This window comes from Bos indicus x Bos taurus, chromosome 18 (genome assembly GCF_003369695.1).
Source record: "Bos indicus x Bos taurus breed Angus x Brahman F1 hybrid chromosome 18, Bos_hybrid_MaternalHap_v2.0, whole genome shotgun sequence".
Classification (NCBI taxonomy): Eukaryota; Metazoa; Chordata; class Mammalia; order Artiodactyla; family Bovidae; genus Bos; species Bos indicus x Bos taurus.
This window is the reverse complement of record NC_040093.1, coordinates 9,448,998-9,569,611: the sequence shown is the minus strand read 5'-3', so window position 1 is coordinate 9,569,611 and position 120,614 is coordinate 9,448,998. Positions and strand designations below refer to the sequence as shown.

The 120,614-nt window shown below is 49.2% G+C and overlaps 6 protein-coding genes, 1 non-coding gene and 1 pseudogene across 29 annotated transcripts; 4 read left to right on the top strand and 4 right to left on the bottom strand.

Annotated features, from left to right (window-relative positions):
* The first annotated feature begins 12,257 nt into the window (after window positions 1-12,257).
* On the top strand, window positions 12,258-16,927 carry ATF5 (activating transcription factor 5). Its single transcript, XM_027515101.1, has 3 exons — window positions 12,258-12,513; window positions 13,785-14,081; window positions 15,612-16,927. Exons 2-3 carry the CDS (start codon window positions 13,904-13,906, stop codon window positions 16,277-16,279), a joined length of 846 nt encoding a protein of 281 aa, XP_027370902.1. The 5' UTR covers window positions 12,258-12,513; window positions 13,785-13,903; the 3' UTR covers window positions 16,280-16,927.
* Window positions 16,928-27,860: 10,933 nt separating this feature from the next.
* Window positions 27,861-34,095, top strand: LOC113876169 (sialic acid-binding Ig-like lectin 5). Of its 2 annotated transcripts, XM_027515089.1 has the most exons (9): window positions 27,865-28,047; window positions 28,120-28,500; window positions 28,663-28,950; window positions 29,154-29,201; window positions 29,695-29,952; window positions 30,051-30,344; window positions 30,556-30,652; window positions 31,157-31,223; window positions 33,216-34,095. In XM_027515089.1, exons 1-9 carry the CDS (start codon window positions 28,002-28,004, stop codon window positions 33,405-33,407), a joined length of 1,671 nt encoding a protein of 556 aa, XP_027370890.1. In that variant the 5' UTR covers window positions 27,865-28,001; the 3' UTR covers window positions 33,408-34,095. The 2 variants fall into 2 exon arrangements, with proteins under 2 accessions (XP_027370891.1, XP_027370890.1); XM_027515090.1 differs by lacking the exon at window positions 31,157-31,223 and having other exon boundaries at window positions 27,861-28,047; window positions 33,216-33,421.
* Window positions 34,096-36,069: 1,974 nt separating this feature from the next.
* On the bottom strand, window positions 36,070-72,036 carry VRK3 (VRK serine/threonine kinase 3). Of its 20 annotated transcripts, none has more exons than XM_027515079.1 (15): window positions 71,421-71,782; window positions 70,531-70,593; window positions 65,310-65,443; window positions 63,679-63,852; window positions 63,227-63,421; window positions 54,174-54,238; window positions 52,860-52,926; window positions 51,221-51,305; window positions 50,844-50,949; window positions 48,409-48,501; window positions 45,573-45,705; window positions 44,098-44,218; window positions 40,580-40,638; window positions 37,624-37,772; window positions 36,070-36,436 (listed from the first exon to the last, which is right to left on the bottom strand). In XM_027515079.1, exons 3-14 carry the CDS (start codon window positions 65,440-65,442, stop codon window positions 37,624-37,626), a joined length of 1,380 nt encoding a protein of 459 aa, XP_027370880.1. In that variant the 5' UTR covers window position 65,443; window positions 70,531-70,593; window positions 71,421-71,782; the 3' UTR covers window positions 36,070-36,436. The 20 variants fall into 20 exon arrangements, with proteins under 20 accessions (XP_027370880.1, XP_027370883.1, XP_027370885.1 ...); XM_027515082.1 differs by having other exon boundaries at window positions 63,679-63,828; window positions 71,421-71,778; XM_027515084.1 differs by having other exon boundaries at window positions 63,679-63,828; window positions 70,531-70,632; window positions 71,501-71,778.
* TRNAG-CCC lies at window positions 40,053-40,125 on the bottom strand. Its single transcript has one exon. It is a non-coding gene; the product is annotated as a tRNA-Gly (tRNA).
* Window positions 72,037-72,154: 118 nt separating the features above from the next.
* ZNF473 (zinc finger protein 473) lies at window positions 72,155-84,777 on the top strand. 2 transcript variants are annotated; one of them, XM_027515064.1, is made up of 5 exons: window positions 72,155-72,256; window positions 75,924-76,127; window positions 77,371-77,497; window positions 78,855-78,944; window positions 80,202-80,423. In XM_027515064.1, the coding sequence occupies exons 3-5, from the start codon at window positions 77,398-77,400 to the stop codon at window positions 80,264-80,266; spliced, it is 255 nt and encodes an 84-aa protein (XP_027370865.1). In that variant the 5' UTR covers window positions 72,155-72,256; window positions 75,924-76,127; window positions 77,371-77,397; the 3' UTR covers window positions 80,267-80,423. The 2 variants fall into 2 exon arrangements, with proteins under 2 accessions (XP_027370865.1, XP_027370864.1); XM_027515063.1 differs by having other exon boundaries at window positions 72,162-72,256; window positions 80,330-84,777.
* LOC113875856 lies at window positions 82,318-82,899 on the top strand (annotated as a pseudogene).
* Window positions 84,778-89,957: 5,180 nt separating the features above from the next.
* On the bottom strand, window positions 89,958-105,912 carry LOC113876164 (zinc finger protein 883-like). 2 transcript variants are annotated; one of them, XM_027515062.1, is made up of 5 exons: window positions 105,067-105,912; window positions 99,294-99,385; window positions 98,407-98,533; window positions 96,908-97,009; window positions 89,958-93,300 (listed from the first exon to the last, which is right to left on the bottom strand). In XM_027515062.1, the coding sequence occupies exons 2-5, from the start codon at window positions 99,345-99,347 to the stop codon at window positions 91,691-91,693; spliced, it is 1,893 nt and encodes a 630-aa protein (XP_027370863.1). In that variant the 5' UTR covers window positions 99,348-99,385; window positions 105,067-105,912; the 3' UTR covers window positions 89,958-91,690. The 2 variants fall into 2 exon arrangements, with proteins under 2 accessions (XP_027370863.1, XP_027370862.1); XM_027515061.1 differs by lacking the exon at window positions 105,067-105,912 and having other exon boundaries at window positions 91,595-93,300; window positions 99,294-99,541.
* Window positions 105,913-107,577: 1,665 nt separating this feature from the next.
* IZUMO2 (IZUMO family member 2) lies at window positions 107,578-116,931 on the bottom strand. The gene is made up of 6 exons (XM_027515088.1): window positions 116,689-116,931; window positions 116,430-116,504; window positions 112,796-112,882; window positions 112,531-112,551; window positions 111,110-111,190; window positions 107,578-109,881 (listed from the first exon to the last, which is right to left on the bottom strand). The coding sequence occupies exons 1-6, from the start codon at window positions 116,918-116,920 to the stop codon at window positions 109,751-109,753; spliced, it is 627 nt and encodes a 208-aa protein (XP_027370889.1). The 5' UTR covers window positions 116,921-116,931; the 3' UTR covers window positions 107,578-109,750.
* Between the last annotated feature and the right edge of the window lie 3,683 nt (window positions 116,932-120,614).

Sequence of the window (120,614 nt, the reverse complement as noted above, 5' to 3'; positions counted from 1 at the left end):
CATTCAACATTTAAATTTTAATGGAACAATTAATACACCAGTCCTTTCTTTAAAATCTTGTTTTGGCTATCACTGACAAAGCCAAGAGTCCCCTGATCACTATCTGTCACTACTGGTCCCCACACCTGTGAGGTACTCAGGTGAAAAGCTGTCATATATCTCTTATCTACATACACTTGCACACGTGTTCACATCCAGAGGAAATACTTTTACTCACATGTTTTCTCTACTCCCAAGGGCTCATACTACGTGGGTCACTCCACAATTTGTAGTTTTCAACAGGCTTTTCATTCCTTACAGCTGCTGTAAACCAGTAAGCTGGAAGGAATGATAAATAAAATGTGGTATGACTAGACCACGTTCACCCATGCCTCTAACGATGGGCAAGTGAGTTCCAGAAAAACATCTACTTCTGCTTTATTGACTACGCCAAAACCTTTGAGTGTGTGGATCACAACAAACTGTGGAAAATTCTTCAAGAGATGGGAATACCAGACCACCTGATCTGCCTCCTGAGAAATCTGTATGCAGGTCAGGAAGCAACAGTTAGAACTGGACATGGAACAACAGACTGGTTTCATATCGGGAAAAGAGTACATCAAGGCTGTATACTGTCACCCTGCTTATTTAACATATATGCAGAGTACATCATGAGAAATGCTGGGCTGGATAAAGCACAAGCTGGAATCTAGATTGCCAGGAGAAATATCAATAACCTCAGATATGCAGATGATACATAGCACCTTTACGGCAAAAAGCGAAGAACTAAAGAATCTCTTGATGAAAGTGAAAGAGGAGAGTGAAAAAGTTGGCTTAAAGCTCCAACATTCAGAAAACTAAGATCATGGCATCTGGGCCCATCACTTCATGGCAAATAGATGGGGAAACCGTGGAAACAGTGACAGACTAATTTTTGGGGCTCCAAAATCACTGCAGATGGTGACTGCAGCCATGAAATTAAAAGACGCTCACTCCTTGGAAGAAAAGCTATGACTAACCTAGATAGCATATTAAAAAGCAAAGACATTACTTTGTTGACAAAGGTCCATCTAGTCAAAGCTATGGTTTTTCCAGTAGTCATGTATGGATGTGAGAGTTGGACTATAAAACAGGTGAGTGCCGAAGAATTGATGCTTTTGAACTGTGGTGTTAGAGAAGACTCTTGAGAGTCCCTTGACTGCAAGGAGAACCAGTCAATCCTAAAGGAAATCAGTCCTGAATATTCATTGGAAGGACTGATGCTGAAGCTGAAACCCCAATACTTTGGCCACCTGATGTGAAGAACTGACTCACTGGAAAAGACCCTGATGCTGGGAAAGATTGAAGGCAGGAAGGAGGAGAAGGGGACGACAGAGGATGAGATGGTTGGATGGCATCACCGACTCAACGGACATGAGTTTGAGTAAACTCTGGGAGTTGGTGATGGACAGGGAGGCCTGGCGTGCTGCGGTCCATGGGGTCACAAAGTCGGGTACAACTGAGCAACTGAAACAAACTACCAATGGGCATTTAGGACGCTTCTGGCTTTTCTTCACTATAAACAATGCTGCAACAAGCGCGCGCAGTCACGCTCTCAGGCACAGGCGCAGACACTTTTCCAGGGCAGATCCCCGAAGAGAAGCTACTGGCCACATATTTGCATCTTGGTTTTACTAGGGACAACCAAACTACTCTCCAACCTGCCTCTATCCACTTTATTCTAACTGGCAGTGCCCGAGACAACCATTTCCCTACAACCTGTCAGCACCTTGTTAGCAAAGTTCTGCCGATCTGATGTACCAACTGCATTTATTAAAAAAATAATGATAAACGCACCAGCCATTCAGTGCTCTTATGTGCCACGTGTGTGGATAATCCATAAACATACCTCATTCATTCAGTCAACAAACATCCACTGAGACTTGGGACAAGACAGGCCTTGAACTGGGCAAACAAAAGACAATATGGCATGGCCGCCTGTCCTTAACACCCCAGTGTTATAAATGTGGTGAAGGAAAAGCCACTGGAAATGAAAACAGGTATTCACACAAACACTCGTGCGCAAATGTTCTCAGCAGCATTACTCCCAAATGGCCAAAAGGTGCCCATGCGCCAACCTCTAAGTGCCCTTTGCCTCCGTCATGCCACTCCAGTCCCACAAGCCTTCCTGCTGCTCCTCACACATGCTGAGAGCACCCCTGCCCCAGGGCCTTTGCACCTGCTGTTCTCGCTCCGTGGAACACTCTCCCCACGGCCCCATGGCTTCCTCCCTTGCCTCTCTCCGGTCTTTGCTAAAATGTAAAGTGTCACCTGCTCAGCAACGCATGCCTCTGTCATGCCACTCTGGTCCCACAAGCCTTCTGCTGCTCCTCACACATGCCGAGAGCACCCCTGCCCCAGGGCCTTTGCACCTGCTGTTCTCACTCCGTGGAACACTCTCCCCACGGCGCCATGGCTTCCTCCCTTGCCTCCTTCAGGTTTTTGCTAAAATGTAAAGTGTCACCTGCTCAGCGACGTCTCCCTTGGCTGTCCTGAGGAAGCCAGCGCCACCTGAAATAAGGTACATTCCATTTACACATCTCGTTAGATGTATGTCTCCCCATTAGAAGAGAGCAGGAAGGGCAGGATTTGGGTCTGTGCTCTCCTCTGCTGTACCCCAACGTCTGGGACAGCTGCGGGCTCCTGCAGGCACTCCGCAAATGCTTGTTACCGAGTAAACAGGTCCAGGTTGCTTTTTGCCAGCTACCATTCCAAGTGCTCTTCATGTACTGATGATCGGTTTAGCTCTACAATGTTCCTACCGTGGGGTACGTACCATTAGCATCTCCTTTCTAGAGTTAAGAAACCTGCTCAGCGTCAACATAAATGTCAAAGTCAGGGTCAAACAAGGTCCCGGCCCTCAGATAATTCAGAGCTTACTGAGGGTAACAAAGAATCAGATTATCGGATGGCATGGTAGACACCGTGCAAGGGCTTTGGTGAGAACCTACTAGAAGCTCAGGGGAGGGACAAGGACACTGTCCTAGAGAAGGAAAGGGTGTTTAAATCTGTTTTGAAGGATGTGGAGGAGTTAGGGTGAGAAGAGGTTAGATCAGTAGCTCATTCCAGGACAAAGCTCAGACGGGCAAGGGTCTGCTGCCTTGAGGAACAGTGGAAAATGCCCTGTGTCAAAACCACGGGATGCCAAAGAAGGTATACCAATAGCTGGTAAGCACAGGGAAAGCATCCTTAGCCACTGGGAAATGCAAATCAAAACCAGGAGATACCAGCTCACGGATGCCACTGCTGCTGCTGCTGCTGCTAAGTCGCTTCAGTCGTGTCTGACTCTGTGCGACCCCATAGACGGCAGTCCACCAGGCTCTGCCGCCCCTGGGATTCTCCAGGCAAGAACACTGGAGCGGGTTGCCATTTCCTTCTCCAGTGCATGAAAGTGAAAAGTGAAAGTGAAGTCGCTCAGTCAGGTCTGACTCTTAGCGACCCCATGGACTGTAGCCTACCAGACTCCTCCGTCCATGGGATTTTCCAGGCAAGAGTACTGGAGTGGGGTGCCACTGCCTTCTTCTACAGATGCCACTACGATGCCAATAATAAAGAAGGTGGGTAACAGCAAGCCTGGTGAGGGTGGGGCAATTTGAACCCTCATTCATCACCAGTGGGGGTGTACGACGGGGCAGCCACTTTGGAAAACAGTCTGCCAGTTCCTTAAACATACAGTTGGCCTATGATCCAGCAATTACATTCCTAGACCTCTCCCAAGAGAAATGAAAACATACACCCATACAAAACTAGCACACAAATATTCTGTAACAGCAAAAAGTAAAAACAACCCAAATGACCATCAGTTGATGAGTGGATAAAATGGAATATTATACAGTCTTTAAAAAACCCTATTGATATATGCTATAAAACGGATGAACCTAAAAAACTAGACTCCTACTCTATGATCCGATTCACACGAAATGCCCGTTACAGGAGTATCTACAGAGACAGAGAACAGAGGAGAGGCTACCTAGGGATGGGGGCATGGGGAGTGCCTGCTAAGAGGTATAAGGTTTCTTTCTGGAGTGATAAAAATGTTCCAAAATTACATTGTGGTAATAGGTTCACAACTCTGAATGTACTAAAACCCACTGAATTTATACAGTTTAATAAATGGATGTGAATTATGCACTATTTCAATAAAGCCATTAAACAAACCAACCAAGCACAGGATGCCAGGGAGGGGCTGGGCAGAGATGCTTCTAAAGGCGGGACTGTGCTTTTTTCTGGGGATGAGTGAAGCTGGTTGAGAACAGGCTGGGGAGGAGACTGGAGCCTAAAAGCTCCAGTCAGCTGAGGCCAGCAGGGGACTCCAGTGGAAACACAGCCTGGAGCAGAGAGACCACTCAGACAAGACTCGGAGAGGGAGACTTGCCAGGGCCAGGGGCTTTATGGGCCCCACAGGTGGACACATGTGTGCGTGCAGCTAGACAGAAATCCACAGCCCTGTGCTCCCCCTGCCCAGCCTCTCTCCTGCAACCGACACCCGAGTCCCAGGGGAGAGGCAATCGCCATGGAGATGGTTTCTCTGGGAACCAAGTAAAAACCACCAGAGGTGGGGGGCGGGGTGGCTATGACTGAGATTAGAACCAGCCACAGCTCCTACCTGTCCCTGGCTGGCAGTCGCCACACCAACGCCGCTGGACATTTATCCTGTGCCTCGTCTGCAGTGCTTTACTTGTGCTGTTGAGTGTGTGTGCTAAGTCGTGTCCCGCTCCTCTGGCAACCCTATGGACTGTACCCACCAGGCTCCCTTGTCCATTGGATTTCCCAGATAGGAATACTGGAGTGGGCTGCCGTCTCCTCCTCCACGGGATCTTCCTGACTTAGGGACTGAACCCACGTCTCCTGCATTGGCAAGTAGATTCCTTACCACTCAGTCACCTGGGAAACCTTTACCTGTACCGACTACAACCCAAAGAGCGGAACCACCAGAGTTTCCATCTCACAGATGGGCAAACAGGAGTGGAGAGAACTTCAGTAACTTGCCCAGAGTCGCCCAGACGGCAGCAATGACTGAGGCCGTCTGGCCCCAGAGCTGAACCGGGGCCTCGGGAGCCTCTCCAGAGGGGCCTTTCCCACCGCCACACAACGCCCCCTTGCATGCTACGCCCAGTACCCCTTCCTGTTCCCTGACGTCATCCCAAGCCATCTCGTCACCTTCCAGACTAGTTCAGTGGTTCGGGTTTCACTCCAGAATCCAGTTCAGTGCTGCCTGTTTCCCCCACTGCAGGCTAGACACCTAGAGACCTGGAGGACGGGGGGCTCAGCCGCTCTTTCCTGCCCCCCGCTCCCCGCCCCGGAGTCTGCTCCTGCTCTGGGTGGGAGTGGGCAGGAGGAAGGGGACAAAGGGCTCTTGAGCAAACCTAACAGGGCTGAGGTCCAGGGCCCTGCTGGCCCGCGAACATCCCCACGGGGCAGTCCCCACGGGTCTGTGGGGGGGCCTGGGAGGTCTCCCCGCTGAGCTCCCCTGCCCCGGCCTCCACCCCTGCCCCATTTCCCCAGCTCTCCCAGTGACCGGCCATCCAGCACTGCTGGCCGCCTTCATCTCAGCCTTGCTCCTCTGCTCTGAGCTTGAGGACCCCAGGGGTACATGTACCCAGGGAGGGGTACAGGCTGCCCCCATTCCCGTCCCCCATCGGGCAGGACAAGCCTATCTGCTGAGAGAGGGAAGAGTAGCTCTGACAGCCGCCTGGTGCTCTCCTGCTGGGCACAAACAACTCCACGGACGCACCGGGCAAGGCCACGCAGACCGCTGGATCACTGCACAGCTCAACACAGACCAGAACACAAATGCTGTCCAAAGCATAAGAATGACCAACCACTACCCTCCTGACTCAGAGCTGACAGCCGCTCCTTCACTCGGCACAGCACTGGCTCCACGGATAACTGGCGCTGGCCACAGACGCCCCTGCTCCCTGCTGGCCTCTGATCCAGAGCGAAGCTTGCCTCCCTGAACCCTCCCCAGTCACTCAGCCCAGCCCAGCCCCTACCTGAGATGCCCCGTGGGCCCCCAGGGTGGGCACCCCCAACTGCAACAAGCAGGAAACCCGAATTGTTTAACTACAAGTGTCCGTGGTGGCATCTGGTTGGGGTATGGATGGCTGACGGAGGCCCCCAACCCTCCCAGATGACTCTTAGAGACCCCTTTCCCTGCTCCCCACAAACACTGCCCCTCACGTCTTTACACAGGACCCGGCAGTGTCTGAGCAAGGCTGGCACCCTCTCAACCTGGGTCAGGCCAGCGGGTGACCCTGCCCTGAGAATTCTCAGTTTCTTTTGGTCTCTGCCCTGGCAGAGAAGGACATATTTTTGGGGTGTGTGACGGGGTGACTCTGCACGCAAAGGTCAGGAGGGCCCTTGGCCCCCACCTCTCCACACTCATAGTTCACCAGGGTTTCTGTGAGTGACTCACCAACCTTTTAAAACTTGGACCTTGTGGAAAAGTCTGTTTCTCATTTCTGTAAAACTTGAAGCTCCGCACCGCCAGGCTGGCACGCGTGCCTGAGGGGCTGGCGTCATCCGAGACCCTTCCGCACTCTCTCGGGTCCTCCGCCCCGCTCCTGTCCCTGCTCTGCTGATGCAGCACACGGGTGTGCGGGGCCCTGCTTAAGGGCACACGGGGAGAAGTGAGTGTCCCGAGGGCCAGGGTACTGTGTTGCCAACTACCTTCACTTTGCCCTGTCCAGTCTCTGCATGCATGTGAGGAGGGGCACCCCAGGGCTGGTGGCCTGCAGCTCTCAGATGAGGAAACTGAGGCTCTGAGAGGGAGGCGTGGTGGGATGGATACGTCCCCATCCTAATCCTTAGCATCTGTGAGTATGTTACCCTATACGGTCAAAGGGACTTTACAGACGTTACATTCAGGATCTTGAGGTGAAGACACTATCCTGGATTATTGGGGTGTGCCCCAGAGTGCTCACAAGGGCCCAAAGACAAGGAAACGGATTCTCCCCTACAGCCTTGAGAACAGGAGTCCCCAGCCCCCGGGCCATGGTCTTGTACCAGCCCGTGGCCTGTTAGCACCAGCCTGCACAGTGAGATGAGGGGCTGTTCTCCACGAAACCTGTCCCGGTGCCTAGAAGACTGGGATCACTGTTCCAGGAAGACTCTTTTAAAGACTGCCGGTCTCCAGAACGGAAAAGGAATCGATGTGTGTTGTCTGAAGCCACTAAGAGAAGGGGCTTTGGCGGACTCTGAGCCGCCAGGCCACGTGGCAGACCTGTGCTGTGTGTCTGGCCCCAGCACTGCCCTTTCCCCAGCTGAACTGGCCTTGGCCTTCCTGTCCTTGTTTGCCAGGACGCCCACTCCCAACCCTTGCTCCTGGCCTGCATGATCGAGACAGCTGCCCGAGGGCCTCTTCAGGGAACACAGAATTGAACTCCCCAGTTTCTGTGCCTCAGCAACTCATTTTAAAAAGGAACTGATGTGAGGGCTTCCCTGGTGGCTCAGTAGTAAAGAATCCACCTTCAGAGGCAGGAGACACGGGTTCAGTCCCTGGTCCGGGAAGATCCCACATGCCCAGGAGTAACTTGGCCCACTCGCCCCAATTACTGAGCCCACACGCCCCAGAGCCCATGCCCCTCAATGAGAAGCCACCGCAACGAGAAACCCATGCCCTGCAACGAAGAGCACCCCCCCCTCCCCCACTGCAACTAGAGAAAAGCCTGCACAGCAACAAAGACCCAGCAAAGCCAAAATCAGAACTGACGCGGGACTTTCCTGGTGTCCAGTGGGTGGCACTATGCTCCCATCGCAGGGGGGTGGAGCATGGGTTCAATCCCCGGTTGGGGAACTGAGAGCCTGCAGGCTTCAAGGCGCAGCCAGGCAAAAAAGTTCTGATGCCTTGTGAGGCCACAGCAGAAGGCTGGGGGCTGTGTGGAACAGTTCCTGGGAATGAGGAGGTCCTGACTTATCCTCTAAGTGCTCAGGGAAACAGTCAGGCACACAGACATCTGCTTTCGAGGGGCTCTGAAAGCAGAACGAAGTGTGGTAGGAACAGGAAGAGAAACGACCACAGGCTGGCCATAGTGCCGGGCTTTACCTACAGCATTTCACACAATCTTCTCAGCACCCACGTCTTGGAGAGAAATAATGCTCACACTTAGGCAGGCAGGCCCCGTTCTAGGAATTTTGCATACATTTACGTATTTAATCCTCACAATAAGCCTATGAGGTGGGTCATCTTATCCCCATTTTATGGATGAGGAAACTGAGTCACACAGAGAAGATGCCACCTGCTGAGGGTCAAAGAAGAAGCGGAGTTGGAGCGTGAACCTAGCAGGCTGACTCCAGAGACAATGCTCTGAGCCACCTTTCCTTGATCAAAAGGCCAAGGCGCTACCGGAGCCACTTGTAAGAACGCAGCGGAAGCCCAACAGTCAGGGCCACATCAGCACCCTTGGCCAAGATCAGGTGATGTGGGCATGGGACTGAAACTTGGGTCCATCTGATGGAAACCCGGTGCCTCTTCCATCACACCAGGCTGTCACCGTGAATGGGAAAGCAGTGGGTTCTGGGATAGAACAGGCAAGGAGGGTCTCCTTTGGCGCAGGGGGGCTTGGGGAGGGGCAGGTGGCAACCAACAGAATCTGACAGCAGTAAGCAGCAGCAGACTTGAGGTGAAGGTCCAGGTCTGGCGGCCTCCCAGCAAGCTATGTCCCAAGCTGGGGGTCAGGGACCCCACACGTCTGAGAGGAGACAGGCTCTCCCTGGGGCCTGCAGGCCCTTGGGAGGTGTGTGGCGGGGCAGCGCTCTAACCAGCAATGTGGCCCTGCACAATCCCTCTTGCCTCCCCGGGCCTCCGCCTTGCCCCCTGCAAGCCCCGCGGGTCAGCCTCTGTGATCTGAGCCCCTTCTTGGCATCGAGCCTGATTCCCAGGGTACTGCACAGGCTCTCCTTCCTCCTGCCTAATCCCCTCCCTTACTGGACTGGGGCGTCTCCCCAATCCAGGGTTTCGCTAACCGTTGCCAGGTGTGCAACCGGCCCCCAGAGAATGCCCCCCACTCCCCCTCCCCATCAAAGAGCCGGGGTGACGCAACCTGCCTGCAACTACCGCCTCACTCCCCAAGCATGGCTCCTCCGCAATGAAAAAGAGTCCCCAGCAGCCCCACCCAGGCTCCCAGCCTCAGCCCAGGAGCTGAAGGGCGCAAGGGGCGGGGGCGGCGGGCAGCTGGACCCCAAATACTTGGCCAAGCTCGGGAAGGCGGAGTCATCTGAGTCCCGGAGGGCCCATGGATCCAGATCAGGGGTGGGTGTGGGGAGAGGGCGCAGCGTGCCAAGACCCGGGCTCCCAGGCACCGCTGATGACCCGCTGCCCAGAAGATGGAATAGGCTGGGAAGGGCTAGGAGCGCCGTGTGCTTGCTGGCACCCGCTCTGCAGGACTGAGTCAGGCCGCGTGGGCAGGGTGATTGGCACCAGGACTCAGTTCTGTGGGACCCAGCTGAAGAGAGAAAGAGGCACACGGGGCAGGGACCGCGGCGTACCCAGGGTCTTCTCAGATACTAAGTTCATTCTCAAGTTATTAACTGTCTAACCTGACCATCCTCTCAAAACCCCATAGTCCCAGTCTATGCTGCTGCTAAGTCGCTGCAGTCGTGACCGACTCTGTGCGACCCTATGGACAGCAGCCCACCAGGCTCCTCCATCCACAGGATTCTCTAGGCAAGAATCCTGTGGATGGAGGAGTTGCCATTTCCTTCTCCAAGTCCCAGTCTATGAGACAAAACTAAAGAGGAACAGTTCACAGAATACCCAACCTGCACTCTTCAGAAACATCAAAGTCACAGGAGATAAGAAAAGTCTGAAAAGCCTCCACAGACCAGAGGTTGCAGAGGAGACGTGAAAACTAAGTGTAACTCGGCATCCTGGGGGGATCCTGAAAAGAAGGGGTTGGGGAACAACAGGTGAAATCAGAAGATGGGGTGGGCGAGGGGGTAGGTCACAGAAACAGACTGACATTGCCTCCCGAGTTGTGACAAACACCAGTGTAACACAAGATGCCCACGGGGAGGGGGAGGCTGTGTGAGGGGCTCCTCGGGAACTCTGTATTGTCTTGGCAGCTTTGTGGTCAATCTACAGTTACTCCAAAATAAAAAGTTTATTTAAAGAAAAATACTCCACCTAATCCGCCAGTTATAATCTAGACGAGAAGGCTGGGGGATGACTGTCCCCCCTCACTGCCAGCAGCCTGTCCAGTGGCTTCCCCTAATCCCACCAGCTAGTACTCAACACTGAGGAGTGGAAGTCAGTCCTTACTTAAAACACCTTTAGAAGCACTACTGCTGGGCACCGGACATAAAACATATCCACCTTAATAATAACAATGAACCCCTTATGTAACACCTTACTCTGTGCCAGGCACTAGTCCAAGGGCACCTGATGTGGATTAATTCATTTAATCCTCAAAACAGTACTAAGAAATAGGTACTGTCGATGGCCACATACATTGGCCATCAGCATGTTTCTATTAACTCAACTCCATATTTGATTCTCGAACTATTCATGGAAAGCAAGACACATGGAAGGGAAATTGCCAGTAAGCTAGTTAAGTGGGGTGTAGTCAGGGGCTGAATCCAACAACTTGGCTCCAGGGTGCGTGCCCTTAAACATTACTCTGTTACCTCAGTAAAAAACATAGCCCCTATAGGGCAAGAGCTCAAATACTGGCAGAGTGGATAAAGTAAGTGGTCAGATCCCAAGGACTTCCGGTATGCAAGAGTAGCCTGTATTAGGGATGCAATATACAATAAACCTAATTAATACCACCATATGTTGTGTATGAAAGCTGTTACAAATCCTAAGAGTTCTCATCACAAGGAAAACAGGATGTATTATTTTCTATTTCTTCAGTTTTGTATCTGTAGGAGATAATGTTCACTACACTTACTAATCAATTTATGAGGTATGTTCAATCAAATCACTATGCTGTACGCCTTAAGCTTACCCAGTGCTACATGTCAATCATATCCCAGTAAATCTGGAAGAAAAAAAAAAGCATCTGAACTTAGAGGAAGAAAAAAAAAAGCCTGGATGTCTTTATTCTCAGATAACTCTCAAGATCAAGGTCCCCTGTCTTCTCTGGATCTTGATTCAGTCTCATAAGCACCAGGAAAAGCTCAACTCCAGCTGTAATGTCCTGCTGTGGATGAACGGAGGTGGGGAGAGGAGGGGTTTCTGCAGCACAGGAAAGACCCACAACCACTTGGGCTGGGAGGGGATGGCTAGGAAGTCCCATCTCTTTGAGCAATGGATTACAGATCTTCCTATTTCTGGCAGACCTGCACGACTGATGGTGGGGTGGGGGGAGCTGAGGTAGAGGACAGTCTGAAAGGGAGCCTAGGTGGGGGCTATGGAAAAAGAAGGAACCAACTGGCCTCAAAGGAATGCTGAGGATAAGCGTTGAGGGTAGGTGCGCAGGAGACACAGAGAAGATATCGGGCCTGAGGGCGAAAACTGACTCCCTGCACCAAGATGGGGCTGAGCGTCCATGTTGTGAATGGGAAAGGCCGGGATGGCTGGGAAATACCTTGGAGGAGGTAAAGGAGACACAAGGATGACCTTTTAGCAAGTGCTGTATGGTCTAGCGTCTGGGGTTCCTGCCAGCGGGGTCGGAAAGGGTGACACCAGGCCCCAGGGTTCCTTCCTGCTCACAATAAGAGGTTGAGAGAGCATGTATGAAGTGGGCTCTCAAGTTTCACAGGCATCGACTCATTTCATTCTCACAAATGACCCCACCAGGTAGAGTTGATTATTCTCCGCGTTTTACAGATAGTCTCCTATCTAGGCTGCTAGAGAATTCAGGTCATTTGCCCAAGGCCACCTTCGCCGGCCTGTGATTTGAATGGAGCGCGCTCTGTGACTCACACCAGGTTCTAAGCCACAGGAAAGGTTCTCAGAGTGGGACGGCAGTTGAAGGATGAAGAGAGTAGCATGTGGCTGGCCGGAAATTCGCGAAGCAGGGGAAAGCAAAGGAGAAATGAACTGGCGCGAGTCTCAGGGAAGAGGGGTTACCGAGTCACCAGAATAAGAGGGAGCAGAGGGCCGGACCTCAGAGTCAGAGAGAACGGAGGGTCGGAACCCCCGGAGTCGGGAGAAAAGCGGGGCTAGAGATAGCCACGGGTAAAAGGAAGGAGAGGCCTGAACCCCCGGGATCGAAAGCCAGGATCCGATCCCCGAGGGCAGGGGTGCAGGCCCGCCTCCGGGTTGGGGCCACGCGGGGCGGGGCGCGGAAGGATCCGCGCAGGCCGTGCTGCGCCGCCCGCGGTATATCTGTGTCCAGTCCCCGGGGCCGCCTCATTCCCCACCCTCAGATCACGGGCTCTCCTCACTCTACTGCCACGCCGCCTCCGCCCGCGTACCCCCGGCCATGGCTCTGTAGCCGCGACCCCTCTGTGCCCCCGGCCAGTCTCCGCGCTCACCGCGCCTGCGCTCTCCGCTCCTGCCTTCTCTCTTCAGCCGAGGCCGCCGCCGCCTCTCCTTTGCGCAGCCATGGAGTGAGTAACCGCTCGCCCCTCCCTCTCCAACCGCCTTTCCCGCCCTTTCGAAGCTCGCGGCCCTCGCGACCGAGCCTGGGGGGGTGGGGAGACTGAGGAATCACGGTCGCGCAGGCGCAGAAGAGGGAAGGCGAGCGGTCTCGCGCGACCGAGCATGCGCACTTGGGCGGGTGCGTTCTTCCAGACAATTGGTGTTTAAAGAAGAGAGCCACGTGCGTGTGCGCCTGCGCACTAGTTCCCAGACACGGTGGCTTCCCCCCATCCCCGCCCTGACCGTCTGCGAGCGATTGCTCATGCGCAGCTGTCCACCTGAGGCTGTATTTTTTTTTTGCGCAAAGGGCGGTCATTAAGCAGCCGCACATGCGCACTGGTCTCCAGGAGGGCGGTTGCCTGAGGTAACTGTGGCGCGGCTTGGGAGATGGCGCATGCGCTGTAGCCTTCAGCGAGAGCTCCGCCTCCCACTTTGCTCAGGCGCAGAGCTCATCTTCCCTCCCTTTCATTCAGGCACCTGCTGGGGCGGGAACTGGTTTAGATTGACAGGGGAGAAGGCGGGGATTAGAAACGACCGGTTTAGGGGATGGAGCTAGGATAAGAGGCGTCGCCGAGGACGAGGTTGGGGCGGGGTTACCCATTGTGGAAGGGGCGGGGCTAACGAAACCTTTTGCAGAGGGGGGTGGGGTTTCTGCCTGAGAAAGAGGCGGGGCCTCTGGGGAATCATCGGGGAGGGGTGGAGCTAAAATAAATCGTGGGGGCGGGACTTCGAGAGGCAGTGGAGATCAGCCCCAAAATTCAAAGGGAGAACTGCGATTTGAACGGATAACTTTGACGACCGGTCGGGACAAGGGGGAATTCCCATGGGAACAGATTTGAGCTGGAATCTAGGGAGGGTGTGGGGCCTAAAAGTTATATTTTAGAGGAAGAGATGTGACTGGAAGAAAATTCCCCTGGGATTGAGTGTGGGTTTTGTTTTGTTTTTTAATGAAAGGGAATATTATGGGGTGAGTGGGAAGGACTTTAAGGAAATTTCCCTGGGAGACCATTAGGTTTCTGTATTGGAAGGATTGGGTCTTGGGAATTCTGAGAAATAAGCCAAACGTAAAGAGAATTCCCTTGGGAGTGGGTGGGGCTCAGATACTGGGAAAGGACAGGTTTAGAATTCTGAAAGGATGAGGAATCCTGGGATTCTGCGGGCGTGGTTTGATTTCCCTGTGGCTTTGGCAATAGCAGGTGAGGCTGATCCTGACCCACTCACTTTTGTGTCACACTTGCAGGCCCTCCACTTTTGCCTTGGTGCCTGTCTTCGCCCAGCTGAGCAACCTCCAGAGCCTCCTTCCAGCTGTTGGTGCAGCCTCTTCCATTGCCGTCGGTGCCCAGCGCCCGTGCTGCAGCCATGTCACTCCTGGCGACCCTGGGGCTGGAGCTGGACAGGACCCTGCTCCCAGCTAGCGGGCTGGGCTGGCTCGTAGACTATGGGAAACTCCCCCTGGCCCCTGCCCCCCTGGGCCCCTATGAGGTCCTTGGGGGAGCCCTGGAGGGCGGGCTTCCAGGGGGGGGAGAGCCCCTGGCAGGTAAGAGTAGGTGAAGAATGGAGGTGGGGTGAGCTAGGGGGAGAGGGAGAAGAAAGAAAAATTCATTCATTTGATAAGTTTTTTTTAATGAGTACCTGTAATAGGGCTTCCCCAATGGCTCAGCAGGTCAAGAATCTGCCTGCAGTTCGGGGGACACAGGAGACATAGGTTCAATCCCTGGGTTGGGAAGAAAGCCTGGAGGAGGAAGTGGCAACCCACGCCAGCCTGGAAAATCCCATGGATAGAGGAGCCTGGTGGGCTACAGTATATGGGGTCACAAAAAGTTGGACATGGCTTGAAAAGTTGAACAACTAAGCAACAACAACAGCATAATATGTCAGGCACTGTTTTAGGGGACACAGCTGGGAACAAGACTGACATGATCCCTGCCTTCTTGGAGCACACACTCTACTGGGAAGACACGCAGGAGACAAATTATATGATGCATGGGAATAAGTGGGAAGCACTTAGCTGAGTTTAAAAATGGCAATGAGAAAAAAAAAATAAAAATGACAACGAGGACAAGTTTGGTGGGGGGAGCCAAGAAACCCTCTCCAATCAGTAACATTTTGGCTGAGACCTAAGGAATGGTAAGGAATGACCCATAAAAAGACCCAAGGGAAGAGCTTTTCAGGTGCAGGAAACAGCACAGGCAGAGCCCCTGAAGCAGGAATTATTTTATTCATTGCGTGCATGGGTGCTAAGTCGCCAAATCGTGTCTATGGACTGTAGCCCACCAGGCTCCTCTCTCTGTCCATGGTATTCTCCAGGCGAGAATACAGGAGTGGGTTGCCATGCCCTCCTCCAGGAGATACTCACGACCCAGGGATCGAACCTGCATCTCTTACATTTCCTGCATTGGCAGGTGGGTTCTTAACTTCTACCACTACCTGGGAAGCCCATTTTATTCATTGGTGGTGATTTGATCGCTAAGTTGTGTCTGACTCTTGTGACCCCATGAACTGTAGCCCACCAGGCTCCTCTGTCCATGGCATTTTCCAGGCAAGAATACTGGAGCAGGTTGCCATTTCCTCCTCCAGGGGATCTTCCCGACCCAGGAATCAAACCTGGGTCTCCTGCGTTGCAGGCAGATTCTTTACCAACTGAGCTATGAGGGAAGTGTATCCCAAATGCTTGGTACATAGTAGGGTTTCAATAATTAAAGATGAAACAGGGTGTGTTTACATGTGATCTAGTTTGCCATTTATAATAAACTAGAGAGTAAATCAAGAAACCAGAGATGCAGGGTAATCAGTAAGGAGGATGTTGGAACAGTTGAAGAAATGGCTGGTTGACTGTTTTCTCATTTGGGTCATTGATGGTTGTTGGTTAACGGGTTGGTTAGATGTTTGGTTTATTGATTGGTTGGTTGGCTGGTCTGTTGACTGGTTTGATGATTTGTTGATTGGCTAGCTGGCTGGCTGGTGGTTTAACTCAATGAATGGGATGAATGAGGTGGGCATGAGTGAGATCTGGTTGGGTGGAGGATTAGGAAATCAAGGAGCTTTCTGTCCCTCTGCAATCCTCCAGGAGACGGCTTCTCTGACTGGATGACCGAACGGGTGGACTTTACAGCCCTGCTCCCTCTGGAGCCCCCCTTGCCCTCAGGTGCCCTCCCCCCACCTTCCCCACCCCCACCTGACCTGGAAGCTATGGCCTCCCTGCTCAAGAAGGAGCTGGAGCAGATGGAAGACTACTTCCTCGATGCCCCTCTGCTCCCACCATCCTCCCCACCTCCGCCGCCGCCGCAGCCGCCGGCACCGGCACCTTCCCTCCCTCTCCCCCTCCCCCTCCCCCTGCCCACCTTTGACCTCCCCCAGCCCCCTTCCCTGGACACCCTCGACTTGCTGGCCATCTACTGCCGCGGTGAGGCTGGGCAGGGGGACTCGGGATTGGCGCCCCTGCCCCCACCTCCGCAAGCCCCGCCCCCGCCCCGCCCCGCCCCCTACCCCAGTCCTGCTGCCAGCCGAGGGGACCGCAAGCAAAAGAAGCGAGACCAGAACAAGTCCGCGGCTCTGAGGTACCGCCAGAGGAAGCGTGCAGAGGGCGAGGCCCTGGAGGGCGAGTGCCAGGGGCTGGAGGCGCGGAACCGGGAGCTGAGGGAGAGGGCGGAGTCGGTGGAGCGGGAGATCCAGTACGTCAAGGATCTGCTCATCGAAGTGTACAAAGCTCGCAGCCAGAGGACCAGGAACAGCTAGCCGGGCGGGGGCTTCGGGCTGTAGGGGGCGCTGGTCTTCGGCTCCGGGGCGGAGGGGGGAGGGTCCCCAGTCATCCCCCTGCCTCCAGCTTCCTTCCAAACCCTCCCTCCCCCTCCTCTCCCTCTCTCCTCCCTCCCTCTCCCCTTTTATTCTTACCTCCCCTTCCCACCCCCCAGAATCATGAAACGTTTGGCATAAGTCAGCATTTACACCCTTCAAGTAACATCTGAGGAACAGAGACCCATGAGGAATTTGGGAGGCAGGGGAGAGCTTGGAAACCTCATCTCTCAAGCAGGGAAGTGAGCCCAGGAAGCCCTGCAGAACGTCTGTGCAAAGGAGAACAGGGAAGCCATCTCGAGACCAAGTCAGGGAGGGCTCAAAGAAAGGTGCCCAAGGAATGAGCAAAACAAGCCAAGTGACCTTGGGAACTACATTTGGAGGTGGAACCAAGAGGTAGCCGACTTGGCAGAGCAGGTGCATATTTGGGGGCTCTGGGGGAGTGGCCATAATGGGTGACGGGGTATACGTTTTAGCTCTGGAAGGAAATCAGTGTTTTGTGAAGGTGTTGGGGGAGGTGCGGGAGGGCAGGGACTGATCCTTTTGGAAGGGGGCTTTATGAGTGGAAATAAAAGGAAGAATTTCCTCTGATTATGTGCGTCTGGTCTTTGAAAGGAGAAGCTGGGGGGAGGGCAGTCTTAGACCAAAGGCAATAATGATAATAATGGAAATAACATAATACAGTCAAGCACACACTTTCCACACAGGGTCAAAGCCAAGATGAGACTGATTGAACTGGTAGAGATACAAGACCCGCTTTTAACTTCCATTTAGGATGTAGACAGTGAAAGAATAGCCAAAGGTGCCAGCTCCCCCTGGTCCTTGTCACCAAAGAGGGTGACACCAAAGGGGCCGGGTGGCTGGAGCACAGTTGTGGGGCACCCGGTGTTGAAGAGCAATCTCGCTGCGCTGTCAGAGCCGAGATTCCAGGGGAAGTCAGGAGGTAAATGAGCGGTGACCTGGTAATGGAGAGTCGGATCTGGGTGCTAACACTTTCTCCATGATAATCTTTCTTTATGAGCTGGAAAAAAATTCGTGCAGATGCGCACCCATTACAGAGTTGGGAATCAATTTAAAGGGTTCTGACCAGTGTTGAAAGATACGAATAGAACAGTAGAAAATACCATGTATCAGTAGTATTTTGCCAGACTATGTTGATGTAATAGCTTTGCATCACGGTAAGAAAAGTTTGGAAGCCACTGGTAGATGGCAGCCAGCATCATAACACTGATTTTCAGACACTGCCACCTAATACAATCACTATCAACTCTAAGATGCCAGATCCCACTCTGCCCAAAGCAAACGTTTCCTGTGTCCCGGAGGCTCCTGGTCTTGCCCTGAATGTTCAACCATGTTCAAGTTCCGCTTGGAGTTCCCTATGACCATCTTGGGCTTCCCAGGTGGCTCAGTTCAGTTCAGTCCCTGTCTTGTCTGACTCTTTGCAACCCCATGGACTGCAGCACACCAGGCTTCCCTGTCCATCACCAACACCCGGAGCTTGCTCAAACTCATGTCCATAGAGTTGGAGATGCCATCCAACCATCTCATCCTCTATCATTCCCTTCTCTTCCTGCCTTCAATCTTTCCCATCATCAGGGTCTTTTCTTTTCCAAGGAGTCAGTTCTTCACATCAGGTGGCCAAAGTACTGGAGTTTTAGCTTCAGCTAAGACTTCAGAGTCTTAGCAGGACTCTACCGCCAGGGGGCGCCCGTGCCCCGACGTGAATGAGTTATCCTCTATCCTCTACTCAGCCCAAGCGCTTGATCTTGGGGTTCCAGCTCGCCCTGAGGGTCGGGTTTACGGGGACTGAAGCCCTGACCACGAATAGAATTCCCCGAACAGAGCATGGCAGGAGGGCGCAGGTGGTCACGAAGGAATGTGGCCATCCTAAGATACCCACTTATCCCTTCATTCCACAATGTTCATTAAATGCCTCCGTGCATCTCCCAGAGCGCATATTTGGTGGGTGAGGACGGACAGTACCTCAAATTCACCACCCCGCCGGTTCAGGGAGGCCTCCTCGCCTAGACTTGTATGAGACAACCCGGGTGGAGTCCTGCCGGCTGTGTGACCTTGGGCAGCTTGCATAGCCTCTCTGTGCCTCAATTTCCTCTGCTCTAAAATGGGTCTAATAACACCTGCTTCATAGGGTCATCATGAATATTAAATGAGTTAATATTTGTAAATTATTTTGAAGGGTCTGGTATGTTTATTAAATCAATTGCTAAAATTTCCCATTTTACAGAAAAGAAAACTGAGGATCAGAGTAGGGATCACCAAAGCCATATTTTTTTTCTCCTAAGGAGAACTCTTGAGTTGAGCCCAGTGATCCCCAATTCCCAGCCCAGAGGCTTTTCCTTGGCATAGAACTTGGGGTAGAAATAAACCCCATTTCCTTGGTATAGTGGTGGGGCGGAGGAGGGGGCGGTGTGGGTGCTGAAGCCAGTGAAATACTCTAGCAGAGCCTAGGCCCCAACAACACAACAGTCAGTGTTGGAATCACGACTGAAACTAGCTTGGGGCCCTATCTCTGGGTCAGCAGAATAGCCAGACAAGTAAATAAATCATTTTCTTACTGTCAACGACATCCACACTGAAGTATAGATGTACAAGGAAAGGAAAGTGAGCTGGTCAGTAAGATTCATGGAGCTGCCTCTTCAGTTCTGAATTGTGATGAACTATGAAGTAAGGTTGGGCGTGGCATTAGCCCTCTCAGGAGAAGGGGATCTAACAGGGCCAGAAGGTGCAGGCCAATTACATGACCAGGTCCCAGGATACCTGTATCATACCTGCTGCTCTGTGGTCTTGCCCTAAATGTTCAACCATGTTCAAGTTCCGCTTGGAGTTCCCTATGACCATCTTGGGCTTCCCAGGTGGCTCAGTTCAGTTCAGTCCCTGTCTTGTCTGACTCTTTGCAACCCCATGGACTGCAGCACACCAGGCTTCCCTGTCCATCACCAACACCCGGAGCTTGCTCAAACTCATGTCCATAGAGTCAGAGATGCCATCCAACCATCTCATCCTCTATCATCCCTTCTCTTCCTGCCTTCAATCTTTCCCATCATCAGGGTCTTTTCCAGTGAGTCAGTTCTTCACATCAGGTGGCCAAAGTACTGGAGTTTCAGCTTCAGCATTAGTCCTTCCAATGAATATTCAGGACTGATGTCCTTTAGGATGGACTGGCTGGATCTCCTTGCAGTCCAAGGGACTCTCAAGATTCTTCTCCAACACCACAGTTCAAAAGCACCAATTCTTCAGTGCTCAGCTTTCTTTATAGTCCAACTCTCACATCCATACATGACTCATACATGACCCAGGTGGCTCAGTGGTAAAGAAATCCACCTGCCAGTGCAGGAAAAAAAAGTTATGGCTTCCAAAGAAGAAAGCAGGGAGAGGGATAAATGAGGCGTTTGGAATTAACAGATATGAGCTACTATATATAAAACAGGCGAACAACGAGGACCTACTGTATACAGCACAGTGAACTCTGCTCAATATTTTGTAATAACCTGTAATGGGAAAGAATCTGAAAAAGAACATATGTATGTATATATGTAACTGAATCACTTTGCTGTACACTTGAGACTGCTGCTGCTGCTGCCGATGCTGCTAAGTCGCTTTAGTCGTGTCTGACTCTGTGCGACCCCACAGACGGCAGCCCACCAGGCTCCCCCGTCCCTGGGATTCTCCAGGCAAGAACACGAATGGGTTGCCATTGCCTTCACACCTGAGACTAACGCACTGTAAATCAACTGTACTCCATTTTTTAAAAATCCATAACGTACAATTTACGGTTTTAACCATCTTAAAGTGTGTAATTCAGTGGCATTTGGCACATTCATAATGTGGCACAACCATCACTGCTATCTCACTCCAGAACTTTTTCATCCCTTCCCCCACCCCCAAACAGGAACCCTAAACCAGTTAAACAGTCAGTCACCCCCCAAACTGCCCTCCGCTCAGCTCCTGGACACCACTAATCTGCTTTCTGCCCCTGTGACTTTGCCCAGTTTGAGCACTTCGTGTAAAGGGAATCATGCAATATTTATGTGCAAGAACAGAGCCCTCCAAGGTATCCAGGTCCTTATCTTTGGAAACCTGTGGATGGTAATTTCTGTGGTAGAAAGGACCCTGCTGATGTGGTTTAAGCTAAGCATTTTGAGATGGGGCAATTATCAGGGGTTCCCTGAGTTGGCCCTAAATGTAACCACAAGGATTTTCCTAAGAGGGAGGCGGAGGGAGATTTGAGCACAGAAGAGAAGGACGCGTGATGGAAAAGCAGATAAAAGCGGAGTCAGGCAGAGAAAGCGACGCCGTTGGCTTTGCAGATGGCAGAAGGGGCCCGGAGGCAGGAGGATGGGTTCTCCCCTGGAGCCTCTCAGGGGAGCAGGGCTTCAATTTCAACTTAAAACAACACAAATACATCGTCATATGGTTCTGGAGTCCAGAAATCTAAAAGGAGTGCCGGGGACCAGCCCCGGCTGAACCAGGGTATTCGAAGGAGAGACGGCGTAGGCGAAGATCAGGAAACAATTGCTTAATTAAATGTTAATTAAGGATATAAAGAGTAATAGAATGAGGATAGCTCAGTAAAATTCAGTGAAGAAAAGAGGCTGAAATAAGGATAGCTCAGTGAGGAAATTCAGTGGAGAAAAGAGGCTGAATAATTCAGCCAGAAGGTAAGAGAAAGAACGACATGGTGAGACCAAGTTTCGGTGAACAAGGCCCGCACTTTATTTTTCAAAGTAGTTTTTATACCTTAAGTTATGCACAGAGGATAATGGGGGAAGGGGTAGAGTCTTGCAGCAAACCAGGCTTTCTTCCTGCAAACTTATCATATGCAAAAGCTTAGGTGATTTGCATCATCTTCTGGCCCGGAGGCCTGTTAACATTTTAAGACCTTTTCTTCAGAAAACTTATTTTTCTCTAAAGGTGATTGGTCAGGAGCCACCCTCCAAAAGCATTAGATAAAGTTGCATTCGTACAGCGCAAAGGTGTGGTGGGCTACAAAAAGAATTAACTCAAGGGTCCCAGGTTACAAACATTAAAGCTACTATTTACACCAATTATATTAACCAATACACTGCCAGGGACACAGCAGGTAAGGGATATGGAAACTTAGCAGCAAACATTGGCCCAACAAGTGAAAATCTCTTCACCAATACAATTTCTAATCAATCTTTTAACTACTCAAAAGAATCTGTGTTTAGACAGTTTAGAACATCTCCTGCCTCTCACAGTTGGGAGGCTCTGAACAATCACATGTGGCCGGAAAAACCTATTCAGGCAGGCTAGAGGATTTCCAAAGGAGTTTGTAGGTTAAACACTGTCACACCCAGGAATTATTAACTGGAGCTGTAAGCTAACTTTTTTCAGAGAGGTAGTGGGGGACAGCCCCCCGTAAAGTCAGAGGTGTAGGTGAAAGCACAAAGCAGAAAGTAGGCAGACTCTGGTTTTGGGGGTATATGCTCGAGAATTTCCAGGGGGACTCCTGAAGCTCGATCCCGCCTTTGCGTATGCCGAGCCTCCTTCCTCATGACCTTTGTCATGGGCGGAGTTCCTCACGCTGGCTACCGGCAGTGATAGAATTTCCAGTTGAGCTATTCCAGATCCTGAAAAGTGCTGCACTCAATATGCAATATGCACTCAATATGCAATATGCCGGCTCCCGGCAAAGGAGTCTCAGGGGGATAAAATCAAAATGTTGGCAGCAGTTGTTTCTTCCAGAGGATCTTAAGGTGAATCTCCTCCTTGCTTTTTGCAGGTTTGGGTGGTGGCGTCACGTGTTTAGTCGCTCAGTCGTGTCCGACTCTTTTGTGACCCCCTGGACAGCAGCCCCCAGGCCCCTCTGTCCATGGTATTTCCCAGGGAGCCACCAGGGAAGCCCTGAAGGTATCACTACAATCTCTTGTGTTGCAGTCTACTCCTTTCCCCCTGCTGTGGTCCGAGTTCCCTCTCTCTGCCTCTCTCTCATAAACCTGTGATCACAGTGAGGTCCACCTGGGGAATCTCTCCATCCCCAAATCCTGAACGTGATCACAGCTGCAAAGGCCTTTTGTCCTGCAAGGTAACATAGTCACAGGTTCCAGGGATTAAGACCAGGATGTCTCTGGGGGCTGCTATCAGCTGGTCACAGACACTGTGTTTTAGAATCCTCCACCTGGGATGGGACTTAAGAAGTGGCCAACTTGGACAGCATTTATACTTTTCAGGCAAAGAAACAATAAATCTGTGAGGAGTTGACAGGATAAAGAGGCTTTGGGGGCCCAATTAGTGAGAATCTAAAGAGAATTTAGTCTTGTGACAGGAAATCAAGGCAGTAACCCAAGGTTTCCCGAGGTTTGTTTGGGCTTCCCTGGTGGCTCAGATAGTCAAGAATCAGCCTGCAATGCGGGAGACCTGGGTTTGATCCCTGAATTGGGAAGATCCCCTGGAGGAGGGCATGGCAACAAACTTCAGTATTCTTGCCTGGAGAATCCCGATGGACAGAGGAACCTGGAGAGTACAGTCCATGGAGTCACAAAGAGTCGGACACGTCTATGACTAAGCACAGGAAGGTTTGTTTACTCAGGCTTCTTGGCTTGATTCCCTATGTCTGCTGATAAGGGTGTCCTCCTTCAGGTATGGGGAGGATACCTTTCACAGGAGAGATTTATTTTCTGCTTTCAGGGAGAAAGAAAGGGGGGTCAGAGTGTCTTATGTTGGCCATTTTCTTCTTCTTTTTTAAAAAACATTTATTTTTGGCTGCATCAGGTCTCAGTTGCATGGGCTTCTCTATAGTTGAGGCTTGTGGGTTTAGTTGCCCCGCAGCATGTGGGATCTTAGTTCCCCATCCAGGGATCCAACCCATGTCCCCTGCACTGGAAGGTGGATTCTTAACCCCTGGACCACCAGGGAAGTCCTGAAGCATATTTTGAGATGGTCTGTCCTGGGCCCCAAACACACTTGCAGACACGTGCAAGAGTTTACATACACACACATCTGGGATACACTCTCCACCCTACTATTTCTCCCGAGAGGGGTGGAACCCTATATTCAGGCAGCCGAACATAGTTTTCAGGCCAAGAAGACCCAGAGGCAATGACATCTCTCGCAGCAGAGAAGGAAGAGAGTTCCTGACTTGGAGTGACACCTGGGTCCTGAGCACCCACTAAGTGCCCATGTCCTGTGGCCCTGGGTCTCCCTGGAATCCTGCCAGCGGCTGACCTCCCCGCTCCCAGTCTTTCTGGCCATCTATTGGACAAGCAATGAACAGTCTAATTGATTTGAAAGAAGGGAAGTGTTCTGGGCCCATTCTGCAACTCAGCAGAAATTGGAAAACTGACTCAAAACAAGACAAAGCAGAGACAGAGGTCCTGGTGCTCCTTCTCCTGAGAGCCTGTGCCCCGAGGGCTGCTCTCCATGGCCCCCAGCCCGGGGTGCAGATGACACAGTAGCAAGGGCAAGGGGAGGGACATGCCGCAGCTTGGTACCAGCGGGGGCCATTCAGTTAAAAGTGATGTAGCCTCCTGTTTGAAAGACCAAGCAATAGGGAAGTAAAGTGAGGAACTAGCCAGAGATGAAAAGGAACTGAGCATTTGTGCATTTTCAGGCTGCATTTCCCCTGTTTCCTTCTAGTATCTGTAATAAAACTCAGCAGTTTTCCTGGTCAGCAACTCTCCATCCTACACAAGCTCTGAGCTCTGTGAGAGCTGATGATTGTGGGGCAGCAGTGGGGGTGGGGGGCAGGTGGCACCCGAAAATGTGAGTTCTGGTCCCCAGGTTGGACAGACCCTCATAGGGGGGCACCATTGCCCCCACTTAGGGAAACCATGGCTTTTTGCACCGCAGTCTGAGGAGGGAAACAGACTGTTCTAGTTATGCCCCCAAACCACTCTGAAGTTTAATTAGTCATTGGAAAGACTTAAAGAATTCAGAGAAATTGTTATACTGATGCTTTGTTACAACAGAAGGATACAGATTAAAATCTGCACACCTGGGAATCCCTTAGTGGTCCAGTGTTTAGGACTTTGCACTTTTACTGCCCAGGTTCCGATTTTGATTCCTGGTGGAGGAACTAAGATCTTGCAAGCCATGTGGCACAGCCAAAGGGAAAAATAGAATGTTGTGTTGTTGTTTAGTCACTAAGTCCTGTCTGACTCTTTTTGTGATCCCCATGGGCTATAGCTGGCCAGGCTCCTCTGTTCATGGGATTTCCCAGGCAAGAGTACTGAAGTGGATTGCCATTTCCTTCTCCAGGGGATCTTCCCAACCCAGGGATAGAAGCCAGTACCCTGCATTGGCAGGTGGATTCTTTACCACTGAGCCACCTGGGAAGTCCATAGAATAGAAGAGAAGAGAAAATAGAATAGAATCTGCAAAGTAAAAATTGCCCAAGGCAGTATTGAGGGAAGGCCAGGCACACGCTTCTGGTGGCCTCTTCCACTGTGGACAGTGGTTAATTTTCCCAGTGCTATGGACTGAACTGTGTCCCCTCCAGTTCATAAGTTGAAGCCCTAACCCCCACACATGACTGTAGTTGGAGAGGAAGACAAGGAGCAAGGTTATTGAAGTCATAAGGGTGGGATCCTTATACAATAGGATTAGTGTCCTTAGAGGAAGAGACACAGACAGGAGCATCCTCTCCCTGTCTCTCCCTCTCTCTGTCTCTGCCACGTGAGGGGACAGTGAGGAGGCAATCATCTCCCGGCCTGGAAGCAGGCCCTCTCCAGGCAGACACCTTGATCTTGATCTTGATCTTGATCTTGGACTTCTGGCCTCCAGAACTGTGAGAAAGTACATTTCTGGGGTTTTTGTTTTTTTTTTTTTCACATTTATGTTGTATAAGCTGCCTAGAGTGTGATATGTTGCGCTGTGCTTAGTCATTCAGTCGTGTCTGACTCTTTGCAACCCCATGGACTGCAGCCCACCAGACTCCTCTGTCCATGGGGATTCTCCAGGCAAGAATACTGGAGTGGGTTGCCATGCCCTCCTCCAGGGGATCTTTCCAATCCAGAGATTGAACCCAGGTCTCCTGAATTGCAGGCAGATTCTTTACCGTCTGAGCCACCAGGGAAGCCCAAGAATACTGGCGTGGGTAGCTTATCCCTTCCCCAGGGATCTTCCCAACCCAGGAATTGAACCAGGGTCTCCTGCATTGCAGGTAGATTCTTTACCAGCTGAGTGGTATGTTACGGCAACTCAGAGCTGACCAGTACACCCAGGGGCAACGTGTGACAACGCAGATGGAGCATAGGCCTTGGAGTCTAGTGCTTACTGGGGGCCTGTTATAGGTTTGTGTCCCCCTGCCCAACAAAAGATGTTCAAGTCCCAACCCCCAATCCCTGTGAATGGGACCTTGTTTGGAAACAAGGTCTTTGCATGTGATCAAGTTAGATGAAGTCATGGTCGGGGTCGGGGGCGGTGGGGGGGGGCCCTAATCCAATATGAGGGCTTCCCAGGTGGCGCTAGTGGTAAAGAACTCACCTGCCAATGCAGGAGACGTAAGAGATTCTGGTTTGATCCCTGGGTCGGGGAGATCCCCTGGAGGATGGCATGGCAACTCACTCTAGTATTCTTCCCTGGAGAATCCCCATAGACAGAGGAGCCTGGCGGGCTACAGTCCATAGGGTTGCAAAGAATCAGACACAACTGAAGCGACTTAGCACGCATGCATGCAATCCAATATGACTGGTAGGTATTCTTTTTTTTTTTCTTAAAAAAAAAAAAAAAAGGAAATGTGGACACCGAGACACGCATGCCAAGGGCTTAGCATTCCCTCACAGTTGCTGGGCAAAGCCCACACCTCTCTTTGGATGAAGGTAATTTTTTTTTTTCTGGCCGTCTTAGTTCCCAGACCAGGGATTAAACCCAAACCCCCTGCAGTGGAAGCATGGAGTCTTAACCCCTGGACTGCCAGGGAAATCCCGAGGTTAATTCTTGACTACGTGCATTGCCAGTCACTTGGGGAGCTGGGTTGGAGCTGGCCAACAGAGTCGCCCCAGATACGCGTCCTTCGTTGCTATTTTGTTCTGACCTTCAGGAGAGGGATGGACACTCATCAACTCAGCCTCTGGGCAGTGCTGACCATGCTCTCCTGTTAGCACGGGTCTCAGTCTGGAAGCTTCTCACTGGAGATGCCTAAATCTTCTGCAGGCCCCCAGGCAAAATGAAAATGTGTGGCCCCTTTGACCAAAAAAAAAAAAAGTAGGAAAAACCTTTTTCCTTTTTTTTTTTAGCATTAAAAAAAAAATTGATGGGGGATTTCCCTGGCAGTCCTGTGGTTAAGACACAGAGCTTCCACTGCAGGGGGCACAGGTTCAATGCCTGGTCAGGGAACTAAGATCCCACAAGCCATGCAGTGTGGCCAAATTAAAAAAAAAAAATTGTTGTAAAATACCCATCACGTAGAATTTACCATTTTAACCATTTTAAAGTATACAATTCCATGACACAAAGTGCATTCTCGATGGTGTGGCACCCTCTCCACCATCTGGTTCCAGAACTTTTACATCTCTCCTAAAAGGAGACCTCACACCCATCAACAATCACACCCACAGCCCCAGGCAACCAGTAGTCTACTTTAAAATATAGTCCCCTTCCAAGTATGTGGCCCTGTGCAAATATATATATATATATTATAATTAATAATAATAAATTATAACGTATATATATATTAATACATTTATCTGGCTGAGCCAGCTGTTAGTTCTTTGATCTTCATTGCAGCATACCAAATCTTAATTGCAGCATGTGGGATCTAGTTCCCCAACTAGACTATGGATTGAACCCCCTGCATTAGGAGTCCGGAGTCTTAGCCATTGGACCACCTCGGAAGTCCCTCTTCAGTGTTTTTAATTTACTAGCTAATGGCCAATTCCTCAGGTTTGACTGGGAGTTGGGGGGTGGGTGAGCAGTGTAGACTCTCACAGGCACTCAACACAGCACGTTCCAGACTCTCTCTATGCCTGAGTAGGGGGATGGAGGTGGGAAGGGGGCTGAGAACCTGTCTCTTGATCTAGGCCGTCCCTGGATCGACCTGGTGTGATCCAAGCTTCCAGTTCCCCAGGTGTGTGCTCCTTATCCCATGAGATTTCACTTACAGAACACAAAGTCAAAGATCAAAATTATTAGCAATTTCAAGATGACCCTCTTAGAGCATCAAACCTCAGTTGGGAAGCCCTTCGGAGCATGGGGCCCTGTGTAAATAGTTCACTTCCTACTGTGGAGCTGGAGGCCTTATGTGGACACAGACATGTCCCCAGGACAGGCAGGGAGATTGTGTCCTTTGGGGATCCTGGGTTTGGGGTCACGCAAACAGTGAGGCAGAATTTGTGAGGTCTTGCCTTCCTCTGCCCTCAGCTCCTTCATGGAGTCGACATTTGCCTGGCAAATGAATGAATGACTGCATCCCTGCCTCTGCAGCCCCTCCCCACCCATTTCCCTTGAGAGCCCCACTGGCCCGAGGCTCACCCAGGGTGGCTGCATCCTGAATTAGAGCTGCCCTGCAACGTCCAAGCAGGAAAGGAGAAGTCAGAAGAGATATTTACCAGACTTCGGCAGCTCCGAGCTTCCTCTTTTGCTTATTTGTGGATGGTCACTCTCCCTGTCCTGTTGGAGCTTCCTTCACGGACAGAGAAGCAGGTCCAGAAACTGGACTGCCCTGGGAACTCCTGGCCCCTTGGACATGGAGAGGCTGCTGCTGCTGCCCCTGCTGCCCCTGCTATGGGCGGGTGAGTGGGTCATGGGGAGAGCGGGTCCCGGGCTGGCTCTGGGGCTGCAGCTGAGCCTCTGTGTTCCCCCAGGGTCCCCGGAGAAGGAATCACTATACCAGCTGCAAGTACAGGGATCGGTGACAGTGCAGGAGGGTCTGTGCGTCTCCGTGCCCTGTAACGTCTCCTACCCCCAGCTTGGCTGGGCCAAGTCCACACACGTTTACGGCTCATGGTTCCGGAAAGAGGATAGACTCCAAGAGGACATTCTTGTGGCCACAGACAACTCAGCCCAGGGTGGGAAGAAGAAGAGAAATATCCCATTCCACCTCCTTGGGGACCCCAGGGCCAACAACTGCTCCCTGGGCATCGCAGAGGCCCGCAAGAGGGACAGTGGAAACTATTATTTTCAGCTGATAAGAGAAGCTGCAGAACACAGTTACAAGAATAACCAGCTCACTGTGAATGTGATCGGTATGGAAGGGTCCCCAGGAACCGAGGTCAGGGAGGGTGGGAAGGATGGACCCTGCCCCTCCATCTCTGAGGGCAGTGGGGGACAGTGGCCCACAGTCAGATCAGGGTGGGCACACACAGGGGTGCCCCTCGGGGTCTGGCCTCTCCATCTCTCCTCTCCAGCACGAACATGGACCCCCAATGTCCACATCGAGGAGCCCCTGGAGTCCGGCTCCAGCAGCCACCTCAAATGCTCCCTGCCCGAGGCCTGTGACTGGGCCAAGCCCCCCACCATCTCTTGGACCGGGGCTGCCCTCAGACCCCCGGGACTGGACTCCACGGAGGCCTATAACTCCTCGGAGATCCTGCTCACCCCCCGCCCGCAGGATCACGGGACGAGCCTCACCTGTCGGGTGACCTTCCGCAGGGCTTCTGTGAGCGCGGAGAGGACTGTCACGCTCAATGTGTCCTGTGAGCACCGGGCCAGGCCCTCGGGGTGCCTGTGGGGCTGGGAATGGGCGCTGGTGACCCCAGGCCAGGGGCTTGGGTGGGGGGGGGTCCTGTTCTGCTTTGCTTCTGGTTCTGTGCCTCCGGAAGTGTGGGGGACCCTGGGAAGGGGGCTGGGGCAGGGGCAGCTCTGACTCCCTTCCTCACCCTGGCGTCTCTGCCCCCAGATCCTCCCCAGAAGCTGACCATCAGCGTCTCCGGAGGAATTGGCACAGGTAGGAAGGGAGGGCCGTGCAGCATGGCAGGGATCGCAGAGAAGGGAGAGCCCCACCCCCCCAGGCCCCACCCCCTGTTCATTCCGGATACACGTAGATGAACCTCAGAAACATCACCTTGAGGGGAAGAAGCCCGATGTTTACACACCACGTCTGGAAGACACAAATCTAGAGAGACAGTCGTGGTCACATAGGGCTGGGTTAATGGAAGGATTGGGGGAAATGGCTGAGGGGTGCAGAGTGTTTCGGAGGGGGTCGTGAAAATGTTCTAAAATTGACTGTGGTGATGGTTATCCGAGTGACTTTCAAGTGGTATGTAAATGGAATTGTATGGTTTGTGAATTATGTCTCTATAAAGCTGCTTAAAGCTACTTGTGGGATCTCTTGGCAACTTGAAAAAAACAAACAGGATAGAGAAACAGAGACAGGGCTTCAGAGTCTGGGCTCAGCTGTCTGTGCCCCTGTGTCTCTCTGTGTCTCTCTCTCTCTCCAGAGCTAAAACACCTGGGGAATGGCTCATCTCTTCCTGTTCTGGAAGGAGACTCTCTGCGCCTGGCCTGTGACACCGACAGCAACCCCCCGGCCACACTGAGCTGGTCCCGGGGGAGCCAGACCCTGAGCCCCTCACATCCTTCAAGCCCTGGGGTCCTGTACCTGCCCCGAGTGGAGTCGGGCCACGAAGGCGAACTCACCTGCCGAGCTCAGCACCCTCGGGGCTCCCTGTGGATCTCCGTGCATCTCTCTGTGCAGAGTGAGCTGCGGGGGAAGGGGGGAAGAAAACCCCCCGGGGAGAGGAAACTCGGGTGCAGGGAGGGGACAGACACCACTGACTCTCCTCCCTCCCTGCAGCAGCCCCGCAGCTGCTGGGCCCCTCCTGCTCCCAGGAGGACAAGGGTCTGCGCTGCAGCTGCTCCTCCCGAGCCCGGCCGGCCCCCTCCCTGCGCTGGTGGCTGGGCGAGGGGCTGCTGGAGGGGGAGTTCAGCAACACCAGCAACGCCTCCTTCGAGGTCGCCTCCAGCTCCGCCGGGCCCTGGGCCAATGGCTCCCTGAGCCTCCGTGAGGGGCTCAGCTCCGGCCTCAGCCTCAGCTGCGAGGCCCTGAACGTCCACGGGGCCCGGAGCGGGTCTGTCCTGCTGCTGCCAGGTCAGGGGTCTGTTGGAGGGGGAGAAGCTTAGAGGGGACAGGAGTCATCCTAGAGAAGATGATGCTTGGTGTGGAGAAGGGCCTGGGCAGGAGGGTTGAGAGGCAGGGGTGGGGGCAGAGAACTGTTCTTTGGCTGGCTGGGGACTGAGGACAGGAGAGCTCAAACTCTACAGGAGGAGGGGGCACGTGGGTAAATCTTGCTCATCTGCAGGGAAGCCCAGGCTTGGAGGGGAATTTTTTCTGGGGGCCATCGGGGGAGCTGGCGCCGCTGGCCTGCTCAGTCTCTGCTCCTGCCTCATCTTCTTCAGGTTAGTGTCGTCTCTGGGGGCCAGGCGAGTGCAGGGTGGGGAAGGGGATGGCCTTGGAATCCCTGGAGGGCCCCCTCTGGAGGAATCTGGACGGTATGGCGCTTTGGAGAACCGGGTCATGGGTCAGGGAATCAGAGCAGGATCTGTCCCCCCCCCATGCACCCCAGCCATTGGTGAAGGATGCCCATTGTTGCTATGAAGGTCATGAGACGAGGTGCGTGCCCTACCTCTTGGCCTTGGTCAGCCCTTCTAGCCTGTCTCTCTCTCAAGTTTTCTTATCTTTTGGCTGCCCCACGCAGCAAGTGGGATCTTAGTTCCCCAACCAGAAATCGAGCCTGCAGTGGAAGAGCCGAGTCTTAACCACTGGCCACTGGCCTGCCAGGGGAAGTTCCAGCCCCTTCTAGCCTCAAGTGGGGATGGGGAGGGGGTTAGGAAGGGGGCAATAGCCACTCTGCAAGCTCTGAGCCAGCTGGGCTGCTCAGAGGTCCTGGCTTCCCCTCTCAGAGTGAAGACCTGCAGGAAGGCAGCCTGTGAGAAGGATGAACCTTGCACACTGGGTCCCACCTCCCAGGTGAGTGATGAGCCCTCGGTCCCTCAGGATCCCAGCTGGCTGACTCCCCACCTGGCTGACTGCCATGGCCGCAGTCCTTGTGATGACTCAGGTGCTCATCACGACCCACACAGACTTTTCCTCTTAGGTCCCATCAGCATGGGGCTTCCCAGGTGGCTCAGCTGGTAAAGAATCCACCTGCCAATGCAGGACACATGAGTTCTATCCCTGGGTTGGGAAGACCCCCTGCAGGAGAAAATGGCAACCCACTCCAGTATTCTTGCCTGGGAAGTACCATGGACAGAAGAGCCTGGTGGGATATAGTCCATGGAGTTGCAAAGAGTCAGACACTAAAACAACAACCCATCAACACAGCTACTCAGTCCAATGACCTGGGAGCCCCTCCCTTTTGCCCTCTGGCTCCTCTCTCAAGAGCCAAGGACCACTAATCCATCTTACTGATGGCATTTATTTCCAACTGGGCCCTCCTCCTTTCTCTCTGGACCCCAGACCCACGTTGCCCCCACTTCCTACCTCACCTCCCCAAGACAGGATGCCGCAAGGATCTCCCCAAAATAACTACTATGTACTACCAGCAAAATCAATTTCAGGGGTCCCCAAGATACCACCAGGCAAGTTCTGAGACAAACTTATCAGGCAAGACATTTCAAGGGCTTAGAGGTTCCCTCCCAGGTGCTGGAGCAAAAGGTCAAATTTTCTTCAGGCAAGGTTAACTCTTTCCGGCATAAGATCTTTCAATTATAACACTCATAATGGGGGCTTCCCTGGTGGTCCAGTGGTTAAGGCTCTATGTTCCCAACGCAGGGGGCCCGGGTTCCACTTCTGGTCGGGGAACTAGATCCTACGTGCTGCAGCTAAGAGTTGGCATGCTGTAACTAAGACCCAGTGTAGCCAAATAAATAGATAAATATTAACAAAAAACAAGCAAACAAAAAAGCTTATAATGCAGTTTGGGGATTGTGTTTGCCTGACTCTGTAATGATGAGTGGTCCCTGAGGTCAGTCCAGGCCTGAGCAAATCCCTGACCTTCTTATAACATCCATCCCATTCCGGTCCTATTAGATAGTAATATAACTGACTACAGCTTGAGTGTCTGCTTCCCCCACTGCCACTGCGAGATAGGGGGTGGCATCGTCTTTGTTCCTCACTGAATATCCAGCGCCTGGCACCAGGAGAGCAGGTCCTTAAGGCAGTACTGGAGTCAGAAGGACCTAGCATAAATCTTGGCCCTACCAAAGATTAAATGTCGGGCTTGGGGACATTCACTTAGCTTCAATTTCTCCACCTGATGTGTGTGTGCTTAGTCGCTCAGTCATGTCCAACTCTTTGAGACCCAATGGACTGCAGCCCACCAGGCTCCTCTGTCCATGGGGATTCTCCAGGCTAGAGTACTGGAGTGAGTTGCCATGCCCTCCTCCAGGGGATCTTCCCAACCCAGGGATCAAACCCAGGTCTCCCTCACTGCAGGCGGATTCTTTACCGTCTGAGCCACCAGGGAAGCCCAATTTTATTGCCACAGCCCTCATTTATCTCCACCTGATAAATGAGGATAACAGTGTCTCCCAAGTAGATTGTTGTGAGAAATCCAAAAGACTGGCCACCGATTACCAAGTGCCGGGCATTAATACTCTCAAGCATTGAATGAACGAATGAATGGGGGCCCAGCCAATGTTTGGAGTGAATAGATGAAAAGACTGAATGTTCAGTTTCCTGGTTCACTTGTGGACGCTTCTTGCTCTTTTCCATCTCTTTATCCCTTTAAAAATTTTTTCAATTATTTATTTTTATGTGGCTGTGTTGGGTCTCAGTTTCAGCCTGCGGATCTTTGACCTTCCATGGGGCATGTGGGATGTTTTAGTGGTGGCTCGTGGGATCTTAGTTCCCTGACCAGGGACCCTGCACTGAGTGGGCGGAGTCTTGGCCACTGGCCCACCAGGGAAGTCCCCAGACCCTGTTATCCTAATATGACGCCTTTCTTTCCCCTCCACACAGGGTTACCAGGATGAGTGTCCTCCAGGCAGCCCCCTGGACTACCCGCCCCCAGCCGTGGCCACCCCCCTCTCGGGGGAGGATCAGGAGCTTCATTACGCCTCCCTCAGTTTCCTCAAGCTGAGGCCCCGGGAGCCTCGGGACCAGGCTGCCACCAGCACCACCGAATATGCAGAGGTCAAGATCCTTAAATGACGACCCCGCCTCCCGCAACCTTCTGCAACCTGCGGCTGGGGGACCTGGGGCTTCTCAGGGAAGAGAGACATCCGGGACGATGCCTGAGAGAACAGTTTTCCATGCACACGGGCTACCAGCTAGCGTATGCGAGTCCCGCTGGTGGCGTGATGGGCAGAACTGGGCTCACGTTTCAGACGTGTCACCAAACCATGCATGTGAGTTTGAGCGAGTCACCTTCTCCCTTCTCAGTCTCCCGCTCCATAAAATGGACACCACAAACCTAACTCACAGGGTTGTCGTGGGGCGTCAAGGCAGTAATTAACGCATATAGTGTCCCACGGGGATGAATGTGCAAAGGGCATCTCACCCAAGCTTAAACCTCTTCCCAAGACAACCTGCTGGGATAAAGGTCTGGCATGCTGGGCTAAATGGGGACCACTCTGCAGGGCTATCTAGCTCCAGAGGTGCCTCCCCCTGCCCCCAAGGCTGAGCAGAGGTTGTCGTTAGGCAGGATCCCATCCTTAGGCTCCCCGTAGCCCGCCCCTCCCTTCCCTTCCACTGGGACTCACCCCTGGGGCACTTCCTGCGAACAGACTGCAAACTGGTCTTTCTCTGAGCCTGCTTCCTGTAAACCCAACTTGTCTATTTTCTCAGACACAAAAATCATTCACTGATTATCTGAAATAAATGACAAGGTTCTTTTTAATTCTGTGTCCTTGATATTGTGGTCCTTAAAGAGATTTTTTTGTAGAATCTGCTTATAAAATTCCTTGCAGTTCCATTCTGTATCCATTTACATTGTAATATAGTTTTTACAAGGGTCACGGCCAACTGCTTTTGTTCTTTTTCCCACTGAGCGTCCATTTAACTTTTTCCATTGTTTCCATTCATGAGGGAACATGCCCAACAGTAGTGTTATGAGCCAATACAGGAATATGTTTTAGCATACAGTTAATAACTTCAGGCTGTAACTGCTCTACAAACTAGAGGTGTTGAAGGTCCTAATTCCATCTTTCGTGGCACATTTTGCCTTGCCATTTTTCAGGATTATATTGCATCTCTTGATCAATGACCTTTAGAAATGGTGTCTGGACTTCCTGGTGGTCCAGTGGTTAAGAATCTGCCTGCCAACGCAGAGGATACAGGTTTGATCACTGCTCCAAGAACTAAGACCATTAATGCTGAGAACAACACCCTCCTCTTTCAGAAGTTGGGATGAACTGTCAAAACCTGGGCTCTGGAGACAGAGAGAGGCTGCTTGAGAGACAGGGAGGGAGACTGCCCACTGCCCACACTCTTGCCACTCTGCCTGGATGTGGGCTTCTCCTGTTGTTTGAACAGTGCTGGTCCTGCTGGCTGGGCTTGCTCAGAGAGGGGAGGGGAGGACCAGGGTGAGGAGGGTAGCTGGACCTTGGCCAAGTGGTTCAAGGGCAGGAGGGTGGCGGGGTCGGGGGGCAGGCGTCGACTGTGACCAGTCCTCCTGCCTGATCTGGGATCCCCAAGGGTGGCTGACATCCCTCTTCCCTTGTGGACTCGCGAACACAGAGGGGCTGCCAGTGGGAGATTTTCTGATGGTTTTCTCTCTCACTGAGGAATACATCCTTCTGCAAAGGGTTATACACCCTTCCTTTCAGCCAGGAAATGGTCATCAGTCTGCTCATTCTTCTTTCCTCTCCAGAGAAGGGGGAGAATCGAGGCTTCTCTGAGCAGTTTATCCCTGCTTCTGGCTTCTGATTCTTCCCATCCCAAAGCAGGGTGCATAATTTAAAATATCCAAAGCGAAATTCAAGGAGGCATGTTTATCTCCTCCTCCATTTTTTTTCTTTTTCTTTTTAATTGAAGCTCCTCCTCCGCAATCCCTCCCAGCCTAATTATTTGCACATGCTGCCGGCCAGCCTGCCTTTGAAACCTCTCCCCAGGCTCTCTCTGTCTGTCCTGTGGCCTCCTCCCTGGTCTCTCTGTGTCCAGGCTCCCCCTAAAGGTGCCCTCCAGTCTGGAGGACCCTCATTCTCCATCACAACCCGTGCTTTGTCTTCAGAGTGCCGATCACAGCCCCAAGTCGTGTCCTTCTGCATGACTGTAGACTCCATCAGCTCAAGGGCCTTGGCACGTAGGTCTGGTTCATCGGGATCCTCTGGGCAGCACAATGGGTGTCGTATAGCATGAACTCAAGACATGTCTGCTGAATGTTTGTTGAATAAGAGGAAGGGTGAATGTGTGGAAGAGAAGAAGGGTAAGTGGATGAGAGAACGAGCGGTAAATGAGTGGATGGATGAAAGGGTGAATAGATGGATGGACAAGCGTATGGACGGGTGCATGGAGAGATAGATGGATGGATAGATGATGGATGAATAAGTGAAAGAATGGATGAATGAGTGTCTGCTCGAAAATGTGGACAGATATATGGAAGAGTGGAGGGAATTCCCTGGTGGTCCAGTGGTTAAGAATCTGCCTTCCAATGCAGGGGACGTGGGTTCAATCCCTGATCAGGGAACTAAGATCCCATATGCTCTGGGGCAACTAAGCCCTCTCACAGCAACTAAGATCCGACACAGCCAAATAAATAGATATTAAAAAAAAAGAGTGGATGGTTGGATGAAAGGTTGAGGAGATGGATGGATGGGGAAGAAAAATGAGCTACATTTTTCCAAAAGGAACTTCTTTTGCAGACAGCCAACTCTCCAAGTTCCAATGAAACAATTTATTGTCAAAGCGCAGTGGTGCCAATGGCAGTGTCCCCACTGAGGGGACCAGCCCAACCCCCGTCTGTGAATCGGGGGTCTTCTCCGCCCAAAACCCCAGGGGCTGGCGGGAGACAATAGCTGAAGGGAGGGACAGTCGAAAGGAGGGAGTTCACAGTATCTGGGGCCTAACTTCCGGGTTCCCTGAGGCTGATCTAGACCGATGATGAGCAGTTTCACCTGAAGAAGTGGCAGGAATGCACATTTGAGGGATCTTTTGAGAAGCTTATCTGTGATTCTACAGCAGGCCTTCAGTCACATAGCTCCTTTTTTTTTTTTTCTATTTCAAACTCCAGGCTGAAAGTTCTATAAGACAATAGAAATGGCTGTCAGTGTCATTCATTCAAAGGGTACCCTTTAAGACCCTACGAAGCAGCAGCAGTGTGATAGCAGCTTTCCATCAATACTTTCTAGGGATGGGCAACACCACCACAAACAAGAGGACCAAGGAGGCTTTGCTGGAGGAGAGTTGTGGAGACACGACAGATTAAACACACGCTTCCCCCCAAGAGGGGACAAGGGGTATGCAGAAAACAGGAGATATGATAAGGGAGGTGGTCAGGAGGCACCTCACTGGGGCGATCTGGGGAGGCCTCGGGGTCTGATGGGCGGTGATGTGAAGGAGCTGGTCGTGGCAAAAACAAAGGGGACAATGGTCACAGGCTGTGGGGATGGTGCATGCCAAGGTCCTGAGGTGGGACTGATCTCCGCGTGGGCTGGAATCTGAGGGGAGGACGGGCAGTCAGGCCTAGGCAGAGCCAAGAGGATCCCCAAGTTACTCCAAGGTCCCCAGGCTCCTTAAGGAGCATCTCCTCACTAACTTCCTAACCGAGGGACAACCCTGCTGCTGAGTGAGTGGTCCTCGGAGACTGAGCAGACCAGACACTACAGTCCTGAAAGGGGCCGTTAGGTTTGCTTTTAAATTTCCACCATATGGGTTGGACGGGGAGGTACTATAAGACAGGCCAGCATCGACAGGAAGACCGGATGGCCCACTCGGTAAATATGGGTAGGGCATCTGTGAGCCAGGCCAGCGACGTGCGCGGGGAACGCAGAGATGCAGAGACAGACTCGACCTGGTCCTCACAGAGCTCATCGCCAGCAGGTGACTATGACAAGTGCCCATGCTCCAGGGGATCCCAGACAGAGGACAGACGCAGAGCCCTGGAGAAGGTGGACTAGAAGGAACTTAGCAACTGCCCGGAGCGGGAGAGAGGGGTGTGGGAGGAGCCAGAGGTCTCTCAGACAGCTGTGGGGGTGGGGACAGAGACTGGGTGGGGAGGGGGGTTCGGTCAAGCTGGGTGGAGGAGGTCATGCCTTCATTTTTGGAGAGTGTCTGTGGTTAAGGTGGACAGTGTGCTAGGTTCCTGAACAAACAACCTGGTATTTCTGGAGCGCTCTGTGCCCATCCCATCACACGGCATCAGTGGAGACAGCCATGGGAGCCAGGGACAGGGTTGAGACCCCCCCCGGTTCTTCCTGCTGGAACCCACCTAGGGTACCACCTGGAGGTCCAAGGGGTCGTAGGCGGACGCCCGCAGGTCCTGCAGCAGGGCTTCCAGCTCGTTCCTCAGTGTGGAGTAGGGCGGCTTCTCCTCGTACTGGAGGGCCATCACCACCTTCAGGTACTCCTGCAGGGTCTCTGCGGCCAAGACACGGGGGAGGCCTGAGGGGAGCAGCCCCCCAACCCAGAGCCTGGGGGGCCGTGCCCAGAGGGTCTCAGCCATGGTGCTCCTTTGCTCAGTGCTTCCTCTGTGCCCGGCACTGCTGCAGCCACTTAGATTTTAGTTTTTTTAAACATTAAACATGAGCACCGGGAAAGTGGTACCAAGAGCAATAGCATGTCTGTCGCCTAGCGTCACTGATAGGGACAGAATAGGACAGTGTAGGGAAACAACAGCCAGTCAAGATGGCAGTGGTCAGGCTCTCTCGCCCGGCTCCCTCTCACTGCCGTCCCACGGTCCGCTTGCTCTGGTCCACATTGTGTAAATAGTGACTCTGCGTGGTTATGGAACAGTTGAGATCGTTTACAGCACTGCGCAGGAGAATCATGCCTACAGAAGCTCCACCTGAAAAGCCCTTGCCACGCAGTGGGGTGATGTCAACCATTAGAGAAGAATAAAGCCTGTCTGCCTTTCTGCTGCAAACAAAGCGTGTCTGCAGCTCCTCGAATCTTCTTCCAGCTTCCTATCTGGTGCCTGGCTTGCAGCTGGCCTACCCTGGGCTCAACTATGGCAAGACAGACAGTTAGTCAGGACAATGTAGAAGCCCCAGTAGGGGACTATAGATAGAGAGGAAACCTAGGCAGCTTTTGGAGACCACTTTAAGTTGATGCTGCCTCAAGAAAGCTACTGGGGCTTCCCGGTGGTGCAGTGGTAAAAGAATCCGCCTGCCAACGCAGGGGGCACAGGAGATGTGAGTTCGATCCCTGGGTTAGGAAGATCCCCTGGAGGAGGAAATGGCAACCCACTCCAGTACTCTCGCCTGAGAAATCCCATGGACAGAGGAGCCTGGCGGGCTACAGTCCGTGGGGTCGCAGAGTTGGACACAACTGATCAGGCATACACACACACACACAGCCCGCTTAATTCTGGGGCAGAGCCCACTTGCGTGCTGGCTTGCACCTCTCACGAGCATCCTGTATTAATAAATCTACATCGTGCCCATCATTTTGCCTCTTCTGAGCTGAGACAAAAAGAATCTGAGCCTCGGTAAGTCCAGGCATCAGGTGAGTGATTCCAATTAAAAGACAGTGGGGTCAAGGCCTAATCTGAGGTGCACGGATTTATCATCAGCTATCAACTCACACCAACCTTGTTTCAGCAAAACCCCTACTGCTTCCCCCTCCTGTATTGTTTTAAAGCAAATCCCAGCTGATTATATGATTTTATCTCTATTTGGTGCATATCTCTGAAATGGGGGCCAACAAGCTTTTACTGTGAAGTGCAGGAGAGTAAATATTTTTGGCTCAGAACGCAGGGAGCCTGTGAGGGGAGGACCAAACTCGGCTGTTCTCCCACAAAAGGCCCAAAGAGGGAGGCCGGGAAGCCAGTGCACCAAGACTGCTTTACTGATGGACGCTGCAGCTTGCTCACAGGGTTCATGTGTCACGAAATGATGTTCTTTTGATGTTTTTTCAAAAGATACAAATGAAATTATAAACAAAACAGAAACAGATGTATAATTAGAAAGGCATTTTGTCATATGAAATATGTATTTCGAATTATAACCCGTTACTCACATACATATATATGACTATAAATATGTATCACGGAAGCTGGTATCTCATTAAGCATTTCCTTCTGCAAGGCACTCATACTTTTTCTGTCTTTTAAGTTTTGCTTATCTGTTTGTTTATTTTTGGCTGTCTCGGGGCTCCTTTGCTGTACTTGGGCTTTCTCTAGTTGCGGCGAGTGGGAGCCTGCTCTCTAGCTGTGGCGCCTGGCCGTCTCACTGCAGTGGCTCCTCTCGTTGCAGAGCACAAGGTCTAGGGTGATTTCAGCAGCTAGGGCTCCCAGGCTCTAGAACGCAGGCTCAGTAGTTGTGGCACAGGGGCTTAGTTGCCCCTTGGCATGTGGAATCTTCTCAGCTCAGGAATCGAACCCACGTCTCCTGCACTGGCAGGTGGATTCTTAACTACTGGACCACCAGGGAAGTCCTTTAATTTTTAAAAAAAACCACCTGACCCTCCATCCCTGAGAATTGCTGTTAACATTGGCTTCACATCCTCTGCAATGCTTTCTTCGCAGATTTTCTTCTCTGATGAGACCTTTTAATAATGAAAATGGGATCTGACCATGTGTGGTTTATATATATATATTTGTACGTATTTGGCTGCAAGGGGTCCTACAGTTGTGGCACGTGGGATCTTTGAGCTTCGCTGCGGCATGCAGAATCTTTAGTTGCAGCATGTGGGATCCAGTTCCCTGACCAGGGATCGGACCTGGATCCTCTGCATTGGGAGCCCAGAGTCCTAACCACTGGACCACCAGGGAAGTCCCTGTCTTTTTCACTTTTAAAATCCCCATTAAATGGATTTCATGACTGACTAATGAGTCACAACTGCAGTTTCAGCTGACATTAAGTGTATTTTACCACAATTTAAAAAATATCCATAAAATTCTATAAGTATTGACACAGAAAATCTCCAAGGAATCTTCTTAGATGAAAAAGTAAGTCAGAGACAAATATAGGCGATATGACTCTTAAAAAAAACCACACATTATGTGTATGTGGTTACGTGTGTCTGTGTGCATTGCTGTTGTTACTGTTCAGACACACTTCTGAATCTGGGCGGGGGGAAAATTTTTGTTTCTACGAGGGGCACAGATACACAAGTGATTTGGAAAACTCAAGGGAAATAGAGGGGTGTGAGGACAGGCACCCCCCGGATGGGCCCGAGCCCTGGTCCCTCCGCGGCCCCCGCCTGCTCCCTCCCTTGGGACATACCTGAGGGGGTGATCCAGCGACTGCACTGTCCCACGAGGCCCTCCGGGTTGTCAAGAAACCTGACGGGACAGAGGCACGCGTGAAAGGCCTTTCAGGGAAGGACAGTCACCTTCGGAAACAGGAGGTCTGGTAGACCTGCCCTAGTTTTCCTTATTCTCATTAGTTGTGATCTAGAACAGGGGTCCCCAGACTTTGGGACCTAATAATGCCTGATGATCCAAGGTGGGGGTGATGTCGTAATCATAGAAATAAAATGCACAATACATGTGAGGCGCTTGAGTCATCCTGAAACCATCCTCCCGCCCTCCAGCAGTCTGTGAAAGACTGTCTTCCACGAAACCAGTCCCCGGCGCCTGAAAGGTTGGGGACCGCGGCTCGAGAGAGTCACCGTGGACACTGGATGAGTGAATTCTAAACAAGGCGTTTAGGGGAAGCGCAGCGTAAGTACTTGCAGGCTTCCAACTGCAACATTTTTACCAACTTATCAATACATCACCTGGTTTCACCTGTGTGTGTGCCTGTGCGCACGCTCAGTCGCTTCAATCGAGTCCGACTCTTTGTGACCCCACGCACCATAGCCTACCAGGCTCCTCTGTCAATGGGATTCTCCAGGCAAGAATACTGGAGTGGGTTGCCATGCCCTCCTCCAGGGGATCTTCCTGACCCAGGGATCAAACTCAAGTCTCCTGAGTTCCAGGTGAATTCTTTACCATCTGAGCCGCCAGGGAAGAAAATGTTCATATTGCAACATGCCCCCTTGTGGGCCCCCAGGTCAGCTGACAGGCTGGGCTGGGGGGTCTAGAATGAGTCCCGCATCACCACTGACATTTCCCTGAGGAGCGTCTTCATGTTCCCGGCCCTCTCTCTGTGGCTGTGGTTGGGATCTGGGGTTCTGGAAGGAACTGTTACTTATTCTCTCAGGGTCTCCTCGTAAGAGCAGCTCAGTCTCATCGCTAACACAGCAGAGTGCGTCAAGGAGCAGATCAGACTTCAGCCACACTAAACACGTCACCGATTGGGCTGTGTCCTCCGACTACCTGTGTCATAATCCTGAGACCCATTGTTTTCACCTAGCTTCATTGCAAAAAACACAAAGTTACTGGAAAACTAGAAAATAAGTACAAAAAGAAAAGAAGAAAACAGGGCAATGGGCTTGTGTTACGGCAGGTACTGAGGCTGCCTTCAAATGCAGAGGTTGCCTGCAGAAGCCTGGTTGCTGAGGGCTGCTCTCTCTGTTTCCCCCTTCTGCAGAGATGTTAGGGCGTATTAGCACCCAGGTGGGACCTCCTCACTCACCTTCTAGAGTCACTTCACCTGTCACCATTGCCAGGAGACCTGCCCCTTTAATCTAAAAGATCAGGCTTGCCCACACCCTGATGCCCAGGGCTCTGAGCTGACTGCCCCACCCTCTGACCTCTGACATGCTTTGTGTTTCACTATCTGTTCACAGCCTCTCCCATTAGCACCTGAGTTCCTTGAGGGCAGGGGTGTCTGTCTTAGTTTTCTGTATCCCCAGGCCCTAGAAGAGCCTAGTGCAGGGAAGTGCTCAGTGAGTATCTGGTGAGTGGAGGGTGGCTGCATCCAAACGCCGCCAATCCCCTGAGATGAGCCTCTCACACTTGGGAGGTACCAGCTTCCAGGTGAAAGGGCCTCCTCGGGAGTCAAAGGGCCTGGGAGCGCCTCTCATCAGCTGTTGACCCAGGCCGATCACCTAAGATCTCTGTGCTTCAGATCGGGAGAGCACTGGCCTCAGAGTTGACACAGGGAATCGGTGGGCACATTGCCTGGGGCAGAAAAGCATACAGCAATGTCAGCCGTGAACAGGTCGTTACGGGCAGGCCAATGTGACAGGTGTCCCTTCCTCGGAAGTGAACAAGCGGGAGACCCGATGCGGTGGGGGGTGAGGGAAGGGCTCCCTGGGGAGTGACGACTAAGCTGAAACATGACGGAGGATGAGATCTGGGGTGGGGTACCACTTATGGTGGGGTACCACACATATGGGTGAGTGTTCGATTGGCAAAAATCAAACACAATGTGTTTTTCAAGGACACAGCTACATCTAAAATTACTTGAGAAGCACTGAGCTTCTTTAGCAATGTAAAAAGTTAAAGAAATAAAGCATTAAGTGAAAGAAGGAGAATGAGATTTAGAGCACAAGACCATTTATGCAAGTCAAACGCACTCATCACGTTTAAAAAAAAAAAAACTGTTGTTTAAGGACACAGATGTGCCTATACCTTATTTAAAAGCAATAGTCAGAAACAGTATACTCGACAGACATGTAACTGGGGTTAAACTGGAAGTATTGAGTGAAGAAAGCCAGAAACGGGTGAGATTCGAAGCAGAGTAACATTTATGCGAGTCACATACAGTGCCAGGAGCGTCATGCAATTTTAAGATACAAATACATTTAAGCAAGCGTATCAGTAGGACACATATATATTCAGTATGTATGAGTGGGTATCCATGGTTGAGTAAAGGAAGATGGGATAATAAAGGGGGCAAAGTGAGAGGCTCAACATGAACCATCGACACAGCATGCTTGGAACTGAGAAGACAGACAGACTCGATGCTGTTCACTGGAGAGTTTTCTCTCTTTCCACTCTCCCAGGGCTTCTGCAGACAGCTCCTGAGACACTGCTGAACTCTGAGTCTCCGTTTGAACTTCAAGTTTGCACTTCAGATGTGATACCCAACCATCTCCTGAATGGCTCCTCTTGGGGTAGCTCTCCTGCCCCAAGCCTACCCCACAGCTTGAATCCCGAGCTCTGGACCTGCAGAGCTGCCCTGGGTCTAGTTGTCTACTGTCCACACACGCAGCAGCACCTCCCTTTACAGCCAACAGCCCCTCTGTCTTTGGTGCTGAACCGCGCACCCACCCACACGTACCCCCACTGCCCTCTGTCCTTGGTGCTGAACCACACCACCCAACACTTCGGGTTTTATCTCATTGTCCTTGGTGCTGAACATCTAAAACAGAACTAGCAAGATCTGGTGGTTTCACATGCAGAAGAGAGGGAAGTGTGGACACCAGAGGCCAGTGTTGCCAGATACTGAGGCAAAGCCCAGGCCCAACTGCTGAGGTTGCCCGTGTGTCCCTGTGGGAGTGAATGAATCATGGTGTCCTGCACACCGTGAGCATTTTCTACAGGCCAGGCTCTGTGCTGAGTGCTGTGCACCCAACTCCCTCAAATCCTTCCACCCTGAGGTGGGCGCTAATAGGATCCTTGACACTGGAGGACACTGACGCTTGTGGAGGTTAAGCTGCACCTCACAGCCTGCAGTGGTGGGTGGGATGGGGACGGAGTCTGAAGTGATGAGCCAGAGTCTGACCCCAGGCAGTGTGGCTCCAGAGCCCATGCTCTGGTCCGCTGGAATTGACGCAGAGCACGTGCCTGAGAACTGCAGAGGCCCGAGGCTGCCTCCCCCTCTTTTCTGTCCCCTCTTGGGTTCTGAGCTTCTGCCCCACCTGCAGGGGTGCTGGACCAGCACTGGGCTCTGCTGACCCCTAGACTCACTTCTGTTTCAGCTTCACGATCTCCTCGGTGTTGGGAAGGCAGTTTGTCCATGGCAGGGTCCCATAGAGCCACTTCAGCAAACAGTAGCCCAGGGTCTGGAGGTCACTGCGGCGGGAGGGCCCTGGGGAGGAGGGAAGGAACGTGGCCACTCAGGCAGACGTTCTGACACGCCCACCCTCATCGTTTCTCTCTCTCACCAACTCAAGCATGTGCTCACACACGCAACCATCCACATATACTGGCTCTCAACTGTTCATCCACTTTTCACTTGCCTACTCTCACTCTTTCATGAGTCAATTACTCATTCACTCCGTTGGTCATCTCTTCATCCCTGGTTTCACTAGCTCACTCCCCTCACCTACCTGTCCTTCATTCATGAACCTATTTGTTCCGTGAATCCTCAGAGCCTCAGGTGACAAGCCCCTTCCCCCATTCTTTTTTCGTATTTATTTATTTAGCCTCACTGGCTCTTAACTGGCACGTGGGATCTTTGATCTTCATTGCAGCGTGTGAACTCTTTAGTTGCAGCATGTGGGATCTAGTTCCCTGACCAGGGATGGAACCTGGGGCCCCTGCATTGGGAGCGTAGAGTCTTTGCCGCTGGACAACCAGGGAAGGCCTCCTTCCCATAGTCTTAAATTCCAGACAAGAGTTTGGTTGGGTCCCAGCCCTTGACAGTCCTTGACAGTCCAGTGGAGAGATGTAACAAGGCATGAAGGTACCTAGAAGGATGGCCACTGACCTCAGCCTCACTTGGTAGGGAAGGACAAACAAAGCAGACAGCGGGGTTTGGTTTTCTTACACTTCCTCAATCACATGATTTAAACACTTCACATAAGCATTCGACAAACACTGCGAGCTGACTGTGTCGGACCCTCTGCCACCTGGTGCTGGGGGCACATGCACCATCCCGTCCCTGGGGGACTTAGTGTAATGGGAGGATGCGGGCAGGGACTTGGATGGCCATGGTTTCAAGGGGTTTGGGCGAGAGAGGCCAAGACCTCCTCAAGGCATCTCCTCAAAGTGTGCTCTTCTCTCCCCGTGCACCTGCCCGGGATAATCTCACTCCTGGGCTTCAACTGACAACTTCTGAAATAGCGCTGACATCTGGGTCTCTGTCTAGACCTCACTGGTGTGCTGCAGAGATGGATAGTCAATGGTTTACAACTGGTGTTCAGCAGCCCCTCCTGGATGACGTCAGAGCCCCTCTCGCCTTCTAAGTCCACACAGGTCCTGAACTCGAGCCTGGGGACTCGCAGGGCTTCCTGGTAGTCCACTGATCACTGGTGTCAGTGCTGCCCCACAACGCCTGATGCGCGGGGATGCTGTCCGTGGTTCTGACCCCCACCATGGCTCCCCGCCTCAGCCTGACTCCTGCGTTTGGCCACCTGCTGTCCATGGCTGTGACAATCGGGAGCTGCCCTCGTCTGAGCAGCATGTCTCCAAGCTCCTGAACCCCTTCTCTGGCCTCTTACCGCATCCCTTGTGCAGGTCCATGCTAATGAACTCAAGGTGCCCCTCATGTGGGCTCCTGCTGCCTTCGGTGTAGGCCACGTGTCTGCCACCCGGTGAATAGCGGAAGGTGAAGCCGTAGCCTGCCAGGGTCACCTGTGTGCACGTGGGAGAAGGCATACAGTTTGAAGATTAGGAATCTGTATTCTGGAGTCAGAGATTTCAACTGTGGGTGCAATTTGAAACAACTCAATGCCAAACAGTACAGAAGGATGTGGAAAGAACCCAAACCAGTCATTCCTATCACTGCTCAGTCCCAGTTCCCAGAAGTAACCACTAATAGCTTTCTTGTATGTTCACCTTCTTTAAATAATCAGCAAACGCATGTGGATAAGGAGGATGCACTGTACTTCCTGTTGGGCACACAGCTTTCTGCACTTTAACAGTGTATTAACTGCAGAGCCAGACAGACCAGACTCCAGTGCCAGCTTGGCCCATTAGTGCCCATACAACTCTGGAGAAATTATGAAACTCTTTGTGCTTTGATTTCTCTATTGGTCAAATGAAGATAATCATAGTCCTTACCTTGCAGGGCTGTGAGGAGGCTTAACTGAGTTTAAAACACAAAGTACTTAGCCACCAGACACTCAGTCAGCCACATCGGCTTTCTAATGGCTACCTCTTATTCTGCTGAATGGAGAGGGGACACCTGTTGGCTTTGTCCATGCGAGACCTACATTCTTCTGGTCAGTTTGTGATGGTTACTTTTGTGCGTCAACCTGACTGGGCCACACGGTGCCTAGACAAGTCGCCAAAGGTTAATCTGGGTATGTCTGTGAGGGTGTGACTGGAGTGGATGGTAGACTGCCCTCTCTAGTGTGTGGGCCTCATCTCATCAGTTGAAGAACAGAACACAAAGGCTTAAGTGAAAGGGAATGCCCCTTGCCTGTCCACTTGAGCTGAACACCAGCATTTTCCTGCCTTTGGGTTTGAACAGAAATACCAACTCTTCTCAGGTCTCAAGTCTGCCACCTTTCAGACTGGAACTCACACAGGTTTCTTCGGGCCTTTGGACTCTGACCAGAAGCACACCATTAGCTCTCCTGTTCTCCAGCTTGCCAACTGCAGATCTAGGGACTCTGAGCTTTTTGAATTTGAGTCAAATTCTTATAGTCTCCCTCTCTCTCTGTATATATACATAGATACATATATATGTGTATGTATACACACACACACACACACATACACATTCTGTTGGTTCTGTTTCTTTTTTTCTTTTTGGCCTCCTGCTATGTGGGATCTTAGTCCTCTGACCAGGGATCAAACCCATGACCCCTGTATTGGAAGCTCAGAGTCTTAACCACTGGACTAACAGAGAAGTCCTAGCTTTGCCTAATATGGTTCTAGGATTTTTCTCTGAGACCACCCCTCTCCAACTCAGTCCAAGTGACTGAGGTGGGGCTCACCCAATCTATCTCCACTGGGGTGGCTAAATGGAGGGGACTTAAGCCTCATTTGCTGGTGGTTGTCATCATAGCAAAGAGGGACTGCCTGATAATGAGCAATGCAAACACAAGAGCCCAGAGACGAAGATCCAGTTTCCTAATGACAGGCTCTGAATTTTTAGAATCAGCCACACCTGAAGCCAGTGAAGTCCTGGATTTTTTCACTCCAAGAAGCAATAAATAGTACCTCCCTGTTTTTAAACTAACCCCCTCCTTTTTTTTTTTTTGGCTTAAGGCATGTTACATTTGGTTTCTATCATTAGAAAGAGTAATTATGATTTACTGTAAATACTAATCAGTACGCTATCAGGAGTATATATTGAGGTTTTCCCATTTTACTGTCGGAATCAGTTTTGTCAGGAACACTTTGTACGTGTATCTTTCTTTTCCTCTTATTTTTGGCTGCATCAGGTCTCAGCTGCGGCACTCGGTATCCTCATCGCGGTATGAGGGATCTTTCGTTTGGGGCTTCTCTCTTGTGTGGTGCATGGGCTCAGTTGGCCTGAGGCACGTGCGATCTCTGCTCCCTGCCGGGGACTGAACCTGTGTCCCCTGCATTGGAAGGCGGATTCTTAACCACTGGACTACCAGGGAAGTCCTTGTAATATATCTTTCAATATATGGAATGGATAAATTCCTCACAGAGGAACCAGTAGATCAAAAAACCTATGCAGTTAGCTCCATCAATCTTGCGCAACCAAATGACAGTTGGTGGGCTCTGCTACCCAGGCCCGCTGCTACCTCCCACCCCGACAACTGGCAGGGGAGAGGCCCTCTTCTGTGCACTGACTGCCTGTGGAAATGGTGACCAATTAGTGTGAAATGCATGTTTAGCAAATGTTAGGTACTGTATTTGAACCAATAAATGTGAATCCTGCAAAAAGCAAAACAAAAATCCATATACATTTAAAATTTTGACTGCTATAAGAAATTACCTTCCAAAAAGTTTGCCCAAGTACCCTTCCAATAAGTAAAGAATTCCTGTTTCCTCACATACTTATCAGCAAGAGATATTATTTTTCTTTTAATTTTGTCCACCCGAAAGGTAAAAAGTAGTAGTTATTTTAAGTTTAATTTCCATGATTACTAGAATCTAATAATAATTGCAGGAGGTTGAGCATTTTTTCATACATTTAACTGACTTGTGGATTCCTTTTTCTATGAACTGCTTTTCCTATCCTTTGTCCATTTTTCTACTAAGTGGCTTCTCTCTCCTCATTTACTCGAAGAAGCACTTTATACATGATGGATAGCAATTCTTTGCAATAAGCGTTGTGAAATAAAGGCAGGTTTTAAGACAGGCGAGCCCGGGAGCCCAGAGAGCCCCCAGGGAGGGCGAGGATCTGGCAGTTACCTGGCACAGGTTCTCTGGATTCACAAAGATATTCTCAGCTGTCACGTTGCCATGGACGTACTCATTCTCGTGGAGGAACTCCAGGGCATCCAGCTAGGGGAGGAAAGCAAGTGTTTCTGTGAGAAGCGCTGACAACACAAACAGGCTCTGATGCGAAGCCCTGGAAGGAAACCCCACTGTTGGGCCTGGGGTCACGAGGTCCTGCTTGTCAGGGGCTTGGTAACACTGGTAGATTGCCTGTGTGTGCGCTCAGTTGCTTCAGTCATTTCCAACTCTTTCCACCCAGGACTGTAGCCTCCTCTGTCTGTGGGGTTTCCCAGGCAAGAATACTGGAGTGTGCTGCCATGCCCTCCTCCAGGGGATCTTCCCAACCAGAGACTGAACCCGTGTCTCCTGAGTCTCCTGCGTTGGCAGGCGGACTCTATACCCACTGAGCCACCTGGGAAGCCCCGGTGGTGGATTGAGCCTGACTAATTCTGAGTGAAGCATCTGGATGCCCGCTGTGACAGCACACCTAAGAATGTCTTAGAAGACATTAGGGTTTTGAAAAATTCCGTATTAAAGCTGATATTTCATTTCCCATCAATCTCTTGTATCTATTGGGTTGGCCAAAAGTTTGTTTGTCCTCAAGCTGGTACAGGAAAACCCGAATTAACTTTTTGACCAACCCATTATTTCTTAGTTGATCAAAATCTCTGGAGGGGAAACAGTTGGTTACTTATTGGTTACTTATTGACCCTTGCAAAAAAAAACCAACTCACACTCATATATACCAAAGAGGTTTCCTTATTTGTTCAAAGAAGCAGAAATACATTTAGTTGAGCACTTTGTATTTTTATTTCTAGCCCTGACTTTTCCACTGAGCTCTGATTGCATATATTGAACCCCCAGGTGCTCGCGGTATCTTGACTGCAACCCCCTTGACTCCAAGGCTTAACTGCCCACCCCATTCTGCTGCTTCCACAAACACTCCGTCCCCACAGCCCAGCTCCTCCTCAGGCCTGGTCCTCTCTCCTGCCCACCTCACTCAGCCTCCACTGTACCCTCCCCAGCCATCCCCACGTGGCCCACGGGGTCCTTCTACACCCAGAACTGACGCTGCCCCTCCCCTGTCCTCAGTCCTCACGTGGGTTCCCGGTGCCCTCGGGACAGGGGTCCCCGCCCCTCAGCTTGGTGTTCAAGGCCCTGGGTCCTCAGGTCACTGCTGAGCCTCCACACCAACCGCAGCTCCTGCCTTTCACCCTTGACACATCACACGGCAAACACTGCATGTCATACCTTTGGGACCCATCCCGCCAGCTGTTTATTTATATTTCTCATTTAATTTATTTTTATTTATCTTTGGCTGCCCTGGGTCTTCACCACTGTATGAGGGCTTTCTCTACTTGTGGCAGCCGAGGGCTACTCCTTGCTGCAGTGCCCAGGCTTCTCACTGCGGTAGCTTCTCTTGTTGAGGCGCACAGGCTCTACAGCGTGGGCTCAGTAGCTGCGGTGCACGGGCTTAGCTGCCCTGCATGGCATCTGGGATCTTCCCGGACCAGGATCGAACTCACGTCCCCCGCGCTGGCAGACAGCGTCTTAGCCACTGTGCTACCAGGGGAGTCACTGTGTGTGTATCTGGCTGTTCCGGGTCTCACATGTGGCAAATGGGATCTTCGTTGTCACATGCGGGGTCTTTAGTTGCGGCATGCGAACTCTTAGTTGCAATATGTGGGATCTAGTTCCTGGAGCAGGGATTGAACCCGGGGGGGCCCCTGCGTTGGGAGGGAGGAGCCTTAGCCACTGGACCACCAGGGAAGTCCCCCCTCCAGCAGTTTAAGTTAGGTCCTCTTCTCCGTCACAGCATGGGGACACTTCTCTCCAGAGCACTTTTCACTACTGGTGCAACTGTGGCTTAAACTCACCCTGTCCCAGCAAACATAGAAACCATGTCTGTGCTGCCCCGCACTGCACTCCCAGGCCCTGGGACGGTATCTGACACTCAGCAGGGACAGCACAAATATTTCATGGAAGGATGGATGGAGGAAGGAATGAATGACAGATGTCCTGTGCGCTCTCCCCCACACGAGCCTTTGCCTAAGCTACTTCCTTGGGCTAGAACGCTCTCCCCATGCATTTCCACTCCCATTCTACCCAGCACCTTGCTATTCTCCACTCTTGGCTTAGAAATAAACTCCACCAGGAAGCACAACCAAACCCCTCAATTTAAGCTGGGACCCTTCCTCAAACTCCCACAGCCTCCTGAACATCCCTCATGGCAATACTTATCACTCTGGTTCTAATGGTCTGGGGTTCAGCTGTGCCAGTCACCCTGCATGCCCCAGTGCCCAGCAGGGGCAGATGCGGTCTGAATGTGTCAAAGGGCAAACAGACTGATAAACTAGGACCCGGGGCAGCATGCCCTGGATGGGAGCCTGAGACCCTCCAGTACCTACCAGCCGGCAGGCCATCTGGAACACAGACCTCACCGACATCACGTGCTTTGGGAAGTCATCCAGGATCGACTGAAGGCTCCTCCCCAGGGTGGGAAACACCAAGAACCTGGAAGACACGGGCGTCCCAGGAGGTGGGAGAGAGGACCGGGGCGGGGACAGAGTATCATTCACCAAGGAGGGACTCTGGCTGGGGACTACCAGGTCCCAGTCCAGGGTGAGATGAAGGGTTGGATGGGTGGGGGATAGGTCTGGCTCAAAGCTGCGGGAGGAAGGAAGCGACTAACTGGCCAGTGGCTCTAGGGTCCCAGCCACACCTGGGCATGAGACAGAGAGACAGGAAGCAGCCAGCAAAGCGAGTGCCAGGTGAAGTGACTCACCTGTACTTGTCCTGGTGAACGCCGAAACCGATGCAGGTGGGGATGGCCAGCTGGGGGATTGAGTACAGCTTCTTCCACTTGTTCACTGCGGGAGGTAGGGGCCAGAGAGATCAGGGCCCACCTGGCCCCACACCCACAGCAGACCACAGCCCATTCTGAGACTTGAAGCAGAATGCACCTGAGTCCCGGCCAGACCCTGGGTCTCCTGGTTAGAGACATTGTTTCTCTGGGTGGGTGAGGGCTAGGGGGGAATGATGGCGGGTGTGAAGGTGGTTTTGAGAAAGCACTGACAAGTCTGGAGTGAATGGAGTGGGGAAGAGTGACCGTGTAACCCATGAATTCTCACACAGAGCTAATGAGATCGGGAAAAGTGTAAACTGGTCACTGTGTCACTAGATGTCTGACCACCTTTCAGGATCTCAGCTGGATGGTAGACATGGAGCAGTGTGCGGATGAAAGTTTAATAACTGGGTTGTTCAGGAAAAAAAATAGCCCTGATTTATGTTTGTGGACTTTCGTGGTGTAAATGTTTCCCAGTACAGCCAGTTACAAGCTACCAATGTGGTATCACCGAAGATAGAGAGTTGGGGTGAGAGGCAGTAGCATGCCCTTATATGGTATTTCCAACACACGGATACAGTGAATGGAAGCAACTTCAAGGGATGGATAATAGGGACTTCCCTGGTGGTCCAGTGGTTAGGGCTCCGTGCATTCACTGCCAGGGTCCAGTTCAATTCCCGGTCAGGGAACTAAGATCCTACATGCCACACAGTCTGGCCAAAAAAAAGCACAGATTATAGATGACAGGTAATGGAAAATGTAGACAAATAATAAGGAAGTGATAAGCTTCGAGTGCTTATTACCCTTGCTCCTCTCTTTTTTACATTTTATTTCTGGCTGTGTGGGATCTTGGTTGCTGTGAGGTCTTTGCTCTAGTTGTGGCGAGCTGGGGCTCCTGTCTGATGTGGAGCACAGGCTCTACGGTGCGGGCTTCAGTAGTTGCGGTTCCCGGGCTGTAGAGCACAGGCTCAGCAGTGGTGGTGCATGGGCTTAGATGCTCTGCAGCATGGGGGATCCTCCTGGGTCAGGGATCAAACCTGTGTCTCCTGCATTGGCAGGCGGATTCTTTACCACTGAGTCACCAGGGAAGCCCACTCTTGTTCTTAACCTGATTGTAAATTGATATAATTAATTATTTATTTGGCTGTGCCAGGTCTTAGTTGCGGCATGGGAATTCTGAGTTGAAGTGCAGCATTCAAACTCTTAGATGTGGCCTGCGGGACCTAGCTTCCTGGCCTGTGGGATCTAGCTTCCTGACCAGGGACTGAACCTGGGAGTGGTCTTCACCTCTGGACCACCAGGGAAGTCTCTGGTACAGTTAGTTTATGACGGCTGTGTTTTAATAACTGGCTTACAGTATTTTTGAAAACGTAATACTCGGCTCTCAAGAGCTGGGACGATGAGCCAGCCTCAGGCCATGTCTGTTGTCTGTCCCCCGAGGCCCGAAGGGTGATGGGAGCAAACCCGGGCCTTGAATTTCACCCCCACCCTTCCCAAACCTTCAGATTATAGAGCCAGTTGTTCTGACCAAGCTGGTACCGCCAAACTCACCCCACCTGCCCACTTCCCTGAGGAATACCTTGCAAAGGCTTGGCAGCCCGCTGGAAGAAGTTCTGTTCATTGAACAAGCGCCCATCCTTGGCATCCTAGTGGGGGAGGGGAGGGGAAAAGGCTGTCACACTGGAATCTCACAGGCAAGGGCTCCCAGATCATCACTGGCCGTGGGTCATCCCAGGGTAATGCCAGCAACACCCTAGGTTGCTTCATGTGACCACGTATCAGAGACTTTGAGTTACTGCTTAGGTTCTTTTTCTTTTACGACAGGATCCACAAGTTTTCCCTAGATACAGGCCCTTCAGCTAAACACTACATTTTTGCAGTCTCCCTTGCAGCGAGGAATGGCCACACAATCAAGTTCTGGCCAATGGGGATGTGAGCAGAAGAGAGATGGGCAACTTTCAGGTTATGCTCTTAAAGGGCTAGGGCAGGCTCTCCCTTCTCTTCTCCTGTTCCAGCTGGCTGGAATGCAGATGAGATGGCAGGAGCTGGAGCAGCCATTTCAGCCCATGAGATGATTATAGGTTGAAGTTTGGAACAACAAGAGAGAAGGAAACTAACCCTTTGTTTATGGAACCACCATGTCAGCCCTGGGCCACAGCCCCAGACTTTTAAGTGAAAGAGCAATAAAATATTATTTTTGTGTAAGCCATTACTAACATTGGGTCACTTTTCCCAAGCAGTCAACCCAAATACTTTAATTAAATACAACTAGTAAAGCTGGGTTCTTAAGAGCACAGGATCAAAGAGAGCTGAATTCAAATCCCAGCTCTGACATTCATTCATTCTTTCTATAAAGCACCTATTATGTGCCTAGTATTCTTTTGGGTATTGGTGATACAGCAGTGAACAAAGCAACTTGCCCACTGGTGCCCCTGGGCAAGTGACCAAGATTTTATTTTCTCATCTGTTAAATGGGGGCACACGGTGACTATCCTAAAGGTTTGATTATGAACCAGGGCTGGGCACAGAACAAGCTCTCAGCAAGTAGGTGCTATTACTCATCTGTGAGTCTGGCTCCGGAGCCCTCACTCCAAATCACTCACAGGCCCTCCATCTAGATCCAAGGGAGGGCACCTGAACTAGCTGTCCCAGTTTTTGGGTGCTTGTGAAGATCACACGGCCAGAAAACATCCGAGTCAGGTCTTGGGGACCTGACTGCAGCCTCTGGGGGCTCCGTGTCGGAGAGCCCGAGGCCAGAGGAAGGTGTGCCCCGCCCAAGGCCCCACTGCTCCCTGCTGGCCAAGGCTGTGCTCTTTGGCCCGTCCAGCCCAGCCCAGCCCAGCCCTCCCCTCCGCTCCCCTCAGGGCTGCCCACCCCACCTGGGCCCACTCACTAGTTTAAGTGAGAATCTTTGTTTCTGGGGACTTGACTCGCTGCCAGTGGTGGAGTCAGACTCAGCTGTGGATGGACAAAATGAGCGAGGTTATCATCTGCAGGGAAGATGAGGGTCACTGTCCTCCGAGTAATGAGCAGCAGTTGTGGTTAATGAGTTCCCACGGGGTCAAGAGACCCGAACCTTCTCATTTTCAAACAGCTTCTTTCTTTCTACCTCTTTCTCTAATACACAGCTGTGCACACTTGTGGGTTCCCCTAGCGAATCACTGAGCCTGGGGGGTGGTCCTGAAGCCCCTGACTCAGCCGCTGTATGCATGTGTCTGCATATACGGGTGTGTGGCTGAACCACACTGACTCCATCTTGTCAGGGCCATCTTAGGCCCACTCTTCTGCCCCCTCCCCTTTCTTAGCCACTGAGCTTTTGCTTATGAGGAGTGTACCCAAACCAGCTGCGTTACTCATTAACTTTAACTCTTGCCTTCCTCTGAAAACTGGAAGAACACCTTCTGCTGACACAGATGGTTAATGGTTCATGAGGAATAATGGTCATGAGATCCCTGGGGGAGGAACGCCCTGGTTCCTGTTGGCCTAGACGTGCTTCTCCCTCAGTAGCCGGATTCTATCTTTAGCTTCGTCCCTTTTAAATCCCTCTGCACCCCTCTGGCAAAACACAGCGCAGTTGCAAATGCTTCTGGATTGCTGACCACTGAATCCTATCCATATGTAAGTTACCCACGATAATCTTCATAACTGTACTTTATGTTCCTTGTTTTTTTTGGCGGTGCTGGGTCTCAGTTGCCACACTCACACTCTCTAGTTGTGGTGTGTGGGCTCGGAAGTTGCAGGCTTAGCTGCCCCGCAGCACGTGGGAACTTATGCGATCTTAGTTCCCAGACCAGAGATTGAACCCGCATCCCCTGCATTGGAAGGTGGCTATCTTAACCACTGGACCCATAGGAAAGTCCCTCCACTTCGTTTTTCTCTTTTTTAAATCTCAAGGTTCCTTCTCAGGTCAGGGGATACTATTCATTATTCCTGTCTTTTACCACTATATAAGCTCCCTCCCCTTGGGGGAGGGCCCCTGCAGCAGCCTTCAGCCCCTCAGGGATCCCCTGAGCTCCAAGTGCCAGGGCGGCCGGTATGCAAAGGCTGATGGCGGGTGGGGGGGGGGGGGTCGGTATGGGATAGGAAGGCCCAGTGGTGGTGGCCTAGCACAGAACCATACTGAAGGACCACTTCTGCTCCAAAGCCCAGAGCTCCAGCTGAGGCCCCCCTACCCGTTTCTCCCGCTGCGTCCCCACTTCCTTCCCTTCCCATCTTTAGGTGTCGATCTCCTCTGGGGCACTTCCTCATAAACATTCTTCGAGCTCGGCCCTTTGTGCTTAATTACAGACCCTGCAAGGCTTCTGTCCTGTGCCAGGTGTGCACTTTGCACACATTGTTTCCTTTACGGCTCATGACAGCCCAGGGAAGGTCTGTGTGCTCAGTCGCTCAGTCGCCTCGGACTCTTCTGCGACCCCATGGACTGTGGCCCGCCAGGCTCCTCTGTCCATGGGGTTTTTTAGGCAAGGATACTGGAGCGGGTTGCCATTTCCTCCTCCAGGGGATCTTTCTGGCCCAGGGATCAAACAAGAATCTACTACCATAAAATTATGGTGGTTGTCATTAGCTATATTAAATATATATATAGGCTGCATTGGGTCTTAGTTTCAGTATGCAGGCTCAGCTGCTCTGCGGCATGTGCGATCTTAGTGCCAGGGATAGAACCCACGTCCCATCCATTGGAAGCGCAGTTTTAACCAGTGGACCAATGGGGACGTTCTCATTCTTTTTTTTAAAAAAAGAAACAGAAAAATTTTATCCAAGCCAAATTTGAGGATTACAACCTGGGAAGAGTATCTCAGAAAGCTCTGAGAAATGTTCCGTGTTCCCACTTCACGGATGAGACCAGACAGCTGAAGCTTAGAGAGGCCACGTGACACGGGAGGCTCTGTGCCAGGCAGATCTGGGCTCAAGCCCAGGCCCTCTGTCAGCTCTGTGTGACTTGGTGTCACCCAGGCTCACCCCCTGGGCCTCTCTGCTCCACGTCAGTAAAGCAGGAGCAATGAAGCTCACCCCGGAGAGTGGATGCGATGGTTCAGAGGGCAGGAACAACAGTGGTGCCACTGAGCAGGAATCGCAGCCAGCTTCCTTTCTTCCTGGCTGTGCTGCATGGCTTGTGAGATCTTAGTTCCCCGACCAGGGACTGAACCTGGGCCCTCAGCAGTGAGAGTGCAGAGTCCTAACCACTGGGCCGCCAGGGAATCCCTCAGTGTCACTTTTTTTTTTTTTTAATGTTTATTTATTTGGCTATGCCAGGTCTTAGCTGCAGCACATGGGATCTAGTTCTCTGACCAGGGATGGAACCCTGGCCCCCTGCCTTGGGAGTCTTAGCCACTGGACCACCAAGGAAGTCCCAGCTTCACCCTTCATATGAGCCACTCAATGACCCTCTTCCCAGCCTCAGAGCCCGGCACCAGTCTGGGCATGCCGGGAGCACTCAATATGTGGCAGCTTTTAATATCATCAGCTGAGGGCCCACAGCTGGTAAGTGGCAGAGCGGCCTTGGCCGAGACACAGCTCATTCTGGAGTTTGTGAACTGAACTATCGCCCAGGGTCCCAGGGGCCCTGTGCATCATCCTTTTTTCTCGTCTTCCCCACCCTTCCTAACCACCCAGGCTGCGGTCGTCTAAGACACTGAAATAAAGGGCAGGGAGGTGGTAAAGTGACTGAGAAGCCACGCTTGCCCACAAGAAGCTCCGGCTGGAGCAGGGCGGGAACCAGGGCTTACTGAGTCAAGGCCGAAGGTGACCTGAGCTTGGCCTTTAGGAGGGAAACTTAGGAAGGTGCTGGATCTCGGGGGAAAGGGGGTCCTCCTCACCTGTGAGGAGGGGGCTGGGAGAATCTTCGAGGGGCAACCAGGAAATGGCCGGGGCACCTCGTAGGCATAATAGCAGGATCTGTCTCACAGAGTCACCTCGAGGTCTGAGGGTAAGTACCACTCAATCAACCACTCGATGAAAGCGTTATCCTACGTGCCCAACACTTGGAAGCAGGTAGGAGAGCTGGCAATTTAAATACATTTTCCCTGCACTGCTCTGCAGATTACAAAGGGCTTTTCTCCTCCACTCTTCTAACCATCCCTCCCGCCGACAGCTGGAGAGCCAGCTGGGAAACTCCCATTACAGACAGGAGCGAGCAGAGACCCAGGAAGGGCAGTGGACATGGCCGAGGCCCCTGGAGAGCCTGGATGTAAACCCCTGGAGCTCCAGATGCTGTGACCTGGGAGACCCCTGATGGATGTATGGAAGGTCCCTACATGTGCCAAAGGCAGACAAGAGTGTGGCAGGCAGGCAGGTGAGAGCCTCCGATCGCCAAGAGACAGGTGACCTTGAACTTGGAGCAAGAATGCCATGCTGGCATCCATCATAACCACAATAACTGAGAATTCCCTGGTGGTCCAGTGGCTAGGACTCGGTATTTCCACTGTGAGGGCCTGGATTCAATCCCTGGTTGTGGAACTAAGATCTTGAAAGCCTCTCAGTGTGGCCAAAACCCCCAATCCCACCCCACCAAAACAAAAACAAAAAAAAAAACCCAGAATGACAACAGGCAGCACTCATATGCTGCTTGCTGTCTGCATTATTCTACTCATTTAACTCTCCAACGACAACCCTGTGAGGTCAATATTAAAGCTCTCCATTTTGCAGGTGAGCCAGGTTGGGAATCTGCCTTCCAATGCAGGGGACGCAGGTTCGATACCTGGGTGGGGAACCGGGATTCCACATGCCGTGGGGCAACTAAGCCCGTGTGCACGACTAAGACCTGACGCAGCCAAGTGAGTGAGTGAGTGAAAGTCGCTCAGTCGTGTCCGACTCTTTGCGACCCCATGGACTGTAGCCCGCCAGGCTCCTTTGTCCATGGAGTTCACCAGGCAAGAATACTGGAGTGGGCAGCCATTCCCTTCTCCAGGGGATCTGCCCGACCCAGGGATTAAACCCATGTCTCCTGCATTGCAGGCAGATTCTTTACTGACTGAGCCACCAGGGAAGCCCAAGTAAATAAACAAATGTGTGTGTTTTTTTTTTTTAAAGAACAGGGATTCCACCTGAGGATTACTAGCCGACGGTCTCTCCGTCTTTGGAAGGTACTCTGGGACAGCCTGACTCAGTGGTTCTCAACGGTGGGCGGTTCTGCCCCCACAGTGGGCATCTGTCAATGTCTGGGGACAGTTCCAGTTGTCATGAGGAGGACAGGGGACTACTGCTCCTGGCAGCTGGTGGGTAAAGGCCGAGGATGCTGCTAGACACCCTATTGTGCACAGGACAGTCCCCACAGTGAATGCCAAGGGTGCTGAGGCTTAGAAACCCTGGCCTAATTTATAAGAGGGTAAACGGCATACTTAAAACGAGCTCTAAGGGACCCCGGGGGGAACCCATGGAAAAGAGAGGCAACAATTCCCCCCAAAGCAGCTGAAACTGAGGACCAGGGAGAGGCTCAGGCATGCTGCTGGGAGAAACACACGGGTGTGTTAAGGGGCTGCAAGTGGAGGTTCTAGAACCACACACTTTGCAGGTGTGAGTAAATTAAGGGCCTTGTGCTGTGGGGCTGTCCCGGAGGATCCAGGGGGGCCCCGGTGTAATCAAGGGCTTTCCAGGTGGCACTAGTGGGTAAAGACCCCGCTGGCCAATGCAGGAGATGTGGGTCCAATCCCTGGGTCGGGAAGATCCCCTGGAGGAGGAGATGGCAACCCACTCCAGTATCCTTGCCTGGAGAATCCCATGGACAGAAGAGCCTGGCGGGCTATAGTCCATGGGGTCTCAGAGTCGGACACGACTGAAGCAACTTAGCACGCACACACACAGGGTAATCACAAGGGTCCTTAGAGGGAGGCAGGGGGAGATCTGACCAAGAGGAGGAGAGGGCGATGTGATGGCAGAAGCAGAGGCTGGGGTGATGTTGCGCTTTGAGGATGAAGAGGCCACAAGCCGAGGAATGCAGGCAGCCTCCAGGAGCTGAACAGGCAAGGAAACAGATTCTCCCCTGGAGCCTCTGGCAGGACCAGCCCTGCCCACATCTTTTTATTTTTTTGGCCACGCCGCAAGGCATGCAGGATCTTAGTTCCCCAACCAGAGACTGAACCTCTGCCCCCGACAATGGAAGCCTGGAGTCTTAACCCCTGGACCACCAGAGAAGTCCCTCTGCCCATGTCTTAACTTTAGCCCCGTGAGACCGATTTCAGACTTGGGACCTCCACAACCAGAAGAGAATAAATGTGTGCTGTCTTCAGCCATTAAGATTGTGGTGATTTGTGATGGCGGCCACAGGAAGGAACTACAAGGCGTGTACAGGCACAGAGCCGGAGGGTGGGCCTGAACTTGAATCCTAGCTGCTTCTAGGGAGCAGCTCTCCACACACACCGCAGTGAGCAGCTGCAGAAACGGATGTAGAAGCCTCTAGACTGGTCCTCCCAAATTGTGCCAGGGAGACCAGGGAGGGTGATGTTACAATTCAGTGTTTGACAAAGAGAGAGTGCCATCTCACAGGGCTGTTACGGGAGTAAGACGGGAGTAAGACGAGTTGGTGAGTTAACAGACATAAAGGACTTAGCAGGGGGCACCCAGAGGAGGCCGGGAGTGGCGGCTGCTGTAATACAAATCACCATTCTGGTTGCTGCTGTTGTTTTACTGTCAGTTTTCAACTACGTCCTCCCGACTGGTGCAGACTGGCTGAAGCCAGGGGCACCGTCCTGGGGTAACACCGCCCTGAAGCACATCCACACGCAGCCCCCCGCCCCACTGTGCCCACGCCAGCACCTGGGCCTGGCACCAGGTGGGTATCTGCAGAAGAATGATGACACTGGCAGGCTGGGAAGGGGTTTGCTCTTTTCATCAAACAACCCGAGCCACGAAGGTGAAGACACGCGGCCCAGAGCCTGACCTTCCACTGCGGGTGCTGGGGTGAGGGCATGGGTGGCTTCCGCCTTCAGACGCCTCCTGCCTTGTGTGCCTTTCTCCCTCTTCCCTCCCCGCCCCCTGGGGCTCTCCCCATCTTTCTCCCTCCAGCCGAGTTTGCCAATCTTGGTTACTGTTGAGCGGCACCACTAACAGACACCTGTGGCTGGGCTTGTCCTTCCTGAGGTTCATTACCCTGACCCCACACAGATCGCGCTCTGCACCCAGCGTCCCTCTCCTCCTACACTTTCTGTAGCAGCCTGCATTTCAGAAAGAAGGTCATGGGCTGATAACTTCAGGGACACCACGCCCGGCTGCTGAGCTGCCTGATGTTAGCTGCAGTCGTTTTGAAATTTTGCAAAGAAAGAAAAACAAAAAGGTAAGATCTTCACTGGGATATAAAACCTCTCCCTATTCACCAGAGAGGGGAGCGCAGTTCTTGAAGTGCTTGCCTGCTGTGATAAAGCTAATTCTTCTATTTCCTTCAAACCCTGTCTCTGTAATTTTTTTTATCCAGCATCGATGGACAGAGGGGGGTCAAGATTTTGGTAACACTCCCTCTATCCTCATCTCACTCCTTCTCATTCAGATTCCCTCCTCTTCCCTCCCTCTCTCCCCGTCTTGTGGTGTAATGCTTATGAAGCCAGAACACCTAGGTTCAAGTCCCAGTTCTGCCACTTTGAGGCCATGTGACCTTGGGTGAGTGGCTTCCCCTCTCTGTGCTCCAGTGGTAGGATGAGGTAACATGAGTGTCTCCCCCTAGCATGGCTAGGAGCAATAAGTGGCCCAGAACAGTGTCCGGCAGGGAGTGCAAGCTCCCGAGTGTCCCTTCACGCTCCCCTCTCTCTCGTCCGTGCCTTCTGTCCCTCCACGCCTAACTCTGCCTCTGCCTGACAAGATCCCTTTACAGTTTTCCAAGCTCACTGCCTCTGTCCCTTCTCGTGCTTTGGGGTCAACAGCCCCAGGAGGCGGGCAGGACACTCTCACTTTTCCAACGGGGACGCTGAGGGACAGCTGCTTGCCCAGGCTCACTGGGTGCACCAGAGCCGAGTCACGGCTCTATCCGGGTCTGTCTCCAACGCCCAGGCTCTATGGCAGGACAACCAACCTGAGGCTCAGAACTGCCTGCACGAGTGTCTGCCTGGCACTTCCAAGTCCAAGGTTTCCTCTCCAAATCCAAATTTCTGGCTTTTCCTGACAACTTGGAAGCTCTCTGGAGCCAGGGCTAGTCATTAACACCTCTGGATTTCATTTTCCTCATCGAGAAAACAGGGATGATGACCATACTGACATCATGAAGCTGTTGTGAGAATTAAACTGATTAATGTGAAGCAAACATATGTCCATGTGAAAACCTATACACACACATGTTCACAGCAGCATTATTCATCACGGCCCAAAGTGGACACACTTAAAACCAACCGATAAATAGAACCAGATGTGACACAGACACATCTTATTCAGCCATAAAACAGAAGGCAGTTCTGACAAAGGCGACAGTGTGGGATGGACCTTGAAAACATCGTGCTGAGGAGAAGTCAGACACAAAAGGCCACCCAGTGTATCACTTCATTTGCCCGAATTGTCCAGAACAGGCAAATCCATAGAGACATAAAGTAGATTAGTGGCTGCCAGGGGATGAGAGTGACTGTTAGAGGTACAGGGTTTCCTTTTGGGGTGACAGAAACATTTTGGAACTAGATGGCAGTGATGGTTGCACACCATCGTGAATCTGCTAAAACCCACTAAATTGTAGACTTTAAAATGGTGAATTTTATGTTATATGAATTTTATCTCAATTTTTTAAAAAGGCAAAAAAAAAATCTCACAAAACCACATAAAGTTCTTACTTAGACAGGGTCTGGGTCTGGAGTATGTACATGGTAAATGTCAGGTTAAGACTAATATTTCCAGCGCAGTTATTTTTTTCTTCATTGAAACAAGGCGTTGGACTGCATTTTTTTGTTTACATGCTGCTGCTGCTGCTAAGTCGCTTCAATCGTGTCTGACCCTGTGTGACCCCATAGACGGCAGCCCACCAGGCTCCCCCTGGGATTCTCCAGGCAAGAACACTGGAGTCGGTTGCCATTTCCTTCTCCAATGGACTGCAGCGCACCAGGCTCCTCCGTCCATGGGGGTTTGTTTACCTACTGACAGTTTTTAAGCTCGGCCCTGCTTCTTCCCCTTCTGCTGATAAAGCCTGGAGCTCCCTCTTTTGCTAATGGTGGAAATTCAAACCGCATGAAGCTCTGGCCCATGTAGACTCCTCACCCCCACCTCACCTCTTAACCACAACAAAAACCTGTGCTGGGTGCTTGTCCTTGTTCTTGTAGAGCTGTTCCCTGCCCCGACCTCGTATCATAATGCGAGCAATAAACCCTCATATTCTCATTCACTGATTCCGACCAACGTTCGGGGGCAGGGTCCATCCTATCTCTGGTGGCAGAGATGGGCTTCTCAGGTGGTGCTAGTGGTAAAGAATCCGCCTGTCAGGGCAGGAGACATAAGAGACGCAAGTTCAATCCCTGGGTCAGAAAGACCCCTTGGAGGAGGGCATGGCAACCCACTCCAGTATTCTTGCCTGGAGAAGCCCATGGACAGAGGAGGTCGGTGGGCTACATTCCATAGGGTTGCAAAGAGTCAGACACAACTGAAGCGACTTAGCATGCATGCATCCATCCTATCTCTGCAGGGCGGACAGAACAGTCATCAGTGTCCTTATCTCCCAGCCACACTGGGCTTGCACTCCCGTGTGAGGACAGGAGCAGCCTCTACACAGGGCACAAGCTCTGTGGTTGGCCATAGTCCCCACCACTCCCAGTCGCCTGACTCCCCGCCTCCTGCTCTTACCTACTCTACCTGCCGGGTAGCTGCAGGCACCTACGCTGTAGGTGACTACGTCTGCAGTCCCAAATCTACGAGAAAGCTGCCTTGAGGCAGGTCTGCTGCTGGGATACACTTTCATCTCTGTTCTCAGAAAGGGGTTCTCTCCCCTCTGCCTGGGCTCCAAGACGGCCCACCCAGCCCAGCACCTGCCCGCCTGTGCACACAGCGTACCTTCATAGAGAATGCCCTGGTCATCCCTGGTCTGCAGGCATCTCAGCTTCCAGTGCTGCCCACTCTTGTCTGTCAGCACCGTCCCCACTGGCAAAGCCTCCAGTGAGGCGGTCATCCGGCTTCGCTTCAGGGTCTGAGGGCTCTGTCTGGTTGTCTGAGGGCTGCTACGGGGAGTTGGGGATCTGCTCAGGTGCCCTGCAGGAGGATGGTCAGAATAAAGCAAAGGCAGCCATGGGGATGGCAGGGAGCTGTGAGCAGGGAGGGGAGAGGTCAGCTCCAGCCATGGAGAGATGGACTGCAAGGGCAGCCTGTAGGCAGGGCGGCGGGGGAGGATGCTGGGAGGAGGGTCCAGCGAGGGGGATGCAGGCCTGAGCAGAGGCATGATGCCCCACTGGCAGATGACCCTCCTCTCCCCTCACCGAGAGTCAAGCCAGGTTGAGTAAAACTCTCACCTTTGGGTTTCCCACTGGTACTCAAGGTGTCTTCAGATCCAGAACTCTTGCCTTCTGAGGGGAGGGGTAAGGAGGGGGAGGCAGCATAGCTGCACCATTTCACTTTCTTGGAAGATGTTTCAGAACTGGTGTTCGTCTTTCTCCTTGAGCCTAGAGAGGCAGCCCGAATGCAGACTGCAGTTACAAAGGTCCTTTCCAGGAACCATTAGACCAGAAACCCTGAGATCAAATTCAACCACTCTTTTCCCTTTGACCCTCACAGCCAACTTCTACTTCCATCACCTGAATCATCTAAGCAAACTCTCCCTCTTAGTTATTCTCTTCATGGGTCGGAACCCCTTTTATATCCTAGAGCACTGTGTGGTCTCCTTTACATAATCTCTTCAGATCTATCTTCCAACTCACTATTCTCCCTTAAGCTGTGTCTAGTCCACAGCCTAAACCATACTATGAGTTTCTGATTGCCATAATGTTATTTATTTGGTTGTGCTGGGTCTTAGTTGCAAGAAGGGATCTAGTTCCCTGATCAGGGAGTGAACCTAGGCCCCCTGTGCTGGGAACACAGAGTCTTAGCCACTGGACCACAAGGAAGTCCCAATATTTATTTTTATTATCATAGATTTTATTTGGTTCTTTAAAATTCTGCCTAATCAATTCTAACTAGTTTTTGTTCCTTCATTATCAATAAGATTTCTCTGCACCCAAATCTGTGCCAGGCATGGTCCTGGGTGCTGTGCAAACAACAGGGTTACAAACCACAATCAACGGAGCTTACAAACCAGGATAAACTCCTCTCCTTCCAGAGCTCAAAGCTGCACAGTAATATAAATGAGTAAAACAATATATTTAGGGCTTCCTTGGTGGCTCAGTCGGTAAAGAATCTGCCTGTGATGCAGGAGACTGTCTGAAGTGCAGGAGATGCAGGTTCGGTCCCTGGGTTAGGAAGAGCCTCTGGAGAAAGAAATGAAGCAGCAGGAAAGTCCCCTGACTTTGTTTTAATAGGATCCTTTGGACTGCCACTTGAAGAGAACCGCAGGTGATGGAGAAGCAGGGACAGCAGGGAGAAAAAAGCTTCTACGACAATACTGGTGTGGGTGAGATGGACCAGGGTGGTGGGAGGAAGTGGTCTGATTCGGCCGTGATTTTTAAAGGGAGAGCTGATGAGATCTGCTGGAGGGCTGCAGCTGTGGGGTGGGATAGAAAGAGAACTGGAGGATGACTCTAAGGTCTGAGAAATTGGACAAACTGAGTTGCTGTTACCTTGATGGAGAAATCTCTGGAAGGGGCAGACGGGGCAGCAGGCCTATCAAGAAGTTGGTTCTGGGCACGTGGAGACATATATGGGACATCCAATAGATGTCAAGCGGGCAGTCTGATTTATATGGATATAGATTTCAGGGGAGGAGTCAAGCTGGAGACAGAAATGAGTCAATGTCTAGTTTAGAGTCGTGAGTCTGCTAAAGATACCTGAGTAGAGAGAGACTGAGTAGAGAGAGTGAGCCTGAGCTCTGGGCTTTAGTATCCACACGGGGTCTGGCCAGCTGCAAAGGCGTCTGTGGCCTCTTCCTAGATGCACGCGCACACACACATCACCCCTCCTCCAGGGAGAAGCACGAAGGCCCGGTTCTTACCTTGGGAGGATGATGTAAACGGTTTGACAAAGGACTGGGACCCCTCATGCTTCTCTGCAGGCAAAGGTTTTCCGCAGTAGGGGCAGAATTTGAATGTTGCTTCAATACCTTTGCCACAGTCTGGACAGATCATGCTACAAAACAGAATGGTGGGGGGGACAGGAAGCTGAAAAACTTAATCTATTGCTGTCGAGTAGTCACCTGAGTTCCTCATGGTGACAAGAATGCAGAAGGAAGAAAAGTTATCATACCTGGAATACCCTCTCAGAAAGTAGCCTTTTTTTTTTTTTCCTGGCCACACCCTGTGGCATGCTGGATCTTAGTTCCCTGACCGGGGCTCGAACCTGTGCTCCCTGCAGTGGAAGCACAGCATCATAACAACTGGACCACCAGGGAATTCCCACAAAATGGCCACTTCTAAAATGAGTTCCTGCCCTCTGCGTCCAGTCTCTCCCCAAGGGCCCAGGGCAGGTGCAAAGTAGAACAAATGCAGAGTGAAAATACAGAGCTCACAAAAGGTACAAGAACGCCCTGAGGTCAATAAAATTGGGCAGGAGAACTGCTCCAATCATGGAAGCATGGAGGGTCTTCAACTGTAATTGTGACGCTCACCTCTTGAACCACGTGATGGGGATGGGAGAGATGGTTAGTGCTCACCAGAGAGCCACATACTCCCTCTGCAATTCCCAGAGTTCCTTACAGTGAGATTAGGGCCACATGACTAGTTCTGGCCAATGCAGTGTGAGCAGAAGTCATTTTCCGGCCAAGGTAGTTAGGGGCCCCAGTACCTCCTCTGCCAGCCTTCCTCTGCAGGGATGGCCCTGAGGCAGCAGAGGTACGAGATGAAGGGCAGCTGCCCGGTCCACACTGCAAGCCTGTGATTGGCAAATAAACTTTCCTTCTACAAACCACCAGGATTTCAGGGTTTATTTGTTACTGCAGCATAGTCCACCGTATCCTAACTTAGTCAGATAATGGATGGTCACTATGATACACTCTAAGCCTTGTGTATTTCTGGAGTATTTCCTAATACTTTAAACAAAAATCAAAGCCAAAATCACATACAGCGCTTGTGACAAATGAGGACACAGCGTATATTCACTAGCTTGGGCAGCCACAACTCACTCCCACAGACTAGATGGTTTAAACAACAGGAATGTATTTTCTCACAAATTTGGAGGCCAGAAGCCTGACATCGAGGTATGAGCGTTTGGTCTCTTCGGAGGCCTCTCCTTGGCGTGCTGACGGCCACCTTCTCACTGTGTCCTCACGTGCTTGTCCCTCTGTCTGTGTTCTAATCTCCTCCTCTTATAAGGATACTGATCATATTGGATTAGGGCCTACCTTAGTCTGTTTAAATGGCTATGATCAATATTATAATAATATAATAATCGTAATAAATATAATAAATATTGCAGACATGGGACTTCCCTGGTGGTCCAGTGGTTAAGAATCTGCCTTGCAATGAAGGGGATGTGGGTTTGATCCCTGGTTGGGGAACTATGATCCCACATGCCATGGAGCAACCAAGCTTGAGCACTGCAACTAGTGAGCCTATGAATCACACTAGAGAATCTGCATGCCTCAACTAAGACCCAACACTGCCAACAAAACTAAACAAAACAAAAAAGCCCATAGCCTGGTGGCTTACAAACAATAGAAACTTACTTCTTACAGTTCTAGAGACTGGGAAGCCCAACATCAAGGTGCCACTGTGGTTGGGTCCTGATAAAGGCCCTCTTCTGGGCTACAGACTGACAACTTCACCCTGTGTCCTTATATGGAGGAAGGGGCTGGGAAGCTCTCTGGGTCTCTTATAAGGGCAGTAATTCCATTTATGAGAGCTCCACCTTCTCCAGGACTTCCCTGGTGGCTCAGATGGTAAAGCGTCTGCCTACAATGTGAGAGACCCAGGTTCAATCCCTGGGGTGGGAAGATCCTCTGGAGAAGGAAATGGCACCCCACTCCAGTACTCTTGCCTGGAAAATCCCATGGACAGAGGAGCGTGGTAGGCTACAGTCCACGGGGTCGCAAAGAGTCGGACACGACTGAGCGACTTCACTTTGACTTTCCACCTTCATGGCCTAACTACCTCCCAAAGGCCCCACTTCCTAAAACCATCACGTTGGGCATTTCAACATATGAACTTTGGGAGGACACAAACATTTAGGCCATAGCAGGCCAACCCTAAAGATCTCATTTTAATTGCCTCTTTAAAGGCCCTATTTACAAATATGGACACATTCTGAAATACTCAGGTTGAGGGTTTCCGTGAACGAATTTTTGTGGGACACAACTCAGGTCATGAGAGCAGGATGAAACTAGTTCATAAGACAAGTAGAGAAACTCAACAGGGATAACAGTACAACAGGCATTTTCAATGAATATATTTTAAACAGCAAAAGGAAAAAAAGCAAAATTATTTTATTTGTTCTTAGTGTACAGTCCGGGTTATTAGCTGGGATATCAAAATCAAAGTTAAAATAAACTTTTGCTCATGACTTCATTTAACCTTGCAAGACAAAGGTTTTTTTCTTTTTACTTTTATTTACCTTTGACAAATAACTGTCTATATTTAAAGTGTAAAACTTGTGTGTATAAGTATATGCCTGTGTGTGTGCTCAGTTGTGTCCAACTCTTTGTGAGTCCATAGACTGCAGCCCACCAGGCTCCTCTCCCCATGGGATTTCCCAGGCAAGAATACTGGAGTGGGCTGCCATCTCCTCCTCCAGGGGATCTTCCCGACCCAGGGACTGAACCCACCCCAGGGACTGAACCTGTGTCTCTTGGGTCTTATGCACTGACAGGCAAATTTTTACCCGCTGAGCTATCAGAGAAGCCTATATATATATATATGAGAAGGCAATGGCACCCCACTCCAGTACTCTTGCTTGGAAAATCCCATGGACAGAGGAGCCTGGTAGGCTGCAATCCATGGGGTCGCTAAGAGTCGGACACGACTGAGCGACTTCACTTTCACTTTTCACTTTCATGCATTGGAGAAGGAAATGGCAGCCCACTCCAGTGTTCTTGCCTGGAGAATCCCAGGGACGGGGGAGCCTGGTGGGCTGCCGTCTATGGGGTCGCACAGCGTCGGACACGACTGAAGCGACTTAGCATAGCATATATATACATATATGACAAATTGAGATTAAAACAGTGATCATAGTTCAGGCATAAAAAACTACAATTGGGTGGTCACTGAGGGTCTGTGAGAACTCGAACTTTCTGTGACTGCTGCCTAACCCAAGGACACAAACCGTGTTTGAAACATCTGCTACCTGGCATCTTGTGTGTCAGGGTTGTTTCCCCTGTAACCAAACAACCATTTTGGATCCCAACTAATTCTTGCTTAACAAGCACCCTTACTTCTTGCCAGCTCCAATTGTAATTCTTGATAAACAACTCATGTAACTAACTGTGGCCTTGCAGTTTTTGCCTTTAGAAGCCTCCTCCACTTGTAGTCCAACAGAACACAATTCAAGTTGCTTCTTTTTATTATTTTACCAAAATACGAATATATGTATACCTTTTTAAAATAAAAGTGTTTATTGAATTTTTCACAACATTGTTTCTGTTTTACGTTTTGTGTTTTTTGGCAGCCAGGCACATGCGATCTTAGTTCCCCAATAAGGAATTGAACGTGCACCCCCTGCACTGGAAGGCGAACTCTTAACCACTTGACCACCAGGGAAGTCCTGATGTATTTATTAGGATGTTCTCAAGTGCTTCTTGAATCTGGGTCTCCTGGGCTGCAGTCCTAACAAACCTCAAATAAATGCCTATTTTAATCAGGTCCCCATTTCTGAAATTTTGGTTATCAGTATATATTATGAAATAATTACCATAATAAAACTAATTCAAATATCCACCACCTCTCATAATTCCAACTTGTGTGTATGTGTGTGTGTGGTGAGGAAACTTGCAATCTACTCTCTTGGCAAATTTCAAGTATACACTCACATTATTATTTGGAGAAGGCAATGGCACCCCACTCCAGTGCTCTTGCCTGGAAAATCCCATGGACGGAGGAGCCTGGTAGGCTGAGTCCATGAGGTCGCTAAGAGTTGGACAACTGAGCGACTTCACTTTCACTTTTCACTTTCATGCATTGGAGAAGGAAATGGCAACCCACTCCAGTGTTCTTGCTTGGAGAATCCCAGGGACGGGGGAGCCTGGTGGGCTGCCATCTATGGGGTCGTACAGAGTCAGACACGACTGAAGCAACTTAGCAGCAGCTGATGCACATTATTATTTACTATAGTTTCCATGTTATACATTAGGTCTCCAGAACTTAATCATCTTACAATAGGAAGTCTGTACCCTCTGATCAATATCCCTTTTCCCCCACAGCTTCTGGCAAGCACTATTCCACTCTGTTACCACGAGTTTGATATTTCTTTTTAGATTCCACATATATGTGGGATCATGGAGTACTTATCCTTCTGTGCCTGGCTCAATCCAATTAAAACGTTTTCCTTTATTCACTTTAAAGGCTGGTCTCTGTTGCAATTGCAAGGAGAGGAGTCCTTACAGTCCCAGGCTTTAGTCCCAGGCTGCCTGGATTTGAATTCCAGATGTGCTCTTTGCTGGGCCTGTTACTTAGCCTCTCTATGCCTCAGTCTTCTCAATGGTGAAATGGGGCTTTTAACAGTTTCTATTTGACAGAGCGGCTTCCTGGGTGGCTTAGTGGTAAAGAATTTGCCTGCCAATGCAGGAGATACATGAGACGCGGGTTTGTTCCCAGAGTTGGGAATATCCCTGGAGGAGGAAACAGTAACCCGCTCCAGCATTCTTGCCTGGAAAATTCCATGGACAGAGGAGCGTGGCAGGTTGAAGTCCATGGGATTGCAAAGAGTCAGACACAACTGAGCCTGCTCACATTTGAAAATGGTTGGAGGCATAAGTGGAATACATTTCTATCAACTGCAAAGAACAGGAAAGTCCTTTACGTTACTGGTTATCATCTTCCATTTGTTAATATTTCGATTCCTCCCTTTCCTCTTTCTCTATCTTAAGCTCTGAGCCTCTCAGATCTCTCTAGTTCCTCTTGGGGCAGACTCATGAAACTCCAGTGTTTGCCCTTGAAACCACTGCCATGCCCATGATAACTTTCCTCCTGGGAATGAAGTCTGAGAGAAGCAACACACAAGAGATGGAAGAGGAATAGGCTGCTGGTGGGGAATAGGCTTTCAGGGGCATGTGTCCGAGGGGATGGTACCTTTATGGGGTCACGATCTGGCCCTCAGATTCACTGGGCTGGAAACTCCATCTTAACTGTGTCCTGGAAATGAATAAACGTGGAGAGGCTGACTCAGGCTTGCTGTACGTGGGAGTTAAAAATAATGATTGATGTTTATTGAGAATTGGCTATGCAACCAACACATGCTAAGTTCATTCATTTATTCAATTTTTCACTGAACTCCTACAGCAGCAAAGGAAACCAACAGCTCCTGACCTGACAAAGCTCATTCTAGTGGGGGAACACAAGCTTAATAAACGAATAAGTAAGAAACTTTAAAAAGTCACAAAAGGAAAGAGCTATAGTAAACTCTCAATAAATATGTATAGAAGAAAGGAATCCGAGGGCTGAAGTCACCATTTCAATGTCATCTGGCTAGCTCAGGACTCAAAACCAAGGCTCCAACACTCAAGTCAGTCTTTATCATTCATTCATACATTTTCTTTATTGATTTGTTCAATATTTACTGAACATATGGAGTGTGTTAAGTATTGTATCCCTCCTGGCAGGTCCTGAAACGCAGCACAGCAAAAGAGCTAACGGCTAGACTCCACCTTCGGGCAGGAGGAGTAACAGTGAAATGATTTGCCTCGGCCCCTCCCTTTGCAGGGACCACGGATGACGTAGTACCAAGGCGGGGCTTCCGTCACACTCTCCATTAGCTTTGCCCGTCTCCGTTGTATCCACGCCCACCACCGAGACCGGACAGCTGCAGCTGACAGGTTATCTCGGAGGCCAGAAGATTCTCTCATCCTGACCCGCGATCCCCGCTCCCGAGGGCTCAGTCTCCCACAAAGGGTCGCGCTGACGTCACAGGCACCACGACCGAACTGTGGCTAGGCCCCTACTCCGCCTCGTCTTCCCCTCACCTCTGGATTTGGCGAGCTGAGTGGGCAGACAGATATTTGCAGCCAGACTCTCTTGACCCTCCAGGGGAACTGGGACTCACCTTCTCAGTTGCCCTGCGGAAACTTCCGCTAGGGCGGGAGGCGCTGCGCGCGCATCCTCTCGCCAGAGGGAGGACTGCGCCCGCGCAGCCTATGCCGACTTCCCGACTGCCTGTGGACTGTGACTGCCTGGGAACTCCATTTCCCAGGCACCTTTGCGGCAGGCCAGTCCGCTGACTCAAGGCTGGGGGATGGATTATTCCCTCATCGCCCAACCCTATTCCACCTTTAGTGGAACGCTTTCTGGTTCTATTGCGCATTCCGAGGCATTTTCCCGCCAATCAGAGGTCACAGTCTCATTTCTCCCGCCTCAACTCCTCCTCTTACCATCGCGCGTCCCCTCAGGAATTGTTTCCTCCTAAATGTGTTTCCATGGTGACACTCTGTCTCCTTCAGAAATGGAAAACCCTCTCAATCTTCTCGAAAAGGCAGAAGACTGATTTGGTTGCCCATCAAAACCTTGTCTACAATACCCAAATGCCACCTGGGGCTGATTGTTTTTCTAGTCTGTTTCCCAGCGTGCTCAGCGGGCCGGCTAAAGACAAGGGGCTGTGGAGATGGGAAGACAAGGGAAGGCCTTCGCACAGCCCTCTGGGAAACAGTCCTGGCTCTGGCGCAGAGGCTCTTGGGTGAAGTAGTCGTGAAGATATTCGCCCGGCACCGGAAGTGGATACGAGGAGGCGCGTGAGAGCAGTTGCGTCTCCGCCTCCCGCCTGGCTCCCGTCGTGTCTGTTAATCCGGTGGATTGCAGTCTCGAGGTGAGGATATACCGGGGCTGGGCTCACTGAAGACTCTGGAGCCTTGTGGGCAAGGTCCTTCCCGAGGGATGACGGAATGCTTCTGGGGCGATTTCGGCTCTGGGCGCGTCGCTTTGGGCTGTGGTTATCTAGGTGGAGCCTCGAACGCTGGTTCGGAGTAAAGGATCAGGATCTTGCTAACGGGCTTCCCTGGTAGCACAGTTGGTAAAGAATCCGCTTACAATGCAGGAGACCCAGGTTCGATCCCTGGGTGGGGAAGATCCCCTGGAGAAGGGAATGGCAACCCACTCCAGTATTCTTGTCTGGAAAATCCCATGGACAGAGAACCCTGGCAGGCTTCAGTCCTTGGGGTCGCGAAGAATCGGACGCGACTAAACCACCACCGCATCTTGCTAAAGTGCTTTCCAACGCTAACCGGCCGCCCTGAGAGGAACGATTCTATTTCATTTTATTCGGATGATAAAACTGATACTGAAGGAGGTGGTGAGTTGCCTGAAGTCTTTGGCAGAGCTGGGCAGGATCTTGGGGGATGAATGAACGAGAGTTCTTTAGGAATTCAAGATATTTACCATTCATTTGAGCGCTATCTGTGTGCCAGGTGCTGTTCTCACATTTTCTCTTGTAATCTCCGCAGCAGCTACCCCGTCATCAGAATTTTCTAGACTTTAGAAAGTTAATAGTATGCGTATTTCTTAACTGGGGCTTCCCAGGCGGCTCAAGGCTTCTCAGTGAGTGGTTCAGCGGTAAAGAATCTGCCTGCCAATTCAGGAGACGTAGGAGACGCGAGTTCTATCCCTGGGTAGGGAAGATCCCCTGGAGGAGGGCATGGCAAGCCACTGCGGTATTCTTGCTTGGGGAATCTCATGGACAGAGGAGCCTGGCAGGCTACAGTCCCTAGGGTTGCAGAGTCAGACGCGACTGAGCACGGGGGCACGCAGGTGGCTCAGTGGTGAAGAACCCGCCTGCGGATGCAAGAGATGTGAGTTTAATCCCTGGGTGGGGAAGGAGGAAGAAATGGTAACCCGCTCCAGGATTCTTTTCTGGGAAACCCCATGGACAGAGAAGCCTGGCGGGCTACAGTCCATCTAGTCGCAAACCAAACAACAGTATTTCATAATTAGGCCACACTCCCAGTGATATTTGGGGCAATTCTTGGAAATTGAATATTTCTGCTGGAAAAGGCGTTAATCACACTGAAGGAGAATAAAGACTATGCATAGCCTGTGGCGATTTGGGTTCAGTTTGACTACCAATTTATGAATGAAGTTCTGGTTCTAAGCCTTTTGTTTTTAGAATTGTAGATAAGAGATTGTGGGTTGCTATTTTTCTGCTTTATTTTGTACATGTAGAAAGTGACACACAAAAAGGGTGAATGATGTGGCCGAGGTCCCACACCAGGAAGAGGCAGGACTCCCTGGCTCCAGGGCCTAAGACTTTCCAGTCTGGTAATGATTTGCCTTAAGTTACTATGACAGAGTGGGTGACCTTGAGCTTCACCTCAGGGCTCCAGTTTCTTCCCTCCCAGGTCTAAGAGTTTATGAGATGTGGACAGAATGGGATTTGGAAACTGTCCATAGAGTTCTCAAATTCAGATGTCTGAGGGCCAGGCCGATAAGGAAATGAAGAGAAGAGTCTGGGTGAGGACTGTGCGGCCTCTCAGAGGGATCATCCCATCTAAGGGGTGGAGAGCTCGAAATGGCTTCCAACAAACTAGCTCTGTGGGAATGCAGACCCCATGTGGCCAAATCCTAGGATTTTTCAGAAACTGGAAATTGAATTTTTAGGTGAAATCTCCCAGCTTTTGAGTTTGGGATTACTTAGAAGAATTTTCTGTCAAAGCATTCTGTGCCGGGGCTTTCCTTGTGTCTCACTGGTAAAGAATCTGCCTGCTAATGTAGGCGACCTGGGTTCGATCCCTGGTCTGGGAAGAGCTCACATGCCATGAAGCGGCTGAGTCTGTGAGGCCTGCTGAGGCCTGCATGCCCTAGAGCCCGTTCTCCATAACAAGGGAAGCCACTGCAATGAGAAGCCCGCACACCACAGCACAGAGTAGACCCTGCTTACCATAACTAGAAAAAAGCCTGCACAGCGATGAGGACCCAGTGCAACCCAAAATAAAAATTTTTAAAGAAAAACAAACCAAACATTCTATGCCAACTCAGGCCAGATAAAACATCTGCGGATCAGACATAGAACAGACCTGTGGTTGCCAATTGGGAGGGGGACTGAGGGAGGGATGGATTGGGAGTTTGGGATTAGCAGATGCAAACTACTATATATAAGATGGATAAGAAGATCCTACTGTATAGCACAGGGAACTATATTCAGTATCCTATAATAATGGAAAAAATATGAAAAAATATACATATATACATATAACTGAATCACTGCTGTATACCAGAAACTAACACAACATTGTAAATTAACTATACTTAAAATTTTTTTTTTAAATCTGTAGATTGACTTACACTCACAAGTCAAGTCTTAACCTCTTTGTGAGGAAAATCCTTGTTGTGTAAAACATTAGCTCTTATTATAGGCCTGAGGTTTCTCTGGTGGCTCAGCGGTAAAGAATCTGCTTGAGATGCAGGAGACCCAGGTTCGATCCCTGGGTCGGAAAGATCCCCTGGAGAAGGGCATGGTAACCCACTCCAGTATTCTTGCCTGGAGAATCCCTATGGACAGAGGAGCCTGGCAGGTGACAGTCCATGGGGTTGAAAAGAGCTGGACATGACTGAGCAACTTGCACTTCACTTCACTTCTTAGGCCTATCACATTCCATTATCTGCAGTCACAAAATCTAGAAAGCTCTGAAAACCAAATATTTTTTCCATGAATTTGATGCCTGAACCTGACTAGAAATGCTGTGATTTATTACTTTTAATTATCCTAGCTAGAGTGGATATTTTTACCTCCACTCTTGGAATATTGAAGTGTTCAGTTATGAAATGCTCCCCTTATTCCTCTCCCCTCCCCCCTGTACTGGGATTTTAATGAACTACGCCATGTATGGTGGATTACCTTTTTATTATCTGAAAATTTCTGAATTAAAGCATACTTGGCCCAGAAGCTTAAGAATTATGGACCTGTGATGTGGCTTCATGACATGGAATGCTTTCAACACCCATAGATATATGCCACTTAAGGAAGTACATAGAGGCCACACCTGTGTACAGTGTTTTGCCTGTTATGAGTTGAGAATGACCCAGTGGGCAGTGACCGTATATATATATTTTTTTAAGTGAAGTAAATAGAATGGTAAACATCCTAGTCCACCCTACTTTGTAAGATGAAGTATTGTTTCACGAAGCTTTTGTTCAGTTATGTATGCAAATGAGAAGTCATAGTATATATTATCTGTGTTACTGTGGGTCATGGTTTAAAAAAAAGTTGAAATCATGCTGTTGTAGAAATAGCACAGTCTTGGAGACTTGCCTGAACTCTAGTCTTAGAGATGATACAAGTCCCTACTGTGTGTCAGGCACTGTGCCCACAGTGGTGAGCAAGACAGAAGGTTCCAGCAAGGTGAGAGATCTGAACGTCCACATCTCCCACGTGGATATTTACGGACTGTACTTAACCCTGACAAGTGCTAAGGGGGGCTGTGTAGGCTCTGCAGCACTGGGGCTGGGTGCTTTTAGTAAATAGAATTGTGTGATTCCTGCAGGGAGACGCACATCCTCACTCTTCCTACTTCCGGACGTTTTGGGAGCTCCTCCAGCATGGCCAGAGAGTCAGCTCTAGGAGGAAGGCACACTTTCTCCCAGTTTCCTAGTCCTTTCTGCCGCCCTGCCAGCCAGGATTGTGGAGGGGAAGGAGGGGGAGCTTAAATGAGGAACTGGTTGTTGGGTCCCCATCAGCTACAACTGAGGTGAGTCAAGTGTCCCTCTCATCCCAACCTGTCATCCCCAGAGGCTGCACATCTGGCCTGCCTTGTTCCAGCTCACTGTCTTATGATGCCCGCCCCCCGCCCCCAATCAGTCTCAAAGGAAAGCCCTCACACCATCACTGTCTTGCCCAGTACCCTTCCAGGAATCCTTATTGCCCAGTACCCTTCCAGAAATCCTTATTGCCCCCTGGATAAAATCCAGGTTTCTCAGCCCATCCCTGCATGGCTTGGGTCCTGCCCTCCTCTTTCCTCTTCTTCCATTTCCCTCACACAAGCTGTACTACTCCCTTCTTGGCCTTGTGTGAAAATATTACTCCATACTTTCCAGCTTCCTGCCTTTGATCAGGCTCCTCTCTCTGCTAGAATATACTGCAGCCGCTATCTCCAGCTGGTAAATCTTCCATAGCCTTCAAGACTCAGTTTATTCTCCCCACCTTTCCTGGGCAGCGTTAGCTCCTCCCTGCTCTGGTCTCCCAGGTCACCCCTGCCTCCTCCACTGTAACACAGATCCACCAGGTTGGGGTGTCTCTGCCCATATCTGTCAGTCCCATCAGACTGTGCACTCCACAGGGACAGGTACTAACTGGGACTCATCTCTGGGTCCCTAGGGACATTACTAGTCTGGCACACAGAAAGCCTTGAGGTGTTTGTTGAATGAATGAATGAAAATGGAAATGAAACAGAAACAGACCCACAGACATAGAGAACCAACTTGTGGTTGCAGAGAGGGGAGGGGGTAGGGGAGGGATGGATTGGGAGTTTGAGATGAGCAGAGGCAAACTGTAGAATGGGTAAACAAGGTCCTACTGTATAACTTGGGGAGCTATTCAATATCTTGTGATAAACTGTAATGGAAAAGAATATGGAAAAGAATGTATATACAACTGAATCACTTTTCTGTACAGCAGAAAATAACACATTGTAAATCAACTGTGCTTGAATTTTTAAAATAAAAAAAAATTTAAAAACGTAAAATCTTGAACACTGAAAAAAGCAAAAGTCAAGGTAGGTAGGTGGATGTTAGGATGAGGCAGACCTGCCTCTGTGACCTTGAGGGGATAGCACGTCGCCTTTTCTAGACTCCTTGTCCTTGCCTGGAAAATATGAGATCTCACATCTGAAGCGTCTCACAAGATGATTTTTGCCAGAGGCCTGGCATGTGGCGGATGAGGCTACTGAGGTGAGCCATTGGCCCCTCCCTGACCCCAGTCCCGCTGCATTCCAGGAAATTGCCACCCTCAAGGACATAGCCATGGACTTCACCTCGGAGAACTGGGAGCAGCTGGGGCAGGGGCAGGGAGACCTGTTCTGGGACACGGCGTTGGACAACTACTGGAACCTCTTCCTGCTGAGTGAGTGCCACCCCTGCCCTGGGGAGTCACCGCCCTGCTCAGGATCACCCATGGCTCTCTGTCACCCATGGGGTGATCTCCTGGCTCCTGAGCGCCTCAGATCACTGTGCTTAGTTGCCTGATTCTGCGACATCAGTAGTGCCTGGTGACCTTTTTGGTTGTCACCACTTGGGAGGAGTGGAGGGTGTACTCCTAGAATCCAGTGGGTGGAGCCCAGGGGTGCTGCCACACACTCCAGAATTTCAGGGACTATCCAACCCCACATGTCAGTACTGCCTGGGAAGAGAAACCTGTGCTTGCCCTCTAGCTCCATCAGCACTTTCCTCTTCCTCATGGTAGAGGAATTCCTCCAGCTGACACTTCAGGGGCTTCACTCCTTTAAGACAAACTGCAACCCCTTGAGCACTCACTGCCTCTCCCCTGCCTGGCTTGCTCACCGCTCATTTTATGGTCTGTCTCCCTCTGCCGTAGTTTTCTGCAGCAGGAACTCGTGCTGCTCCCTGGTGGAGCCCCTGTGTCTGGAACAGACAGTACTGGCTTTGAGGGCTCAATGAATAGAAGAGGGAGCAGCGGGAGTCAGTGTGTTAAGAACTAGGTCTTGTGCCAGGCCAGCACTTAGAATGCTCTCCTCTAGTCCTCCAGACACTCATCTGTGTGTATTTATTAGCAGTGTATTCCCTTCCTGTAGCTACTTTTACAGATGCCACAAGTGTGGCTGAAAACAGCATACACTGACTCTGACAGTTCTGGAGATGGGTCTGACTGGGCTAAAATCTGGGCATGGGCATAGTTGGTTCCTTCTGGGGGCCGTTGGGGAGAATCTCTTTCCTTGTCCTCTTTCAGCTAAAAGCCAAATGAAACCTACTTGCTGTGCTCACGGCTTCTCATCTCTGAAGTCAGCAGTGGCTGTCTCCCCACTGTAGCATGTATCCCCTGGGATTACAACTCTGTTCCCTCCCTTGAGGAAGTTTGCAGAGGGTAGGAAGCAGGATTGGTCTTTGGGACCCCCTACACACTCCCATCATGGGGCCCATCTTATGGAGGCCTCTGGTATGTCCAGTCCATGGGAGAATGAGTGAATCACGGATGACTGAGGAGGTACATGACTCTCCCTGGCAACTCTCTTTTATCTCTCAAGAGCTGTTACAGATCCTTTGTGTCCCCAGCCCCAGTGGTCACATCTCTGATCACCCTGGATTGTGACCGGGTCCCTCTCCTCCACTGGGCCAGGAACCCTGCAGAGCTGGATCAGGTGCTGAATAATCATCAGGACACCCAGGAAGTTCCTGCTCAGCAGCCCGATGGCCCCCCATCCTGATGTCATCTGGTTGGTGACAATGCCTTTCTCTCCTTACAGACCCCCCTGGACCCAACCTGACCTTCCATCCAGATGGTGGGGAAAAGCTGGAGGCCCTGGTGAAAGAAAGCCCGGAGTCAACAGACACTGGTGAGTGGGCAGCCAGGCCCCCCCAGGGGAGGGTGGAGGGAGCTCACGGGGTGTGGTCCTTTGTAGGCCCTCTGTCTTTAGGACCTCCATCCCGCCCACTAGGTCTGCTGACACATCTCCACCCCCTGCCTCTCGGCTTCACTCTGCCATGCGCTGGCTTCAGGCTGGGGAGCCTCGCCCTGCATACCTTTTCTCCGTGTACCTCTGTGTTCAGCACATGGCTGTTTTGGTGCCCTTCCTCTGTCCCCTCTGCATCCTTCCAGACTCAGCAGGGCTCAGCATTCCATTCTCTGAGTTAGTCTCTCCTCCTTTCTGTCTTGTGCCCCTTGAGCACTGTGGACCTCCCGGTCTGCCTATTTCACCTGCCTTCAGGCAGGCCCATCCTTCCTTCTGGCCCAGCAGATGGCCTGTCTGTTAGTGACTCAAGCCTGGGCCTAAATACAGCTAAGAGCATTCACTCTGCCCTCTCCCAGGCCACAGTTTCTCTGGGGGATCAGTCAGGCAGTCAGGATTCCCGGGTGTGCTGGTTGAGACATCCCTGAAGGGAGAGTCAGGGACCCTCTCTGGGGTGCCAGCAGCTTTTCTCATTGTTAGACTGACGGTTCACATGAGGAGAAGGGCCCCTGAACCAGAGGCCATGGTGTGGGGGCTGCATGGCTCAGTCTCAGCCTGCACCCTAGCTGTCAGCAGGCAACTCTTTTTGGTTCACCTCTCGTGAGCGTGGACCTTCTGTAGCCTCCTGTTGAGCACACAGGTGTTTCACATGGACCTAGGCACCATGCATTTCCCTTTCTGCCACCTTGACATCCAGGCTGACTCCAAGCTTGTGTAGCCACATCCAAATAAGTCCTCCTGTGGTGACATGGTATTATGTTGTCATCATTTATACCTCTTTTCCCCGAGTGCACTTCTCTAGGAAGTATGCCTTAGCTGATGGGGCTGATGATGGCAAGTATCCCTCTGGAACCTCCATGGCTGCCCAGCACCACGCCCACCCCCCCTTTTTTAAAAATGTCTATTAGGCTGTGCTGGGTCTTAGTTATGTCAAGGTCTCCGTTGTAGCACATGGAGTCTAGTTCCTTGGTCAGGGATTGAACTGGGGTCCCCTGCCTTGGGAGCATGAGTCTTAGCCACTGGGTCACTAAGCAAGTCCCCCAGCTCCCCCTCCTAATACCTCTTGAAATGGGCTCTTTTTCCTGTGATGCCAGTACCCACTGGATCACCATGCTGGCCCTGCCTCCTTCATTCTCTTCCCAGCCAACATCAGGATGCATCAGATGACTCAGGATGCATCACCTGCTCTCCTTCTTGTTTACTCTTAGCCTGCAGCTCCTGTCTTTAACTCCTAGGGAACAGGAGACATTTGCACTTGCCCTCTCTTTCAGGCATAGCTGAGACTTCTCCTCTGCCTCAGGACTTCTTGGAAGCAGGACTCTTCCAAGAGATTACTGAGACTTTTTCCAAGGATGATCTCTGGAACTCCCATTTGGGAGAAGCCTCCATAGGCCAAACCTGGTTAGATAGTTTGCTAGGAGATTCAGAAAGTCTTCTGAGGTCTGATATTATCAGTCTGGAAAGTCCCACAGAATGCAAAAGCCACAAATTCAAGAGCCATGAACTCAAGATAGACCTCAGTCCTGAGTCCCACCTTTCCCCAGGAGGGGGTTCCATGACACTTGATCTCCCTGAAAAGAGCCTGGCACCAGCTAAGTCTCAGGAATGTGGGAATGACTTTGGGTGCTACTCAGACCACAGCCAGCAGGATACCATCCAGGGAGGGGAGAAACCATATGAGTGCAGTGAGTGTGGGAAGAGCTTCAGCCAGAGTTACCATATGATCCAGCACTGGATTCTTCACAACAGGGAGCAGCATCCCACAGTGCTTCAAGAGTATGAGAAAGATGTCAACCAGCGTTCCTGCCTTTCCATGCAACCAGTGACTCACACAGGCTACAAATCCTATGTGTATAACAAGTTCGGGGAAACTTTTAGTGAGAATACACACCTTCTGTGTCATCAGAAAGTTCACACTGAAGAAGAACCATGGGAGAGTCAAGATGGTGACTGTCCAGCAGATCACAACTCACAGCCTTTTGAGTGTCATAAACCACCCCCAGGTAAAACCTACAATTGTAAAGAATGTGGCCAGAGTTTTAGCCAAACCTTTCATCTCTCTGTGCATCAGAAGACCCATACTCAGAAATGCTATGAATGTGCCAAATGCAAAGCAACCTTCAACTCCAACAGATACCTCCTCCAACATCAGAAAATTCATGCTGCAAAAATGATCCCTGAGGATCAGGAGTGTGGGAAGGCCTGCAAGCAGAGCTCCTTTCTTGTCCAACAGCAGTCTGTTCACACTGCAGAGAAGCCTTATAAATGTGATGAGTGTGAGAAAACCTTTAGCCATAGCCTGGCCCTAAAGATCCACCAGAGGGTTCACAGTGGAGAGAAGAATTACAAATGCAACGAATGTGGGAAAGCCTTTTACCGGAACAGTCACCTTAGTGAACACCAGAGGGTTCACACGGGTTACAGGCCCCACAAATGTCACAAATGTGTCAAGAGTTTCAGCCGGCCCTCCCACCTGATTCGACACCTGTCCATGCACGCTACAGAAAAGCTCTACAGCTGTGCCAAATGCAAGAGGACCTTCAGCCACAATGAACACCTTGTTCAGCACCAGAAAAATCCATGCTGTGGAAACCCCCTAACGAATGTCAGGAGTGTGGTGAGCAACTTGTTTGCTGCTCAACCCTAACTTGCCACCAGTGCATTCACAATAGAGAAAAAGGACTCAGTGAGAGCCAGGAGATCTTATATGAGAAACCCGAGCACAGAGAGCATCCAAGGATCTGTGGGAAGCGCTTTAAGTGTAACAAATGCGAGAAAACCTTCCACTGCAGAAAATACCTGACTCAGCACAAGTTGATTCATGCCAGGGTGAAGCCCTTTGAGTGTAACCACTGTGGGAAAGCCTTTGGGCAAAGTTCACATCTCATCCGGCACCAGAAGATCCACTCTAGATTGAGATCATACAGATGTGGGGACTGTGGGAAGGCCTTTATCTACAGGACCTCCCTCATCAAACATCAGTCCCTCCACGTGATCGAGCACCCCTTTAAATGTAACGAATGTGGAAGGATCTTCAGCCAAAGTGCATGTCTCTTAGAACATCAGTTAATCCACACTACGAAGAAGCCCTTGATACCTAACAAGTGTGACAGTCTTGGCCCACAGTAACCACCTTATTCAGCATCAGGGAACTCAGGCCGGAAAGAGGCCCTTTGAGCAGAATGAATGTGGGGAAATTATCCAGGAGAGCTCATGCCTTTCTAAGCACCAGGGAGTTTACACAGATGAGAAGCCCTATATGTGTGCTGACTGTGGGAGAACCTTCAGCCTGCGTGCTCAGCTCGTTTACCACTAGAGAGTTCACACCGGAGAAAAGCCTTATATTTGTCAGGAATGTGGGAAAACCTTCAGCCAGAGCTCGTGCTTCTCTAAGCATCAGAGAATTCACAAAGGTGAAAAGTCTTATAAATGTGACAGTGGTGGGAAAGCTTTCATTCGGGGCACTCCGCTCATCCATCACCAGAGGATTCATACTGGAGAGAAGCCTTACGTTTGTCAGGAGTGCGGGGAAGCCTTCCAGCAGGGCTCATGCCTTTCTAAGCATCAGAGAGTTCATACCAGGGAGAAGCTTTGTGTGTGTGCTAAATGTGGGAAAGCCTTTGCGCAGAAAACAAATCTGATGCAGCATGAGACAACTCACACAGGGGAGAAGCCTTATGCTTGTGGTGTGTGTGGGAGAGCCTTTCGCCTTAGGGCCCATCTCAGTCAGCACCAGAGAATTCACACCCAGGAGAAATCATATCAGTGTCAACATTGTCAGAAAGCCTTGTGCTGCTGCTCAGGTCTCAGCCGACAGCAGTGAGTTCACACTCCAAAGTAGCAGGTAGCAATCCTCCCCATGACCCCTGGGTAGCAGCAGGCTCCCAGACATCTGAGAATGTTCCTCCGAGGCCCAGAGTTGAAACCATCCCAGTGTAAGCCCCTCCCTGCCGTGAGTAATTAATCTCTCTGGTAATAAAGATTGATTAGAAAATTTACACACGTTTCATTAAAACAATGAAAACTGGAGCTTTGGAAGTCAGATAGACTGGACCCTGTTTACTGACTTCAATCCCAGTTCTGCCATCTGCCAGGTGATCTACAGAGAGTCATGGAACCTCTCAGGGATTCAGTATCCTCATCTGTAAGATGGGCACAATCCTAGTTACTACCTCAAAAGACTACTGTGAACATAAATAGATGCAAAGCACTTAGAACCAAGTACCTATCAGATAGTGAGTACTCACCAAGTGTGAGCTACAAATACGCATCAGATATAACAAATACACTCTTTTACATTAAAACAAAGAGATGATTCAGTAACCCTCTATTTGTATTCAATTGCAGTTACTGTTGTTACTAACATTACTCATGGCTTTAATTTTCAAAGTTTTCCTTCAGTATACCCTTGGTTTAATTGTTTGCAAAATATCAGCACTTTGTTCTTTATTGAAACAAAAAAAAAGTCTAGCCTTTTCCTTCCCTTCATCTCAGATCTGTCCTAGTACTTTCTTAACTAACCCACAAAAAGCCAAGAAGAATCTGTAACATCTAACATCTCACAGAAAGAACTTTCCACTCCTAGTTTCCCAAACCTCTCACTCAAAAGGATCCCTCCCACATCCACATGCTACCCCTTCCCATAGTCTCCCATTTCAAATGGTTGGTTAAATGACGAGACCAAATTTATCATGAAAGTTAAAGCTGTAAACAGCTGGATTCAGTTATGAAAGCTGCAGTGGATTATCATTGTCTCCACATGGTTCACACGATCTATGCAGAAGATGTGCTTGGTGCAAAAATAGTGATGCACAGAAATGACTTCTGGAATGTTCCTCCTCCATCATTTGTCCAACCTGGCCACTCACAAGCACTTTACTATAGGCTCCAAGTTGGGGAACACCAATACTTTAAAGTGCTGCCCTTGCGTTGAAGCTTCTGGAATCAGGGAAATGAATGGCCTCATTTCATAGAGGAGTGCTATTCGTTGCCAGGTGATTCCTTGGAGTTAGAGCCCTTGCATTCACTGCTCACCATGGCCAGGCCTGTTCTACAACTGAGTCTCACTTCAGGGAAGCACGTGACCAGCTCTTTTGATGGCACCTCCTCAGCTCTGAGCTTTTGTGTTCCACTTGCTACATGATCCAGTCACCTGTTTCCTGAAGCACAAACAATCTTACAAAGATACTGGACTCTGGCACTTTTAATATTCTTTCATATTTTTGTTTCTTTTTTTTAAATATAAATTTATTTATTTTTGGTGCTAAAAAATGTTCAAGAGTCTATGCTCTGGGCCCCTGGGATATTTAAAACCTTGCACCTTGAGTTGCACCAGTTGGTTTGTTGAAAATGGGAACTTAGCAGCTGACCACACCACAGTGGGGAGTGTACTGGTTTTCAAATGGCTGAAAACGCCCAACTTCTACCTTATTTGTATCTGAGCAAGGGGCCTGATATATACCCAAGGGTGGGGTAGGGGTGGGAACTCAAATTGCTAAGTGTATTCAAGCAAGAGTTTTGACACCAAAGGTAGAAGTCAGAGGCCCTGTGGAGAGCTGGCAGCCATTTGTGTGTGTGTGTGTGTGTGTGTGTGTGTGTGTGTGTGTGTGTGTGTGTGCTATCTGTGTAACTAATGATCTGTGTTCTGTGGACCAGGGTAGAAACGCCTACCCTCATGTTTGAGTGTTTGTTCTCTGATTAAAAGTTTTTTAATTTCTAAGGGTTGATTGCTTTTCTCAGCTCAGTGCCACACACCCAGCCAGGGGCTGGGCATGTACAGTCACTAACTGTCAAGTGCTCACAGTTCTGGGAGGGGAGGGCTCCTGATGGTGAAAACCATCCCATGATGAGATGGTTAATTCTGTTTTTCCAAAGCCCGGGAGGGTCAAGGACAACTAGGGAGCCACTCATTTTCAGTTGTTCGTCAGCACATCATCAGCCAGCAATTTTCCATCCTCATTAGTTCTGCCTAATCAAGGAGGAAGTGTGGACTGCATGTTGTTTATTCTTTTCTAGTTAAAAAGATACAGTTGGGCTCAGGCAAGAGTTGTTGCTAGAATTTAACATTATTTTGCTCTCCTGGTACTTATTTTACTTTCCTTCTCCCCCTTTATCCTCTACTGATGAGAGATACCAGTTTCCCACTCCTGGAAAGGTAGTAAGTCCTCTTGAAAAATAAATCAATTTTAAGTTTTTTTTTTTTTTTTAAGCTGATCTGAAGGAAAATGTATGGCACACATCTGCAGCTAAAAAATTTGATGGCAGTGTATCACTGAGGTTGGGGAACATTCAGCTAAAGCCTTGCATCCTGCCAATGGATAAACTAGATTATGCTATGCCAGTTGCCAGATCTGATCACTGTGTGTCAGATCACAGCAACTGTTCATTCCCCTCACTAGTGCTTCATGTTCACTGTGGGTTGGCAGGGGTCGGGCTGTATCTGCTCTATCCACCTTAAGTGGCTGAAAGTACCTTTAACACCGCCTCACTCCAGGACTCCAAACTCTGCCCTTTGGGTGGGCATTGCTGTCCATTGAAAATGTGCAAATTTCCATTCATGGCAAGTGATACTGATCATTCAATCATAGTTGTGGTTGAAAGTTTTTAAGGACATAGACTGAAATTAGTAGAATCTTCAGACAGGCAGTGGCATCTTAGGAGGATGGAAGTTAGCCATTCTGCATAAACCAAGGAGGTGGCATGTGGATACCTAACACTGAGAAGTTACTGGTCTGGGAAAATCATACCTATTAATAGAAACAGTGGTTTCAAGGAGCTGGGGAAAAAGGCAATTTTACAAAATGCCCACTTAGTAATGGGCAAAGGATCTGAATATAGATTTCCTCAAAGAAGATGCACAAATGGCCAAGAAGCACATGAAAGATGTTGAACATCATTAGCAAGATGCACATCCAAACCACAATGAGATGCTACCCACTAGGATGGCTATAACTAAGGGAAAAAAAAGTCAATTCCCTGGTGGTTGAGTGGTTAGGACATGGCACTAACACTGCCCTGGTCCCAGGGTTCAATCCAGGTTGGGGAACTAAGATCTCAAAAGCCGAGTGGTACAGTTAAAAAAAAAAAAAAAGCGATTATTAAATGAAGATTTCCTTTTTTGGAGGGGGGGTCTTATAGCATTTAATTGCTTGGTTTTGAAACTTATGGGTAGACTTACCTCTCTGTTGGTAAAGAAAGTCCCAACAAGATAGAAATGAATTGTTCCCTTTGTATCAGAAGCTGTATAAAAGCAAATCCCTGCTGAGTCAGAAGACATCCTTATTTGGTAAATATCAGCTGTTACAGAGAAACAAAAGTACTGATAAACTCACCAGGAAAATAGCATCACAAGGCTTGGGCCATTCCATTCCTGAGAGATTATTTACACCTGGTATGACAAAGTGAAAGTGTTAGTCACTCAGTTCAGTTCAGTCACTCAGTCGGGTCCGACTCCTTGCGACCCCATGGACTGCAGCACACCAGGCTTCTCTGTCCATCAGCAACTCCCGGAGTAACATGAGTTACTCAAGTTACGCAAACTCATGTCCACTGAGTCAGTGATGCCATCCAACCATCTCATCCTCTGTCGTCCCCTTCTCCTGCCTTCAATCTTTCCCAGAATCAGGGTCTTTTCAAATGAGTCAGCTCTTTGCATCAGGTGGCCAAAATATTGGAGTTTCAGTTTCAACATCTGTCCTTCCAATGAATATTCAGGACTGATTTCCTTTAGGATGGACTGGTTAGATCTCTGCAGTCCAAGGGACTCTCAAGAGTCTTCTCCAACACCACAGTTCAAAAGCACCAATTCTTTGGTGCTCAGCTTTCTTTGAAGTCCAACTCTCATATCCATACATGACTATTGGAAAAACAATAGCCTTGACTAGATGGACCTTTAGGGGTAAAGTAATGTCTCTGCTTTTTAATATGCTGTCTAGGTTGGGCATAACTTTTCTCCCAAGGAGTAAGCGTCTTTTAATTTCAGGGCTGCAATCACCATCTACAGGGATTTTGGAGCCCCTTCAAATAAAGTCTGTCACTGTTTTCACTGTTTCTCCATCTATTTCCCATGAAGTGATGGGACCAGATGCCATGATCTTCGTTTTCTGAATGTTGAGCTTTAAGCCAACTTTTTCACTCTTCTCTTTCACTTTCATCAAGAGCCTCAAGTTCTTCATTTTCTGCCATAACGGTGGTGTCATCAGCATATCTGAGATTATTGATATTTCTCCCAGCAATCTTGATTCCAGCTTGTGCTTCTTCCAGCCCAGCGTTTCTCATTATGCACTCTGCATATATATAAGTTAAATAAGCAGGGTGACAATATACAGCCTTGATGTACTCCTTTCCCAATTTGGAACCAGTCTGTTGTTCCATGTCCAGTTCTAACTGTTGCTTCCTAACCTGCATACAGATTTCTCAAGAGGCAGGTCAGGTGGTCTGGTACTCCCATCTGTTTAAGAATTTTCCACAGTTTATTGAGATCCACACAGTCAAAGGCTTTGGCGTAGTCAATAAAGGAGAAATGGATGTTTTTCTGGAACTCCCTTGCTTTTTCTATGATCCAATGGATGTTGGCAATTTGATCTCTGGTTCCTCTGCCTTTTCTAAATCCAGCTTGAACATCTGGAAGTTCACAGTTCACGTACTGTTGAAGCCTGGCTTGGAGAATTTTGAGCATTACTTTGCTAATGTACGAGATGAGTACAATTGTACTGTAGTTTGAGCACTCTTTAACATTGCCTTTCTTTAGGATTGGAATGAAAACTGACCTTTTCCAGTCCTGTGGCCACTGCTGAGTTTTCCAAATTTGCTGGCATATTGAGTGCAGCACTTTCACAGCATCATCTTTTAGGATTTGAAATAGCTCAGCTGGAATTCCATTGCTCCCACTAGCTTTGTTCATAGTGGTGCTTCCTAAGGCCCACTTGACTTCATATTCCAGGATGTCTGGCTCTAGGTGTGTGAGCACACCATCATGATTATCTGGGTCATGAAGATCTTTTTTATACAGTTCTTCTGTGTATTCTTGCTATCTCTTCTTAATATCTTCTGCTTCTGTTAGGTCCATACCATTTTTGCCCTTTATTGAGCCCATCTTTGCATGAAATGTTCCCTTGGTATTTCTAATTTTCTTGAAGAGATCTCTAGTCTTTCCCATCCTATTGTTTTCCTCTATTTCTTTGCACTGATCACTGAGGAAGGCTTTCTTATCTCTCTTTGCTATTCTTTGGAACTCTGCATTCAGATGGGTATATCTTTCCTTTTCTCCTTTGCTCTTTGCTTCTCTTCTTTTCACAGCTATTTGTAAGGCCTCCTCAAACAGCCATTTTGCTTTTTTGCATTTCTTTTTCTTGGGGATGGTCTTGCTCCCTGCCTCCTGTACAATGTCACAAACCTCCATCCATAGTTCATCAGGCACTCTATCAGATCTAGTCCCTTAAATCTATTTCTCACTTCCACTGTATAATCATTATGGATTTGATTTAGGTCATACTTGAATGGTCTAGTGGTTTTCCCTACTTTCTTCAATTTAAGTCTGAATTTGGCAATAAGGAGTTCATGATCTGAGCCATAGTGCATTCTGTTGGCAAAACTCTATTAGCCTTTGTCCTGCTTCATTCTGTACTCCAAGACCAAATTTGCCTGTTACTCCAGGTGTGTCTTGACTTCCTACTTTTGCATTCCAGTCCCCAGTAATGAAAAGGACATCTTTTTTGGATGTTAGTGCTAGAAGGTCTTGTAGGTCTTCATAGAACCGCTCAACTTCAGCTTCTTCAGCATTACTGGTTGGGGCATAGACTTGGATTACCATGATATTGAATGGTTTGCCTTGGAAATGAACAGAGATCATTCTGTTGTTTTTGAGATTGCATCCAAGTACTGCATTTCAGACTTTTTTGTTAGTCACTCAGTGGTGTCCAACTCTGCAACCCCATGGACTGTAGCCCACCAGGCTCCTCTGTCCATAGAATTCTCCAGGCAAGAATACTGGAGAGGGTAGCCATTCCCTTTTCCAGGGGATCTTCCCCACCTAGGGGTCAAATTCAGGTCTCCTGAATTGCAGGAGGATTCTTTACTGTCTGAGCCTCCAGGGAAGCCCCCTTACCATGAAGAGTGAGATAAAAAGTAACACAAGCTTCAGTTTGGTATTATTGACTGTGTGGATCACAATAAACTGTGGAAAAATCTGAAAGAGATGGGAGTACCAGACCACCTGACCTGCCTCTTTAGAAACCTATATGTAGGTCAGCTTCATTTCTGGTTGTGCTGGGTCTTCGTTGCTGCATGCATTACTCTCTGTTTGCAGTGTGCAGGTTTTCTGTAGTGGCTGCTCTGGTTGTAGAGCACAGGATCTAGGGCACATGGGCTTCAGCAGTTGCAACTCCCAGGCCCTAGAGCACAGGCTCAGTAGTTACTGCACATGGACTTAGTTGCTCTGTGGCATGTAGAACCTTCCCAGACTAGGGATCAAACTCGTCTCTCCTACACGGAGGGGCAGATTTCTGTTTTTTAAACCACTGAATCACCAGGGAAGCCCTAAACTGTCTTTCTTGTTCGGGTAGTTTTGAGTTTTCTGTTACCTGAAACCCAGACATTTTGTAATTTTAAGTACAAATAAACTGGATCAGTCAGCAAGACAATGGCAAAGGCAAGATTCAAAATCAGGTTCTCTTAGACCTAAAATCCAATTATTCCGCACCAGTATGTTAGTAAAGGAGGGGTGAGTCTTTGAGAAGGGAGTGGACCGAAAGTGCTGAGAAAGTTCCATATGTTGTGGAGTATATTCTGATGAGTTATTTAAAGATGCCACACTGCTGACTTTAAGGATGAAGGGGCCACCAGCCAAGGAATCAGTGCCAGTGATTTCTAGAAATTGAAACTTTATACCATAAGACATACTAAATGCAGAAGGGATACAAATTTAATTGTTAAAAATCATAAAAGTACTAGAATAAAATACAGGAGAACCTTTTTCATAATCTTGGGCCTGAGGAAGGTCTTTCTTAGCATGACAGTTTATCCAAGAAATAGAAAAGAAAATAGAATTGAATACATAGAAGTTTTAAAACTCTATATAGCCAAATATACTATAAGCAACTCTAAGAGAAATAACAAACAAATTCCAAAGAATTAATATGTGTAATACATAGACTTGTTCCTATAAATTGATAAAAAAAAATGCAGCCTAATTAAAAATGCGCAAAATACACAAGGAAGCAATTTGAAGAAGACAAAATATCAATAAATGTATAAAAAGATCATTAATTTCCCTATCAGTAGGATGTTTTATTTATTAGATTAGAAATGTTAAAAATAATGAGACTAATATTGAGTATTTATGAACAACATGGAGGAACAAAGAAATATGCACTCACATACACTTTCAGGAGTCATGTAAATTGGTTCATTCTTTTCTGAGGATTATTTAGCAGTAACTATCAAAATTTTAAATATGGACATTCTGTGATCCCATAAGCTTACTTCTAGGAATTCATCTTATGGGGATAATTTGCACAAGTGTTAAATAATGTATGTCCAGTGATTAAAAAAAAAAAAGTAAATAAAACAAATATCCATTAACAGCGGTTGGTTGAATAAATTCAAGAAACTCTAGTATGAAATACTATGCAGCTGTTAAAAATGGCAAATGATGACAGATATATACACATGTATATATATTAATTTTGTACAATATGTATATATATATTTTTGCATTGTCATGGGAAAATATTCACATTATATCAAGTTAAAAAGTTGTTTATAAAATCACATATTTGTGATTATACCAATAAATATTTTAGGCGTGCCATACCATGCTCATCACTTCAGTTGTATCTCTTTGCCACTCCATGGACTGAAGCCCAGCAGACTCCTCTGTCCATGGGATTTTCCCAGCAAGAATACTGGAGTGGGCTGCTATGCCCTCCTCCAAGGGATCTTCCCAACCCAGGAACCCACTCCAGTATTGCCTGGAAAATTCCATCAGAGGAGCCTGGTGGCCTATAGTCCAAGAAGTTGCAAAGAGTTGGACATGACTCTTGACTCTTGACATGACTGATGACTTGGACATGAATGACTAACATTTTCAGTTTTCATAATCTTCATAAGAACAGAAAGGGAGAAACAGCAGAAAACTGAGAGACATTAAAGATCCCAGATGAAGATGCATCTCATTTAGACCACCCCATATCTACCACCACCTGGAGACACTGAAAGGCTGAGAAATAGAGGGGAAGCCAGGGTTTTAGGGTGAAGCCCTTTAAATGATCAGAAGCTGTCCCAGCTGGTGATAAATGGTGCCATCCTCCTTCTAGGAAAATAAAGGAACCAACTCTCTCAATACATAGTGTTAGGGCTCCTCTCTGGGAGGAAGTTACAACTGCTGATGAAGGCTGAATGGAATCCAACAGCAGAATCACCAATCTGTTTCACTCGCAGGCTCTCTAGTCAGCATGAGTTCTCTGATCAGCGAGCTGCATGCTCCAAGAAATGGCTTTTTCAAAATCACCTCAGACATAGACGCCATGCATAGCATTAAGTCTCTGGTGTTCTGCCAGGTGTGATCCCCAGTTGAAATCCTCTCCACATTTGTTACATGCAGAGTGCTTGCCACCCCTGTGAACTTTCTGGTGTTAAATGAGGTGTGAGATCTGGGTATACGTTTTCCCACAGTTCTTACACTTGTAGGGCTTCTCCCCAGTGTGAATCCTCTGGTGTTGAATAAGGTGGATGCTCTGGTTGAAGGCTTTCCTGCATTCCTTACAGGCATAGGGCTTCTCACCAGTGTGAATCCTCTGGTGTTGAGTGAGGGATGAGCTGTGACTGAACGTTTTCTCACACTCCTTACACTTATAGGGTTTCTCGCCCGTGTGGATCTTCTGATGCTCGATAAGATGGGTGCTCCGGCTAAAGGCTTTCCCACACTCACAGCACTCATAAGGTTTCTCTCCAGTGTGAATCCTCTGGTGCTGAATGAGATGGGAGATCTGGGTGTATGCCTTCCTGCAAACTTTACACTCATAGGGCTTCTCCCCAGTGTGAATTCGCTGGTGGCGTGTAAGCGAGGAGTTCTGGCTGAAGGTTTTCCCGCATTTGTTACACCTGTAGGGCTTTTCACCAGTGTGAATTGTCTGGTGTTGAGTAAAGGAGGAGGTGTGACCAAAAGCCTTTCCACACTCATTACATATATAGGGTTTCTCCCCTATGTGAATACTCTGGTGCCTCATGAGGTGGGAGATCTGGGTGTAAGCCTTCCCGCAATCGTGACACTCATAGGGCTTCTCACCAGTATGAATTCTCTGATGCTGAATCAGCGATGAACTGTGGCTGAAGGCTTTGCCACACTCAGGGCACTCATAAGGTTTCTCTCCAGTGTGAACTCGCTGGTGCTGTGTCAGAGATGAGTTGTGGCTGAAAGTCTTCCCGCACTCGTTACACTTGTAGGGCTTCTCTCCTGTGTGGATTTTCTGGTGGCGGGTGAGGTGGGACACCTGGGAGTAGAACTTCCCACACTGGTGGCATTTATAGGGCTTCTCCCCTGTGTGGCATCGCTGGTGCTTGATGAGGGAGGAACTCTGGGTGAAGGCTTTCCCGCACTCCTTGCATTTGTAGGGTTTTTCTCCAGTGTGGATCCTCTGGTGCTCGGTGAGTGATGAGCTCTGGGTAAAGGTCTTGCCGCACTCGTTGCAGGCGTAGGGCTTCTCTCCTGTGTGGATCATGTGGTGCTGGATGAAATACGAGCTGTTGCTGAATGCCTTTCCGCAATCATTACACTTGTAGGGCTTCTCTCCAGTGTGAATTCTCTGGTGTAGAATGCAGTCAGAATGGTAGACGAAGGCTTTCCCACATTCCATGCAGTTAAATGGTTTCTTCTCTACAAGGGTCCTTTGGCATTTGAGGCTCTTTCTTGACCCAGTCCACTTCTGAGGCCTCTCTCCCCCAGGCGCTCTTTGCTTCCTGATGAAGGCTGAGGTCCTCTTGAAGCTTCTCCTAAGCTCATTGCAGCCAAGGCCCCTCTCCCCATGGGTATCTTCCTTGGGAGTAGCGAACAACCATCTCAAACACCTCTCCTGCTTGCCCTGGTCTTCCAGCTGACAGCCACGCGTCCAGGACTCCCCCAGCTTGGCGTCTCCAAGCACTGCCCTTAAAATTCCCTCCATCTTTGCCATTGGGGAAGCCACCTCTTCAGAAATATTCTTTTTTAGAAGCATCTCCTGATTAGTTGCAGAGCTTGTCTCCAAGTCTGAAAGAAATGGAAAATATCAACTTCATCTGTCCCAGGACAAAAGAAGCTGATTATTTAGATATGGCATTGTAATCTCAAAAAGACTTCCAAGTTCATATTGCTAGTTCAAAAGGCATGAGGTAGACTCATGTTGTGACACAGAAGGATGGACTCAGTATACTCTAAACACACAAAAAATTGAGTGGCAAAGCAGTTTATGTGCATAGTCATTTCTTAGCCATAATATTTAACACATTTTCACAAATCAATAAGAAAAAGAGAAATAGTCTAATGAAATAGTGAAGCAGGAATGTGAACAGGCATTCTACAGAAAAACAAGTGGCTGATATATTGTAAAAAGATGCTCAACATTAGTGGTAGTCTAAAAAGTCAAGTTGCTGCTGCTGCTGCTGCTGCTGGTAAGTCACTTTAGTCGTGTCTGACTCTGTACAACCCCACAGATGGCAGCCCACCAGGCTCTGCCGTCCCTGGGATTCTCCAGGCAAGAACACTGGAGTGGGTTGCCATTTCCTTCTCCAATGCATGAAAGTGAAAAGTGAAAGTGAAGTCGCTCGGTTGTGTCCGACTCTTAGCGACCCCATGGACTACAGCCTACCAGGCTCGTCCGTCCATGGGATTTTCCAGGCAAGAGTACTGGAGTGGGTTGCCATTGCCTTCTACGAAAAAGTCAAGTTACTCAGATGCCATTTGATACTTTTTAGATTGGAAAATATTAAAAAATATTCAGTGCTGGCAAATGAGGATGGTAGGAGCATTCTCATACCATCGCTGTAAAGAGTTAACACAGAAAGTCCACTGTACTCAGTTTTTATCTATCTCTGTAACCATGGCAACGACACTTGGCTAAGCTCTGAGCACTGAACTCCTGGGATGTTTACATAGCTACAAATTAATTATCTTTTTTGAAAGGTAAAAAATACCTTTCAAAATTTGGTGTGCTCGAAACCATGGGTCAAGATGTGCTAGGCTGTCAGCACTGTTCACTGTACGTGGAGGATTCATGATGTCCACCTGGCACCTGGTTTGTGGACCTCAACCTCACCATGGCTGGTTGTGTAGCAGGTATATGCTAATGTTGGGCTTCTCAGGTGGTGCCAGTGGTAAAGAACACACCTGCCAATGCAAGAGATGTAAGAGACACAGGTTTGATCCCTGGGTTGGGAAGATTCCCTGGGGGAGGGCACAGCAACCCACTCCAGTACCCTTGCCTGGAGAATCCCATGGACAGAGGAGACTGCTGGGCTACAATCCATAGAGTTGCAAAGAGTCAGACGTGGGCTGAAGCAACTTAGCATGCACACACATAGGCTAATGTTAGAGCATCTTTTCATGTGTTTGTTGAGCATTTGTGTGTCTTTGAAGAAAATGGCTATTGAGATCCTTGGCCCACTTTTTTCCTTGTATTTATTTATTTGGCTGCACCGGGTCTTAGCTGCAGCGCTCAGGATCTTTAACTGCAGCATGCAAACTCTTAGTTGTGGCACGTGAGATCTAGTTTCCTGATCAAGGAGGGAAGCTAGCCCATGCACTGGGAGTGTGGTGTCTTAGCCACTGGACCACCAGGGAAGCCATCCTATTTTTAACGAGATTGTCTTTTTATTATTGAGTTGTATGAATTATCAGCTGCTTGCCAGACATATAATTTACAAAATTTGTCTTGTGTTCTGTGGGTTGCCTTTTCTTTGCAGTGTCTTTGAAGCAAAAAAATTTAAATTTTGATGTCATCTGATTTATTTTTTCTTTCGCCGCTTGTTCCTTTGATGTCATATCTAAGAAACCAATGCCTAATCCAATGACATCATGATTATTTTCAAAATCCCACACTGCATTTAGTTGTTATATCTCTGGAGGTGATCCCACCACCATCCACCCATTTGGTGATTTTTCTGGAAGGATTTACATGACTCAACAAGTTGAACGCCCAGTTAAAGTTTCTACAGCAAAGTATATAACAAATATGTGTATGGGTAAAGGGCTTCCCAGGTGGCGCTAGTGGTGAAGAACCTGCCTGCTAATGCAGGAGACCTTAGAGACATGGGTTTGACCCCTGGGCCGGGAAGATCCCCTGGAGGAGGGCACAGCAATCCATGCCAGTATTCTTTCCTGGAGAATCCCATGGATTCTCCTACAGGAGCCAGGTAGGCTAGAGTCCATGGGGTTGCAAAGAGTCGGACATAACTGAAGTGACTTAGCACGCAAAGGCTAGAGAGATCACATGTGGGCTTCTGAGTCATCCTCTCTGCAAGAGTCACGTGAATGTGCTTTTCTCTACTGATGTGAACTTCAAAGACATATGGGAGATGATCTCATCCATGGAAACCCACTTGAGTCTCAAGAGTCCAGAGTTCTCTTAGTCCTCATAAGAAACTCAGTGAAGTGGGTACTGTTAGTATCCCACTTTACATATAAGCACCCAGAGCTTAAGTCACTTGCCCACAGTCACATGGCCTGTCAGTGGCAGAGCTCAGATTCGAACTCAGAGAGTCTGGCTCTAGGGCCCACAGTCTCACTGCCGCGTGAACCAGTGCAGTAATAGTAGCTCAAGCAAGCAGCCGTGAAAGCACCAAGAAGGGGCAGGTCACTCAGCCTGGAAGTCAGGGAAGGCCTCCTGGAAGAGGAGACCTGTATCCTTGAGGAACATGAAAGGGGTTTGCCAGGCAGACAAAGCAGGGAAGGGTGTTCCAGGCAGAGGGAACAGCATATGAAAAGACCCAAAGTGGGAACACATGTTCAAGTTCAGGGAGGGACAGGGGCTTTGGTGAGTGAGGTAGGGTGTAGGGTATCACCACAGGTGGATGGTGATGAGAGATGAGGCCAGAGACAGAACAGGCTGGACCATGTAGGGCCTCGAGTACCAGGTTTGGGCTAGGACTCTGACTCAGGGCACTGGGGAGTCACAGGAGGGCTGTGGGCAGGGGAGGGATGGGCTCTGGGGCTGTTTGTGAGATGAACCATAGGGTGTAAGACTAGAAGCTGGGAGGCCAGGGAGGAGGCTGGGGTGAGGGTCCAGGTAAGGGTCGCTGAGGCCTTGAGCCAGTGCTGTGGGAGAGGGGGAGCAGAACTGGGCAAAGAGAAGGGGCAGGAGGGATAGGACTGGAGCCTGATGTGATGATTGAAGGGGAGGGAGGGGGCAAGTCCTGGTCCCACAACAGGACGGACAGTGATGGAAACAGAGATGCTTCTGTTCCCTCCTCTGATGAGGTTGTGGGCTAGTAGGGGCAGAAATCTGCCTTCTTCCTGTCTCCTAACATGTCAGGCCAGGCACCACTTCTGGGTACCACAATGATAACCACTGGAGCCTAGTCTGAGCATGGGGTTTCCTGGGTGAGAAGCTCCAGGCTGCCCTCTACATGTTAACTCACTTATTCTTCCCAATTCCAGGTACTATCATTGATCCCATTTTGCAGATGAGGAAACTGAGGTACACAAGGGCTAAATGACTTGCCTGAAGGTCACAGGGCCAGGAAGTAGTGGAGTTTGGATTCAAATCCAGGGCCCGCAGTGACAGCCTGTATATTACATTCCCTCACTCTTGAATAACCATCACTGATCACAACAGATGGGGTGGGAAGATGTCTCACACCTGCTAGACACACTTACCCACCTGGACAGGTAACTTGCTGGGTTTCTCTCCTCTCCGTCCTGGGCTCTTCCCCTCGCTCCAGGCGGGAGATCACATCGGGTTTGGCCCCAGGAAACCCTGCTCCTGGAAAAGACACAAGACTTGGCCATGGAGGCCATGGTTACAGGGAGGCTTCAGGGCTGGGCTCCAGGCCCTGGGTCTACAGAGGAGATGCATACGTTGGATGCCTAATGATTGGATGATCTAATGGCCAACACAAAACTTAATTACTGAGTGCCTACTCCATTCCAGAGAGAGCCTGAGCCCCGACGTCACTGTTTAAGCTTCCAGCTCTGTGTTCAAGTTGAATGCAAAATACACACCACATTCTGAAGACTTGACATGGAGAAAAAAGAAAATGATCTCATTAATAATTAATTGGGTGTTATGATGTCAGCATATGCCCACATGATCATACTTTGGCTAGATTGGGTGTCACAAAACAGATAACTAAAATTCATCTCATCTGATTTTTTTTTTTTTCAGACCTGCTGTCTTTGGGTTTCCCAGGTGGCTCAGTTGTAAAGAATCTTCCTGCCAATGCAGGAGATGCTGGTTTGATTCCTGAGTGGGGACATTCCTGGAGAAGGAAATGGCACACCACTCCAGTATTCTTGCCTGGATAATCCCATGGACAGAGGAGCCTGGTGGGCTATAGTCCATGGAGTCACAAAGAGTTGAACATAGCAACTAAACAAACAATTCCTCTCTTCCTGCAGTGGGGGGAAGTGAGTCCCCAGGGACCTCAGCACGTGACCTGATTTGGAACAAGGGGCTTTGCAGATGTAACTAATTAAGATGAGGTCCTAATGGATTAGGGTGGACCCTAATTCTAGTGACTTCGGTCCTTATAAGAATAGAGACACACAGACACATTGGGAGGGAAAAAGGCCAGGTGAAGATAGAGGCAGAGATTGGGGTAATGCGGGTACAGGGCAAATGAAACAGATGTTTCATTCTATGAAACAAACAGACTCATAGACATAGAGAACAGATTTGTGGTTGCCAAGGGTTGAGGGGGGGCGGGAGGGAAGGAATGGGAGTTTGGGATTAGCAGATGCAAACTATTACATATAGAATGGATAAACAACAAGGTCCTATTGTATAGCACAGGGAACTCTATTCAACATCCTGTGACAAACCAAAACGGAAAAGAATGTGAAAAAGGATATATATATGTATAACTGAGTCACTTTGGTGCATAGCAGAAATTAACATTGTAAATCAACTATATTAAAATAAAATTTTTTTAAAAAGAAGCAGAAGGCAGGGGCACTGGCTGAAGGGTCGGTGGGACAGGCAGAAGACTCGGGGCCTGGGTATGCTGGGATTCTGGGAGAAGCCATTGGAGAGACAGATGAATGGGCCACCCAGCAAGGGCCCGGGAGAGGAGCAGAGAGGACCCCAGTGAAGGAATGCCCACAGTTAAGCAGTGGGTGGGCATAGAGGCCATGAGAGGACGGCAGGAGGCAGAGCCTCACCCAAAGAGAGAAGGTTCTGGTAGTTCTCCAGCATCACGTCCCGATACAGCTCCCTCTGGCCAGGCCCCAGGCGGCCCCACTCCTCCAGGGTGAAGTCCACGGCCACGTCTTTGAAGGTCACTGATTCCTGCCAGGGCCAATATTACATCACAGAGGGGCATGTCTTTCTAGAATCCTGGGGTGGGACAAGTCATGGGTCAAGAGCCTACCACTTGCTCTCTGGCCTGAAATTCTGACTCGGCAGATTAGGGTGGCAAAAACCCGAACGAACTTTTTGGCCAACCGTATAGAACACGGTCCCCCCTCCCCCCCGTCTTTACCGCCATCTGGTGGAAAGTTGTTATACTACACCAATTATTTCTAGCATATGACAGTTGACTGCCATCTGCGTGTAAATTGCTATAATAAATATATCGATGTATGAGGGAGGATATGCAAATCATGCCATTGAGAGGAGGTGCCTTTGTGTAGTGCGTAACCTGCACACCTGTACATGACAACCCTGAGAAACACTTAAAAAACTACCAAGTCATTGTGTGCCAGAGCTATTCCTAAGTCACACTCCATCCTAGACTCCTACTCGGATCCCAACCCTCACTCCTGACTCCAATAATAAGGCTCAGGGGTGAAGCAAAGCCATCACTACCCACTTCACCTGGTAACCAAAAGACTGCTGAGCGTTAGATGACTGATTTTTAGACCTCATCTAACACCCTACCCAGTTCAGAGCATCCTGTGACCCACCCCGCACCTCCCAGTTTCAGAGAAATCCCATCATTGTATCTCTCCCAGTACTGAGAGAGGCAGGTCTTGAGGGCACACACACAGGCAGGGAGGCCCTCTAGGGCCCACAAAGTTATCTCCAGGAAGAGGGAGCCCAGACTCACCTGGCCCTTGCTCGTCAGGGTCCTGATGGCCATTGCAGGGTCCCAGGAATGCATCTCCAAAAGGAAGGACCAGGCCTGAGTCCACAAAGCTACTAGAGGAAGACAGAACAGAGAGGGTGTCAGTTCTGGCTTGGACAGACACTTTGTCAAAGACGCCTCGTGATAGAGGGGCCCCTGCTCTCCTGAGAGCCAAAGCAGAGGCTCAGGACAGGCTGCCTGAGGCCTCCATTCTGTAACCATCACCATTCACAATCAAGGGGTTCAGCCCACTGCACCCAAACAACAGCTCTCAGAGAAGTAGCTACAGTTATCCCCAGGTGAGGAAATCCAAGCCCAAGAGGCCAAGGTCATTGCTCAAGGTCACAGAAAGATCAAGTGTTGGAGGGAGAATCAAATCCAGAAGTCTGCTCACAGAGCTAATTCTTTTTTACAGATTTGCTGTGTTGGGTCTTAGTGGCATCTTGTGAGATCTTTCACTGTGGCACACGGACTCTTTGGTTGTGGCCCAACAGCTCAGTAGTTGTGGCATGCGGGCTTAGTTCCTCCACGGCATGTGAGATCTTAGTTCCCAGACCAGGGATCAAACCCGTGTCCCCTCCACTGCAAGGCGGATTCTTAACCTCTGGACCACCAGGGAAATCCCAACAACCCCTCCTTTTTGTCTTACAATTTTTATTTATCTTTTAAAAATTTTTTAATATTGGAGTAGAGTTGATTTGCAGTGCTGTGTCCGTTTCAGGTGTACAGCAAAGTGATTCACTTACACACACATATATATGTCCATTCTTTTTTTTTTTAGGTTATTTTCTCTTACAGGTTATCCCAGAATATTGAGTAGACTTCCTTGTGCTCTACTGTAGGTCCTTGTTGGTTATCTATCTTATACATAGAAGTGTCTTATAATTTTTAAATTGTAGTAAAACACATAGAAAATATACCATTTTAACCATTTGAATATATACAACTTGGTGGCAGTCACAATGCAGTCACAATGGTGTGCCACCGTCAGCGCTATCTAGTTCCAGGACACGTTCATCATCGCCCTGCAGGGAAACCTTGTGCTATTAACCAGTCGCCCTTGACTCTCTCTTCTCCCGTGCCAGCCTCCCCTACCCCCCATAATCGCTCATCTTTCTGTCTCAATGCATTTGCCTATTCTGGACATGTCACATAAATGGAGCCATCCACATATGACCTTTTGTGTCTGGCTTCTTTCACTCAGCACAGTGTGTTCAAACCTCATCCATGTTACAGCACACAATCAGTGCCTCATTCCTATTTCATTTTTAATTGGAGGATAATTACAATATTGTGATGGTTTCCCTTTTAAAAATTTTTTGCATTTGGACCATTTTTAAAGTCTTTATTGAATTTATTACAGTATCGCTTCTGTTTTATACTTGGTTTTTGGCCCCGAGGCATGTGGGATCTCAGCTCCCAGACCCCTGGCTTGAACCCGCGCCTCCTGCATCAGAAGGTGAAGTCCTAACCACTAGACTGCCTGGGAAGTCCCTCCTCATTCCTTTTAATGGCTGAGTAATATTCCATTGTATGGATGGACCTTACATTTTGCAGAGCTCCTTTTACCTGTCCCAAAATCCTGCTTCAGGATCCTGGACTCCTGCTTAAGATGTCATTTAAAGAAAGACTGCAGCTACTGAAACCAAGTTAAAGAATCCTCTACATAGAGAAGTTGGTGTTCAGGGACTTTCTTGGTGGTTCAGTTGTTAGGACTTGACACTTCCACTGCATGGGCTATGGATCTGATCCCTAATCAGGGAACTAGGATCCCATATGTTGCGTGGCACGGCCAAAAGAAAAAAGAAAGAGAGACAGAGAAGCTGGTGCTCAGACTGTGGTCCCCTTCATTCATTGATCAAACATGCTCTGTGCCCCATGTGAGTAACAGGATCCACTTAGGGTTTTAAGGGCAGAGAGATGAGTAAGCTGTGATTCTGCCCTGGAGGGACTTTCTGCCTGTGGGGAAAATAGGTGTGAGCAATAGACCAGGTGGTGGGCTGAATAATGGTCTCCAAACATATCTCCAGGATGAACTTTTAAAAAATATTTATTTATTTGGCTGCACTGGGTCTCAGTTGCGGCATGTGGACCCTTAGTTGCAGTATGTGAGATCTAGTTCCCCAACCAGGGATCAAACTTGGGCCCCCTGCGTTGGAAGATCAGAGTCTTAGCCACTAGATCACCAGAGAAGACCTAAGATGAACTTCTTCTTTTTTTTTAAACAGGATTTTAAAGATTTTTTTTTATGTGGACCATTTTAAAAAGTCTTTATGGAATTTGCCATAATACTGTTTCTGTTTCATGTTTTGGTCTTTTGGCTACGAGACATGTGGGATCTTAGCTGCCTGACCAGGTTGATCAAACCCACATCTCCCACATTGGAAGATGAAGTCTCAACCACCGGACCGTCAGGAAAGTCCCCCAGGATGAACTTTTGATGTGAGTAAGTCACGCATCTTGAGAAGGGAAGGCCATCCTGGATTATCTGGTTGGACCCTAAGCATGATCACAAGGGTTCCTATAGGAGGGAGGCAGAGGTCGATCTGACACGGAGGAGAAGGCGGTGGGACAGATGTAAAGAGGAGTGGAGTCAGAGAGACAAGGCACCATGCTTTGAAGCTGGAGGAAGGGGCCACTAGCCGAGGGATGCAGGCAGCCCCCGGAAGCTGGAAAAGGCAAGGAGATGGATTCTCCCCTGGAGACTCGGGCGGGGGGAGGCATGGCTCTGCTGACATCTTGATAGAAGCCCACTGAAACCGAGTTCAGACTTCTGGCCTCCAGAACTGTAGGAGAACACTACAGCTCTGTTGTTTTAAGCCAGTAAGTTTCTGGTAATTTGTTACAGCAGAAATGGGAAACTAACACAGTCCAGAAATAGACTCAGAGCCTCACAGGTGGCGAACAGCCACACGTACACACTTGGCTCCACAGGAACGCATGCACCTGAGGCCTGAAACCAGTGGGTGGGATTTTCATGAAGGTCTTACACAGTCTTAACTCTCTCCTCACAAGTCACTCATTACTGCAGAGTTTCCCCTTATCCACAATTTCGCTTTCTGTGATTTCAGTTACCTGAGGTCAAGTGTGGTCCAAAAACAGAGTGGAATATTCCATAAAGAAACAATTCATCAGTCTTAAATCACACACCATTCTGAGTATTGTGCAGTCCTGCTTTGTCCCACCTGGTGTGAATCATCTCCTTGTCCAGTGCATCCTGTCAGGTGTTCAGTCACTCAGTCATGTCTTAACTCTTTTGCGACTGCATGGACTGTAGCCCACCAGCCTCCTCTGTCCATGGGATTCTCCAAGCAAAAGTATTGGAATGGGTTGCTACTTCCTACTCCAGGAGATCTTTCTGACCCAGGGATCGAACCCATGTCTCCTGTGCTAGCAGGTGGATTCTTTACCACTGAGCCACCTGGGAAGCTCCATCCCGTGTGATAGCCACTTAGTTGTCTTGATTGACTCTTGAAGTATCACACTGCCTGTGTTCAAGTAGCCCTTATTTTCCTTAATAATGGCCCCAAAGCTGAAGAGTAGTCATGCTGATGCTGGCCACTTGAATACGCCAAAAAGAAGCTTGAAGTGAAAAGGTGAAAGTTTTCAACTTAATAAGGAAAGAAGAAAAAATCATGCTGCGGTTGCTAAGACCTACAGTAAGAATTAATCTTCTAACCGTGAAATTGTGAAGAAAGAAAAAGAAATTCAGGACTTCTTTGGCATCCAGTAGTTAGGACAATTCACTGCCATGGCCCTGGGTTCAATCCCTAGTCAAGGATTATCTTGCAAGTCACGTGGCACAGCCAAAAAAAAAAAAAATTCAACCTGCAAAGTTAGTCACAGTGCCTAAGTGCTTAGTTAAGATGCAAGAGGCATTAAATTTGTACAATGATATTTTTTGAGAGATGACATTCATAAAATTTTTATTACAGTGTATTGTTATAATATACTATTTTATTATTTTTAATTTCTTACTGTGCCTAATTTATCAATAAAACTTTATCATAGGTACAAATGCTTAGAAGAAAACATGGTGTGAAAATTAATAAAGGGGAACCTCATTTAAAGTGGGGCTTCCCTGGAGGTTCAGATGGTAAAGAATCTGCCGGTAATGCAGGAGACGCAGGTTCATTCTCTGGGTCAGGAAGATCCCCTGGAGAAGGGAATGGCTACCCACTCCAGTTTTCTTGCCTGGAGAATTCCAAGGACAGAGGAGACTGACAGGCTACAGTTGCAAAGAATTGGACATGACTTAGCGACTGACATGCATAAAACTGGAAAAGATGTACACTGCATCTCCTCCTTCAAGAAATTACTGCAGCAACTAGGCCAATGAGAAACCATAATCGCCTGGAACTCTCACTTTTCTCCAATGGACTTTTGTTAGAAACAACTCTTCCCGAATTCCTTGTTTTGTTTTTTCTTTATAAAATAAAGTTCCTCTCTCATTTGTTGGACTTCCCATGGCTTTTGCTCTAACCTTCTGTTCCAGAATTACAATTCTCTGTTATTCCTGAATAAGCCCATTTTGCTGGTAAAATAACTGGTTGTTTTATTCTTTAGTTAACAATGGCATATAGAGGGTTCAGTACTTTCCGAGATTTCAGCCATCCATTGGGGATCTTGGAATGTATCCTCCAAGGGGAAGGGGATCTACTGTAATTATAAAATGAAGATAATTTTTAAGCGGAGAAACTTGGCAGACACCACATTAGCCAAATGATCAAGACCAATGTGACTGATGATGGCCAAGCTGACATCACAGGCTGCTGGTCTGTTAAGGACACAGCATCATTCCTAAGGTATTCCTGCCAAAAGCATGTGACCTAAATCTAATCACGAGGGAACTTCAACATGTCTAAACTGAGGGACCATAGGAGAAGCACACAGTCTGTTATATATTCAGGATTGCCGAGATGAATGAAGGTCAAAAAAAGACTGAACTGTTACAGGTTAACGGAGACTAAACAGGAGCACGAATGCAGTGCATGATATGGGATTTTTCTTTTGCCGTTTAGGACATTAGGACAATTATCAAAATCTAAGGAAAGCTTGCAGAATAGCTAATCAATAGTATTGTATGGATGTTCACTCCTCGTGTGATCGTGATGCAATGGTTTTGGAGTAAACTGAAACTTTGTTTTTAGAAAAAACACAGAGACTTATGGGGGCCGGGGGCACACAGAGACAGAGAGAAGGGGGCAGACTCAGAGATAAAGAAGCAGAGACCTAGGGAGAGAGGGGGACAGAATGGGGATTAGGGTGATGGTGGGAGATTAGAGAGGGAAGATGAGACCCAAAGAGAGGGCAACAGACGCTCAGTATCAGGACAGGCACCGAGGGCGTGACCGTGCAGAGTAGGCTAGGGCTTTGGGGCTAGACATCCCTGGGCGTGAGCCCAGGTTGACCACTCATCAGCACTGGGTTCTGGGAGAAGCCACGGAATCTCCTTGGCTTCTTTCTTCACCTGCCAAGTGAAGAACTGGTACATTGTCCTTTTTAAGAAATCGCAACATTTCCGCACTCGGATAGACTGCTCGAAAACAGCAGGCGCCCAATTGCTGCGCGCTGAGTGGAAGGCTGTCGGCTCTGGGGCCGCCTCGCGAGCGGCAGGAGGGGGCGGGGCGTTGCCTACAGCGCCCTTCCCCTCCCACCCAAGCGGACTCTGGCCCGCCCCCTACGTGCTTGCCTGCCTGCTTGGGCCAGCCCACACCCAGCTGCTACCTCTCGGATCCGCCAGGTCGGAACTCACCTGGGCGCCCCTGGGTGGTGCACGGCGGCCAGGCCTTCCCGCCCTCCTTCGAGCCCCGGAGAGCGCCTGCGCGGTACCACAAGTCCCGGTACTTTAAACTCGGTTTCGCAAACTGGACCACATTTCCCGGAAACCATTGCGGCTCACGCTCCTCCAGGCCTCGGGTCTCTGAGAGCGCGGGAATGCTGGGAAATGGAGTCCAGAAATAGAAGGTCGGGAGAGAGAACAGGTGTAAATAGCTGCTTTGCAGCTCGTGAAATCATGGCATTTGGGAAATGCATGGCTCTGCTGGCACAGTGAGTGTTCCTATTATAGCCAGAGTCTTTCACTGTCCTCCACAGAAAGCGACGTCATAGGCAAGTTAACCCATCTAACTGAAATATCTCCTACTAAAGCAAAAGTCTTCAAGACACCAACTAACACTGCTGGTGAATGAATCGAGCCTGTTACTTAATTGTTCAATTTTCCTGGGCAACCGCCTTCCAGTTTGATTCAGTATCACTGCAGATGGGAGATTAAAAAATATCCTCTGCGTTGGGTTGTGAAGTTTGAATAGGTTGATATAAGTAATGCCAGTAGAATATGTGATGTAGATGGAAAACACCATCTATGTCAAGTTATTAATAGTTCCCATCTCTTGATCTTTGTATTTTCTGTTCCCTCTGCCCACAATATCCTTTCTCTTCTACTTTTGGAAAATTCCTACTTTTCTTGCAGGAAAAGCTCTTACAACCTCCTGTAGGAAACTTTCCTCTATTTCTATAAGTGAAAGTGGGATCACACTGCTTGCTTCTCAAAAGCCAATAAAGAGACTAGGCTGGTGGAGACGAAAATGTGCTTTATTTTGGATGCTGGCAACTTGGGGGGAACTCTGCATTCAAATGGGGGTATATCTTTCCTTTCCTCCTTTGCTTTTTGCTTCTCTTTTTTTCAAAGCTATTTGTAAGGCCTCCTCAGATAGCCATTTTGCTTTTTTTGCATTTCTTTTTCTTGGGGATGGTCTTGATCCCTGCCTCCTGTACAATGTCACTAACTTCCATCCATAGTTCATCAGGCACTCTATCAGATCTAGTCCCTTAAATCTATTTCTCACTTCCACTGTATAATCATAAGGGATTTGATTTAGGTCATACATGAATGGTCTAGTGGTTTCCCCCACTTTCTTCAATTTAAGTCTGAATTTGACAATAAGGAGTTCATGATCTGAGCCACAGTCAGCTCCTGGTCTTGTTTTTGCTGACGGTATAGAGCTTCTCCATCTTTGGCTGCAAAGAATATAATCAATCTGATTTTGGTGTTGGTCATCTGGTGATGTCCACGTGTAGAATCTTCTGTGTTGTTGGAAGAGGGTATTTGCTATGACCAGTGAGTTCTCTTGGCAAAATCTATTAGCCTTTGCCCTGCTTCATTCTGTACTCCAAGATAAAATTTGCCTGTTACTCCAGATGTTTCTTGACTTCCTACTTTTGCATTCCAGTCCCCTATAATGAAAAGGACATCTTTTTTGAGTGTTAGTTCTAAAAGGTCTTGTAGGTCTTCATAGAACTGTTCAACTTCAGCTTCTTCAGCATTACTGGTCAGGGCATAGACTTGGATAACCGTGATATTTAATGGTTTGGCTTGGAAATGAACAGAGATCATTCTGTTGCTGAGATTGCATCCAAGCACCGCATTTCGGATACTTTTGTTGACTATGATGGCTACTCCATTCCTTCTAAGGGATTCCTGCCCACAGTAGTAGATATAATGGCCATCTGAGTTAAATTCACCCATTCCAGTCCATCTTAGTTCACTGATTCCTAGAATGTCGATGTTCACTCCTGTCATCTCCTGTTTGACCACTTCCAATTTGCCTTGATTCATGGACCTAACATTCCAGATTCCTATGCAATATTGCTCTTCATGGCAAATAGATGGGGAGACAGTGGAAACAGTGGCTGACTTTATCTTTTGGGGCTCCAAAATCACTGCAGATGGTGATTGCAGCCATCAAATTAAAAGATGCTTACTCCTTGAAAGGAAATTTATGACCAACCTAGACAGCATATTAAAAAGTAGAGACATTACTTTGCCAACAAAGGTCCGTCTAGTCAAGGCTATGATTTTTCCAGTAGTCATGTATGGATGTGAGAGTTGGACTATAAAGAAAGCTGAGCACTGAAGAATTGATGCTTTTGAACTGTGGTGTTGGAGAAGGCTCTTGAGAGTCCCTTGGACTGCAAGGAGATCCAACCAGTCCATCCTAAAGGAGATCAGTCCTGGGTGTTCATTGGAAGGACTGATGCTGAAGCTGAAACTCCAATACTTTGGCCACCTGATGTGAAGAGCTGACTCACTGGAAAAGACCCTGAGCTGGGAAAGATTGAGGGCAGGATGAGAAGGTGACGACAGAGGATGAGATGGTTGGATGGCATCACTGACTCAATGGACATCAGTTTGGATAAACTCTGGGAGTTGGTGATGGACAGGGAGGCCTACAGTGCTGCGGTTCATGGGGTTGCAAAGAGTCAGACGTGACTGAGAGACTGAACTGAACTGAACTGAAATTGGGGAGATAGTGGTCACCCCCCAACACACAACCAGTGAACAAAGCTTTTATAGGCTGAGAGAGGGGGCTACATGCAGAAACAGAACAGTCAGCTCTGACAGTCATCTTGAAGTTGGTCATCGGTCGTCTGACTAGTGTCATCTTGATTATTTTAAGTACAATTAACCTTCAGTTCCAAAATTGATTTGTTACTATTTCCTTGAGCCCAATTCTCAGAATTGTGGCAGTTTATGTCACAGCTACAGTCTGGCCATCATGTAGATAACTTCTGCCATGTGATGGGGGTGGTATTTAAATATCTACAAGACAACTCATTGGATGTGGCTCAGAATATTAGCTATAACCCCTGAGAAGGAACTAAAGTTCCTTAACCATGCTTAAATACTAAACTCTTATTTAGTCTTGTTGGATTGTTTTTTTTCTTCTTCTGCATTTTCTCATTTTTCTGATGATGTTTATTCTTTGGTTGAAGTTTTTCCACAGGGCTGGGGTGGGGAAAGGCTGGCTGAGGACATGGGGGGAAGGACCATGGAGTCCTGCTCCATTTCATTACCATTTGGCCTAGCCAGAATTGGCAACTCCCACCCTTGGGTTCCCACTAACTTGATAGTATAATAATTGCTGTAATGTAATTATTAGGTAACTGTCTCTCCCATCCCAGACTGAGCTCTCCTGGAGCTCTCATCACACTATAATTTTTTTATCACGCTATAATTTATGAGCAATTTAAGTACCCATTTATTGTGCATTGCTCCATGAAATTCCCAGGAACTTAGGCAGTGGCTGGACCTGTAGTGTGAAGATATTTCTAAAAACCAAAACAACACTACTACCCAAGCAAAAAGCATTTTGAAGCCACCAGCTGAGGCTCTCCTCATCCCCCCAAGCTAAAACCTTTCCCGGGGTAGGCACTGGTCTGCCCACCAGCTTAAGAAGTGAGCATCTCCGAAGGGGCTGCAGTACCCCCAAAGCACAGGCCAGCGGTGCAGGTGAAGGAGATGGCGAGCGCGTCAGGAGCAATGTAGCCAAGGGAACCAGCATCTGCAGCCTCCTGAGAAGTATGCCTATGCTTGGAGAGGCTGGAAACAACTCTAAAACCCTCTCAATTGGAGATGGTTCTGTTTCAAAGGTCACCTCCTCTGTTATCTCTCTTCAAAACCGTCCCAGTCAAAGTGAGCTCTACTGTGCAGGTATTAAAACTGGTATCTTGGCAACAGGTGGCAAGCTTTTGACCTTTATGGTCACACCACAGTACTTCTCCTTTTGGATGCATTTTTTCCCCCCAAAGTAGGAATGGTTGCCCCCTTCAAGTCCTCATCGTAGGTTATCGATCACTCTTGAAAATCTAAATAACTTCCACTTTGAATTAGGGTAATTGGAATCGACAGATGAATGAGACATGGTCCCAACCTTGAGATGCACTCAGTCAGGTGTGCAGAGCTACACCAGCTGAGGCAGAGTCCTCCAGATACTGATGGAGACATTGAGGAATTTGTCACAGACTTTAATAAACTTCTTTTCCTTTCCCCTTACAAACCTCAAAACCAGCGCCCTACTGAAGCAGGAGTTTTCGGTTTCGCCTGTATGTAATAGCCCTGGTCAGAGAGACAAAGCCCACCGGTTAGAAAAAGAACTTCAGACCCCACCAGGTCTACTGACCACCCAAAACTTTCCCTCCAATCATTGGCTTTATTTGGCTCAGCCAGTGACATCATGAGTCTCTGGGCAGATTTCCAGGGTTCTCAGCCAATCAGTTACATGAGGAGGGAGGAGAGAAAAGTTGGGACTGGGAGAGAGGGTATGAAATGTGAAAACAGAAAGAAGGGAAAAAGACAGGAGGCTCTGGATTGAGGACCCAGAAAAGACAAAATGGGGCCCAGGGGTGGGGGAGAGCATGGGGCCACACCCACCAGCTCTCTCCTGGGCCCAGAGAGGAGAGAAAGAAATGGACAGAGAGATATGAAAGAAAGAAAAAAGAGATAGTGAGAGGTGCAGAGAGACAGGGAAACAGAGACAGAGGCATAAAGTGACTGCGGAGGAGATTCCCAAATGACACAGTGACTGATCCAGGGCAGTGCCATTCCTTGAGGGGCCCAGTGGGGGCATTTGGCGACCTCAGGAGAGGGCAGGGATGACTCACGAAGCCACGATGATACCGAAGGCCAAGACAGCAAGACACACGGAAATGATGCTGCCAGTCAGGCCAGGACTCCATTGGAATTCATTTTTCTTATGATACTGCAGGTCCATGCGGGGCTGCCCGTCGACTGGGGTGGAGGGGTGGGCGGTCGAGAGGGAGGGGAAACAGCCCGACCTCCAAGTCATCACCCTTCCTTGGGCATGCACCCACACCCACCTGCTCACTCCGCAACCTGGCTAGGGTCGGGCCTCTCTCTCCCTTCTCCCTGCTTAGTCCCTGCCCTTTCCTGGGTCTGACTTTTTCATTTATCCATTCCACATATTCTGTGTCCCAGGCACCTTTCTAGGCTTTTGGGATACTGCTGGAAATTCCTTTGGCAAAATCCTTGCTCTCATGGAGCAGTCAACATAGCACAGCACCAAATGCATCTCATTGGATGGGAGGTGGAGGTGGCAGAGAGGACTTGGTGAAAATGTTAGTCCCTCAGTTCTGACTCTTTGCAACCCCATGGACTGTAGTCTGTCAGGCTCCTCTGTCCATGGAATTCTCCAGGCAAGAATACTGGAGTGGGCTGCCATTCCCTTCTTCAGGGGATCTTCTTGACCCAGGGATTAAACCAGGTCTCCTGCATTGCAGGCAGATTCTTTACCATCTGAGCCACCAGGGAAACCCACAACTCCCAGGGAAGTGATCCTTTAGTTTGTGATCGGGGAGTTCTCTCTGAGGAGGGGAATTCTGAGACTTTATTGAAGTAAGGGAGAAAGAGGAGCAGTGAGAGAGTGGGAACAGCATGTGAAAAGGTTGAACATAACTATTCAACCTTGATGGATTTATAGCAGTTCACTGTATTACGCTTTGTACTATAAAGATACATATTTTTAAAGCCTCTGAATGAGTGAATTCAGCACGTCCTGCCATACTCCCCAAGTATGGCACTGGCTATAAATAAAATGCTTTTCTAGTACCTGCCATTTTGGCCTTAGAAGCATTGTAAAGTTACAGAGGGGTCTTCCAATTAGTAGGAGGAAAGTGAATTTCAGAATATGGAAGCAACTTCTGGGCCATACAGTAATCAAATGGCAAGGGAAGGGTTCAAGGTTGTATGTGGGAGACCTCAAAAGCCATATTCAGGAGTTCTCTCATGGTTGGGTGGCTAAGACTCTGCCTGCACTCCCAATACAGGGGGCGGTGTGTTCCATCCCTGATCAGAGAATTAGATCCCACATGCAGCAACTAAGACCTGGTACAGCCAAATAAATAAATAAACATCTTTTTAAAAAGCCGTATTACTGGGATGTGGCTGACTTCACCTCTCATGCACCTGTCCCATGCCTTCCCCTACTCCAGGAGCTTACTGAAACAGTACTTTTCTCTGATGCATTTGGGACTGATCATCTGACAATGTAAACAATCCAGGACTTCTTCTTTCAGCAAGCCTGAGCAAGAGGAAAGGGAGAAGTGGGATGAGGGGAGATACCAGAGGACTGGCAAAGGGTAGGAAGGCAGAAGGGGAAAGAAGACAGGGAGTCCCTTGGCCTTCCTGAATTTGGAGGTCCCATTTTGCTCAATGCACTGATGAGTCACATTAAAAATAATTTGTACATAATTACTCCAGTACTCTTGCCTGGAAAATCCCATGGACGAAGGAGCCTGGTGGGCTGAAGTCCATGGGGTGGCTAAGAGTCAGACACGACTGAGTGACTTCACTTTCACTTTTCACTTTCATGCATTGGAGAAGGAAATGGCAACCCACTCCAGTGTTCTTGCCTGGAGACTCCCAGGGATGGGGGAGCCTGGTGGGCTGCCATCTCTGGGGTTGCACAGAGTCGGACAGGACTGAAGTGACTTAGCAGCAGCACTGAAGGGTGGAATTAGTTGTGTAGTTGACTTAACATTCAGTTGGTAGACATGTGATTATGTTAAATTAATTTTAAATTAAATGCCTACCAAAAGAATGTGCTTTCTTCTCTGTTCCCACTCTGCTGCCCCCAGAGGCATAGGTTGGCTGCCTGCTCACTCATCTGTCTTCGCTGCTTCCTGACACACAGGAAGACTACATTTCCCAAGCTCCTTTGCAGTAGGTTGCACCCATGTGACTGAGTTCTGGCCAATGGAAGGTGGGCAGAGGGATGTATGTCACGCCCAGACCTAGTTATAAAAGGCACTGTGGGATTCTCTATTTACTCTCCCTTCTGGAGCTAGCTTAGTATCCATGATGTAGGTGCAGCCTGGATCCTTGAGCTACTTGGAATATCTGTTCAACTTTCAATGGAATTTTGGCAAAAGAGAAATAAACCCTTTTTCCGTTAAACCACTGAGATGTGGGGGTTTATTTTTCACTACAACATAGCCTATCCTAGCCTAAAATCTCCCCCACAAATCCTTTTTTGCAGGTTGCAATGACTTTCATAAGCCCTCAAAAGTTAGATACCCCTTCGTGCCATAGCTTTGGGGTGGAGGAAATACCAGATGGAGTAGGTATGATAGCAGGGCTTGATTTGGGGGGGACAAGGTCAAAAGGGGGTAAAGTGAAGTGAAAGTTGCTCAGTCGTGTCCAACTCTTTGTAACCCAATGAACTATACAGTCCATGGAATTCTCCAGGCCAGAATACTGGAGTGGGTAGCCTTTCCCTTCTTCAGGGGATCTTCCCAACCCAGGGATTGAACCCAGGTCTCCCACATTGCAGGTGCATTCTTTACCAGCTGAGCCACCAGGGAAGCCCCAAAGGGTAGGAGGGTAGCAAAGGGAAGAACAGACAATAAACCCAGGACTTACGGCAAATTTTGGGATCACAGGCTGCAAGAGAAAAGAACAGAGGTGACTTAGATTGGGCCAGCAATTTAAGAATTTAATGGGAAAGGACTGGGAGAGGGAGGAAGGAGTGAGATTGGAAAAGGAGAGAAGGGAATTTGGGGGAGAGGCAGAGAAGGCTGAGTCATAGGGGAGGTAAAGAGAGGAGTCTGGAAGACAAGGTGGGAGAAGGGAATCAAGTGATGATGAGGAAGGGGAGAAGGGGGCTTAGTGGAGAGAGATGCCACACCTTTTAATTCATATGATCTTAACACTTTCTTGAGTTCCTTGATTACCCTCTCCCTAAGAGTCACCAGCTCATCCAGCAGAGGCTCATCTGAGGAAAGAAGCAGATCCTTATATGATGGGAGGCACTCAGCAAGCCGCCTCACCTGCAGCTTCAAAGAGAACAGGTGATGGGAATTCCCTGCTGGTCCATTGGTTAGGACTCTGAACTTTCACTGCCGAGGGCAGGATTATCCCCAGTTGAGATGCAGCCGAAACAAACATTTGAAAGAAGAGAGGAGGGATGAGGAAACTCCTTTTCTAAGCAAGACTGTCTATTCCTCTGGATCCGCTGGGCAAATCTATGGCCTGGAGAACCTACGTCTACCTTCTGATCCACTGTGGGGACCCAGGCTAAACCATCCTGCCTTGGCCTCAGTTTCCTCATCTGGTAAGTAATAGAAGGGTGGACTCGAGCACCTCTCCTCTCCTTTTCCCTGACCTGCTCTCCTCTTTTCTTCTATTCTGTCTACACTCACACCTTCACGATTTCATCCAGCTGAATAGTTTTGTATATTACCTGGACACGCACTGTCCAATATGGCAGTCACTAGACACACATGAGGATTGAGCACTTGAAATGGGCTAGTCTGAATTGAGAGATGATGTTAGTATAAAACGTATGCTGGATTTCAAAGACAGGGTATGAAAAAAATAACTATGACGTCTCAATAGTTTTGTGTTGCTCTCATGTTCAAACGGTAATATTTTAGGTATTAGGTTAAATAAAATCTATTAAAGTTTATTTTACTTAAATTTTTAAATTACCCGTGTGACTATTTGTGCCTCACATATCTCCATTGGACAGCACTGTTCTAAATACACTGAGGCCTCCTGAGCTGGTGTCACTAACCTAGACCACTCACTGATATCCAGGGGCATATCTCCAACTACCCATTCAGGATCTCCACCTTCAATGTGTAACAGGCATCTTAAACTCAATGAATCTAAGACTGAATCTTGACATCCTCCTCCAAACCCACTTGCAACTCCATCTATGAAGACGATGTCTTTTCCATCTTCATTGAGGGAGCCATCATGTTTCTAGTTACCCAAGCCAAAATCCTTGGTGCTTTGACTCTTTTTTTCTTACATTTCATATGCAATTTGTCAACATGCATGTGAGCAAATCTTGTCTGTGAATATTCAAGAGAGGTCCAGAAATCCAACATTTCTTACCCCCTCCACCGCTGCCATCCTGGTGCCAGCCATCATCGTCTCTTGTCTGGGCCATTGATTGCTACAACCTTCCCACTGGTCCCCCAGCCTTCCCCATTGCCCTGCTAAATCTGTTCTCTGCAGACAGAGGGACCCCATTAAAAGCTCAGGCAGTTCACTAGCATCACGCTTCTGTTCAGAATCCTCCTATGTGACCCAGAGTAGAAGTCAAAAGTCCTTACCATTATAAGTCCCTACTAATTAATGGGTACCAATCTATGTATGCCCACCCCGTTACCTCTAGAATCTCATCTTCTACAGTTCTCCCTTGCTCTCTCTTCTCTCCACTCCAGCCTCCCTGGCCTCCTCGAGGTTCTGTGAATATGCCAATCATTGACCCATCTCAGGTATTACCGTGGTTATTCTTTCTGCCTTCAGCCTTCTACCCTAGACTTCTACCCCTTCATGGTTGCTTCCCCCTCTCCTCTACATCTTTTCTCACATGCTAATCTTTCAGTGACATCCTTCTTGGCTGCCTTATTTTTTAAAAAAACATCCTTTTATGTATTTATTTTTTTATTTTTGGCTGCACCACGCTGCATGTGGGATCTTAATTCCCAGACCAGGGATTGAACCCATGCCCCCTGCAGTGGAAGTGCGGAGTCTTAACCACTGGACCACCAGGGAAGTCCCCTGGCTGCCTGTTTTCACCTGCAAGCCGCGCCCCTATTCCCAGCACGCCCTATCCCCGGTCCCTGCTTTATTCTTTTCTCCATGGCATTTGGCCCCATTTGACATATTGTCTAGTAAAGGGTTAACTCAGAAGGCCTGAGTTGTCCAAATGTGCACATTCCACAAAAGCTTTGGCTCTCATCTGACTCCCTGCCTCCTGGGAGGTAACCTCTAAGTCCTTTGGAATATCCTGCCTGTCAAGTGTATCCTTCTTTACTTGGGAGCCTTGGGCCACACCATGTAGTCTGTGCTAACGATGTGATTCTTGGTGGTGGCTGTGGGCCACAAGGTAGCAGGTCGATCTCTGGGGGAGCTGGAGACAGAATAACTAAGATCAGCCACTTGGGTGCTCCATGCCTATGGAGCCGACCTCCAGTAATATTAGTTGGTAGAATCATTGACCCAGGCTCTTCAAAAATGTCATTGTTATAAAAGATAGCTGAATCAGAACAGATCCAGAGTTGAAAGAAAACTAGCGATGAATGGCATGATTCAGACAATTGGAAACATTTGAATGAAGATTACTTACTAGATAATAGTATGGAATTGTAATATAAATCTGTATACACTGTAATATAAATTCCAAGTTACATTCATTGTGCAAGAGAATGTCTTTCTTTGTTTTTAGAAGATTGCCTGCTAAAGAATTTAAAGTGTCACTAACTCTGAAATGGTTACACACACACACACACACAGACCAAATGTGGCAATAGGCTACCATGTAGTGAAATGTTAAGAATGGTGACTTCCCTGGTGGCTCAGACAGTAAAGTGTCTGCCTACAATGTGGGAGACCCAGGTTTGATCCCTGGGTCAGGAAGATCCTCTGGAGAAGGAAATGGCAACCCATTCCAGTACTCTTGCCTGGAAAATCCCATGGAGGAGGAGTCTGATAGGCTCCAGTCCACGGGGTCGCAAAGAGTTGGACACGAATGAGTGACTTTACTTTCACTTTCCAGTGGCTAAGACTTCCTGCTCCCAAAGCAGGGGGCCCTGCTTTGATCCTTGGGTTGGGGAACTAGATTCCACATGCTGCAACTAAGATCTGGCACAGCCAAATTAAAAATATTTAAAAAGAATGGTGTATAGGTGCTTATTGTATTATTCATACAACTTTTCTATTAGAAGTTCTTTGAAATATAAAAATCATTTTTTTTTTAAAGGTGAGAGCTTTAAAAATGACTGATGTTCAAGCCCCATCCCCTATATTCTGATTTAATTGGCCTGGGCTCCTAGACTGTTTTAAAAGTTTCCTAGGGGATTCCAGCCTACAGCCTGAGTTGAAACCTGCGGCTATAAGCTTTTTTGTGGAGGTCCGTCCAGACAGTCAATATTTTCAGCGTTAAGGGCCATATGGTCATTGTCCCTACTCAGCTCTGCCTTGGTGAGCAGGAGCAACATAAACAATACCTACATAAATGGGTGTGGCTGTGTTTCAATAAAACTTTATTTGCCAAAAAGAAAAAAAACAATGGGGCTGGCATGTTGCCTAACCCCTCTGAGTCTCAGTCTTCCCCTCCGTAAAGGGCAGGTCACAACAACGCCTACCTTGATGAACTGTCCTAGGCTTTTCTAGAACGCTGTCAGACACACAGTAAAGGCTATACATGCGATTGCTTTTATTTTTATATGAAGAGAAGGCCTAGTGGACCGGTGGAAAGGGAGGAGGGGCAAGGGAGCTGGGAAAAGGTTTTCCCTCTTAACTCCTACCTCTCAGAGAATTAGCCATTAAGTTGCTTGTTTGATTCTTGACAAAGGACGCCACTAGGTCCAGACGGTCTATCCCTGGGGACGAGAGGGGAGGAAATTCCCGTGGGTCCCTGGGAAAGCCAAGGGATCATCGACTCCATCTCCCTTCGGGACGGCCCCGTCCCCCCTCTGGAGGGCGTGGCCTCCCCGCCCAGCCTCGGGCTCGCCCACTGGTCCCTTTCTCCAAGGTCCAGGGCCCTCTCCCCGCCCCAGCACGCACCCACTCTGCCCACAAAGGCGTTTAGCGCGTAGTCCCGGAAGAAAGGCCCTTCCATGCCCCGCAGCACGACCTGAGCGCGGGCCTGCAGCTGCCCTTGTTGGAACCGGCTGGGGATGAGGGCGAGGCGCAGCTGCTTCAGGGCCTCCCGCACCGAGTTGTCACACTGCAGGCAGCCCCAGTCTCGGCGGGCGCTCAGGCCCAAGAGCAGCAGAAGGGCCCAGGCTAGAGGCATGGCGGGGCCTTTGTGACGTCACAGAGGGCACCCCGGTCGGCCCCGCCCCTCAGGCAGAGGAGCAGTCAGGGAGGCCCGGGGGAGTGCGCGCTGGGGCGGGTTGGCTGAGCACCTACTGTGTGCCAGGCGTGGAGCTGGGAGCTAAGGAGACAGTCTTCAAAACCCAGAAGTCTGTCCTGTGCTCTTGGATCTAACATTCATTCTTTCAACTTATGTGTACTGAGCACCTACTATATGCCAGGTGCTCCTCCAGAAATTAGGATTAGAGCTGAGAAAAGCAGGAGCTCCTTGTTCTCTTCAGCACTTACATTCTTTAATTCAACAGATATTTATTGAACACCTACTATGTGCCCGGCCCAGTTCTAGGCTCCTGATGGAGCTCGGAGACAGAGATAGTCTCTACTCACATAGTTTACCGTTAAAGAAATGTCAGTGGAAAGCCCACTATGTACTGGGCGCTGGAGACACACTGAAGGAGATGGACACAGTTCCTTTTAACGGGGTTTCTTCTAGCAGAGGTGGAAGGAGGTGCGGCTGGAAAAAGAAATGTAAAACCTAGTAAACAGATTAGTAAATAAGATCCTGACACAGCATTAAGTGCTGAGAAGCAAATAAACCCTGTGATATATGATGAGCTCCTGGTATGCTAGTGCCCCGAGGTCAGGGTTGTGTTCACTGCTCTTGTCTAATGTCTGGCACGCCCTAGGTGCTTGATAAATATTTAACAAATTCAGTGACGCCACAGAAGAGGAAAATGTACTTTGTTTTTGCCCTGGGTTTTTTTTTTTAATCTTCAAACCTAGAGAAAATTTGTAGGAGCAGCACAATAAATACTCGAATATACCTTATTAACACTCACATCCACTGTATATCTCTCTCTCCAAAATGAAGTAGGGCAAAGGCTAACAGTTTTGCAAACTTTAAGAGGGTCATAGTAAACACCATCTTCCAACAACACAAGAGACAACTCTACACATGGACATTACCAGATGGTAAATACTGAAATCAGAGGGATTGTATTCTTTGCAGCTGAAGTTAGAGAAGCTGTATACAGTCAGCAAAAACAAGACTGGGAGCTGACTGTGGCTTAGATCATGAACTCCTTATTGCAAAATTCTGACTTAAATTGAAGAAAGTAGGGAAAACCACTAGACCATTCAGGTATGACCTAAATCAAACCCCTTACAATTATACAGTGGAAGTGACAAATAGATTCAAGGGATTACATATGATAGAGTGCCTGAAGAACTACTAACATTATAGTGTTCATGACATTGTACAGGAGGCAGTGACCAAGATCATCCCCAAGAAAAAGAAATGCAAAAAGGCAAAATGGTTGTCTGAGGAGGCCTTACAAATAGCTGAGAAAAGAAGAGGCGCTAAAAGCAAAGGAGAAAAGGAAAGATATACCCATCTGAATGCGGAGTCCCAAAGAACAGCAAGGAGAGATAAGAAAGCCTTCCTCAGTGATCAATGCAAAGAAATAGAGGAAAACAATAGAATAGGAAAGACTAGAGATCTGTTCAAGAAAATATAACATGTAGAGATTAATTAAGTGTTAGTTTCAATTAAAAATGGACAAAGGATTTGAATAGATATTTCTCCAAAGAAGATATAAGAATGGCAAATAAGCACTTGAAAAGATGCTCAACGTCACTGAGCATTAGGAGAATGCAAATCAAAACCACAGTGAGAGGACCTTCCTGGTGGTGCAGTGGATAAGAATCCTCCTGCCAATGCAGGGGACGCGGGTTCGGTCCCTGGTCCAGGAAGATCCCGCGTGCCAAGGAGCAGCTAAGCTTGTGCACCACAACCACTGATCCTGTGTTCTGGAGCCTGTGAACTGCAACTGCTGAGCCCACGTGTTGCAACTACTGAAGCCCGTGTACTTCTAGAGCCTCTGATCTGCAACAAGAGAAGCCGCCAGAATGAGAAGCCCAGGTACCACAACTACAGAGTAGCCCCCACTCTCCAGAACTAAAGAAAGCCCGAGTATGGCAGCAAAGACCTAGCACAGCCAAGCATAAATAAATAAAAGAAATAATTAAAAAATAAAATAAAAAAACAATGAGCTACCACCTCACACCAATTAAGATGGCTACCATCTAAAAAACAGAAAATGACAAGTCTTGGTAAAGATGTGGAGAAATGGAAGCCTTGTGGACTGTCATTGGGAATGTAAAATGGCACCACTGCAACGGAAAACAGTATGGATGTTTCTCAAATAATTAAAAATAAAATTACTATATGACCCAGAAATTCGACTTCTGGGTATTTATCCAAAAGAATTGAAAAGAGACTGAAAAAGATCTTTGTACACCATCTTCATAGCACCATTATTCACAAAAACTGAAATGTGGAAGCAACCCATCGACTAACAAATGGGTAAACAAAATGCGGTATACACATGCAACGGGATATTATTCAGTCAAAAAGGAAGGAAATTCTGATATATGTGACCGCACAGATAAACCTTGGTGGTCACTATGCTAAGTGGAATAAAGCCGGTCACAAAAGACACATACTGCATAAATCTGCTTATACAAGGTACCTAGAATACCTAGAGTAAATTCACACTCAGGATATTTAACATTGGTTTGATTGGTTTAACCATATTCGGACTTTCCTAAATGCCTCGTGACACTTTGCTGCTTCACCTCCTCTGAGAAGTCCTCCCACATTACTCCTGCCTGTAAAGCATGTCTCCTTCTGTTCTCCTCTATTTTCGGGATCAGCCTACACCCTGAAAGGGCCAGGTTGTAAATATTTTAGGATTTGTGATCCATAGTTCTCTTGCTACTGTAATAGGAAAGCAGCCACAGACAATATGGAAATGAAAAGGTGTGTGCCAATAAAACTTTATTTATAGACACTGAAATTCGAATTGCATGGTTTTCACATGTCACAAAATATTATTCAGACTTTTTAAACCTTTCAGTTCAGTTCAGTTGCTCAGTCGTGTCCAACTCTTTGTGACCCCATGGACCGCAGCACACCAGACCTCCCTGTCCATCACGAACTCCCAGAGTTTACTCACACTCTTGTCCATTGAGTCGGTGATGCCATCCAACCATCTCATCCTCTGTCATCCCCTTCTCCTCCTGCCCTCAATCTTTCCCAGCATCAGGGTCTTTTTCCAATGAGTCAACTTTTCACATCAGGTGGCCAAAGTATTGGAGTTTCAGCTTCAATATCAATCCTTCCAATTAATATTCAGGACTGATTTCCTTTAGAATGGACTGGTTGGATCTCCTTGCAGTCTGAGGGACTCGCAAGAGTCTTCTCCAACACCACATTTCAAAAGCATCAATTCTTCTGTGCTCAGCTTTCTTTATAGTCCAACTCTCACATCCATACATGACTAACCTTTAGAGATGTAAAAACTATTTTTAGCTGAAGAGTCATGGTGGTTTGCCATTAACTCTAACTCATTATCCTGTTAGTTTCTGCCATAACATTAATTATCATTATTTTTTGTCTTTCTTTTATATCATCTGATGAGCCCCTTGAGGCCAAGAACCATGTGTATCTTCTTTACCAGCATGTCCCCAACCCCTAGGAGGGAACCTGTAATCTATTCAAACTTAGATTTAAAAAAAATGGAACCTTAATTCAGTTATCTAAACCTTTTAAATGTGTTTGGAAAAATATTTCAGTATGGGAATCTACCTCTTCAACTGTAAATGTAATGAAG

Bases quoted from the DNA above. Each gene is read 5' to 3' on its own strand.
- ATF5 (XM_027515101.1), top strand. From the start codon at position 13,904: ATGTCACTCCTGGCGACCCTGGGGCTGGAGCTGGACAGGACCCTGCTC. The intron at 14,082-15,611 runs GTAAGAGTAGGT...GCAATCCTCCAG, and splicing joins GGGGGGAGAGCCCCTGGCAG to GAGACGGCTTCTCTGACTGG.
- LOC113876169 (XM_027515089.1), top strand. From the start codon at position 28,002: ATGGAGAGGCTGCTGCTGCTGCCCCTGCTGCCCCTGCTATGGGCGG. The intron at 28,951-29,153 runs GTGAGCACCGGG...CTCTGCCCCCAG, and splicing joins TGTCACGCTCAATGTGTCCT to ATCCTCCCCAGAAGCTGACC. The intron at 30,345-30,555 runs GTCAGGGGTCTG...GCTCATCTGCAG, and splicing joins GTCTGTCCTGCTGCTGCCAG to GGAAGCCCAGGCTTGGAGGG.
- VRK3 (XM_027515069.1), bottom strand. From the start codon at position 65,442: ATGATCTGTCCAGACTGTGGCAAAGGTATTGAAGCAACATTCAAATTC. The intron at 44,219-45,572 runs GTAAGAGGCCAG...CCTCCTCCCCAG, and splicing joins GGACCTGCACAAGGGATGCG to GGCCCTCCCGCCGCAGTGAC. The intron at 37,773-44,097 runs GTGAGTCTAGGG...TCTTGGCCGCAG, and splicing joins ATCGTGAAGCTGAAACAGAA to AGACCCTGCAGGAGTACCTG.
- ZNF473 (XM_027515063.1), top strand. From the start codon at position 77,398: ATGGACTTCACCTCGGAGAACTGGGAGCAGCTGGGGCAGGGGCAGGGA. The intron at 77,498-78,854 runs GTGAGTGCCACC...CTCTCCTTACAG, and splicing joins CTGGAACCTCTTCCTGCTGA to ACCCCCCTGGACCCAACCTG. The intron at 78,945-80,329 runs GTGAGTGGGCAG...CCTCTCTTTCAG, and splicing joins CCCGGAGTCAACAGACACTG to GCATAGCTGAGACTTCTCCT.
- LOC113876164 (XM_027515061.1), bottom strand. From the start codon at position 99,539: ATGGTGATGGTTACAGAATGGAGGCCTCAGGCAGCCTGTCCTGAGCCT. The intron at 98,534-99,293 runs GTGAGTCTGGGC...TGGCCCTGGCAG, and splicing joins CCCTGACGAGCAAGGGCCAG to GAATCAGTGACCTTCAAAGA. The intron at 93,301-96,907 runs GTGGGTAAGTGT...CATTTCTTTCAG, and splicing joins CCAGCAAGTTACCTGTCCAG to ACTTGGAGACAAGCTCTGCA.
- IZUMO2 (XM_027515088.1), bottom strand. From the start codon at position 116,920: ATGCCTCTAGCCTGGGCCCTTCTGCTGCTCTTGGGCCTGAGCGCCCGC. The intron at 112,552-112,795 runs GTGTGGCATCTC...TTTCTCTTGCAG, and splicing joins AAGATCATATGAATTAAAAG to CCTGTGATCCCAAAATTTGC. The intron at 109,882-111,109 runs GTAAGCTCCTGG...CCTCCACCCCAG, and splicing joins CAGAGAAAAGTACTGTTTCA to TCGACGGGCAGCCCCGCATG.